The sequence below is a fragment of the Centropristis striata genome, chromosome 19 (genome assembly GCF_030273125.1).
Source record: "Centropristis striata isolate RG_2023a ecotype Rhode Island chromosome 19, C.striata_1.0, whole genome shotgun sequence".
Classification (NCBI taxonomy): domain Eukaryota; kingdom Metazoa; phylum Chordata; class Actinopteri; order Perciformes; family Serranidae; genus Centropristis; species Centropristis striata.
This window is the reverse complement of record NC_081535.1, coordinates 8,402,348-8,505,557: the sequence shown is the minus strand read 5'-3', so window position 1 is coordinate 8,505,557 and position 103,210 is coordinate 8,402,348. Positions and strand designations below refer to the sequence as shown.

General features: G+C 37.8%; 2 protein-coding genes across 3 annotated transcripts; one reads left to right on the top strand and one right to left on the bottom strand.

Moving 5' to 3' along the window:
* Window positions 1–10,879: 10,879 nt before the first annotated feature.
* Window positions 10,880–64,786, top strand: dpysl2b (dihydropyrimidinase like 2b). Of its 2 annotated transcripts, none has more exons than XM_059357964.1 (14): window positions 10,880–11,708; window positions 30,842–30,930; window positions 32,377–32,561; window positions 38,060–38,224; window positions 39,134–39,195; window positions 42,754–42,834; window positions 43,871–43,939; window positions 46,944–47,064; window positions 48,173–48,329; window positions 48,451–48,592; window positions 50,436–50,606; window positions 56,067–56,246; window positions 56,469–56,634; window positions 60,180–64,786. In XM_059357964.1, exons 1-14 carry the CDS (start codon window positions 11,442–11,444, stop codon window positions 60,269–60,271), a joined length of 1,947 nt encoding a protein of 648 aa, XP_059213947.1. In that variant the 5' UTR covers window positions 10,880–11,441; the 3' UTR covers window positions 60,272–64,786. The 2 variants fall into 2 exon arrangements, with proteins under 2 accessions (XP_059213947.1, XP_059213948.1); XM_059357965.1 differs by lacking the exon at window positions 10,880–11,708 and adding an exon at window positions 15,924–16,193.
* Window positions 64,787–82,597: 17,811 nt separating this feature from the next.
* Window positions 82,598–102,445, bottom strand: adra1ab (adrenoceptor alpha 1Ab). Its single transcript, XM_059357966.1, has 3 exons — window positions 102,342–102,445; window positions 92,859–94,137; window positions 82,598–84,132 (listed from the first exon to the last, which is right to left on the bottom strand). Exons 2-3 carry the CDS (start codon window positions 93,769–93,771, stop codon window positions 83,657–83,659), a joined length of 1,389 nt encoding a protein of 462 aa, XP_059213949.1. The 5' UTR covers window positions 93,772–94,137; window positions 102,342–102,445; the 3' UTR covers window positions 82,598–83,656.
* Window positions 102,446–103,210: the final 765 nt, after the last annotated feature.

The window sequence follows — 103,210 nt, the reverse complement described above, 5'->3', positions numbered from 1 at the left end:
GAGAAAAAGCAACAATTTTATTTATTTATTACAATGGACAGTTAAAACAATTACATTTAGGTTAATTGTTGGGAAATTGTGCAATTTAATGGCTCTTACAAAGGGACAAGTTGTCCAGAGAGCAGCACCTGTTTTTGAGATTTGATGGAAAAAGCATTCAGATCCCTTACTTAAATAAAAGTACTAATACCACACAGTGAAATTACTCCACTACAAGTAAAAGTCCTGCATTCAAAACTTACTGAAGTAAAAGTACAAAAGTATCAGCATCAAAATGTACTTAAAGCATCAAAAGTAAAAGTACTCGTTATGCAGAATGGACCCAATCAGATCGTTTAATATATACCAAATATATTATTAGATTATTTGTTTTGATGCATTTATGTAAGCAGAGTTTATTTCTCAAGTTAGGGCTCATTAGCTACTTAATATACTGTTATGAGGTTTATTTAAAAAAAAAAAGTGCAATCACTTTAAATTTCTCATGCTTTTCATGTTAAACCTGTAAAGTAACTAAAGCTGTCAGCTGAATGTAGTGGAGTAAAAACTATGGTAACGCTTTATAATAAGGTCCTTAATAACCATTAATTAACGAGTAATAAGGCATTGTTCTCGCTTTAGATCCGGTAGTTGCAAAAAGCATAGTTAACTTATAGTTAACTTATAATAGATGAGCAATAAAGTATATTTTAATATCAATAAGCAAACAAAATAAGATTAATAAAGGCATGGCAAAGACATAATGGGTGGGTCATGGGTGTTTGTAATGCCGTTATTAACACTTATATAAGCTTATAAACACAAAATAATGTTAATAAGCATCTTGTAAGGACTCACAAGGGCCTTATTACTTCTTAATTAATGGTTATTACAAGGACCTTAATATAAAGCGTTACCAAAAGTACAATATTTGCCACAAAATGTAGTGGAGTAGAAGTATAAGTAACATAAAAAAGAAATACTCAAAGTACATGTACCTCAAAATTGTACTTAAGTTTTGTACTTGAGTAAATGTACTTGGTTACATTCCACCACTGGTTATACGTCCTCAGCCGCCCTGCTGTTTGTTTAACGCCCTCCTGTCAAATATAACTTCTACAAGTGTCAAGTTGTTTTTCGCAGAACCCTCATCCATTAACCCTTTAACCCTGACCTGGATGTTTTAGCTGCTTGAAACCAGAGCAGGAAGATGTGCAGCAAGACCCCATGTCAGCACTGACTGAAGCTGCTGTATGAGGCCACACACGACTAACGTACAGAGCTGACTAGGGAAGCACTGCACCCCAGTGGTAGAAACTCAGTAGTAGGGCTGGGGGATATATCAATATAAAAAATATATCGATATTTTTTAAAATGTGTTATGGAATTAAACCATATCGCATATATCGATATAGTTTTCAAAAAAATATTTTTTATTTAATGTATTTTTTTTATTATTTAAATGTGCACTTTATGGAGCTTTGATTTTTTTTTAAAATGGTACTCCTGTTGTTATACAGTATTTATGTTCACTTAAATAAACGGTTTCAATAAAACCACTTGTGACATGTCATATTTTTCTTTGACTCACCTTGCGATAAAAATATCAGGATATATATTGTATATCGATATCCAGCCGAAATATATCGGGATATGACTTTTGGACCATATCGCATATATCAACATAGTTCAAATTTTCGCAAAATTTGCATAAAAATCACTTACAGGATTAAAATTCTGAAAATAAATGAATATAATATTTGATTTTTATGATTAGGTCTGGTGTTGATTAAAAACAAACAAACTATGAAACGAGAAAATTATATTAATGTAGAATATTTTTAAAGCTTGATTTTGGAAAGCATTTGGTTTTATGTGCAATTTATTTTTCTTTAGGGCATTTTTTAAAAATGTGCACTTTCTGAAGATTTGATTAAAAAAAAAAAGGTACTCCTGTTGTTATACAATATTTATGTTCACATAAACAAACGGTTTCAATAAAACTACTTGTGACATGTCATATTTTGCTTTGACTGAACATTTGCTCTCACTTTGCAATAAAAATATCGGGATATATATATGGTATATCGATATTCAGCATAAATATATCGGGATATGACTTTTGGTCCATATCGCCCAGCCCTACTCAGTAGTACTGACTAAAATATTTCTCCACAATTACCTTAAATAGTTGCTATAATATAACCTCAATGTATCCAAATTCACCAAATAAGATTATTAGTCCATCTGCTTTAACATGTAGTTTCTTCGCACTGAATATAAAGGAAAGATCTCTGTCTGTCTGTCTGTCTGTCTGTCTGTCTGTCTGTCTGTCTGTCTGTCTGTCTGTCTGTCTAACAAAATTGCATTTTAGATGTAGCAGCAGGTCATTAGGTCAAATATAGCAGACAGTCTTAATGAATATGAAGAAATGTGACTGTCTGCATGTGCCAAATAGCCGAATTAATGCTTTATATATAAATGTCAGAAGTTCACATAATAACATATTTTTTTCACAGAAAGATAACAGAAAAGAAGAAACTGAATGATGTCCCTGTGTGCAGTTGTGATCAGTTGAATAGTAACTGATCTGAAAGTAAACCCCACTGATCCCTGCTTCCTCCTCAACAATGCCTCCTCCAGTCCTCCTCCAGCTCCCCTATATGGAACCTCAGAACACCTGTTCCTGGCCAATCCAGTCACAGTGAGACACGTAGCTCCACCCACTGCAGCTGATGGCGTTACCATGGGTTACAGGGTGGTGGCCGACTCCATCTCCATCCCTCTGGTGAGGAGGCTTTCCTCCTCATCTCCTCAGGATTCACTGCAGCAGCTTTCACTGCCAGATAACGACATGCTGAAATCACAATCCTGACCGTCCATCAATAATTACTAATTATTCAGTGTGCTCATGTGCCAGATTAGCTTCTTTGGATGCTGTCTGCAAATGAAGACAGCTGTTGTAAATATGTAACATCAGTTGTGTTCATGCTTTATTTATAAAGTCAACTATCAAACAGCTAACACTAATTGCAAACACATGAAGCCATAAAAAGTAAAGAAAGCAATTAAATTCCAGTAATTCATATTTATTTATAAACCAAAACAGTGCGTGACAGACATGTTTTTTCTTGTTGGCAGGCGGGTTTGTGCTGTTTCCTCTCCTCACTCACTTTTACGTGTCTTTTAGAAGGAAGTAATTCAAAATCACTTACAGTTTTTCGCAGTCGCTTTGGTGCGTTTCTCACATCACTATTTACATTTGCACAACAGTTAATGCATTTCTCAAAACAATTAGTACAAACTGCAAAACCTAGTTGATAACCTGCAAAAGTGTGTCACTTGCTCAACATTTTTGTATGTAATGACTCAAGCAATGAAATGAGGACTATTAGTTTTATATGGAATGACTATTCAGCATTCACAAGTATAGTTAATTTTGACTGGCATGACATAAGCAAATGATAATGTTATAAAACAGCAGAGTTGTATGAAAGCAATGGGTGTGTGTCCAAAAGCATTTGCAATTTGTTGGAAGGAATGACAAACTGCTACTATGATGCTCACAAATGACTAAATGTTGTGGAGGTTGAACTAACTGTTGTGCAAATGTTAATAGTGATGTGAGAAATGCACCAAAGCGACTGAGGAAAACTGCAATTCACCCCAAGTGTAACCTCCAGGTCTGACAAGTCAATGTGGAAGTGCCATAAACCTGCATTCTTTCTTATAACCAGCAGGGGGCGACTACATTGGTTAGCCAAAATCCTAGCCAAAATTAGCATCCCAATTCATTATTAATTATGTCTACACTTTGCTAACTAAGCTAGTTAGCACTAGCATTAGCCAGTAACTTGGTGTCCTCCACAGCTCCACTCCCTTATGGTCACTTATGGTCACACTGGCTCCAAAAAACCCAGATGGTGACATATGGTCTTGGGACCATAAATGACCCTAAAAAAACTTTTATGGCAATCAATAAACATTTCTTAACGTAATGAATAAACAAACCTAGTGCCCATCAGGACAATAATATAGACAATGTTCATTGATAATTTACATTGTAATTTGTGTGTAATTTGTAGGATTCTGTTATGCACTGGAACGTACGTTTTTTGATTCATTGCACTTAACTTCTGTGCACGGGGTGTTTCAAGTATGAATGTGCCACCAGTATGAATGTGTGTGTGAATGGGTGAATGAGCGCAGTCTGTAGTGTAAAGCACTTTGAGTGGTCACAAAGCGACTAGAAAAGCGCTATATAAGTGCAGGTCCATTTACCATTACCAAACCTCATGACCATAGGTGAAGATTAGAACATAGACGGAGTGGTAAATTGAGAACTTTGCCTTCTGACTCAGCTCCCTCTTCACCACAACAATCCAGTACAACTCCTGTGAACAAGATCCTGAGATACTTGAACTCACTCCCTCAGATAGTGAGCAATCCAGTGTTTTGGAAACCACGGACTCAGACTTGGAGGTGCTGAACTTTTTTAATTCAACTTTTATTAAACCAATTTTATAGTTCCATTGAGATCTGAAACCTATTTTACAAGAGAAACCTGACTAATATAATAACAGCATTTAAAGTTGCAGACAACTTATTTTAGGTTCCAGGGCCCCACAGGGGGTTGATCTATTTGTGTTCAGGGAGGTAAAGGGAGGAGAAAAGTGAAGGAGGGAAGTAAATGGTGCTTCTACATTAATGATGGAGCATGCTGATTAATTTGAATTTGTACATGTTTGGATCTGTTTTCCTGCAAAATCCAACAAATATTAACTTGGCTTCATTCAGATTGGCAAACCGCTGTGCAAACTGAACTGAACACAACCAATAATCTAATAAGCAGTTGCACTATGTTTTCAGGAGCAGACCATTAGAGCGTCCAGTCATTCTGCTGATCTCACTGCTTGTCCTACATCTGTTGCTGGATGCCAGGACCGTGCCCTTCCTGCCCAGAGACCAGACCATCTCTCCGCCTCTTCCAACTGTTTATTGGGCACGCCGCCAACTTTCCCTTCTAATTATTCAACTCTCCCCCGGTGTCTGCTCTCAGCGGGGGACGTTTGTTTTGTTTTGTGGAATGAGAGTCAGTGTGCCGTCTCAGCGTTTGGGCGTGGCTGCACCTTTCACTTTTCAGAATCCACCTCTGACATTCAGCCATCAGACTGTCGGACACTCCTGCAGATATGACCACACACACACACACACACACACACACACACACACACGTACACACACAGGGGCCCTCACAGCCCTCTGGGAGAGGAAATAGTTGCAGCCAAGCCATTTGCTGCCCACCACGTTGTTATGGAAACTGAGTCGACATGGACTGGAGTGCAGAAATGTTTCCTGTGGCCACTTTTGTCTGTTTCAATGTGAGTCAGAAATTAACAATGTGTGTTAGAGTAAGCTGTTGCTGCCTCTTATTGATCATCATGCAGCACTGATTTATTTATACCCCACAGCCGTATATCTCCTCTCTGTGAGGCTCAAATAACAATGGAGACATGTCCATTACAAACCATAATTAATGCATATATATATATATATATATATATATATATATGTATATATATATATATATATATATATATATGTATATATATATATATGTATATGTATATATATATGTATATATATATATATATATATATATATATATATATATATGTATATATATATATATATATATATTACAGGTGCATCTCAATAAATTAGAATATGATGAAAAGTCAATTTCCAGTAGTTGAAGTCAAATAGCCCCAACCAAGTATTGACTCATATAGATGGACATACTTTTCAGAGGCCAACATTTCCATATTAAACATTCATTTTAAAATTGGTATTTTGTAATATTATTTATTTTGAGCCAATAAATGTTAGGTCTTCATTAAATGTAAGCCATAATTACTATAATTAGAAGAAATTAAATAAATTAGACATGAAATGTTTTATTCTGTGTGTAATGGATCTATATCATGTGTTATTTCCACTTTTTGAATTGAATTACTGACATAAAGTCACTTTTCTATGATATTATAATTTATTGAGATGCACTTGTAGTATAATTCTAGCTGCAATAGAATGTGTTTTTTAAAATTATATATATGAAGTTTCTACTCTGCACATTCTACTCAGGTTTACAGCCTGTGTCTTTCACCACAAATAGATATTTGCATTATAAGGAAAGTGCATATGTTAGGAAAGCAGATTCTAACAGACTCTTCGTCTCAAACTTAAACTTCAGGCATATTCTTGTCATACTTCTTTCTAGTGCATATGAGATTAATCCGGAGCGCTCTGTCCTGAAACAGTAATAATCATTGAATGACCACTTTCCATGTCCTCTCCTCTGCCATCAAACCACAACAAAACTACATTATGTCACTACTTTTATAGGACAAATAATAGATTGCATACATAATCAGGAAATCATGTTTACACCTCCTTTTTTCAAGAACATGTGACACTATGAAGTTCATGTTCTGACGCCTCCCAAATTTGACTTAATTGTTCCAAATTTATTCAAACTTCTTTAAAGAATATCTGGAGTTGGTTAACCTTAATTTATCAATAAAACTAGTTTATAAGTGATTGTAAATAACTTGTCAATTGTTATTTGTTGTTGAACAGCAGCATACAAATGTAGAAGGGAACTGGTTGGCTAGGGTTCAAAAGTTTCCATCCTTTGATATTTTTAATGATATTTTGTCATTTGAGATTTTGCAACTACACCGTATTATCTGGATAAATAATGTAACCATTAGAAAATAATAATTACAATATCCTACTCGGTTTTATTCTGCTCACATATTTCTGCATGGATAACCTGGTGAAATTGGATCACAATGGATTATGTAATATGAATTAATTTCCCAAAAAATGTTATTATTATTAAATATTATGAATTAATATTATTAAATTACAATATATACAAATGTTTTTTGTTTTTTTTTACTTTTTATGAGATTTCCACAATTTTACATTGTTGCCATATGGCAGCAATTGACAAAGTACGACCCTTTAAAAATATTTTATTATTTTTAAATTCCATTATTTTAACAATTTAATAATTTTTGAAGTAAAGCGATAAGATTTTCCACAACTTATGACACTCCGAATTCCTAATACGATAATAAAATGCATATCCATATGGTTAATACAGAATTTCATCACACCTGACTCATCTTGTGTGCTGTATATAATCATATTCACAGGCTTTTTGTTTATATAGCAACATTATTATTTTTTTAATAATATCTTTGTTAAGTGAAAGATATTTAAAAAATAAACATGATTGCTTACTGGATATTTCACTTTAATGTTATTCCAAATGTGTTGGTGAGAATATTTAAAAGCAAAAAAATGCAATTATAATACTTCACTATTATAATACGAGTTTATACAGTATAATAATATTCTCTGACTCAGTTATGATGCATTGATAATGTGCTTACAATGTCTGCTTTCAGATTTGAAGGGCGTTCAAAACCATGATTAGAGAAGCGTCACAGTGGCAGTAAGAATGACAAGCCTTGAGAATGGATTTGTGGTTGAAAAAAACAGAGTTGTGTGCAGAAAGTATAAAAATGTAAGCCAAAACGCCATATTTTGCCGCCATGCCACGCCCACGTAGTGTGACGGTCAGCAAAACTTTTAATAACTTTTGATGTCAAAGGCCTTGGTGATGGTACTGAACAAGTCTGAAGTCGATCGGATAAAATCTGTAGGAGGAGTCGGTTAAAGTATGCGGCGTGGAAATGGCAAAAAACGTCTAAAATGCCATTTTCAATCCAAGATGGCTGACTTCCTGTTTGTTTTTGGGTATGGCTTCTTGAGACTTTTTGGTGCGTCTTCCCATGATACATGTCTGTACCAAATTTTGTGTCTTTACGACAAACCTGTTTTAGGGGCTCAATTTTAGGGGGCGCTAGTAGGTCATTTTGCCACACCCATTTCTGAAACAAATGAAATACTTACATTTTTGACAGGATTGAATTTTGTCCCAAGTTTGGTGAGTTTTGGAATATGATAAAGCCCTCAAAAACGCCATTTATTTGCTGTTATAATAATAAACGGACCAATTTCAATAGGGTTAGTGCTCGGGCCCTAATAAATGTTCTGTTCTTTTTCATTGTTGCTACACTGTGTGGTTGCAGATGTATGTAGTAGTGTAGTGAGTGACACAGGTGGTGCATTAATCTGCTATATGACAGCAGAGAGCTAAATGCATCAAATTAATTATAACCTTGTGAGTGAAGACAATCTGAGTCTAAAAAGTGTCAAGTTCGCAAAGTCTGAAAACAGTTGGCAGTGCAGAGTTTTTCAGGGGTACCAATCAATATTAGGATAACAGCGGGTGTATTGAGGTTAAGAGTTTTACTGCATAGTGAGAGATGTGTTTCTAGTTGTGTTTGTTGTTTTAGTCGTGGTGTTTTCAGTAGTAAAACTCTGTAAGAAGGGTGGAAATTAAACTCAGTATATAAAGTTCAAGTGAACAGATTAGTATTGTATCTCCTATTAGAGGAAGCATTTTTGAACAGAGTTTTCCAGGCTGATAGCAACTTCCTTACCCAGCAGTGTAATGCTGTTGCCGCTGATGCTGTTGGCATTAGCACCGTTAGCTGCTAGCTGCCAACTAAGCCACTGCCATGTTGAGAGCCCTGTGCAGGCAATCGATATGCTTTGAATTCCATGCATAGCCACTTTAAATAGCCTTTATTTAAATCACTAGGTCCTAAAAGTTGTAAAGTTCACTCATTCTTCCTCTGTTCATGTGAATTAGTCCAAGAACAAGTGGTTGGGGGGTAGGGCTAAAGGAAATATCTCCCCACAAATAAGATCTGGGTAATTATATACTTAGCTTTCATGCACCACTGAGCAAATTTCAGAGTAAAGAACAGGGCTCCTCCTCCTGTGTCTAGTTCTAGTTAAACATCTATGTGTTGAGGCTTAGCAAAACCAGAAGTGACCAAATTCTAGGAAAGGGCGGAGCTGAGTAGGAAGATGCCACGTTGACAGCTAACACTAGTGCTAGCTTGGTTAGCAAGGTGCATCTGTAATTCAAAATGAACAGCCAACTCCTCAGAGTGTCTTTTAGTTCAACTGAATGATGAACAAGACATTTTTAGGTTGCCAAAATGGTAAAAAAAAAAAAAAAAAAAAAAAAAAAAACCACACTAGGAAAGGGAAGAAGTCTTACAATGAAAATGCACAGCTTACTGTAGTTATACCATGTCAGTCACAAGATTGCCACTCCCTAAAGCATACCCTGCTTTATAATCTATTTTACATTAATTAGTTCATAATTTACAAAATGAACATCATGCTGTATTGAAGAAGACTTAAAACCAGGTGGCAACTTCCGGGTCTGAGCAGGGAGGCAAACCAGGAAGTGCCTTAAGCTGCATTCTACCAAAAATTCCAGCAGGGGGCGCTAAGTGTTGCTGCAGAAGCATTTCTATCCATTCATTTCAATGCAAAATGAGAAAACTTCTCACTTGATTTATTACCTCATACATTTTTTTCAGGACAACACTATGGTCACAGTCGCCAGAAGAAAAGTTCTACATGATAATTTGATGTTAATAGTTCAAATAATTTAGAAGAAAATAGAAGATAAAGAATCATATGATTTGGTGCGTGGCTACCTTTGATTGACAGGTCACTAACAAGGCCGTCATCAGGAGAGAAGCAGAACAATGCGTATCCACGGCAACAAGTCAATAAAGTTATATATAATGTTACATACATATAAAAAAGGACATTTAGCAGTTTGATCTCATAACTTTGACCCTTTCACTGTATTTTCACTTAGTGACGTTTATTTGAACATTTTGTTCATTAAAAATGTCTTGTTCAGCGTTTGGTTGGACTAACAGACACTCCAAGGAGTTGCTGTTCAGTTTTCTGAGGTAAGTAACGAACATTGTGTTTTTGTTTTTTTGCTAGCCAAAACTAACATCCCAGTTAATGCTCCAGTTAATGCTAACATGAATTAGCAGTGACTTCTCTCAGTCAGGTTGAGGTGTAGAGAGGCTGTAGTCAGTTTCGTCAGATCCCTCTCGCAAGATGGCGACACAAGATGGCAACGAGTGCAACGCTGAACTCGATGCTTCCAACAGGCCACAAACCAACGGGTGACGTCACTGTGACTACATCCATTACTTATATTAAGTGTATGCTTGAAACTAGCGATTGAGACCATAAATTCACTAAAAAAAATGTTTACTGAGGGAATAAACCAAGTCAGAGTTAGGGTCACTTTCTCATACACTTATATACAATTAGACTTATTTTTGCAACCAGTGGAGTCGCCCCCTGGTGGCCACTAAAAAGAATGTAGGTTTTAGGCACTTCTGAAGTGGCTTCACTTTCAAGCTAAAATGTATGCAACCTACAGTTTTGTGTAATTTGCCAGTCCCTGCCTGATATATTTGTCTTTTAAACTATATGTCTCCAGTTTTGAATGCAGACTTTTTCAGATAACCCTGATGACGTCACCAGGGTTGAGAAACGTCCCTTGCACAACAAGTTCTTGTGACTTTTGGTTTAATGTTGACTTTAGGACTTTGAAAGACTGATCACTTGTCATGTTGTCATGTCTCCTACATACAATCTGTTTATGATTCAGCATTTTCTATACCATATGTGTGCCATGTGGCTGCTGGGACATGTGTCCCTGTGTGGTGCTGAAGGGACAGCGCCCTTCACTGTTGGACTGGGTGTGACTTTGGGGAACTCTCCATGGTGCTGATCACGTCTTGACCTCAAACTTTGTGCCAGAAACGCCCTTTTGAGACACACGGACACCACTGCATGACATACTTCACTTATTAAATTACACTGCTTTTAGACCCAGTGACAGGCAGGCCGGTCACTGTAGCCTGATGAATTAGAGCCCCTGTAGATCAAGTCTTTACTTTGGACAAGAAAGGGACGATCATTTCCGGACAGGCAGATCACCGCCACACTCTGGACGGGTTCACACAGGCTACAGGTAATCCCTCATCGGGAAACATCCTCCTCCTCAGCCTATTGGAGCTTTATTTTAAGAAAGCTAGACTGGGTATCTCGTCCTCATATGCTGACTTGTGATTCGTGAAATCGCACTGAGGATATTGGCTGGAGGCTAGATGCTAATTTAGACTCATGAGTAAGCAAATCAAACCTGTTTGCTGATCTGCGGGGAAGATTTTCTCACATCTTTTCCCCTTACATCTTGTATTATTACGTAGATTTCTGGTGCGTTTCTGACTCCACAGTGGGAGTGTTTTCACGCAGCATTAGCCGAACAGATCTTTTGTCACAGAGCGACCACCTGCGCTTGGAAAAACCGGCAAAAGGCGGTGGCTGTCCAGGCGTGCGGAGCTGAAGAAAAAAACATACAAGAAGCTGAGCATCTGTGCAGCTACTGCTCCCCCTAGAAACCTCATAGCTCCCCCCGCCTGCAAGGCATGTCTACCGCCGGGGAAGTACCAGCTTTCTTCAAGAGCATGGGCTCTGACAGCCCCGCCAGGCCCAGGCAGAAATTCTGTGGCATGTTCTGCCCGGTGGAAGGCTCCTCGGACAGCAAGACGCTGGACTTTGATGCTCTGTCGGCGTGCAGGGGTAAGAGTGACGGCCGAGTCATTGACCGGCAGACCGACATCTCCCAGCCGAGGAAGGTGGAGATCAGGGAGAGCACTGGGAAAGAAGCTCTACAGAATCTGGATGATAAAAGGGTAATTTTCTCCTAATTTTGCATGCTTATTGTGTGTGTTTTTGTCTCAATCAGCGTCTTTCTTTCTCTCCAGCTCTGATTTCAATCATGCAACAGACACATCTTTGCACAAATCTGCTCCATTTTCATCCAAAAGTGCTCTAATTGCCACTCATTTGAGTTTGCTATGCCAGTGTACCAGACAACTTGCACTGACTACATTTCCCAGAGAGCAGTGTGATGTAACAGAGTAGATGGAGGGCCCATCATGCAGAGCTGCCAGAGGGAGTGGCTCCTGTTAGTTTGTGTCGATTTTGCACAGTAGTACAGCTGATAACACAACACTGTGGGAAAAGGAACTGCCCATGAATTGCCGTAGTGTCCTTGAGCAAAACAGATGTTCATAAATACAAGCCGGTCTGGATGAGAAAAATCAGCAAAAATGTGAACCTGGTTCTGAATGGTACATATATATAATGTGATGCATGGCTGCAGCATTGTTGTGCTCGTGCATTTAGATTCTTTACAGCAGATTTCAGGGTGTGGAGCTCTGACTTGCATGACTTGCAAGAAAATCTGTCAACTTTTTCTGCTGCTGGTTCAAACGGTTCAAACTCACCCTCTGGGTTGGGTGGTAAACTGTGGCTTTAACAGCATCAGCGCTTCCTTTACTTAATATTTAAGCACTCAGGATGCTGTTAAAAGCTTTGTGTAGTGGTGGTCAGCCTCATGTTACATATTGATTGGAACCATTAGCCACGCAATCTGCTCTTTACCTCCTCATACCAAGTCTTTCATGTGTAGCAGTTTGCCTTCTCTGATAAAGGAAATATATTTGACATGAATTGATTTATTATTGCATATTAATAATAACAAATTAAATGATGGAATGTTTAAATAGCTAGCCCATATCTCTGGATCATGCTTGATCATCACATTAACAGGCTGCAGTGGTGGAAAGTAACTGAGTACTTATACTCGGGTACTCCTTAAATTAAATTGGAATTTACTTGAGTATTTCTATTTTCTGACACTGCTGCTACACTATTTTTCAGATGCAAATATTACTGATACATTGTTTTTACTCCACAAAATTATTTGATATATTACTTTGCAGATCTAGATGAATAATATGGAATATAATCAACAAATAAATTATAATTAGAAGGCTTTATTAATGCCTAGCAGCCTATTAAGTAATTTAAATTATCTTCATATTCATACATTACCAATAATAAAATATGAAAAAGTAAAATACTGATTTTAGAATTTCCACACTATGGTCTTGCTATTGTTTTTTTTGTGTGTTTTTTTGTTTTTTTTTACCAAAGTAAAAGATCTTCTTCCACCACATGCAGACTCTAAAACTCTATTTTTAAATAAAGGTTTAACTTTGTATCTTGCCTCATATAGCAGCAGTTTAAAAGTAGACTCTCAAAGTGACAGTGAATTTTAAGATTAAATTAAAGCTACTTTTTAAAAAGAATTGACACATTCTTCCTCTCATAGATTAAAAAAAAAATGCACACTTTCTGTTTGATAGACTCCAGCCTTTACTAATCTGGTGTGACCAAGTAACAGAAGAACTGTGGAAGAAGAATGTAAGAAAAACCTTAACAAAAACATTACAGTTGTCCAAAATCTGTGATTGGAGAAGAGATGGAATCCATTAAATATTTAGTTATTTATTTATAATTGAATCTTGAATATGTTCTATCTTGTGAGAGAAATTGGGGCATCCTTCCTGTTATTCAACACAAAATAAGTATGGAAAATCATTTTCAGTAGTGCAAGTTGTGTTTTTATTTGAATGGCACTGCAGTGTTGACTCACCAGAAGAACAAAAAGGAAACATGATTGTGTTACAGCAAGTTTATTGTTAAAACAAGATGTTTTTGAAATGATTGTTACAAGATATCTCAAGTTATAAAATATACTTTCACGTCATTACAAACTAATCATGTTACAGCAAGAAAATTTTCTTGGGAACGTCACCCATAGGTTGACAGTGACTTACTCCTCCTTCTAAATCCAGAAAAGGGGCAAAAAAGCGGCCACGCCCTTATTTATGCATAACTTTAAGCCTTAATATATATTAAACACTGAGTTATATAAGAATTCATCTGTAAACATGTTTATTTCTGCTGTAAAGTTGGGGATTTTAACATAGGGGTCTATGGGGATTGACTCCTTTTTGGAGCCAGCCTCAAGTGGCCAGTTGAGGAACTGCAGTTTTTGGGACTTCCATGTTGGCTCAATAATTCAGCTCTGGTTGCTGCTTGGTTACAACATAAAAAGTTTTATGTTACATAAGATACATAGTAGTTATTTCTTGTTTCTTAAAATATAATAAGTCTGTATGCCATAACTATGTGGAGAAAACGTTGTTATAACAAAAACTTTGTATTTTGCTTTTTCTGGTGTGGCAGTGATACACTTCCATACATTTGTCTTAAAACTGTAGACGATAAATAAACAATACAGATGCATCTCAATAAATTAGAATATCATAGAAAGTTTATTTATGTCAGTAATTCAATTCAAAAAGTGGAAAAAACACATTATATAGATCCATTACACACAGAACTAAACATTTCACGTCTTAACTAATTTAATTTCTACTAATTATAATGATTATGGCTTATATTTAATGAAGAGTTAACATTCAGTGTTTTAGTAATATTTTTATTGCATTTTCCACCATAGACAAAAACAACAAACAACAACACACTGTGGCCACAAAAAACAAATATCCAACTACTCATTATGTAATACAGACAATACAGTGAAAATGCTCTGTCCCATTACAATTGACAGTGATGTAGCAAATGTATATCTGGAAAGAAAGAAGAGAAGAAGAAGAAATTTATTTTTTTTACAATAATCTCAATTTCCATTTTGAGAGAAAATGCTATGTTTTTTAAAAGGAAAATTAAAAAGAATATTAATTATAAGTAAATTAATGTACTGCCTTATAACCCAAAAACATCAGTTAGCCAGTTTCCTGCATTGCCACCTATCATCCCTTTTAATAAAATAGTTGTGAGTCTTTTACCAGCATATTTAAAAGACCAATTTTAAAAAGTATGTTTAATATGGAAATGTTGGCCTCTGAAAAGTATGTCCATCTATATGACTCAATACTTGGTTGGGGCTATTTCACTTTACTGGAAATGGACTTTTCATCATAATCTAATATATTGAGCTGCATCTGCAGAGGTGAAGAGATACTGCTGTATCAGACTCAAGTAAAAGTTATATTATTAAGCTAAGTCTTGCTCAATTGGAAGTTAAAGTACTGCTGAGAAATTACAGTAAGAATGTGGAAATTTAAAATGTTCTTTGGCTAAAGTGACTTTTGAAAAATAAAAATAAAAAACAAACAAGATTTCATTACATTTATATAAACATTTATTTAAAAAAAAACATCTCAAAACTGTTACAATAATTCTTGTGGCATTGAGGTGGTATTTATTAGAGCTGTGAGTGGAAAATACACATTCAACCAAATTCTTCCAGATTAAAATCACAGAACATTTAAACATGATATTTGGTAAATCTGAAAGTAGGTTACAAATTTCCTTCACTGTAACTCAAAAATGCCTCTTCTGCAGCAAAATGTCCCAATAAAGTTTTTTATGCACAGCGATAGGGAGCAACCTAACAGCTAATAGTCTCTGAGACCAAGTCTTGACAAATCCTGAAGTCCTCAGACAGTTTCTAGGTTAAAAAAGATGTTCTACTAATCAGAGAAGTCCGAGTGGAGCTTTACATTTAATTAATTTAGCAGTTTGATTGTATTTCCTGTACATATAATAGTTCCTACATGCTTTTCTCTTTTCTCTTGCCAACTTCCAGTTTCTAATCACATCCATAAACTATCTTGGGACTTTTTCAATCACCAATTAATGCTAATTTTAAAAAAAGTGCTGAGACAAGTTAATCAGAGCTGGGATCAGTTGAAACAATCTTTCATTAATGCTAATAAAAAGCAGATTATGAGACACAACAGATGAAGTAGAGTTAAGATGGCTGCTGGCTGAGTCTTCACTTTGTGCACTCTCTGCCTTCACTAATCCAAGGAGAGCAATTGATGGCATTAGTGGCTCTTTCCTGTCAATGGAGCAGGGCGAGGCTCTGCGCATGCTCCGTGCGGTTCTTTTTTTATGGGAAGAGGCTCGCAGGCTGGTCCCTCCCTCCCTCCCTCCCCTCTTGTCTGACTCCGTCTGGGAAAGGAACGGTTTGGTGCATCGGCGGAGACCGGGAGGCTGCCAGGACGCGATCCGGAGTTGAGAGATAGTTTGATTCTCTTTATTTTCAACATTTGTGGCCTCCGGAAGGGATCAGCTGCGACTTTCTTCTTCGTCATCCTCGTTTCCGACCCGGCGAGCAGCGGTAATCCCGAACATCCCGTCGCATTGATTGCGGTCCACGGCGCAGCGCGAGAAACAACCCACCGGTGAACATGTCTGGCTACCAGGGCAAGAAGAACATCCCCCGCATCACAGTGAGTGTTGGGATGTTTTTGAGTGAAACTAGCTGGGGAGAGAACCAGCTGGGTGTCCGGTGTCTGGTCATGTGGGCCTGCGGGTGTGGGTGCAGGATGTCACCGGGGCGGCATGGTGCCTGCGCCGCTGCGCTCCTCCACAAGCCGGAGGAGAAGACTGCACGAGTTTTCCTTTTATTAGATGCATTTTTTGCACATGCATATGCGATTTATTGTGAAATCTCCTTCCCAGAGGCAACCGCACGTTAGGATCGATAAATCAATGTGGCCGCCTGTAGTGTGGTGAGGCTGAAAAATGGGATTTTTGCAGCATCTTTGCGACAAGTGCTCACCTCCGGATAAAACCAACCACTTAACCTTTATTAGATTTATTCCTGCTGCACATTCACACTCAGCCTGCTATTGTTTGTGCACGCTATGCATGGCAGTTGAGATTTCACGCCGGTGGTCTTTGTTACACAGTGTGTCTGGTAGCCGGGTATCACTGCACACCAACTGGTGGGGCAAATGCTCCCCTGCATCCGCTCTAACACCCAGTAACCGGCTGGATTTCTCCTCAATCCCTCGTTTTTACTTGGTATATGAAGGTATTTTTAATTAAAGCACCCAAAGCCTCTTAAATCATATGCATGGTGTCAGTGTGTGGCACATTATTTCCCTGAATTCATAGCAGAGCTGCAGGGATGGTAGTGGTGGTGGTGGTGCTTCAATGGAAAGTAGAGAATAGGGAGGGGAAGGGAGGGGAGCCAGGGGAAGGGAGGGGACGGTGGGTCCTATTTCCTTCCATGTTTCTCTCTCAGCTGTGTAATGAGGGGAAGATGCATATAGGCAGAGCTGATCAGGAAGGAGGTCACTGTCTCTGTGCTGATGTTAGTGAGTGAAGTGAAAGAATTGGGTTAAATAGTCAAAGATGGCTCTGAACATGCAGAACAAAAAGCCATAAGGAGAGAGCTGGCTGTGGTATTTTAGGCTCCTAAGAGAGATGCGAGGCAATGCTTTGTGCAGATGGATAGATGCATTAATATTTTAATCATTTGGTGCACATTCACAGCGGCTAAAGTGCTCAGGTTGGTCATAAGTCCTCTTGAGATTCTTGCTCACTTACTATAATAATCAGGCAATGACATGATGTGGGAGGGGTGCAGGCTGTAGGATGAGGGGCCTTTTAGTTATCTGTGCCCAGGGGTCAGGGGTCTTGTTTGTATTGATTAGAAAAGGCCTAAACCTCCATCCATCCTGCACCTGGTGGCTGCAGACAGCAGCCACAGTGACCAACAGCACAGATTTTTGGACCACAATGTTCATGTAGACGTCCTAGTTCTGCAATATGTGCTGTCTCTATGTGTTATGGGTAACTGTAGGCCTCAGAGACTCTCAGAGGAGCTGATGTGCACACCTCCCAAATCACAACAATGTGTCCTGCATTAGTGCACATCCAACCGCCTGATTGGTTGATCCTGTTTTTTTGCTAGAGGGTGAAATAGACATGAAAAAAATACACAAACGTGTCCAAACAACACCTGTGCATGTTTGCTTATCTGCTGGTCCTAAGGATGCACGTTCCAGTCTATTGATAGAAAACTGATTGACTTCTATTTTAATAATTGTTTGGTCATGCAAAGAATACAAACATTCAGTTTTCTGCTTTTCAGATGTTAAGACTTGCTATTATCTTTGTTTTATACCACTGTAAACTGAATATATTTGCTTTGTTTGTCTGAGTCCCACACTCAATGTGAAGATGTCACCTTGGGCTCTGGGACTTTAGTTGCAGCCTTATTATGCATCCTGCTATGACAAAAGATGATGAAACACAAAGTGAGATTTGTCGAAGTGAATGAAAAATACCAAAAATGGCTTATTGCTAGTGTAGAAAAGTAATCAGGAAGAAAAAAGTCTTACTTTTATGTTCCACTACCTAGTTAAATGAGGGCTCTTAGTCAATTAGCAGACTTTATATTATTATGTGGTAGTTTTGGTCTCACTCTACAAAGATGTTTGTAAACTTTAGTCATTTTTTAATGCTTTTTTCTTTCATACAGAATGACTTATTTCCAAGAAACTTGGACACACAAGACTTAAATTGTTGATTTTTGCATGATTCTTGGTGGTGAAACTCACTTTTACAGATCTGTCGACTAAATCAACTAATCGATTTGTTGACCAAATTGTATGAGTGTCTGTAAGAATTTTTGTAGTCAACAAAATCTTTAAATTTAAGGTTGAATTTACAGCTTATCATTTCTAAAGACAAAGGGTGTTAAAACAAAGTCATGATGATATAACGGCTGTTCATAATTGGGAACATATTTTGGGCTATGTTTATCTCTGTGTCCTTGGTGAAAACCTGTCAGGTGAATCTCTTCCTGTGACTCTCTGGAGAGTGTTTGAGGCGCAGCAGCCGGTTGGTGGAGAGATCAGAGGATTAGTAGAGGTTGTAGTCCCAACAGTGATTAAGACCTAAATGGATCGACTGCCTATTCTTGATCGGTGATGAAAGAAAAAGGGGGTCAGGGACTGAATTTCAAATGTATTTTTTCTTAAGACTTGAGCATGAGTTGCATTAGACTGTAGCTGCTAAGTCTCACAGTGACTCTTCAGATTTAATTCTTCCAGCTGGTCAGAACTACTTCTCTAATAGACGTCTGTGTGAAGAGTAGATGAGCTAATTAAACCAAACAGAAGCTGCAGAGGAAATGAATGTGGTTAAATTCAATAAAAAACTAAACAGGAAAGGCTGCAGCAGTGACAAAGGAGCTCTGTGTGTCCCATGTCTTTCTGTGTATGCCAATCAAATTTAGAGTTAAATTAAAATACTGATTTTGAACTTTTCATCCATCCGTCCCCAATTAAGGGTGGAGTCCATATAACAGAAGAGCTGACTGGTTGGTGTTGGACAGATGGAGTCAGGTCAGCTGCACAGGCAGGGATGTACTTAAGGCAGATCTCATCAAATATGAATGAACCTCCAGAAGTTCACCACCTGGGTTTAGAGCTTCTGTGACTCATGGCTGTTCTCTAAATCTCAGATGAGATGAGTCGAGGTAAAAGGTATGTGATTGAAGTTAAGATTGAGTCAACAAGGGCTTCAGCTCATGATATGTTTTAAAGACTAGACTCCATGGTGACATCTTTGAATGGCTTTTTTTTTGTCTAACGTTCAGTTCAAATATTCAGTTTGCAGTTTTTAGTTCAACAGGTTTATTTATGAAGTTATTTAAAGGGATCGTATTATGCTCATTTTCAGGTTCGTACTTGTTTTTTTGGGTTTCTACTGGAACATGTTTTAATGTTCTAAAAACACATTTTTCCTCATGCTGTCCATCTGAATATACCTGTATTCACCCTCTGTCAGAAACGCTCCGTTTTAGTGCCTGTCTCTTTAAGACCCTCTTATGAAAAAGCTCAGTCTGCTCTGATTGGTCAGTGTTTCTGGTCAGTGTATCTGCACTTCCTGTGTCTCTGCACCATCATTGCAGCTGGGGAATGACTAATAGCACTGTAGCTGCATTTTCTATGTATAGTGTAGCTGTGACATCACAACTTTACTGAACTTCCAATATCGTGTTTAAAGGCACAGTTTCTGAGTAAGAGCTGAGTGCATTTCTCCATGGATTGGGCGTTTCGATGTTTTCACACTCAGGTGGACACAGGGGAGGGGCAGGCCACCTTGGTGCCCCCATGTTTGCAAAAATCACAAATCGCAAAAGTGCCCTATTTGACGCCCTTAAATAGAAATAATGTGCCCTTTTAGAGAGGCCCTAACATTTAGAAGATGCCATGAAGTAACATATACAGTAGGTGGGTGTATATGTTAGGGCTGGGCGATATGGATCAAAAGTCATATCCCGATATATTTAGGCTGAATATTGATATACGATTTATATCCCGATATTTTGATCGCAAAGTGAGAGCAAATGTTCAGTCAAAGTCAAAGCCAAATATGACATGTCACAAGTTTTATTGAAACCGTTTATTGATGTGAACATAAATACTGTATAACAACAGGAGTATCTTTTAAAAAAAAAATCAAAGCTCCATAAAGTGCACATTTAAATAAAAAAAAAACTAAAACAAAAATAGCCTATGAAATAAAATTGGCCAATCTTCTAATTCTAATAAGTCTCACTTTTACAATGTGGGACCATGAAGCCCAGACTACTTTTAGTTTCAGAATCACTGTTTGTCTTAGTATTACATCACTTTAAATTGAATGTATTTTGGATTTGTACTGTTGGTTGGACAAAACAAGTGATTTGAAGATGTTCTATCCGGTAGTTGTAGCTGGAAATAATCAACAGAGAAAAATTGCAAATCTTCTCATTTGCGAAGCTGAAACCGGAGAATGTTGACAAATAACCTAAACAATTGATAGATTATGTCGTCGAAAGGTTGATCATTTCAGTACCAGAGTCAAGCCAAGGTTATTTTTGCCCCAAACAAGAGCAGTGTATCTTGAAAGTGAAGAATATAAATTCAGAAGAGAGCAAAGTTAAAAACCAAATCTAATGTTTTATTAAAGTAAATGCTTGTTAGAAGCAGGTTTAAAAATAGTCTGAGGCTATATTAAGACTGTCCTGGATTAAAGTCTGTGCGACTACAATCCTCAGTGGATCAGAGATCATTAGGCAGTCTGCTGGTTTACCTGTAGTACAGCAGTTGTCCCCAGTGGCAGCTCAGTGTGTGTAGTGTTGTTGAGGTTGCCTCAGTGTATTCATGCTGTTATCTCACAGTGCACAGCGGCCCGGGGCCTGTCTGCTCACACGTCACACAGCATGCTGCTCTCCAAATCACCCACCCACCGGCTCAGCTCACACTTAATATGATCCTGAATTCCCCCATTCATAAAGCCAGAAGTCAGAGAGAATACGCAATGTGTGTGTGTGTGTGTGTGTGTGAGTGTGTTTGTGAACTTTTTTTTATCAGTCTGCAGCTAAACAAAAAAGAATACTGTTGAGCAAAATCTGTAACATAATCGTGATGCCCTATATCCTAAATAAACTGCAAAAACAGGTCAATGAGTGTTTTTTTTATAGTAAAAGAGAGAATTTGTATTTTTTTTCAAACAAAGCGAGAACTGAAGTAAAATTTAATCATCAAAGACAATTTAAGTTAATATTTCATTGTCAAAGAAAATGTTTATTAGGTAAAGTTCATACCATAGACTGTATATAAATAATGGACGTAGTCACCGTGACGTTACCCGTTGGTTTGTGGCCCGTTGGAAGCATCAAGTTCAGCGTTACACTCATCGCCATCTTGTTTCTGATACGGGGAGCAGACCATATCAGGACTGTGGAGGAGCGAGAGGGATCTGATTACTGACTACAGCCTCTCTACACCTCAACCTGACTGATTCATGTTGGCATTAACTGGGATGTTCATTTTGGCAAAAAACAAAAACAAAGTGTATGTTACTGACCTCAGAAAACTGACCAGCGACTCCTTGGAGTGTCTGTTAGTCCAACCAAACACTGAACAAGACATTTTAATGAACAAAACGTGAAATAAACTGTCATTAAGTGAAAATACAGTGAAAGGGTCAAAGTTATGAGACCAAACCGCTAAACATCCTTTTTTTAACATCTATATAACTTTATTGACACGTTGCCATGGATACCCATTGTTCTGCTTCTCTCCTGATGATGGCTTGCCTTGTTAGTCAATCAAAGGTAGCCAGGCCCCAAGTCATATGATTCTTTATCTTCTATTATCTTCTAAATGGGGCCATTATTTACACTATTAACATCAATTTTTTTTTACTAGCAATTGAGACCATAGTGTTGTGAAGTTTTCTCATTTTGCATGGAAATTAATGGACAGAAATGTTTTTGCAGCCAAACTTAGCAACCCCTGCTGGAATTTTCGGTAGAATGCAGCTTAAGACACTTCCTGGTTTGCCTCCCTGCTCAGACCCGGAGGTTGCCGCCTGGTTCATACTCAAAAGGACATTTTTAGTGAAGCCTCTCATGGTGTGTTTACACCGAATGAAAAATTAACTTTTTTTAAACAGGAATCCATAAAAAGTCAATGCAAAGTTGCAGTAACACACTGGGTGACGTGAATACGCAAAATTTACTTAATTTGCACCATTTGTGTATTTGAGTTGAATTTTTTTAAATTAAAGCAAGAAACTCACTGTCGCAAAAGCCTGTCAGCGTTGAGATTCCCCTGTGAAGCATAGCCCTGATTGATCCAGACTCCATTAAGAAAACAAGCATTTTAAAAGTAGTTTGCTTATCATCCTGCAGACAGACCCAATAAAGCATGAATTCAAACTTTTTACAAATTGGCATCATGTTGGAGTTGTTTCGGCATTCTTTTAATGTATTTATTGCAATTTAATCACATACAAATCTGTTTATTTCTTATTTGCTGGAGAAGGCAGTAAAATAACAGAGCTGTGTGCACCATTGGATAATATTATGATATTACCAGGGATGTTGATTAACTGACAATAAGGAATTTTGCTTCAATTATACAATCAGTTAGAACAACAAGTAATTAAAAAGTCATTTAAATGATTTGTTGCACACAAATCACAGTCACAGGTATATTTTTAGTTTGTGTGTTTTTTTTTTTTACAAACTAAGATGATGAGTTACATATTTATCCTTGTGGGAATTAGTTTGATCCTGTTAAGCTGGTTATTTTGAAAGAAGTCTTCTGTTTCAAATAAAAAAAATATTGCGAACATGTGTTTTTAAAGTAGTTGTCTCAACATGTATAGAGATGATTTTGTTAGCAGACTGGTTTTTGAATAATCCGGGACACACATAAATCATCGTGCTGAATGTCTAACCTGGCAGCCTTCTCCACCTGACTTCACAAATGTTCCCAGGATATTTTCCATTTGGACAACAACACACCACGTTGCCGGGTTACGTCTGACACTGGCAGACGTTTTCATAGCGCCCAAATGGATTTTGTCCTGATTTTATTAAACTTTTTTTCCTCTCTTGAGCGTTTCAGTTTCACCTGTGTGGCTTTGTTTATACAAAACATGTATTTAATCATCATAGCTAACAGGAGTCATAGGATACAACAGATTGATCTCACTGGCTGTAACAGAGAAATAATCAATATTTCCAGAGTCCATCACTAGTCTATTTAATACTCAGCAGACTTTAGCATTAGAGGGACTTCTATACATGTCTGTTTAAAGCTGCCATAATCAATGTCTTTATATTAAGAATCGGTCACATGAATATGTAAAGTGAAAGGGGACACTCTGAATAATGAACCAGCAGAGAATTATCACCTGAATCTGAAGTTCTCTACGGTGGCCCTGAGAGCTCACAGCAACTGCAATTTAACCCATTTAGGCCTAAAACACCAGTAAAAAATGCCTGTAAAACCTCTGGGCGATTTTAAAATAACCCCCTAAAACCTGAAGTTTTTCTGGAAATTCAACAGAAGTGTCAACGCCTACTAAATAACAGATTTTTCAGCCTGTGTAGCAGATAGAAATGAAATTCAAAAAGTATTTGAGAGCTTATAGCTGTTATATCTGAGCTCCCTCGCCGCTATAGTCGTCTTCCGCCATGATTTCAGTTCTGGAAAAGTCCCATGTTGCATTGCGACACTCCAACATGTATTCTGATGCATTTCATTGGCCAAGAGACCGAAAATAGGTGGAAAAAACTACAAATACTACAAAACGACATATCCGCTTTCCCGGCTTTAATGGTAGAATAACGCAAGAGTGCCCTGGTTTTAATGGTAGAAATGCGGTAATGATTTCCTGGCTTAAATGGGTTAAGAAAACACATGCAAATACACAAAACACAAGCAAATTCAGAAACATATTCATCAATTTGACAACACAAGCGCAGCATTTAGAAATGCAACTAGACCAGAACACAACAGAAGTGTTTCCAGAGGACATGTCTGGACACGCTTGATATTATCACGTTATTTCATGATAATAATACCTAAATTAAGCTGACAGACTTTGCTGTTGGTGAACCTGAGGAAAATACTTTTTTATTACTTTCTATAAACCTTTTAATTCATCTGTTTTCATACATTATTTGGTGTTTTTCTGTCTGAAGAAATCATGCTAGCTTGAATCTTACTAGCCTTGCTAGCATGGGAACACAATTGTTTTGTGTTGTTCTCATATAAAACAAACTCATTCAACTTTTCACCTCACATTTTTCTTCGCGGTCATGCAGGCTCCCACCAGAATGCTTTTACACCCCCCAAGTGGGGCCTGCCCCCATTTATATTAGAACCAGGATGTTTTATTTAAGGAAAAGAAGATGCAGGGGGTCAACAATGGCTTCAAAACAGCGTTTTTTTGGCTAAATTGCTATATTTCATTTTGCTAGTATGACATTTACATTAGCGGGGTTATGTATTGTAGTTTGGAATGAAAACACGGCAACAGTGAGCCCATTGAGCGTTGTCCACATCCTGTTTGTGAGGCACCGAGAGGTTCCCATGAAGGAAAGGTCACTGTCATGTTTGGCTCTGAGCCAGTACAATCAGACACTCTCTCCAACCCCTGAGAGCTCCAAACAATCAGAGGATTATACAGTCTGGATTCAGGGCGAATAATCGTTCTGCTAATTTCACGTCTTTTTAGCTACAAAAACTGAACCCTTGAAGACAAAAAGCACCTTTTATCCTTTTATACCAGCTGCCTCTCCCACACTAAGAAACCCAAAACTGAGTCCTTCTTTATCATTCGAATATGAGTAATTGTTTTTGAAAAGATAATTTTGCCTCTCAGTCTCTTGGCGATCTCCGCTAAGTAACGTGATGATGACAGTCATGATGAGGCACATGATGTAACGGCATATTTCAAAGCAGTTGTTGGGATGAAAGCGGGCCAGCATGGGGCTGGAGCGGGGCCAGTCGCTCCACCAGAGAGCAGTCTGCTCGGCATAGATCGAAGATTACCACATGATCTATTTGTATTAGTTCCATCAGCGCTGTCACAGCGAAGCCACACCTTTCACATGACAACTGCAAAGCATTTTCCAGACCTGCTGCAGTCAGCTGAAGTCCTCAAGTGTGTGTGTGCGAGTGTAAGATTGTGTTTGCGTGTGTTTCTTCCTCCCCTCATTGAAAAGCAATGTGTGCATGACTGCCAGCATCTCTCCACAGCAAAGAGGATATGACTTTATGTATGAAACCCATTTGTCTGCTTACTGTACAGCTGTGAGAACAGAAACGATTATATAAAATACACTATATTGTGGCCCAGTGGTGGAAAGTAACTAAGTGCATTTACTCAGGTACTGTACTTAAGTACAGTTTTGAGGTATTTGTACTTTACTTGCGTATTTCCATTTTATATACCCTTATGCTTCTACTCCACTACATTTTGAGGCAGATATTGTACTTTTTACTCCACTACATTCAGCTGACAGCTTTTAGTTACTTTTCAGGTTGTGATTTAACATAAAAAACGTGATTGTGCCATTTAAAAAAAAAAAATTAAACCTCATAACAGTATGCTAAGAATATAATGCTTTTATGCTTACACAATGTATCAATAATAATCATATAATAATATATATAACAGTCTGAGTGGGTTCATTCTGCAAAACAAGTACTTTTACTTTTGATACTTTAAGTACATTTTGATGCTGCTACTTTTGTACTTTTACTTCAGTAAGGATTTGAATGCAGTACTTTTACTTGAAGTGGAGTAATTTCACAGTGTGGTATTAGTACTTTTACTTAAGTAAGGGATCTGAATACTTCTTCCACCACTATATTCAGGTTTTTGAAATAACTCTTAAAAGGGAAGGGAAAATAAATATCTGCTTTTGTTTGTAGTCTAACTTAATCTAGCTTGGAAGAGTTTGAAAATAAGTTCCTAGAATGTATCTGGAGGTATTTTTTTCTTCAAAAATGGATATTAAGAGCTTTGGTTGGATGTGAGCTTTAAATATCTATTCCAATGCCAAATCAATCGTTTCAAAGCATGAAAGAGAAGTGCACCAATATTACACATCCAAGTCTGTTTACAGGTCTTTGGGAGTACAACTGCAGATGTGAAATTTGCCTTTTTGGCTCCAGTGGGAGCTGTGTTGAGTCTGATATGTTACCTCAAGTGATGTCACTTAAGTCTGCATCGGTTAGAGCCAATAAACTAGGCTGCAAGTTTTAAACAGCAAAAAATCAGGTGATGTGGATACAGAAAGAAGTCAGCTCATCAGACCTCTATAGCCTGCTCCTCATCTCTGATTGAACTATTTGCAGCGGCATTGCATTGTGGGTAATGTAGGCCCTAAGCTTTGACAAGGAAGAAGAATGTGTGGAGTAAAAAATATGATTGCTGCAATCCAAGCTGCATACTTTTAATAATATAATATCATATAATATAATATAATAGCCTTTATTGTCGTTGATATAATACAACAAAATTAGAGTGCAACTCCTATTGGTGCATAAAACAATTAAGAACAAGAATACAAAAACAACTTAAAGACAATAAAGGTATAAAAAGAGGAGAACGAGGAGGAGTGGTAGTATACAGAGGTAATGTTATTAGATCATATGAATATAGATATAGATATTATTGCACTATTAATATTATTGCACTTAGACGGTAATTGCACATGGTGGACAGTAAGTGAACAATATTGCATTTTTCTTTAACTTTTAGTGAATGCTGCCCAGTGTTGCATTCAGTATGCTACAGTTGGGAATTATTACTCCGTCTGGTTCAGGTGCATCCATCATGAGTTGATATACAGTGCTTAACAAATTTATTAGACCACCTGTCATAAAAACGAGTAAACAGAAATAGTTATATCTTTCAAAAGCTTGTTTAAAGCTAAAATGTTGTTATATATTTATTTGGCAAATAATAGACTGAATTCACCTTTTATACCCAAAATTTGAGCCGTCTCACTGGGCTTCTCTGAGAAGTCAGAAATGAATCAAGCACAACATTCAACCACTAAAAATCATTTTTTCTGTTCAGGAATGCAAGTAAATAACTACAATTTGCCATTTTAATCAAGAAATGATAATGTGCTTTACTATTTTTACAGGGTTTTTTTGTAAAACAGTAAATTTGAAAATTCATGGAAACAATAGTAATCATATTTTAGCATTAAAAATATCATTTTGGGTTAAAGGGCTTCTACTCACTGCTGTATTAAACATTACAGAAACATAAAAAATGATTTTGAAATTGAAATTGATTACTTATGCTATTAATTTAGGATAGCTGTTGCATTAACAGGTGGTCTAATAAATTTGTTAAGCACTGAATGTGCAATGCTTAATTAGTGGTATACTCTTTACTCTATACTGTTTAGTCTATAAAATGTCAGAAAATATTAAAAACTGCTTTCTTTTCTTCTTACAAACAGTACAAAACTCATAGATATCTATTTCTCAGGGATATGAAACAGGGAAAAGCTGCAAAGCTTCATGTTGTGTTAGAGCTTTTATATCAATATAAAAGATATATCGATATATTTTTAAATGTGATATGGAATTAGACCATATCGCATATATCGATATAGTTACATTTTTCTTTCTTTATATATAAATGCTGCCCTTACTAAGGTTTGTCATATTTAGTTATTTTGTAATGTTGGTTATTCTTTTCTCATATAAATATATTTATTTCAGAAACAGATTGGGCTATTTTATTTCACAGGCTATTTTTATTTAAGATTTAAATGTGAACTTTATGGCGCTTTGATTTTAAAAAAGGTTCTCCTGTTGTTATACAGTATTTATATTCACTTAAATAAACAGTTTTAATATAATGCTAGTGACATGTCATATCTGGCTTTGACTTTGACTGAACATTTGCTCTCACTTTGCGATAAAAATATCGGGAAATCCATCGTATATCGATATTCAGCCTAAATATATCTGGATATGACTTTTGGTCCATATCGCCCAGCCCTATACAGTGTTCAATGTTTCTGGTATTGCATGCAAACATTTATTTCCTTCTACATCTGTGGTTGAGCGATTTAATTAGGTGTCTTGACAGATAAAGGAACTAAACATGAAGTAATATGTCGTAAAGTTGAGTTCTGCAGTGCTCAGCTGTGTGTGTGCTGGTGCAGGCGCAGGGCGGGGCTCTGTGCAGAGCAGCAGCAGTTGTGTTCGGGGCCAGAGCTGCTGGCCGGGCTGCAGCTCGCGGCAGCGGCTCGAACAGAGCAGTCTTTGTTAGCCGGGGATGCTGGAGTCCTTGTGACCAGAGCTGCCACTCCCTTTTTGGACAGAGGACCCGAGCCGACGGGGTGACTCGAGGGAGGGCCGGGGGGGGTGAGGGGCTCGGGGTGGGAGGCAGTGGAGGTGGCAGACCCCCCCCGGCCCCCCCCCCTACTCCTCCTCTCCTGCACAGACAAGTGGCACAGCAGCAGGCATGGATGATTGATTACACAGTCTGCGCTCCGATTGGTTCTCTGGTGTCGGTTCCTGTGACAGCACCACCACATGAAGAGGACGGAGGGGTGTGTCTGGAGGCGGGCTCCTGTCTTCATTGTTGTGGCAGTGCATACTTTAGCCCTCATTTTGTTGTTCGAGCAGAGCAGGAATTAGGAAAGAGGAGCAGTGATTAACTGTTGCTGTTATTGAGGAAGAGCACTACTAAACTGAGGCATTTTCTCCAAACCTCCCCTCTAAGTCTAAGACTAGCACCAGGAACTAGCACATTTTAGAAAAGCATCCAGGTTGCATGAATAAAGGTTAAAAATGTAAATCGTTTCCGTCACACAAAGATGCTGCTTATAAACTGCTTACCAGAGACCACAACCATAAATTACATAAAGTTTACACCACAAAAAAACAAAACAAAAATGAAACGGAGCCATCAGGATGGCATGGAAAAAGTTATTTCTCTTACCATTATATTTATTTTTTCTTAACAGAATTAAATGGTAAGCTAAGTTCTTGATACTGAGATTTTCTTTGTGTTCTTGAAGTGCCACTGACTCAGTTCCCAAGCCGTTACTTCATTGTCACGTTACTGTCAGTTTGCTGAGCAGAAGCTCATCTGTTATACCTGTAAATTAAAGAAAATCTGACTCCCAGACTGAAGTGCTTTGAACCTGCATTCTTTCTAATGGCCAGCAGGGGGCGACTTCACTGGTTCCAATAAGAAGTCCCATTGTATATAAGTCTATGAGAAAATGAGCCTACTTTTCACTTGATTTATTACATCAGCCAACATTTTCCTAATGACTTTATGGTCTCAATCACAAGTTTCAAGACTTCTTCAATACAGCATAAAACTGTAAAAATGTTTATTTTTAAGAGTAAAATAGAGGTTAAAGCAGGGTATGTTTTAGGCCGTGGGTGCTATGTGATTGACAGGACATGGAACTGAAATAAAGTAAATTCTAACATTTAGGTATATATCCAGTTTTGTCACACATCCATGCCAAAAATACCACAGGTTTAAAAAATTGTAGTCCATAAACCAATAGGTGACCTTACAGTGACTACATCCATTTCATAGGTACAGTCTATGATACCAGTTAGGGCTGGGCGATACATCAACATAAAAAATATATCGATATATTTTTAAATGTGATATGGAATTAAACCATATCGCATATATCAATATAGTTGTCACTTTTTTCCCCTTTCTTTATATATAAATGCTGCCCTTACTAGGGTTTGTCATATTTAGTGATTTTGTAATGTTCATTATTCTTTTCTCATACAAATATGCTTATTTCAGAAAAAGATTGGCCTATTTTATTTCATAGGCTATTTTAATTTAAGACATTTATTATTTAAATGTGCACTTTATGGAGCTTTGATTTAAAAAAAAAAAAAGAAAAAAAAAGAAGGTACTCCTGTTGTTATACAGTATTTATGTTCACTTAAATAAACGGTTTCAATAAAACTACTTGTGACATGTCATATTTGACTTTGACTGAACATTAGCTCTCACTTTGCGATAACAATATCAGGATATAAATTGTATATTGATATTCAGCCTAAATATATTGGGTTATGACTTTTGGTCCATATCGCCTAGCCCTAATCCCAGTGCAGGTTTTATTCATCTCCTTCCCTCACTTTCCCTCTCCTCCATCTTCTCCTTCTGCATCATTTTCTTTATCTATCTCTCGTTCTCTAATCCTTCTCTCACTTTATAATCAGTGTCATTGTTAAAACCTGGAGCTGATCCAAACATCACAACTCTCTGTTCTCTGTGTCGTCGCCTGTTTCCCCCTGAATCCATGCATTAGATTATTCAAAACTGTTCTTTTAAGCATATATTTGGGGTGTTTTTGGGTATGTGTGTGTGTGTGTGGAGATAAATAAAGCCAGTATCAGTTGAAAGACACTGCACAGCCATGTGTTCCTTATCAGAATGCATCCTAAAAAGGCCAAGCAGAGGCTGATGTGTAAATCCGGCAGGTTCGTCGTATTTATTTTCTCTTGCGAGTGCCAGTCCAATCTTTTATGTGACATTTCCCAAAATGTCTTTCATCAAATGCACTTAATCCAGAATCCAATTGCGCCAAATCGGATACTCGCCCTCATAAGCGTATTTTTATAGGCATCTATAAAAGTCCAGACCAGCCTTTATGTGTTCAGATCTCAAGTGTTTCGTTCCCGCAGTTTTATATGAGCTTTTCCTGATGAAAAGTTTAATGTAGTGTTTAAATGTGCAGCGACTAATCATATTTATTGTTTTCCAGAGTGACCGTCTCCTGATCAAAGGGGGGAAGATCGTTAATGATGACCAGTCCTTCTGTGCTGACATCTACATGGAGGATGGAGTCATCAAGTGAGTTTACTGCTTACTTTTTCTTCATGTTGCTGACACTTTAATAGAAATCCAGATTTCATCATGTTTTATCATTACTCGTGTCTGACTTTTCATTCTTTTTATTTAAAAAACAAAAACAGACTGTATAAAAGTGGACGTAGCTTCCAGTTTGGAAAAGTGAAGCTTGAAAGGCTTGAAACTTGCATTCTTTCTAACAGCCAGCAGGGGGCGACACTACTGGTTGCAAAAAAGAAGTCCAATTGTGTAGAAGTCTATGAGAAGATAGCATGATGTTTATTTTGTAAATTATGGTTCCATTTACAGTAAAATACACAGCCCAGTTGGCATAAATGAATGCATTTTCAAAATTGTTCATTTAATGCTTTTAACAGCAATTTTTTAAAAAGTGCAGCCTGCTTCACTTTGTGTACCTTATTTCAACTATTCCATAATTTCACTAACTAAAATTAACTTAAGTACAAAAATGTAAAGCAAAAACAAAAGAACAAAATCATATTGGTTTCATTTAATTTTTTAACAGGTTTTGGGCTCTTTATTTTTGACTGTGTTAAAATTGATAATTGATATAATTTACAGAATTAACATTTGTATCGTTCTGAATAGAGGAAGACTTGAAACTTGTAATCGAGACCATAAAAATATTGGGAAAATGTTTTGTGATGTAGTAAATCAAGAAAGAAGTAGGGTCATTTTCTCATAGACTTCTATGCAATGGGACTTCTTATTGCAACTATCGCCCCCTGCTGGCCATTAGAAAGAATGTAATCTTTAAGGCACTTTATTTTTGACTTTGTACATTATTTATACTGTTGTAAAATCAATTTTAAAATAAAAAATGCAGAAATTCCTGAAATCGAGAGCCTCTTTTAAATTATGCTCAAAGCCCATAAATTGAAATGTATAGCTCAGGGTTGTGTAATATAAAAGCTCAAAATTTTGTCTGCTGTTGATCATTTTCTATATACAGGTGCATCTCAATAAATTAGAATATGATGGAAAAGTCCATTTCCAGTAGTTCAAACAGCCCCAACCAAGTATTGAGTCATATAGATGGACATACTTTTCAGAGGCCAACATTTCCATATTAAACACACTTTTTAAAATTGGTCCTTTGTATTATTCAAATTTTTGGAGACACTGAATTTTAGGTCTTCATTAAATGTAAGCCATAATCATTATAATTAGAAGAAATTAAATAAATGAAGAAATGTTTCATTCCGTGTGTAATGGATCTATATAATGTGTTATTTCCACTTTTTGAATTGAATTACTGACATAAATAAACTTTTCTATGATGCACTTGATATATATATATATGCTATTGCTGCAGTATTGGGATGTCTGCGTGACACTGGGTATTAATAACAGGTGTAATGTTGTAATTTGTGTCACTTTTAGATCTTTTGCTTAGTTTTTATTTTCTCTGTACGTTCTTTTGTTCAGACAAATCGGGGAAAATCTCATCGTGCCCGGCGGGGTGAAAACCATCGACGCCCACGGCCGCATGTTGATGCCGGGCGGCATCGATGTGCACACGCGCTTCCAGATGCCCGATCGAGGCATGACGGCCGCCGATGACTTCTACCAGGGCACCAGGGCCGCTCTGAGCGGAGGCTCCACCATGATCAGTACGTGATGTGGCAGAAAGACTTCACTGTTTGGAAATTCTGCCCTACAAAGCCTAACTGCAGTAACTACATATTTGGTTGAAATTGAGTTACAGCTAAAAATGAACTCCATGATGTCTGTTTTATCTTGTGCCTTCTTGTGAAGTTTAAGATTCCAATATTGCTTTATTTCAGATAAATGATTATATAAAAATTGCAGTAACTACAAAATCCAACTCAAACTTTGACTGTGATACAGTGTGGCCTTGAATTTCTTCATTGTGCTGAATAGTGAAGACAAGAATAATAGAAATTATAAGTTTATTTGATAGGGAAATTATTATCTAGATAGTGATTAATTAAAAAGGTGCGATAAAATTATATTAAGACTAAGATATAAGATTACTTTATAATATTACAACTCTTTAAAAAGGAGTTGTTAAACACTTTTAAATACACTTCTAACAAAATCAATTGACTGCATTCAAGAGAATGTTTATTCACTAAAAAATAAAATATAAAAGCTGAAAGAAGACAACAACATTGTATTTACTGCACTCTGTTTTAGCATTAGTATTAAACGCTTTTACAGTAAAACCAGAGTGCAGTAACTACATTTTTGGGATCAAAGGTCAAATAAACCTTGATTTTCAGCATAAATATAACATCATCTATACATGTAGAAATAAGTGTCATATCACTTACCTGCTTGCAGTGCTTATTTCCCTGCAGTGGCTCTTTATTCTGATTGGCTTTAATTGAAAATATCTTGATGAGAGCAGGACGGGTGCCAGGCCAGTTCAGGACCGAGCCAAAATGTAAAAGTGTCCATCTGCTCTGAGGACTCAGAGCGGCAAGAAGCTGCCAAGAAGTCAGTTAATTTCCCTTTGGACACACTGAACTCTAAAGACTTGCCATTGTTAATTTTCACATCCTATATGGAGGCTTTTCTTTTTATATTCAGGTCTGTTATTTGCATTTGTTTCATATAAATCTCATGTATAGTCAAGCCTATAGGGGACTTCATTAGAAATATTATATAAAGTGAAAATCTAATTTCCCAGATATAAGATTTATTAGTCCCACAACGGGGAAATTTCCAGAGTTACAGCAGCCAAGTCGATAACAAAATAACTATGAATAGTAAACAGCAGTATAAACTAGAAATATAAGAAAGGTGTTAGCAAATAAACAAGTAAAAAACATTTTTTAAAGAATTAACAATTTACAATTTAAACAAGTAGAAATATAAAAAGTATTAACATTTTACACAAAAATAAAATAAAAGTGTAGGAAAATTACATTGCAAAGGCAAAAATACTGATGGCACGTCGGCACTAAATATCAATACTTGGCAGCCATGAATCAATATAATATTGCCATGCAAAATATCTTGATAGTTTTCTGTATAGATTTATTCCCCTCACCTCTACTGGTCAGGTTAGCTAGAAACTTTTATTCTCCAAATATGTTATCAGTTTTAGCATACAAAATAGCATCTACTGGGTCAGTGCTACTAGCTGGTGACCTGTTTTAGGGTTTTTTTTTTTATCAGTATTAATGTCTTTGTACTATTGCATGCTACAGGTGCTGGGTTTCAGCTCTTATATAGTCAAGTTTTATCTCTCAGCTTCAGTGTCTTCAGTCATTAATATTAAGTGTTAAATAATTGAGTTAATTATGACTTTTGTTACAAAAAAAATGTTGAAACCTAAAAAGATTTGGTAAAACTGAAAGACATTTTGGTTGAATAAGCAGATTTTTACTAGATGTTATGTCTGTCTGTCTGTCTGTCTGTCTGTCTGTCTGTCTGTCTGTCTGTCTCTATCTATCTATCTATCTATCTATCTATCTATCTATCTATCTATCTATCTATCTATACATCTATCTATACATCTATCTATCTATACAAATATCTATCTATACATCTATCTATCTATACAAATATCTATCTATACATCTATCTATCTATACAAATATCTATCTATACACCTATCTATCTATATAAATATCTATACATCTATCTATACATCTATTTATCTATACATCTATCTATACATCTATTTATCTATACATCTATCTATACATCTATTTATCTATACATCTATCTTTCTATATAAATATCTATACACCTATTTGTCTATACATTTATCTATCTATATAAATATCTATCTATATAAATATCTATATATCTCTACTATCAGTCCCTATCCAGAGACAGACTGTAAATATTAACCAGCTAATGAAAAGTAAAACATAACAAATGAAGCTGTGACTCCCCGTCTGCTGACTCAGCAGCTGAACTCTCCCTCACAGTAAAACAAACACTCCCAGCCGACTGGTGTGTCGTTGTCACCTCGGTGCAGCGCTGCCTGCTGCAGGGTCAGACGGGTCTGGAGCTGCTGGGAGTCGTGGAGGTAATGCGTGGCAGCCTGCTGACTGACTGGAATGTCAGTGGAGTGCACGTCACAAGTGCAAATGTGACTGCACCGAAAATGGAAAGTGACAAGAGAAGAGACTGTTTGAAATGCTATTTGACATGCCAGATGGACAAATGTTTAGAATTATGGTCTGACTCAGATTTCAAACCACAGATGAACATGTTTAAAATGTTCTATGCAAAACATGGAGATCAAAGCTCATGTGGTCTAGACTTTAATATAATGGGAGCTGCAGTCTGAAGACAAAGACTCAAGTTTCACATAGAGGCACTTAGAAACACTTAGGACTTATCACGGAAATCATTAAACTGGTTAATTTATTGATAGAAAATTAAAGAAAATAAAGTTTGAGAGGTGACTTACCATTTAAGTCGAACAAAGATGCCAAAAATTGACTGATTTCCAGTTGTGGAAGAAGTATTAAATCCATTTCTTAAGTAAAAGTACTAATACCACACTGTGAATTACTCCACTACAAGTAAAAGTCCTGCATTGAAAACAAAAACTGAAGTAGAAGTACAAAAGTATCAGCATCAAAATGTACTTAAAGTATCAAAGTATAAGTACTCGTTATGCAGAATGAATCCACTCAGATTGTTTTATATATTCTAAATATATTATTGGTTTATTTGTATTGAAGCTTTTATGCAAGCAGTGTTTTCATTTTGTAAAGATAGAGCTCATTTAACTACTTAATATCCTGTTATAAGATTCAATTAAAAACAAAAGTCTAATCACTTTAAATTGATCATGTTTTTTATGATAAATATCGACCTGAAAAGTAACTAAAGCTGTCAACTAAATGTAGTGGAGTTAAAAGTACAATATTTGCCTCTAAATGTAGTGGAGTAGAAGTATAAAGTTACATAAAATGGAAATACTCAAAGTACAAGTACCTCAAAATGATACTAAAGTACAGTACTGGAGTAAATGTACTTAGTTACTTTCCTAAACTGGTGATTTCAGCCACTCACACATGAGGATTTGCTGGTAAATTGAATATGTGGTTTTGGACGGCCTACTGACGACATCACCGTGGGCTCTGGGACACTGTTAGTCATTTAGAACTTTTTTCTGTACAGACTCCAGTAAATCATTTATTTAAAAGACTTGTCGACAGATAAATTGGATGAAAATAATAGTTATTTTCAGCCCTAACGCACATTTTTTCCTGACGGTCGGTAATGAAGGACCACACATCAGCACATGTGAGACATTATATTCACTCTGAAAAATAATCTCTTCAAAAATAACATCTTGAGCCCATATAGTGTTTGTCTTTGTGTGGTGGAAACCATGAGCAGATGGAGCAGATGATGGTTTGGACTTTGAGCTCTGGCTCTGGTTCGTACGGAGACAGGAGTCATGTTTCTGCTAATTCTCACAGATCAATATGAAGTGCTCACTGGAGAACAATTTGGAACAAATTTGGCCGCAAGGTGTGAACGACAAAGCCCTACAAAGTCTAACTGCAGCAACTACGCAAAGGGTCAAACTGAGGAAAACTGCTATATGACACTTATTATTTATGTATTGATGATGTCATTTTTATGCTAAAAAATCATGACGATTTATTTGAACTTTGTCCCCAAAACGTTGCTACTGCAGTAAAAGGTTCTAATAGTAAAGAAAAACAGAGTGGAGTAACTACAATGTTGTTGTCTTCTTTCAGCTTTTATATTTAGTTTTTCAGTGAATAAACATTCTCAAATTGATTTTGTTATAAATGTATTTAAAAGTGTTTAACAACTCTTTTTTTTAAAGATTTGTGTATTTTAGAGTTAATATTATAGAGTAATGTTATATTTTAGTCTTAACATAATTTTATCTCACTTTTTTACTTCATCACAATCTAGATAATAATTTCCCTATCAAATAAACTTATAATTTCTATTATTCTTGTCTTCACTATTCGACACAATGAAGAGATACAAGGCTACACTGTATCACAGTCAAAGTGAAGTTACTGCAGTTTGCTTTGGTTTTATGTTTAAATTCACACACACACACACACACACACACACACACATATATATATATCAGTGTTTCATACAAAAAGTGAGTAAAAAAACCCCTAAATATGTTAAGAACTGCAAGATCACTGTCTTCTGTCACAATTTCAACCCTCCTCCTTAATCCGGCCTCGGGACCGGATAAAGTGACCATAAAGAGACACTGACTGTAAACCAGCCAGCGGCGACTTCGCGCATGCGCGATTTGCAGACTGGACGCTAAGGGGTTAACATCCCCTCTGGCTCTGTGACTGCAGCTGGGAGAGACTGCTGCGGGAGGACTGGGCTGCTTTGACTCGTTCTTACTCTTGTTAACGTTAAGAAGAGTAAGAACGAGTCTTCGAAAGTCTCCAGTAACACCAGAAAAAGTCGCTAGATTTGTCGCTAGTCGCTTTTTTGAAAGATAGTCCCTAGGGGGGGCTGAAAAGTCGATAAGCTGGCAACACTGCCACTCACTACCCTAAGGAGCTACGCTGTTACGTTGATGTTACGTTACATTACCTGCGCTACTCGCTATATAGACCGTGTATAAGCTTGAACGTTATCTTTTACGTTGATGTCCTAAGAGGGTTCGACAGGATCTGATGCACTCGTTGATGACTCAAAACAAGTCGAAAATAACATTGTGTGGCGCAGAAATCATTAGTGGCGCTTTGATATTAATGATCATGTGAAATTTCAGCAGTGGCACACATAATTCAGCAGCGGTGGTGCACTGCTGCTGAATGAATGTAGGGGAAACACTGTATATATCAGATCAGACTGTGGTGTGTGCTTTGGTTTTGAGTTGGATTTTGTAGTTACTGCAATTTTTATATAATCATTTTTCTGAAATAAAGCTAAATTGAAACCTAAAACTTTGTCACAAGATAAAACAGACATCGAGAGTTCATTTTTAGTTATAACTCAATTTCAACCAAAAATGTATGTTAGTGCAGTTAGACTTTGTAGGACAGAACAGGCTGTCTCAATTTGGTCTCGATACAACATCAAAATCCTGACTAACACATGGTATCATAACAGTTTCTCAGTCAATGTGTCTGATGATTTCTCTGTGTGTTTCCAGTCGACCATGTGATCCCGGAGCCCGGCGTCAGCCTCATGTCGGCCTTCGAGCAGTGGCGTGAATGGGCCGACAGCAAGTCCTGCTGCGACTACTCGCTGCACGTCGACATCACAGAGTGGCACAAAGGCATCCAGGAGGACATGGAGGCGCTGGTGAAGGATCACGGTACGACCACAGCCAACACGTCTCATAAGATCCATATGCAGCTATTCCACATTCACACAAACTCATGACGGGATTGACAATTGACCCCTTTCAAAGTTTCAAAGTCTAAAAAACAACAACATATAAACACTTTAAAACTTGCATTTGAACTCGAGTCAGACCAAGGTTATAATAGTTTTGGATTTTTCATTAGCTTTAATTTTATGTTTTGTTTTCAAATTCTGTTAGTTTGAATGAGATTTTAGAGTGAGTTTAGTAGTTTTTATTAGTTTTATTTTTTTGAAAATGCTTAGTTTTAGTGTTAGTTTTAGGGTCTTTTTGTAATGGGATATTTGTTGCGTGCAAGATTCAAAAAGGTCACAATACATTTTGCCTTTATTTCCTTTGCCTTATCCATCTCAGTCCCAATAAGGTTATTAACTCTTGCAGCTCCAGGTGTTTTGAATTTTGCTTGTTACTTGTGCTAACAAGTGTGGTATTAGTACTTTTACTTAGGTAAAGGATCTGAATATTTTTTCCACCACTGGTAAACACATATAAATGGAAAAAAAATAGAGAAAAAACATGCTATGCCTGATGGCCACTGTAACCAACAAGACTGAGTGCTATTTACAGCAGAAAGGCTTCCTAAGTGCTGCGACTCAAACTCAAGGCAAAGAGGAAGAAAAAACACAGAAAATATATTTCCTCTCTCTAGAAATAGAAGTCTTCCATTTTTTATGCCCCTGTACTCCCTAAAAATGATCTTTACCATTTGGCTAACCTTAAATACATCAATTCATCTCACAATATTGTCTTGGTCTAACCCTACTCCTACTCTTGGTGGGCAGGAGGGTTTTAAGAGACTCTGTTTTCTGTTCTCTGTTGCTTTCCCCTAGTGGTTTTCACACTGTCATCTTGTGTTTTCAGGTGTCAACTCTTTCCTGGTCTACCTGGCTTATAAGGATGTTTTCCAGCTTACTGACGCTCAGGTGGGACTTCATTTCTTAACCTTGTCACTTCATTCTTTGTCATGCAATGCATCGCTGAGAAGCTGAAGACTGTGATGCATTTTCTCACTTGGTTGCAGCATTTCTAGAGAGGATAAATACAAAATCAAAATAATATTTCAGATTTCAGTGTTTCCTCTAGGATTCTTTTCAGCAGCAGTAAAGGGTGCGTGTAAATATCAATCAGCAATTTATAAAGTATAAAAAATGACACTCGACTGCAAAACAAGCTGTAGAACCAGTGTTTTTTTTCCACAGGATTTTCTGAGACTTTGATGGGGGAACCCAAACAAAGTAGGGGGGTCCAGGGGCATGATCCCCCTGGAGAACTTTTTTGCCCTAAAAGCCTAAATTTGGTGGCCTCTTGCAGATTCTAATGCCACTATTCCATCTTGATCATTGCATATTTTAATTAATTATTGTAAAGGAGAATAAGGGTTCTTCATATTTTGACAGTCTTCTTGTAAATTATGTGGTGGACTCTGCTAACACATCCATGTGCTCTTATTTTGAAAGCTACATTTGTTTGCTTTTATTTTGAAGGCGGGTCTAACACGTAACGCTTAGTAAATACATGCACCGGGAAAACAAGAGGAGGCTGACTGACTGGCCGCAGTGTGCTTCGTTCTCTTCCAGTATCGTTAGCTAGCATTAGCTCTACCAGGCAGTCTAACCTCACTCAGAAACTGAAGTAATGCTAATGGAGTGCTCATGCTCTTACAGTTGTTATAACATATATATATATATATATATATATATAACAATGATGATAACACATTTTTTAGGATAATATATTTTCCCAGAAACTATGACGATAAACGATAGTATTGTTGATGTTGTTTTTATTTTTCATGCCGCTGATATAATGATATTAGAACATAATAATTCAAGTACTTCCTTTTTAAGACCAATTAACTTTTAATTCTCAAGAATATTGAACATTGGCATTGAAATGCTGGAATGGCTGTTTGAGAAATATACGTTATTTTAGGCACTTCGTCCTGCCTGTCAAAAATCTGCAGCATTTCTCTAAACGCTGGTTTCTCCACAGTGTTGAATGGCTGCATTTCTTTCACTATAAAAAGAGTAACGCTATCTGTAAGCACACGCGATTTTGTGCTGTCGCGTTTATATTGTGTCCCGCAGCTCCGCCATGTTTTCTGTCCCCAGCTGGAGAAATTGGATGGATGGTTGTCTTTTAAATGGACTTTAACCACTTTTTGTTGCGACTATCTTCATACAGATTTGACATACCGGCTGGTTGATGTTAGCGGGCTCTCTGTGTTCATCTGGTTTGAATCCAAAATATTCCCACACTGCCGTGGTGGCATCAGGCTGGAACTGATTCATTTATAACACTCAACTTTCTGTAATTGTACAACTACGGCCGTTGTAAAACTTAGCTTCAAGTACGCTAATTCTTTCTTTGACTGAATGTTCTTGATGACTTATGCAAACAAACACGCATGTAAACGACAATTTATCGAGTCCGGAAAAAACTATCGCGTCCATTTTTGTTTATTGAACAATAAGTCGATATATTGATTATCGTGAGAGGCCAAACAATCTATTCTGAAGTAGCGGCGGTCATTGCTACTACATGAATCTAGCTGAAGCCCTGGATTTGGATAAAAGCTGGGGGGAGTCTGGCATGTTGCTCTACTGTTTTCTCCAGTTGACAGTGACACAGATTGGCCTTATTGAGATGCAGCCTCTGCCACACTAAATCTAATTAAACCATTTAACATGAAACTTGCTGCTGCACATGAAACCAAATTCAATCTGTATGAATTGCAGTCAGGCTAATGGTCATCAGTGTTTCATGAAATATGAGACGCGACAGCATGCAGTCCACAAACATGATGTTTACTGTGGGAGCAATAGTTGGAACAAATAAATCACAACTTGTTTACTTTCATCCAGACTGACAGCTCAGCCAGAACAGCAATTATGGTAAAAAAGAAAAGAAAAAAGGATTTCAGATATTTTTCTTACACACTGAGGAAGTGAGTGGTAGCCAACAATAACTCTGATTTTATAATATCATAGAAGTCATATCACAATCTTGATTTTGGCCCTACAGTGAGAGTTACAGTGCGAGTCAGTTTGTCTTGGCGACTCGTCATATTTATCCTCTGTGTGTTTCCTTTGGGAGACTGACTGGACAATGAATGCTACATCTCTGTCCAAGTCTCTTTCTGACTCATGGTTTCTAATGAAGTAATCCCAGATTGAAATCAGCTTTGAAACACGTCTGTGTTTTCTTCTTCGCACCTGTGTGAGGAATGACTTGAGTATTTTCTCTCTCATGTCAAACTTTGACGGCTCTTTATTGTTTTATGTTTGCCATCGGGAGGTGATGACTCACTCGACACGTCATTTCTCCTTCAGTCTGTGAAGTTATGCTGCGGCTTAATAAACAATAAGAGTGAGAAACCACATATGGTGTGAAAATCCAGGTGTCAGCTGACCACAAACTGTGCTGAGTCACTGAGTTTATGCTTATTGTCTGGTTGATTTTACATCATTTTTGGTGGTGATATTGTAAGAGTTGCTAATGTTTGAAAATCACAAAGTCAGAACTAATCTCAAGTACAGATGTATGTCAGTTTTGGGTGTAAAATTATGGAATTATGGACTAAATGATGAAATAAAGATAAAGTGTAATTCTATGTTAGTTTTCAAGAAGACTTTAAAGTCTAAAATTATCAAGGGTTACAATGAAATTTGATAGAATTTGATTTTTCAGTTTAAGCTATCATGTGTTTTGTAACAATGTGAATTGTTCAGTTAATGTAAGATGATCCAGGATATGCAAAAATAAGCCTTGGGGCTTCAGCCTATTCCTTTTTTGGTTGCTGTCTGATGGATTCTTTTGTAAAAACATGATTTTATTTTTTTCATTTAAAAAAAATTGAAATAAAGCATTCATTCATTCATTCATTAATTCTTTCAAATATACTATTAGGACTGTAGTGTCCCCCATCCAAATTACCAAGACAAGTCAGGACTAATATATCTAATGTAATTATAATATACCAATATTAAGCACAAACTAATAGGTTACAAGACACTAAGATGGCTCGAGTCCAAGTCATTAAAGTTTAGTCTGACTCGAAGTTATTATATTTAACCCTCCTGTTATGTTCATTTGGCAGGATCTGCAATAATGTTCATGGGTCGATTTGACCCCGGGGGATGTTTAATAATCCAAAAGTGTCAGAAACTAAAAACACCCAATAAACAATGTTTATATTTCATCATTAACTCCATTACTAACCATTTCAATATTTAGTGCTGTTACCTCTCACAGATCATGATTCAATGAGGATAATTCACTCGTTTTGCATTTTAAAAAATAGCATTTTATTTTATTTTTTATGTACATTAGAAAGACCTACATGGAAAATACAATAGTATTAAATTACATTGATTTAAAAAAACATTTTTAATATATTTTTAATGCTTTTCTTCTTATGAACATTCTCATGACATTCTATTTGTACATCAGAGATCATACCTGTCTTCTTCTTGCTGCAGGTGTACGAGGTGTTCAGTGTGATCCGCGACCTGGGAGCCATCGCCCAGGTGCACGCTGAGAACGGAGACATCGTAGCTGAGGTACGATGTTTTACTCCAGTAGAAGAACCAAAGCTGTGACATTAAGTGGCTCATGAATTTTCAGCTGGATGCTGCTTTAAATCTGGCATCAAATAGAAAACGAAGCCCGAAGCTTTGAGTGTTTCCATCGACAGGTTCACTGCCGAGGCACTTTACATTTTTATTTTATTTTACTAATTTACTTTTACAGTTTTTTTTACAGTGCAAATGTCATAAAAATACATTAAATTATCAATATTATTATAATTATAATATACCATTATTACAGTAAATTATCAATGTTATTATAATTATAATATACCATTATTACAGTAAATTATCAATATTATTATAATTATAATATACCAATATTACAGTAAATTATTAATATTATAAATATCATATACCAATATTAAAGTAAATTATTAATATTGTAAATATAGTATACTAGTATTACAGTAAATTATCAATGTTATTATATTATAATATACCAATATTATATATAATATAATATAACATACCAGTATTACAGTAACTTATCCATATTATAAATATTCTATACCAATATTACAGTAGATTATTAATATTATAAATACAATATACCAATATTACAGTAAATTATTAATATTATAAGTATAATATACCAATGTTATAGTAAATTATTAATATCATAAATATAACATACCAATATTACAGTAAATTATCAATTTTATTATAATTATAATATATCAATATTAAGCACAAAATAATAGTTGTAATCTGTAAATTAAAATAATGGGATATTATTGATTTTTTTTTTTCTACAGGTTGATCCAATTGCTTAATTGAAGTCTATGTAAAATAATATGTTTTTTGGCAACATTGGCAACTTTTTTTATAGGAAAATGTTTAAATTGAATGTAAAAACTGTAAAAGATCTGACAGCAACGGTACAGATGTTTACTGCACGTTATCTATATTTTACAGTCTGGTCATGTGGAACATGCATGCACTGGAAATGACTCAACAACAACAACATCCCTCATTTCCATTGTTGGTTTGTGTGTTTTGTGTTCAGGAGCAGCAGAGGATCCTGGAGCAGGGCATCAGTGGGCCTGAGGGACACGTGTTGAGCCGTCCTGAGGAGGTAAAACCCTGCACACACACACTGACTGACTAAACTGTCTGGGTTTTGGTGTGAAAAGCTGGTTTAACTTTGAGAAGTGAGTTCATGTCTGAGTTGAATTTGCAGAAGTCGTTTTCCAGCTACAAGAGGGTTTGACCTTTCCAACCTTCACAGCTGTTCACGTTACGTTGTTTGACAGTTTTACGTTGCAGCCGTGGCGAATCCTTAAACATCCTCTTCAGTCTCACCATCATATGTTTCATATGAGAACCTACAGATAAGAGCACATCCTTTCCATAAATCACCATGGTTACTCATGAGCATCCAGATGTGGGAACAAAGCAGAGAGTGAAAGATGAAGCATGACTTACGGCAGCTGTGTTTATTGCTTAAACTTCTGTTTTTCTCTTCTAAAATGACCTTTTTCTTCTACTTATCTATTGCCTAAGGCAAGGACAAAATCTTCAGAAGACACACAAGAAAACTTATTTTGAAAATTTGCTTTCTTTTATCTTTTGGAGGCATTTGATAACAAATATCGAGGGAATAAAAAACGTTCTCCTATCTCCTATGGCGATTACACGCTTCTGCTAAGTTCAAGCAGATACAAGGAACTTTTATGTTGTTTTGTGTTTGGCGTCGTCTGTTTTTGAGGTTTTGTTTTCTGAGGTAATAAATCAAGTGAGAAGTTTTCTCATTTTGCACTGAAATGAATGGAACAAAATGTTTTTGCAGTCACACTTAGCGCCCCCTGCTGGAATTTTTGGTAGAATGCAGCTTAAGGCACTTCCTGGTTTGCCTCCCTGCTCAGACCCGGAGGTTGCCGCCTGGGTGTTATTAGAGGCTTTTGGAGACTCGTTCCTACTCTTCTTAGTGAGTAGCGGGCGCCGTCCCAAAGCACTCACAAGCGGCCCAGTCCTCCCGCTGCAGTCTCTCCCAGCTGCAGTCAGCAGAGCAGGAGCTGTTAACCCTTCAGCGTCCAGTTTGCACCAGTCTGCAAATGAATCACACATGCACAAAATCGCCGACTCAACCGTATCCAATCAGCGTCGAATAGTCAGTAGCTGCTACCGCTACCTGAACCGCTAACCGGTGAAGTTGGGTGGATCTTGGGTGCCACACCCATAGTGGCTCACTAGAGGGAAAAGTACCTAATGAAAACGCGCCAAATTTTACTGCAGCAGGGCCTGACGGTCTGGACCCACCCAGTCCTGGTTCTGGTTCTTCTATGCCTACCTGGTCGCTGCTGGAGGCCATGCTGGAGGAGATTTTAGAGAACCTGCTTACTTTTTATCTGAATCTGACCCTGTGACACTGAGGCAGGCTTATGAATGACTATATAGAAATAGCCGATATTCTTTCTGATGGTCTCATTTGCTCATGTATGTCATATAAAGGCATACATATTTAAATGAGCATGTAATTATCAGTTAAAAGCTCCTTGTAGTTTCTTTTAGGCAAAATATTGAATGATTTCTCACTGTTCCTGCTCAGGATATGATTTATAAAACGGTTATTAAAAACCTCACACACATTTCAGAGAAAAGGGACAAAATGCCCCAAAAAAGCAGGAAAAAAATCAAAATGATCCAAAAGAAATTAATGTCAGAATGAAGAATGCTCAGTGTTCTCTGTCCCTGGAACGTTTTGTTAATGTTAGTCACAAAAATGTCGTCTCACTTGTCAAAATATAGTGCCAATGTTCTCTTAAGTGATTTACCTTATTTTTGTTGCTGTGGATGGAAAACAGATTTTTAAGGACGAAAAATGAAAGCAGCAGCAAACTTATTGACATTTTGTAAAAATGAGTCCTTGCCTTCCAGCTGAGAGATAGATGAGAAGATTGATATCACTTTCATGTCGTGTGTGCTGGAACAATGGTCAGCAGCCAGCAGCTGGTTAGCTTAGCTTAGCTTAGCACAAAGACTAGAATCAGTTGGAAACAGCTAGCCTAGCCTAGCTCTGTTCAAAGGTGACAACATCCACCTTAGCTTTTATACAGCTCTGATTCATATCTTGTTTTTTAATCTTTTATGTTGATTTGTGCAACTCTCTCTGATTTTCCTTACCCTTTATTTAATCTGTGTATGATTTATCCTCTCTATAATAAGTCTGAGAAGCCATTAACTTTTATGTCATCACTCACAAACCCTCTCCAAAGTTTGCCACGGCTCCTGTGGATTGTTAAACTGTCTTAAAAAGTCATATTTTAAACTAAAATATGGTTCAGTCTTTGGTTGTTTCTTTTTTTGTAATGTTTTGATTGATTGGTTAGGGTGAATAACTGCCACATGCACATTTAAGGAGGTTATTCTTCCAATTATATTCCATTGTATTTTTAGACCTTGAATTGTCACCTACAGCCTGAATTTTGTGTTTTTTAAAAAGGCACAAACTGGTGCATAAAAATTACCATAATGCAAGGAATAAAGTATTTGATACTTAATGTGTGTGTCCCCCAATATTGACATTAAATCTACACTCCAAAGTCAGTTGGCAAAGGTGGTCAGAGAAAACACAAGCATGCTATTGTTCTGATTTTTGCTAGAAACTGCAAAATAATGTTTTTAGTGCAGACCTGCAACCACCAATATGAAGCAAAGGATTGGAAAAACATTGCATGGTAGGAAAAAAACTGCTAAAAGAATCTAATTGTAGTCTTGTAAATAGTTACACTGCCAGATTCACAGTCTGTCTAAAATCTCAGTGTGAGACTAAAAACTCTAAACACTTGTCTTTAGATGTGAGCAGGTGTGAGATGGAAGTCTTTTCCAAAATATTTTCAAAGTCTTCTTATTTCTTTTATAGGTAGCATTAGTGTGGATAATTAACTACAGTCAACTCTTCTTATTATATGAAATTTGAAAATGTTTACTTTTTTGGTTATATTGGTATGATGGACAGTCAGTTGTGAAAAAAGTTTGAAGTATGCCTTCTCAGTGAGTGTGGAAGAAGAAAGAGGTTCACATGTCACTTTCTATTGTCCCACCTCCATCACTCACATGTTACCTTGTCTCTTCTCCAGGTGGAGGCGGAGGCTGTGAACCGCTCTGTGACCGTGGCCAATCAGACCAACTGCCCTCTCTACATCACCAAGGTGATGAGCAAGAGTGCTGCTGATGTCATCGCCCAGGCCAGGAAGAAGGGTGAGGCTCTAAAAACACAGTTACATCTCATATTGGGCTAATTAAATCAAGATTTCCTGCACAGGCTGACACTATTTTAATCACATGCACAGATTCCATTTCAATATTCGGCAGGGGACACACACATTAAGCATCAAGTACTTTATTCCTTGCATTATGGTAATTGTTTATGCACCAATTTGCGCTTTTTCTGCAGAAATTTATGTTGGACATGAAAACACAAAAAAAACAAAAAATTCAGGCTGCAAGTGACGATTCAAGGTCTAAGAATACAATGGAACATAATTGGAAGAATAAGCTCTTTAAATTTATTTATTTATTTCTATATTTCTATAGCACCTTTCAAAACCAGGGTTACAAGGTGCTTTACAAAATACATTATCATGGAGGCAATACAATATTAAAATATGTGTAAAAACATTAGAAATCATTGCACAAATGTCATTCTTATAATCTTGAATAGGTTATATTCTGCAAGAATTCTACTCAAAACATTCTGCACATTCAAAACATGCCCCTCACATCTGTGTCCTCTTAGATTTCCAGAATGAAGTCATACTATTTTGAGGAAATAGTTGCAACAATACGAGAAAAAAGTTGTAAATCATGAAAATAAACTCATAATATCAAGAAATAATCTTCCAGCCCTCCAGTCTGCTGTGCATATGTTCTTCAGTTATTTGGGACTCTCTGCATGAGACACTGACAGACAAACTAGGTTATATCTTAATGTTTTGATCATAATTATGGCTAGGGACAATTCAGTAGTCGCTGGATATTGGAACATGTCCCCACCGTGCCTTTTAAATTCAAAGCCACTCGGTTTGAATGTCTCTTCTCCAACAGTAGAAACCACAGCGATGAGACTTGAAACAAAACCTCAGTCTACCCCACTAACACTGACTTCATTTGTGGGTTGCCACAATTCTCTTTAGGTTTTGGACTGAAACACCCCTACTTACTTAAAATGACTTCAAGTGTTCACTTCCAATCATTCATGCAACAGATTTAACAGTAAACAGAGACGGTAACACAGACAAACATTACACATGACATGCATGAAACAGGAGTGTGGTATCTGGTGTTATAATGGGGCTGGATTTTTTAGGCACTGTGGTCTACGGAGAGCCAATCACTGCGAGCCTGGGAACAGACGGCTCTCACTATTGGAGCAAGAACTGGGCCAAGGCAGCCGCCTACGTCACCTCCCCTCCTCTGAGCCCCGACCCCACCACGCCAGACTATCTCAACTCCCTGCTCTCCTGGTGAGATCCAAGCTTTCAAACTGAAGATACAGTGAAAAATACCTTAAATGGCAAAGTGGACTTGGTGTAAGTTTTTCTCATAAATAAACACAATAACCTCTGCTTCTTTTTAAACCTGTAGTGGTGACCTGCAGGTGACAGGAAGTGCACACTGTCCCTTCAACACCGCCCAGCGCGCTGTGGGCAAAGACGACTTCACCTTGATTCCTGAAGGAGTCAATGGTACCGAAGAGAGGATGTCCATCATCTGGGACAAGTGTGTGGTAGGTATAGTTAGACTCCTCACTGTCCATTTTTAAAAAAACTAATCTTAAAACCTATTTTTATTCCTTGGCTTTCAACCACGCATGAGACTCTGCTCTTGTTTTAGTGTTTTTAGGGTTTGTTTTATTTATTGTTTTTTAAATTGTTTTTTTAAAAAGCAATGAAACTATTTATTTAAGTGTTTATTTCCTGTTTTATTTATTTTATTGTTCTTGTTTGCTTGTTTGTGTACAGCACTTTGTTGCGGCTGTGGTTGTTTTTAAAGTGCTTTACAAATAAAGTTGAGTTGAGTTGAGTTACCACACCGATAGGGGCAGGAAATCTGGATACAATCCTCTGTCACAGGGATTCCCAAAGTGTGGTGCGCGGACCCCCAGGGGTGCACGGACTGCCGCTAGGGGGTGGGCCAGATGAAAAATGTAATGGCGGTCTGATAATAACACAATTACATTTTTTCCCCCCACACACAATAAAGACGTTTAGATAATCATTTCCTTTGTAAAATGTAAAATCAAGAACTGTAATATTAATAAATAAATAAATGCAGGCTATTCAAAATGAACTTCATCTTAAAATGAAGCGTAGAAGTTATCTTCTTCCATTTTTCGAACCTGTGTTATGATGACGAGGTTGTGTGTTACCTCCAAATAACTTTTTCCCCAACTTATCTGCTCTCTGCCTCTGAGCCTGTCATCATCCTCTTTGCTCTTAAAAGTGGAAGCTTGTTCATAACTTTGTTGCATTATATTGAAACTGTGTTTCAGATGAATTCAAATGCGAGAGTGCAGTGTTGTGATGGTGATTATTTTATTATGTGTGTTCTGGTCATTTGAGCATGATGAAACATGCCACCTTTAATATGGCGATAAAAAAGCTTATTGGATTTTTTTTTTAAGGTGTAGGGGATTGGGGCTGCAATCTATCTCATATTCTGAGGATGTCTGGTGTGAACGGCTCTCTTGAGGTCATTCCACAGCGTCTCTGTTGGATTGAGGTCTGGCTCTGACTTAATTCCCTAAATGACGTTTAGGGTCATTGTCCTGCTGCATCACCCAACCTCTACTGAGCTTCAGGTGACATCCACCCTGACATTATCCTGTAGGATACCTTGATAAACTTGGGAATTCTTTGCAGATCAGATCACATTTTCATGACAAATTTATGCAAAAAAAAAAGAAGGTAATTTCAAAGGGTTGTCATACCCATCACGATATAGAATAGAATTGAATTGAATGTTTATGCATAAAATAACTGAATAGATTTGTCTGTTTTAGTCTGACATGTTGGCATTCTCCCCGCTTTGACTTAATGCTAATGGATACACAATACATTACCAAATGTCATGTTTCCACATTCAAAGCTCCTCTTGAGGTTCTTGAATGATGCTTTAAATGTCTGTCGTAAAAATAATAAGAAAATTATAGGCGTGCTTGAGGCTTATAGCAACATCATGCAATGACAGAAATGGCAATAAAATAATAGAGTAGTGCTGAAAAAGATTTTTTTTCATTATTGTGGTGTTATGAATGTAATTTATGGTGCTGTTAGATTGCTAGTTAGAACAGGTGCGTGCCTCCGTTTGTGGGCTTTTTCGATCTCAGTAGTTCTTGAAAGGAGATTCACCAACAAATGAGGATTGACGCAGAGTATTTTCTTAGATAAAAACATTAAGTGGATTTTAGAATTGACACACATAAGCATATTAATGTAATAGATAAACACACAATAGTCCTGAACAGGAATGATCGAATAAACAAGTACGGCACAGAGAAGCTCAAGACAAGTGAGCCTAAATGAAAGTAGGAAATTCACTCACTCTCTGCTCTCTGTGATTCATTTCAGGTGACGGGTAAGATGGATGAAAACCAATTTGTAGCAGTGACCAGCACCAACGCCGCCAAGATCTTCAACCTGTACCCCCGTAAGGGTCGTATCGCCGTGGGTTCAGACGCCGACCTGGTGCTGTGGGACCCGGACGTCACGAAGATTATCTCCGCTAAGAGCCACAACTCGGTACCAACAATATTACTGACTAACTGGCAATATACCTAGATAGCCATACACACACTCTGAATGCTTTAGGTCTCCAGTTTGTGGTTATAAAGTTTCATGAGGCTCAGATTATCCTAGAAGTCCCAAGAGGTCATTTTATACAGTGAGAACAAGGTTAAAAAAATGATCTCATTACAATGAAATGGCTCCTTCAGGTACTAGCATCATCACACGTAAATACAATTGTGGTCATTGACTCAACAAGCCACGATTAAATTAACCTGATCCTAGGCGATATTTCCATTTTAAAATGCAGCTCTCTTGCATATCTAATCAAGCACTTTCTACACCAGTAGTCCACCAACCACCAGGGGGCGAACGCATAATTAAGGTTTCATGTAGCTGCCTAAATAAATAACGAGTGAGCGCTAAGCAGGATAAGACATAGTACTTAACGCCACAACAACACGCTCCATTTGTAATAGTGTTGCCAACTTAGCAACTTTGTTGCTATATTTAGCAACTTTTCAGACCCCCTTAGCGACAATTTTTCAAAAAAAGCGACTGGAAACAATTCCACGTACTTTTTCTGTTGTTATTGGAGACTTATGGAGTAAGAAGGAGTCGAAGCAGCACAGTCCTCCTGCAGCAGTCTCTCCCAGCTGCAGAGCCGGAGGGGATGTTAAGAACCCTTCCTGTCAAGGTATCATGACATGTTGGTGCCAATGACTTCTTCCTAGTTTCATATGATACCTTCGATATCTTTACTTTAAGACTGAACCCACTACAAATGCTCAAGGGTTAAACAAAAACCAACCATCAAAGGACTCAATGACGGACAAAAATGGCTTGATGGAGCTGCCTTTGTGCATACGGTCCATTGTTTATGCGATAACAGGAAAGGGTCCTCCTCAGACTGCTGCCAGAGTGGGGAAGTTGGAAAAACACTGTTGTCTAAAACATCATTGTATGACGAAGCATTAAGATTTCCCTTCATTGAAACAGAAAGACAAAACCCATCAATACCAGCCCCAGAGCAAACAGTAAATCCATAGTGTTTAACATGGAAGCCCAAACTTAAAGACAGATTAAAAAGAGTGTTTTTACTTTGTTAAAATTTTTTAGATGATTTTTAATACTTTTATTTAACCCGTTGAGATTAAGAACCTCTTTTCAAGGGAGACCTGGCCAAGATTGGCAGCAGCACGATTTTTTCATTTATCCTTTATTTATTTATCAAGAAATCATTTAGGGCAACCCCTCATTTACAATGATGTTGAGAGTACAGATAAAACACAATGAAGAACAAACAGCAAAGACAAAACACTTGAAAAAACATTAAAAACAGTTGCAGTGAAAGGCAGAGTTATTCGTTATCAGAGTTTAAACTGGCACATAGTCATAATTGTGTACAAAACAGTTACAAAATGACACACAAAATGACAAACAAAAAAAGCAAAAATGATTATATTTACAAACAGATTATGAAATAAGCATACATGTTACAGAGTCGTCCTCAAGGTTCCCTCAGTTTAGATTTAAAAGCCCTCAATGATTAATGAACTCTGTTAGTTTCCAGTCATTCTGTAACTTATTCCCTGCATGTTATTGATTCTACATCACAATGCATCTCAGATTCATAGAAAACAACATCTAAGAAATTCTACAATGTGACAATGATTAATAATGAACGATGACAGCCAGTACAACTGGTTTATTATTCCATTTTTTGCTGTTTGACTGTGTAACTGTTAAACAGGGTGTGGGCCTCACACAGCGTCAAGGGAGTGATGTCATCCTTAAAATCTGCCAGAAAACTGGAACACATCGTTTCTGATTGTTAGCAGGCGGATCACTGTGTATGTATCTGTGTGTGTGTGAGTGTGTGAAAGAGGGACACAGAAACTACTGCTGTGTATGTTCTTGGAAATCTGTTTACTTAAGCCCGTCATGTTCTCTGGTTTCTTTTTATTCCGCTTGGTCAGAAAAATGACGGACTAATGTTCATGGGAGAAACTGCTCATTTGGAGTGTGTATGCATGAGTGTGTGTGTGTATGCATGAGTGTGTGTGTGTGTGTCACAGGATAGCCCAGCCTACCGGTGATCTCATTTCAGGCTCTCAGAGTCCACCAGATTACCATGACCTCAGCCTCAGCTCCAGTAGCTGAGGAGAGAGCACTCATACGGTTTCCAAATTCGTCACACAGCACCCTCCCTGTCCACACACACACACACACCCAAACACCCTAACCACTCAGACGACCCCGCTACTTCTCCTTCCTTTTCCTCCTCTGGCCGGAGAACTGAGGCCCCTCCGCTCTTTGCCACATCAGTTGTTTTTCTCCTCAACGATTAGCTTTGCTCTCTTTATTAGCATTAGAAGCCAGAGGGGAACGCTTTCAACTCTGAGTGAGTTAAATCAGTTAAGCTCCTTTCACAAGTGCACTTTAATCCATAAACATTCTGCCAATTTGACACGGCGGCATCACATGTGAACACAAACTGGACAAACCATCAACATCGCAACATCTGGCAAGTTTCCAGAGAAACACTGAGGGAGATTTTTGATAAATCTGAATTAAAGCAGCAGCATTCTGCACGAGGTTACATCATCGTGTAATGATGGAAAATCGGCAGCAGAAGATGAGTCATTGTGTCTCTGCTCTGACGGTATTTCTGTGATGATTTAATATATATCTGGTTGGTTGTTTGAGGTACAAGCAGCTGCAGTAAAATATCACAGGAGCACAGCTGTCGGCTGTCGGGCAGAAACTTCAGCCTGCTTTGAATCCAACAACACAATCTAAATATTACTCACTGTGCTTGCATGCACATTAAAATTCCACTATTATTCAGAAGGTGACAATATTCTGAATTTGATACGGGTCATGGAAACCGCATATTCCAATTATTGGGAACATTCTTTGGAGATGAGTTTTTAGAATAAACTCTCAGTTGGGGTTTTTAGAGCAGTCTGCAGTTTTAACACCTGTTTACGCTCAGCTCTGTGCATTTTATGCCAACCAGCCAACAGTTTGCATTTCTGATCAGAAGGAAAAACACCAGTAGATGGCGCTCTTTGTTTTAAAAAAAAAAAAAAAAAAGAGTCCCAAGCTCGAACTGTATATAAATAATGGATGTAGTCCTGACTGAGCAAAGCCGCTGCTAATCCATGTTAGCATTAACTGGAGCATTAACTAGATGTTAGTTTTGGCTAGCAAAAACAAAACCTAAATGTACGTTACTGACCTCAGAAAAATGAACAGCGACTCCTTGGAGTGTCTGTTAGTCCAACCAAACGCTGAACAAGACATTTAATTAACAAAATGTTCAAATAAACTGTCATTAAGTGAAAATACAGTGAAAGAGTCAAAGTTATGAGACCAAACCGCTAAACGTCCTTTTTTATATCTATATAACGTTAAATATAACTTTATTGACACATTGCCGTGGATACACATTGTTCTGCTTCTCTTCTGATGATGGCTCTCCTTGTTAGCCACCTGTCAATCAAAGGTAGCCACGCCCCAAATCATATGATTCTTTATCTTCTTTTTTCTTCTAAATGGGGCCATTAACAGAACTAGAAACATCAAATTGTCTTGAAGAAGATTTTTTACTAGCGATTGAGACCATAGTGTTGTCCTAAAAAAAAAATTCAGAGGTAATAAATCAAGTGAGAAGTTTTCTCATTTTGCATTGAAATGAATAGACAGAAATGTTTTTGCAGCCACACTTGGCGCCCTCTGCTGGCATTTTCGGTAGAATGCAGCTTAAGGCACTTCCTGGTTTGCCTCCCTGCTCAGACCAGGAGGTTGCCGCCTGGTCCCAAGTAATGGTATTTAATAGTGAAGTGAAAACGAAGCTCCATGATGCTTTGTTTTTTGACCCCACTAGATGGTTAAAAGGCTTAAAAATTAAGGCTCTTGCAATGGCAATTGAGGGTGATTTCAGCCTTTTGTTGAACAAAGAGTGCCATCTAGTGGGCTCAGAAAATAAAGAAAATGGTTCACGAAGCTTTGTTGTCACTTCACTAGTATTGAGTGTTTTTTCAGCTTTTTGTTGAACAGATAGCACCACCTAGTGGCCATAGAAACTAACTAAAATCCATGTCCATGAGGCTTCATTGGCACATCACCAGTAACAGCACATAATGATGTTAGAGTAAAACTTGACAGCTTGTTTTGCTTGTAAGAACCAGAGCTAATCATATGTTGCCTGATGAAGAGATACACCAATCAGTCCTTGAGTGAGGCTTAATTAAACATTAATATTCTACCCTATCAGTCCCAGTGGCCCAGTGGTGGGACTGATAGTGTAGAATGAGAACATTTTTGGCGTGTTCACAAAAAAATCCAGCCAAGAGACGAAATTTCCTTTCAACTACAAAATCCATTTTTAAAACCATGTTTTAGGCTTTCTGTGTGGGAATCCAGAACATCCTCCTTTTGTAACTCAGTGCTGATATCCAGCTGTGCTGCCACCCACAGTGTTTAAACACGTCTGTCAGAAAAGGTACATGTATTGTGATGTGTCAACAGATTCGACATGGAATTTTCTCTTTGGGAGACCTTTGTTTGAACACAAAACTCTCACTCTCACTCTGGAGCACAGCTAATAAAAGGTTGAAGAGAAGGGAGTTTGACTGCTGTCAGAAAGAGAAATGTATTCTTGAGATGAATTATAAATCCAAGTAAACTAAATTTTCTCAGCTTTTCTTCATGAAATGTTGTCAGACAGTGAACAGACGAGTCCCCACATATTCTACAACTGGGGGATTAATTAACCATACAACCAACAACGTTGTTTTTTTTTAAATCACAAAAATGTCACCATTTATCATAGAAACTGTGAAAACAGAAAATATTGGGAAATTTCCAAATGTATGACTGTCCTTGAATAAATCATCTGTGACAACAATTTCCATCAGGAAAAATTGCCAATTCTGAGCTTAAAATACTTGTCTCAAAAATTAACTGTTTGCATTAACCAGATCCTGTTAAAAAAAACCCAAACCATTAAATTCTGTGCTCTCCACGTGACAACAATTCTCTTTCAATGGTCTTTTTTTCACGGCAAAGTATGTATAAGACAATCACTGTACAGGAAGAAAATGTTTTTTTTTTTGTACAACATCCACCCATGACAGAGTAAATGGGTGGATAGTAAAGAACAGTGAAGCTTAAAGTTGAGGAAAGTTTGAGAAAATGCTGCAGTTGTTGTCAACTGAATATTTTGTTGGTCAGTCTGTGGGTTAATTTTGTTGACACAAAATGGAGTTTAACAGTTAAATCACAATACTCACCATATCGCTAAATACTTAAAATCACAATAATATCGTATCGTGACTCAAGTATCGGGATAAAATCAGATTGTGGGACCTCTGATGAGTCACACCTATAGAAAATAGATCTTGCTATATGTTCATACTATTAATTAATATACATACTATTAATTAATATCATTGCTCACCTCTACAGACTGTGGAGTACAACATCTTTGAGGGCACGGAGGTGCGCGGCGGGCCTCTGGTGGTGATCAGCCAGGGCAAGATCGTCCTGGAGGAAGGGACCCTCCACACCACCGAGGGCTCGGGACGCTACGTGGCCCGCAAACCTTTCCCTGACTACGTCTACAAGAGGATAAAGGCTCGCAGCAGGGTAATATACTGATACTACTTGCATTAAACCATCACTTGTACAAACTTTGTCCAGTGAGATTGTAGTTGTTGTTGTTGGAGGAACACACCCAACATTTTTTTTAAATGATGATTAATGATACAGCTCGTAAGATATTGGCTCATAACCTGCATCCTGTTAGTGGATGGAATATTTCTGTTCATTTTCACTGCCATGACTGTTGTGTTTCCTTTTGAAATGCAGCTGGCTGAGCTGAGGGGCGTTCCCAGAGGACTGTACGACGGGCCGGTCTGCGAGGTGTCCGTCACCCCTAAAGCCATGACTCCTGCTTCCTCTGCCAAGACTTCACCTGCCAAGCAGCCCAACCAGCCGGTCCGCAACCTGCACCAGTCTGGCTTCAGCCTATCAGGTCAGTCAGGACATTAGTCCGTTTTCTTTATTACTAATCATTTATTATGGAGGATGGAAACTGCCTAAAATAAAAAGAATAATGAAAAATAATAGATAAACTAATATGCAATAAAAAAGTAACAAAAATAATACTAAGAATAAATGTGGGCCTGGAGACTGTTTTTAAAAGGAAAATGTTTCTAAATTACATAAGTCATGTACTTATGTGATCTGGATGGACTTGAAAATGCAAAGCGGGACAAATACCTTTAGAGAGTGTTGTTAGTGGGGTGTAAAAAGCACTCTTATACACTATTATTAGTATTATTATTATCTAAAATATCCCTTTTTTTGGAATACAGAACCAGATAAAATATGTGCAATACCCTTTACAGTGCTATTTGTGTGACAGATGAGACCAATCTCAAGATGTTTTGATTTGTTTTCCTTTGTGATGTTAATTGCCTGTTAATGTGCATAAAGGCAATAAAGAAAAAAAAAAGAAACTGGGGAAAAAAAGAAAGCAAGGAAAGACAAAACAACAATAAATGAGTGGATTGATGTAAACTACAATATATATGTTATGGAAAGAATTACATTTAAACTAAGGAACTGGTCAAAATGGCTCAGCTTTGTGTTAACTGTAAGACCTGATTTCATATAGATCGCAAAGATATGATCAAACTCTTTATTAGGATTTTATTTTTAATTTTTCCCTCTTTTCGAACAGCATCTTTATTTTTTTATGTATGATGTGCTTATGTTGACTCTGCTGTTTTTACTTAATGCACAATCCTTCCCTCGTCATGTGATGTTTATGTTAAGTTCTGTGTCCTTGTGCCCAACTGGTACATACTGTATGTGTATGTTACTAAGAAAAAATGAGTAAAAAGTACATTAAAAATAAATAAACAAATAAATAAATAACTGTGGGCATTCATAATTTGATAAAATGTTACATAAATTGATATTTCCTTCTTTATTTATTTATTTATTTATTTATTTATGTAATATTATATTTCATATAATTTAATATTTAATTATTTTAATTCTGAAGACCTCTATGCAATCAAACAAACTCATTGAATTCTCTGCTGCAGTGTGAATGGCTGAACAGTGAGGGTTTTTTTATCATTGTTTATTTACATAATGTATGGATTCAAATAAGATTATTTTTACACATTTATACATTTCTGATAAACTAGTTTGAAGTTTTTTTAATTTTGCACAATAATAAGACAACAAACAATAAAAGGAAGGTGCAAGGTAGCGGCAAGAAACCCCAAAAGAGCTTAAACAGGACAAGTTTAATTAAAAAACAAGAAACTATTAAATAGGAAAAAAATAATTACCATAAAAATAAAGCAAAATTATCATAATATTAGGAAGTAAAATAAAACAAAAGTGTAGAAATGTGTGTGTGTGCATGTGTCTGTGTATGTGTGTGTGTACTTTACTTGAAAACTAAAGGTTGCTATCAATGTTTTTGTGAAATGAAAACAACAAACCACCATTTTTACACATGCCTACTTAGGAAACAGGCTAACAAGTGCAAAGATTGACATTTTCAGCTTTGTAGAAGGTGCATTTCTCTTTTCCAGCACGTCTTCAAACTGCATGCAGATACATAAAGGAGAGCATTCATGAGTTTTCTTAAAGGGATCGACCACACCAGCATTTATGAGAGAAATTTTACACCAAATGGAATCCATTTGAACAGAATCACTGAAGAAAATAGATTCTCTCACTGCATGGTTACGTAAAATCTATACAGAGTTTAACTTAGGTAACACTGACATGTGCAGTCACATGTCTCCAAGATATCACCTATTCATGTCTATTTTTCTAGTCCTGCCTGTCTGGTCACATGCTTCACATTGACATTACCTCACACACAAAAAATGCTTTTGAAGGCTCTGGGAAAGTTATAATTAAACATGTATGTTGCAGTACCACAATTGACCACTAGGACTAACTGACTCCTCATACAGTATCACTTCATTAGCAGGGTTAGCCCAGCTAGCATTAATCTTTCGAGCATGAAAAGTGAAGCCAATGCATAAATGCCTTATACCTGCATTCTTTCTAATGACCAGCAGGGGGCGACTTTACTGGTTGCAAGAAGAAATCAGATTTTATTGAAGTCTATGAGAAAATGATCCTACTTCTCACTTGATTTATAATTTAACTGAACATTATTCCTATGCATTTATGGTCTGAATTGCTAGTTTAAAGTCTTTTTAAATACAGCATGATGTTTATTTAGTGTCTGAACCCACAGAAGTTCTTTTTTGTACAAATATGATCTTGCTTCAAAACTTTTGGCCTGTAGTATATATCGTCACCCTGTTAAACTAATCGCCTAACTCATTTTTTTCCAAGTAGTAAACACAAAAAACTTCACCAAAAGTGTAACATATGACATTTATTGATCAATTCACTTTAAAAGGATGTAACACTGTGTGTAAATTATGTAACTTAAGAGAAATAAATGACTAATAAAATATATAAATAAATGACAATTTTTTGAACATACCTTTGTGACTTAAGCAAGATATGGTAACACTTTATTTTGAAGGTGTCTACATAAGAGTCACACAAGCCTGTCAGAAACATGACATGACAAGTATCATGAGCATTAATGTTACTTCAAAGTGTCATTAATGTTCATGACACATCCCATGTCATGTTTATGACACGCTCATGTCACTCTTATGTAGACACCTTCAAAATAAAGTGTTACCAATATTAGTGTCAATATTAAAACACTGATAAACTAAACTGATAACTAAACATTCTCCCTCTCGCTCTTCTTTGCTGAGTTCTTATCTGATGAATGTGGCAAATTGTCAAAGAAGTGATTATCTTAAAGGGGTAAAATCACATGATCTGATCAACTGAGGATGTAGGTGATTTTACCATAGGTGGCCGGCGTCATGAGGAGATGATTTAGGCAAAAAAAACCAATTTTGACAAAAAATGACTTTTATGACGATTATTTTAAACCTCTGGAGTCCATGAAAACACCTGCACATTACTTCTTCATGACGTGAAGACATAAAAATGAAGCAACATTGAGTCTTGCCATCAGCTTCCCTCTAAAGTTCTGGCTTGAAACTCCATGCCAGATTTTCTTTTGATGATATTCAGCCAAGTAAAACTGGAGATATTCTCAAATATATTTAGTATAAAAACTAGAACTAGATATTATCCTCTTTGTACCTGTTATATGTTATATATGCAACCTGTATTCATATTTGCAATATTTAAAATTCTGTGTTTTGAAACATAATTTTCAAGATCAGTTTTTATGTTTTGTTAGTTTCTTTTGGGTTTTATTAAATTTTGATCAAGTAAGTCAAAGTTAAAAAGGAATTATCAGGACATATAGGTGAGGTTGCGCTAAAAAAACTGATACCAACATGGCATGGTATAGATTTCTTAACAGATTTTTTAACGGACATAATAGCTGAAGATTTCAGAGGGTTAACAGTGTGACGATGTAAAATAAATAAATATAAAAACCCCGTTTAACAACAGCCAACTTTCCATTTGATCTCTCAGGTGCTCAGGTTGATGACAACATTCCTCGCCGAAACACTCAGCGCATCGTGGCGCCACCAGGCGGCAGGGCCAACATCACCAGCCTGGGTTAAAGCTCCGCCCTCGGCCGCTGAGGAGGAAACAAAGATCGAAGGACGGACGGCCGACCAACAAAGAGCTGAGGGGTTGAGGAGCCACGTCACGACACCGGGAGCCGAACCCTTCGCCGCACCGGGCCCTCCGCCAGCCTCGATCTTTCACCTCCTCCTTCGCCGCTTCTCACGTACCCACTCTCCTCCTCCCCAAAACCTGATCCTAGAGGACACAGTTAGAAACAAAAACAACAAAAAAAGGTCTGCCTCATATGATGAAAAAAGAGAAAAAAATGAAAACACTCCTTATTTGAGCACTTTTGACTGCATTATTTTTGTTTTTTTATACCGTACTTTCTCCCTGCCATGTATCCTTTTGATGTCTGTTGTTTTAATAGAGGGGTCAAGTGAGACTAAACTGAATTAACACAGTTAAGAGAAGAGGAACATTTTCATGCAGGATGTCCATTGTATTTCCATTCTTCCTTTTCATTTTGGGAGTAGTTTTAAATGGGTACAAAACCAGTATGTTCTTTACTTAAATACGTGTAGGTTGCTTTAAATTGAACAGTCTTACAGTGTATTCAGCCGAAAAGAATCAAACGTTTCTTCCAAGCTGTCGACTATCTGTGATTTGTATTATGTTGCATTTCAATTGCTTCACTTCCCAGTGCATCGCCATCTGTCACACACTGCTGAAATCAATATCCAATTGATTATTCGCCATGAGGACGGCCTTAAGGTTTGAGAAATTGCACCACACGGCAATCTTTTATGATAGACTCTGGCTGCACTGGCTCTCATCTCATGTGTGTGTTTCCCACCTGTGGCTTTGCTAAGGTACATAAGTAAAAAAACATATTCCATATTTGGCAGCTGCCTTAGAGCCTGTGAGTCTTGTTTAGCAGAAGGAGCTTTGGCAGGTAGTAAATAGAGCTTTATGCCTCATTTCTGAGAGATAAGTGGGAAAATTGAGGGAAAGATTTAGGGAAATAGAAAGATGTACTCGCTGTCACTTCAAACTTTCCTGGCCTTATTGTCTCTTAACACCGTCCTTTTTAAAAGAACTGTTAGAGGTGCAAGGAAGGTGCCACATTCACTACGCAGCTACTTGTTTGCATTCCTGTACATCATAAAAGGTCCATTCACATTTTGATTGACAGCTGTCGAAGCATCTGATATCCGTCCATCACCAACCAGTGCATTTACATACAGAATGTTTCTCCTCCTCCAAATGTGACTGTTTTATACTCATCCAAATCCCTCTTTCTTTTCTACTCTTTATGTGCCTGAACCCACAGAAGTTGTACTGATAGTTTGATTTTTCTTGTTTTGTTATTCTTATTGAGGTAAGTGAAGGATGTAAGATAAAAAAAAGAGGTTGTAAAATAGCCAGGATAAACCGATTCAAAGGTGCCAGATTTTGCGCTTTCATAGGGCCTATTCTGCCGGTAGAGCCCCTGTAAAGACGAAAAATGCTCGATATCTTGAAATGTTCTAATGTTTTAGAGTTTTTAACTTGTTGTCAAACTGCTTTTTAGTGTCATTCTGTAACTAGGTGCCTAAGGGCTGAGCACTATTGATTTACGCTTGAAAGTAGACATGAGCTAATGTACTTCTGATTAGTGTGCAGTGTTGATGTGTGAGGAATGGGACACGCACAGCAGCCTCCTGTACAGCACTCCTTACTGTGTTGTGGATGTGATATTGTTCTGGGCTGTGCTGAGCACTCATAGGTCCTTTTTTTCTAGCATGATCTGGTTTTCATTAAGCCAAGCAACTGATTTCCTGTGTTAGTTCTTATGTCAACGAGGTCTTGGCCACCAGTCACCATCTCTCTGCAGCCTTTTTTTTCTTCCCCATGACTCAACACGGAGCAACAAGCTCACCCTGACATGAACATGGGGGCCAGTTACATAAAGATTAGTCTGTGCTTTGGACTGCTCTTTAATTATTTAGACTAGTCTGATGGAGACTATCTCCTGCGTAAATATTAACACACATTTTTAGGCAAAAGCTATAGCTTTAGTCAGCTTTAAAGCAACTATGAGGAACTTTTTTATTCTGTTGATTCTGGCGACCCCTGTGGACAAAAACGGTAGTGTTTCTATGAACACCACCACCTCTTGTTGTAAAGATCTTGATCAGGCTGCACATGCATTTGTTTTGGAAGCCAGACGCAACTTTTTAAAATCTTTAACACTATTTTTCTTTTTTAAACAGCTGTTTGCATGATGCATTTCAATGCGGTAATGTATCTCTTTGTGGCTATGTAAGATTAATAACTAATATGACGATGAAGAAACAAAGTTTGTTTTAGGCTGGTATCATGAATGGTTTGTAGTTATTCCTATGGGAAGAAATGCACTGGAAATTTGTTACGCTGCAAAACTTTTCGTAAGAAATCACACGAACCAGTTCATGTTGATGCATCATTTACACACCTGTCTAAGAGGAAAAAGGGCTACTTCAGAATCAGTTTTGAATCCCACAATTCTCTCAATCTGTTGACTATCACTGTCCCTTTTAGCTTATAATGCCAAAAATAAAATCCTCTAAAGAAATACCTCCTCCTGCTTCCTTTCATGCAAAAAATTGCTTGGAAAATATGTAAATAGACTATTTCTTAAATTGGTTTATCTAATCTGACAGACATTAGGGAAATAGCCACAGTAATCTTCTCACTGATGGTCTAATTTGTATGTGCAGATCATTTATATGCATCAGCATAACATTGAGACTGTTTCTGTTGCCTTGTAGTTGCTTTAAGCTTATGCAACTGGCCCCTGACTCACTCACACATATGCAGACATATAGATATGTGAACGACACCACCTCTGTTTGTGCTTTCAACCCCAGTTTTTCCTCTCTCCTATAGAAGGCAAAGCCTGTCAGAGTTATGAATGGTTTATGTATTTGAAGAATCCAAAGCAGAGGGGATGAAACATGTCTCTGAAGCAAAGATGAGACGAGATAGGAATGGGAAAAACTTGATCTCCACGGCAACTTGAGCATCACAACAACACAGTTTTTGTAAGTGAGGAGTGGGGAATGTGACCCTGTGTGTCTGACTAATGATCACTCACAGTGGTCTACTGTTGCCTCTTTTCCTTTTTTTAAATCATCTTAATAAGGGGTCCAAGCCCGAGGGGGCTGGGAACACCATTGTAATGGCTCTGATTTTTTTTATCCTTCTGTTGAAAAAAGTGGTACTGCAGTATACACTGTTTACATCACAACAGTGACATTTACAGGGCAGGTATAGAGCTCTGTACACAGGGCAGGTACCAAAAATGACATGTCCACCAGCAGGTGTCGCTATAATCAAGGCAAGCTCGCTTTGGCCTGTAACTCTGGCATAGTATGTTGCACGTTAAAAAATCTTACATGCACATGTTCCCTGAGTTCAGCTGAATTTTATAATATAGCCCAAAAATTCAGAAAACAGCTATGCTACTTTTTCGAAACCCTTAAAGGTGCAGTGTCCAATTTGCGTCTTGCATATTTGTCAGTTTTGATAAACTACAACTTACTACTACTTTCTCAAACTCCTCCTAGGCCCGTAGTCTTATGTATCATAATTATTTGTACGAAATTTGATGCCAAATGGCCACTAGGTGGCACTGTACCAAAAAATGCAAAAGGTATAAAGAAAACGAACAAAAAAAAAAGTTGTGATTTCATATCTCTACTAAACTTTAACAAAAAGTTGAAACATTTACCAAACTTTTTTCCAACTTATCTTAGTGTGTCAGTCCAATTCACTATTGCACATAATTAAAAAGGCTTGGACCCCTAGTCAACATTATACTGATAAAAAAAAAATCTGTTTTTAGCTTCCCTCTCTTTATTTCTCTCTCCTACAGCACTGTTACTTTAGGCGGGAGAGTATTTGGGTGAAGAGATGGAAGTTGAAGTCCTAACCAGGAATACATTTTGGCAGCAAGCAAAGCTCTCCTAAGAGTAATAGCATGCTCCTTGTATTTTTGTATTTTCCGCGTCACTCCTTCCTTTCAGTTTGTCTTTCATTCCCCCCTTTCTTTCTTTCTTTCACTCTCCCCCTCCCTCCTTCCCTCCTTCCCTTCCTCCCTCTTTGGCTCTTTCGTTGTTTCTGGCTGTTGCCGAGGCAACAGACCCCTCCACTCTCACAGGGTTCTGCTTTTTGTTTGTCATAGCAACGCGGTCTGTGCAAACACACACACACACACACACACACACACACACGTTTTTATAATTATTCTGTGACAGTTCTGCACCATTTCTACATAATCCTGTGCTGAGTTGTGTTGAATCCAGAATCCCCTGCTGCTTAAAAAGAGTTGAAAGCACACAACAGACTATAAAAGAAACACACACACTCACACTCTGAAACACACACACACACACACACACACTCACACCAAACAGCCGTTGCTGTGATGCAGCACCCATGCCTGAAGAATTGACTTGGACATTAAAACCCAGCTGTCAGCACTGGCATCCTCACCGTGTCCCATGCCTCCTCGATGTACACGCACTAAAACACACACTTATACTCCTTTAATGCTCTGTCAGCTTGGATGCTTTTTCTATGCCATATTATGCTAATGATATATGAGTGATATGTATGTACGCAACGTGCTGCAGGCTGAGAGGAGCTTCCTTCCGCTCTGAGGTTGTTGATGCTGTTGAACACCTTCTTGCCCCCTGAACCCTTTCGTCCCCCCTCTGTAAGCCTTTCCCCCATTGTGAAAGTGAAACTGTGTGATGGTATTTGTCTTGGTGGCTGTGGGGTTTCTGGGATGCTTGCTCACTATGGAAAAAGTGTCAAATCCCATGGATGGTGATGTAAAAAAACCAACAAGGACTTCAAAGAATTAAAAAAAGAGAAAAAAAGGAATCTGTTTCTTTCGTCTCTTGCTTCTTTTATGTTCAAAGTTATCTGTAGGACATGAAATACAGACAGAGAAGGAAACGAGCACTCAGACAAAAGCAGAGAAACATGACAACTACACTTCCAAGACGATTTGTCTGGACTAAAGCAACATCTCACTTGTTTAAGATGACTTTTTGTGTGGTTTCCTGCAGATCGTATCAAAGCGGAGGCAGACAAGATGACTGGTAAGATATATATTTTTCCAGTTACACGAAAATCAGTTTGGACTGCCTACTTGTCCAAAATGTCCAAATCTTTTAACGCCGAGCCCACAGTCTTAACTGAGTTTCCTGGCTCATTGTTCCTTTTACTGACTGAATCTAACTGTAGAGGAGTAGCACACTGAATAAAAGAAGTGGTTGTAGCCTCCAGGTGAAAAGTGAAGCCAAGGTGGAACTGCCTTAAAGCTGCACTCTTTCTAATGGCCAGCAGGGGGCGACACGACTGATTCCAAAATAAGTCCAAATGTATAGAAGTCTACGAGGAAATGACCCTACTTCTTATTCCATTTGTTACCTCAGTAAACATTCTCATAGTAAGTGTATGTTTAAAGTCTTCAATACAACATGATGTTTTGTAAATTATGATCACATTTAAAGTAGGACTGGGACTTTAACTCGTTAATTAAGATGAATTAATTACACAAAAATTAACGCGTTAAAAAAATTGACGCGTTTTAATCACACTTATTTTTGCACCGGTGGATGGGAAATTTTGTTACGAAAAACTAATGGATGGAAGCGTCGATAAGAGCATGGTTGTGTTGCTATGCAACAAGGAATTCACAGCACATCGAGCCTCAAGTATCACCTCAATGCAAAACATATAGCAGCTAGCTAGTCTACCTACCTATAGGCTACCGGAATTTCTGAAATTTACTATATTTCTAAATATGCTAGTGCTACACTTAATGGCAAAAATTTCACTGGTCTGTTGGACTTGAACAAAAATCAACAGTATTTTTGTTGCTTAAGCTTATGTATTCAGTCATTATTCAATGGTATACTAAAAATCCATGTGAAAAAAATTACTTCTCACTGTTCTCCGGTCAAATATTTATATGCGATTAAAATGCGATTAATTTCGATGAATTAATTACAAAGCCTATAATTAATTAGATTATTTTTTTTAATGATAAAACAGATGATAAAGCAGGGAATGCTTCAGGGGCAGGTTACCTTGTGACTGACAGGTAATAGCTAATAGTGTCGTCTGTAATGCAGTAATTTAACCCATTACTGTTCCTAAATTCAGTTATTAAACAACAATTACTTATCAATCAAGTAAAGTCATTACAGAAGCTCTTATATTCAACACAGTGTGGCCCACTGTTAACATTCAAATAGCCATGAACTTTTACCTCAAATTATTGAAGCTAATTTGTTAGCAGGGCATAGCTAGGAGCCAGGTGCAATCTGGTTGCCAGTATGGTTGAACATGCATAGTGTCCTCAGGTTCTCAGTCACTTACAAACAGGGATGGAGTACTCGAGTCGGACTCGAAGCCCGATTTTAGTAACTCGTACCTCGACTAGGACTCACTCATGCATTCTGCTGCATGATGGCTCGGACTTGCAAATTGATGACTCTGACTCAACCATATTAAAAAATTGAATTTCTCAACAATGCATATAAAGAAATGGAATAACAACATCATAAATGTTGAATTTAGTCTTTTCAGTTTGTGTGGATTTTGGAACCACTTTTTTATTTTGGAAGAGCTAAATTAACTTCCTGTAATGGTGACAGTGTGTCATTATGTTTTTTATTTGCCTATCAGCTCTTTGAAGGTGCCACAATGCAGAACTTGAGGCAATCTTGGAACTTGACCTTAATGACTAGAGACTCATGACTCTTGACTCAAACTCAAGTAATGATGACTCGGACTTGAACACTGGGGACTCCAGACTTGGACTCAAACTCGGGTATGGATGACTCAACTCAGACTTGACTCAGGTAGACTCTGGCTCCTTCCCGACACCCTCTCGTCCAAATATGGTCACTTCTGTTCTGGCTGCAAAAATCTAAGATGGTGACAGCCAAAGTATTCAAAACAGTAGTCAACAAACAATGTGGGTGGGTGATGTCACGGTGGCTGCCTCCACTTCTTCTACACAGTCTAGACAAGAAGTGGAGCTCCACTTTCCATTGACTTAAAGCTCCACCATCAGCTCAGCTAAGCTGTGGTGCAACATTTTAGTTCACATGAAAACAGCAGAAAAAATCATGATAGGATTCCTCTGAAGCACATAGGTGGTTGCAGAACTAGACTTAAGGCTTTAGTGTGCTTCAAATAAACGAGGCTGACTTGTTGTCCGACCACGCGTGAAAGCAAAAGTGTTAACACTTGTTTTGAATGGCTGCACTCAGAGGCAGGGCAAAAGGCCTGCTTTCAGACAGCAAGCAGTTGCTGCTGCCGCCTCCAGCCGCGGCTCGTCCTGTGACCATGGCAACCACAGAAAGCAGAGAGGGGAAACAAAACAGGAGCTGATTTTGCTAGAATGTGAGTTCCCTGGTGGATACACCTCTTCATCAGGGGAGAGCAAACACATTAATGAGGACTAAGTGTCGGTGAGTAAGATCAGCATCAAAGTCTGTTTATCTGCTCCGAGACAATAAACACTGCTGATGATACTAGTTAGCAAACCTTTCAAATCCCGCCCCCTTTTATAGAGAGCTGGGGGAGAAGGACAGGGGGTCTTTAGGGGGAGATAGCAGGTCAGTTGATACACATAGAAGTGGTTTACACCATCTGAAAGCTGCTATAAGTTAATTAAAAATGAGTAAGGGCGAACATTCGAACATTACGATATGAGTATATGAAGACCATTACCATGCTCAAATATGTCTCATAACTTGTTGCGGCAATTATTGGGTTAATACGACAGATTTGTTGCTGAGCTTTACCATTTTTGATCACTTGGGAATCAATAAAAATGTTAAATATGTCTCCAAAACACCACATTAAGACATCAAAACCTTGAAAAACGCCACAGAAAACCATGATGTGATTTGGTAATACCACATTAACATCAACATTAGGGCCTACTTTAGAAAATCTGTCTTTGAAGGGATTCCCGAAGTTGCACTTGGTTAAACAAAAATAATTCATGTGAAGAATGAAAAAGAGAACTTGAGAGAACTTCAAACCATGCTTTGTTTCACACCTCTGCACATCTGGCCAGTTGCTGAGTAAAGCATTTAGAGAGGAGTTTTCAAACACTATTACATCAAACCTGAAGCACACAGAGGGCTTTCATGTTGCACTGAACTGGAAACAGACAGATTATTACAATACTGGTGACAGCGTCTCTCTGTCAGTGCTGTAACATCATATTGAATGTGAACATATAGATTAAAAAAACAAACAAGCTGGAATCTGCAATAGTTGCCATGACATATTGTGTTTATTGTTTATTGTTTAATTTGGATCCCCATTAGCTGCAGCACAACTGCAGCTATTCTTCCTGGGGTCCAACATATAATATACAGTACATACAACTTAAATGAAAACAAACTTAAAGAATTAACAATGGGAAATAGTGAAGAAAAAAGAAACAAACGAAGAGAAAAAAGAAAAGAACACCAAAAATAAAACCAAGAATATAAAAGATAGCAAATCTTCAAAGTCAGGATCTTTTATCCATTCTTAACAATTTATAAATTGAATGCACTATAGCTATATTCATTGCGTAGTAGTTAATATACCTAACTAACATGATTCTATATTTTAGATAGATAGATAGATAGATAGATAGATATACTTTATTTATCCCAAGCTGGGAAATTACAGTATTACAGTAATACAGTAATAGTGTATTAATGTTAATAAGGTTGATTTATTAATAGCAATTTCATAATTAGTATATGTATCCATTTAAGAGATGTTTTTCAATAATAATTTAAAATCTTTTGTGCTAATGGTTTGTTCAAAATTTTTTGGAAACAGGTTCCAAGCAGTCATGGCTCAGTACATTGCTGTTCTTTTACTGAAGTTTGACTTTATTATTGGTAGTGAGAACTTTCCACTGGCTGCATGGCTAGTCGTCTAGCTATGATAGTCTGAGCTAAAATGTAGCTTTTTGTATAGAACATATGGAGTTCTGGATATGGAAACATTTCTTACAAATATTAATTGTGAATAATGTAATCTATCACGTACCATTAACCGTGTTGATGCATTTACACAAATATAACCTCTCAAACACTTGACTTCAATTTTTTTTTTGCTTCTTTTCACCGAGGGTGAACTTTTTGATGACCAACCAACATAGTAGTCTAAGAGCTGCTGGTTGCAGCTTTCTGTATGCAGTTTGCATGTTCTTCTAAAGTTCATGTGTGTTTCCTTTGCCTGTCTAGAAAACATGAGGTTAGGTGACCTGGAAAGGCTAAATTGCATGTAGGTGTAAATGTGTTTGCCTTTCCGTGTGTTAGCCCAGTGACAGAACAGGGCCAAACCCATCTAATGATAGTCTCCAGATGGACAGGAAACAAAAAAAAAGAAATTAATCCTCTGAAGTCCAGGAGATTTTGGTTCAAATTTGTGAACTTCCTATGCATTCATTTCTGTCTCTGTTTAGCATCTTTCAGTCTGTCCTTACATCACATGCATGGCTCCTTATTCTCCACACAAACTTGGCTATCAGTCAGATTTTTCATTTAATTTTAATTAACAGAGTATAAAGCTGCCAGGAACCGAAAATACAAACAAAAGACACAGGTTTCTATGGAAATGTACCATTTAAATGTTTTTTTTAACCATTTATACACACAAAAACAGAAGAAAAATGATAAATAATAAAACTACAAAACAGTCTATTTGCATGTGAATTAAATATAGTAATAGTTTTCATTGTAGAAAGAAAATTCACATTTTAAAAATGGTCTAGAAACATAAATGGCACACTGTGAAAGCTCCTATTATTGCACTTTAACTGGCTTTCTCAGCTTGTCTACATATCATATATAAATAAAGTTATTACTGTGAATAAGACATGTATTTTCAATAAATAGATGGACTCCAGAGGGTTAACCAGTACGGTCTTAATATCACTTGAGCAGGGTGGTAACATGACTTTAGGTTTGTTGCTGCATACTGCATGCAGTAAATCACTACCACTAGGATGCATTATATGTTTGTCCACTAGGTGGCAGTGCTGTCCTCTTGTTCACTCACCACTCTCTGCTCCCTCTACCACTGCCTTGTGGGATTTCCTCTTTTTCTGCTCATGAATGAAAAATCAGTAGTTAGATGGTCTGTGGCACATGTCCTGCTGTTCTTGTTGTAAATCAGTCATGATAGTGCATTAACTAGCAATAAACCCACTAAATACGTATATGAATCTTTGCCAGAAATACTCAAGGTGGATTTATGCTAAATTAGCTGGAATTAAAATGTGCAATAGTAAGTGGTGACCAGCTATCCACCTGCCAGGACCTTCCCTAGGAGCTTTAAAGTGAAAATCCCATTTCCTGCACTGTGCTGAATTAAAACTGTTTCCAACATAAAAGCATGCTTTGACATCAGAGGCACTTTCATGTGCCTTCCTCAGAGGCACATGGAAAAAATGTGAGAAAAGATGACAAAATATACACTGCATGAATGAACTGTTTGAGATTCAAATGAAAAGCATCATTTGTGTTCTTTCTTTCGGCTAGGATTTTGTGTTTGTGTTTAATCCTGGCTTGCACTTTAAAAAAAACATGGTTGAAGGCCAATCTCCAGGTCACCTCCACTTCCATGAAGATAGATTAGCATAAGCCTGTTTCTCATCCATGGAATGATTAAATATACTGTATATTATGCTGTTTATTAGCTGTGCTCTCTGCAGGCCACAGGCAGATACAGTACATCACCATGGTGGTTCTTCTTGTGTACAGTAAAGACATAGAGCCCTCTAGTGGCCACTGTGTGCTGAGTCTGGGATCTCTATGACACAGTAGGGTGCAAATGTATTCTGAGTCATCACCTTTATCCTGTGATAAAACATTCTATCCTGATCAGAGTGTTTTTCGCCCACATCCATAGGGCACGAGGGGAATGGTTTGATGAGTATGAAAATGATATGAATCATATGCCAGGGCCTTTACAGTCACCAGATCTAAAACCAATGGAGCAGCAATGGGTGTTTAGTGTTGGACAGCGCTCTCCACCACCTCATTAAAACACCAAATGAGGGAATATATTTTGGAAGAATAGTTTTCATCCTCACAGTAGAGACTGGAAGAACCAATGCCAAAGTGTGTGTGTGTGTGTGTGTGTGTGTGTATGTATAACATGTCTGCATTTGTATTTATGTATACATAAGCTCATTATATACTATGTATATACTATATATATATCAGTCCCTAAACAGATAATACACACACACACACACACACACACACACACACACACACACACACACACATGCCCCAAAATATGGCTAACTGCAGTGCCTGTGTTTCCACTGGCATGGCTGTAGGACAGTCAGGATTACATTGACTAATGCTCTCCAATTAAATGCTCTTCTTTACTATACCAAAGCTTATTTTGTCTGGACAATAAATAAATAAATAAATAAATACATAAAAAAATAAAAAAATAAATAAACAGTAAAGTCAATTACTGCCCTTTGACTTTGTGGGGCACAGTGGATAAAAAAACAGCTGCTGTACAGTGTTTACTAAATCAATTAGCGATTGTCTGATTTTGAAATAATGAATAAATAAAAATCAAGGTTAAGCTTCAAAAGACCTGATAACAATTGTGCCTGAGGAAAGTTTCTATATTTCAATCAAAACCTCCCATGTTGTCTTTATGTTGCCTGGCGCCCTCAGCATCGCTTTGTTTACATAAAGTATCCCACTGTGTGAAAGGAAGTGTTAGTTTGCCAGTGTTTTCTTCTTTTTCCTAATTACTTCAGCACAGTGTCAAGGTTGATGTGAACTTTATACACAAACCTGCTGCCGTACCGTTAGCTCAGTGTTTTTTTAACCACAGCACTTTAACTGTCCTGATTGTGTGCGTGCTATCAGACGAGACGGGACCGCTGACCGGACAAGTGTACTGACCTTTTCAAGCTCAGTCTGGCTTTTAGAAATAAGTCCAAACATGGCTTGTGGTTGTTTGCTGCCTGAAGGCAAACTGTGGCTACAATACAGACCACAGTGTTATTTTTACCTCCATAAGCTTTTATGACAGGGCTATCGCTTTGCTGCTGAAGAAACTCAAAACCTATAAGTCCATCGCTTTGCTTAGTTACCGTGAAATAATGCCATTCATGAAGAGACAGCCGCAAAATTCAAGGCAGAATAAAGAGATTTTATGTCCAGGCACAATATGAATAGCTGAAATGTAAAAGGTGTTTTGATGGAGTCAAGAGCAACTTGACTGAACCAGGAGAGAGAACTCAATGTGCCAGATGGCAGCTGGCTGCTATTAAAACAAATGTTCAGTGACATGAGTATTAAACGCATCTTACATGGTATTAGCTCCTTCTCACATGCAGAGGCTTTAAGTCTGTCCTAATTAATTTTCATTCATGGTTGTCACCATTCAAATTAAGTTATTTCACATCCATATGCGCACACACACACACACACACACACACACACACACACACACACAAGCTTTAATAATTCCACTGAAAAGGTGCAAGAGGTAAATTATTTGAATCATTTATACAGTGAGTTTGTGGAGTCATTCATATATTAATTTTGTATTGTTATTTGATTGCTATTATGGTGTGCTTTAATTTGCTAATCAGTAATGCAGAAGAAGAGAAAGCAACGGCTTCATTTTTTTTAAGCTTTTCAAATCTAATCACTTCATTTCATTGCAAGGTTGAAATACACTGATCAAAACTTGCAGATGCACTGTGTGCTTCACTATCAATGGACCAGCTGCAGGATTTGTTGATCTGCAAGAACCTGCTCACCCACACAGGTGTTTTACTTACTGTGGCTGATCAGATCTATGCTCAGCTTGAAGTTTGGAAGAGATGTGCCAGGAATATATTGAGTTTGGAATAACCAAACCTTATTAAATGTTTGAAAAGAGCACTGGTTGCATGCAGGATTAGCTGCAGACAAACAGACAGACAGACACACAGGACCAAACATCATAGTTGATACATAAAGTATGTCAAAAAAAGAAGAAGAGCATATTTTAGTATGTCCAAAAATGAGAAAACAAAACAAAACAAAACAAAACCCCATCATAGTATAGTATGTTGAAAATGATTTATATTGTATTTTGCCCAAAAATGCCAATTTAAGTCATAGTATTGTATGTTGAGGCATTAAATAGTATAGTATAAATTATTATTATTGTATGTCCAAAAATGGGGGGAAAAAAACATACTATAGTTTGACCAAAAGTGCACAAAAACAAAACAAAACATTCTAGTATGTCTATTCCATTGTTGGCCAAAAAGAGGGAAAAAGTGTCAGAATGGAGCCACAAACTGTATTCTGGGCCTTACAATAAAGATAAAACAGCCTACCGAGTGTAAATAAGCATTAGCATTAGTCATAATGATCATTTCTTTTTGTGATTTTGGCAGGATGCAGCAAGGACCCAAGTGCAAATGAGAGTCTGGACACCGAAGAAATGTCTCAAGAGATTTGGAATCGAAAACTAGACTTGAAGATGGCAAAATTTAGAGGTGAATGCGGTAGACTTTCGTAAACTATGGTGCACATTTCAGTTTTTAAACCATTTTTTAATGCCATATATAAGCTACATAGAAAAATACAAATGGTTTTGGGCCTACACGGATGATAATAGTGAAAAATAAAATGTAAGGAAATAACTGTTTCATTTCAAATCTTTTGTCACAGACACAGGGAGCCACTGCAGACGGCCTGAAGAGCCACATGTGGCTCCAGGGCCACGGGTTACCTACCCCTGGTCTATAAGTGTATATTGTATGTCCAAACCCCCCCCCCCAAAAAAAATAAAAATAAAATAAAATAAAATAAAATAAAATAAAATAAAATAAAATAAAATAAAATAAAATAAAATAAAATAAAATAAAATAATAATAAGATAAAAAATAAAAAATTATAGCACATCCCAAAAAATTTAAAATAACATCCAGCATAATAAGTTGAAAAATGTGAAAAAAATTGTCATATTGTAGTTTGCCAAAATATGTCTTAGTTTGTAATGTTACTATGGTGTTCAGTGAAAGCAACAACAAATTGTATTGAGTTGTATTTGTGTCCAACTGATAATGTCCAATTTTCACTCACGCATCATCTAATCCTTCGAAGAGTGTTTGATGCTTTACCTGCTAAACGTTCCAATTAGCTAGCTAACTCTTGTTGTTTGTTTGCTGCTGTGCTGTAGTGCACAGTGGGTTCATCTGAAATTCTTGATAACTGAAAACAGCTGGCAGCTCATGCTGTAAAACTCCATCACTGTGAGCATCTCCTTTGACACTACATTGATTTGTTTGAGCCATTAAATAATATTGTGGGCTGCCATTAGTATCCATGCCTATAATTTTCCTACAGCTGTGTCAGTTGGAAGGACATCACATTGCTAATGACACAATAAATAAGAGTTATTCTAATTTCTTTTTGTTACATTACAATTTTCTTTGCAACTCCTGTCCAATCCATCCAACTGACTCAATATTAAAATGAAGAAAATCTTGGAAACCATTTGGCCAAAACTTTATAAGCACTTGGAACGTTTAAATAAGAACCATAACACAAAACAACTATGTTCAATTTAATTTCTGCTGGCAGGCAAGAATCCGTCACCTCTTGTGTTACGACATATCATCTCAACATTCAGTGACACAGAAAATTATTAAAGTAAACAACATAGTGGGGAATTTTGGCAACTTGTACAGCAACATTAATGCCAGGAGTTGATTTTGCAAGTATGACTCGCATTTTAGCACATTTACACAAACATCAGTGCAAGCACCTGCTTTATGATGTTACACCCGGGGACATTTTGCATATGAGGGAGGTTCATTAAGCAGTACTTAAGCAGTGGGTGGATTTGGTGAAGTTCCCATAGCTTTTTTCCCACATACTCTTACAAGCTATCTTACAAGAATTTCAATAACATTTCAAATTTATGCTCAGTCACTTGGAAGAACTCAAGAGGAGACGACTTTCAGGAAAAGTTTCAGGGAAGTCTTTCTGCTCGATGCATAACACAAAACACATTTTCCTCATCACGAATAATGAGGCCCCTTTGGCTTCCTGACGCAGTTACAATGCTTGTCATCTGCTTTACTTGCTGCTCAACATTATTATTAATCATCATTGCCATTCTGTAATGAAACATCACTTTTCAAAGTCAACTGATTAGGTTAAACGGCACACGCTCGTCTTTCCAGTAATAGGAGCCTGGATCCATTTATCACAACAGTGTTTGCCTTGATATGACAGCTGCTGCAGCACTGTTTGAATCCTCGGCTTCTTTTTCAAAATGAGAGCCGCATGTTTATTAGGAATCTGATGCATTTATTTCCATAAATAATATCTGAGCTGATGGAAGCAGACACAACACTGCCTGACTACAGTGCACATAAAAACCAAACCAACTGAACTCAAACAAATGGAGGTATAAAGCAGAGGTGGGAGCAAGTCATTGTACTGCTTCACAAAACAAGTCACAAGTCTTTGCACTCAAGTTCCAAGTCAAGACTGGCATGTCCCAAGTCTAGTCCCACATCAAGACAGTCAAGTCCCACATCAAGACAAGCAAGTGCTAAATCAAGTCCCGCATCAAGACTGGCAAGTCCCAAGTCAAGTCCCACATCAAGACTGGCAAGTCCAAGTCAAGTCCCACATCAAGACAGGCAAGTCCCACGTCAAGTCCCACATCAAGACTGGCAAGTCCCAAGTCAAGTCCCACATCAAGACTGGCAAGTCCCAAGTCAAGTCCCACATCAAGACAGGCAAGTGCTAAATCAAGTCCCACATCAAGACTGGCAAGTCCCAAGTCAGGTCCCACATCAAGACAGGCAAGTCCCAAGTCAGGTCCCACATCAAGACAGGCAGGTCCCAAGTCAAGTCCAACATCAAGACTGGCAAGTCCCAAGTCAAGTCTCACATCAAGACTGGCAAGTCCCAAGTCAAGTCCCACATCAAGACTGGCAGGTCCCAAGTCAAGTCCCACATCAAGACTGGCAGGTCCCAAGTCAAGTCCCAAAGTAAGACTGGCAGGTCCCGAATCAAGTCCAACATCAAGACTGGCAAGTCCCAAGTCAAGTCCCACATCAAGACTGGCAAGTCCCAAGTCAAGTCCCACATCAAGACTGGCAGGTCCCGAATCAAGTCCAACATCAAGACTGGCAAGTCCCAAGTCAAGTCCCACATCAAGACTGGCAAGTCCCAAGTCAAGTCTCACATCAAGACTGGCAAGTCCCAAGTCAAGTCCCACATCAAGACTGTCAGGTCTCGAATCAAGTCCAACATCAAGACTGGCAAGTCCCAAGTCAAGTCCCACATAAAGACTGGCAGGTCCCAAGTCAAGTCCCACAGTAAGACTGGCAGGTCTCGAATCAAGTCCAACATCAAGACTGGCAAGTCCCAAGTCAAGTCCCACATCAAGACTGGCAAGTCCCAAGTCAAGTCCCACATCAAGACTGGCAGGTCCCGAATCAAGTCCAACATCAAGACTGGCAAGTCCCAAGTCAAGTCCCACATCAAGACTGGCAAGTCCCAAGTCAAGTCTCACATCAAGACTGGCAAGTCCCAAGTCAAGTCCCACATCAAGACTGGCAGGTCTCGAATCAAGTCCAACATCAAGACTGGCAAGTCCCAAGTCAAGTCCCACATCAAGACTGGCAAGTCCCAAGTCAAGTCTCACATCAAGACTGGCAAGTCCCAAGTCAAGTCCCACATCAAGACAAGCAAGTCCCCAGTCAAGTCCCACAGTAAGACAGGCAAGTGCTAAATCAAGCCCAAAGCCAGGAAAAACAAGTCCCAAGTCCTGTCCTCAGTCAGGACGATGAGAAGTCCCCAAAAATGAATACTGGAGAGGAAGAATTTGTCTTTTTATTGAATCTTGCAAGATGAGAGCAAATTGTACAGCATGTCAGATACAGTCTGCAGAATCATTCTGAGGTTCTGCGTTCAGCACAAGTCATTCATGCATACAAAATGTGTGCCTTAGAAAAGAGAGAAGAGAAAGTCATTGTTTGATGAAGACCACCTGCAGACCTAGCTGCAGCATTGAAGTAACAACTTGCAAGACAGATAAGAACTAGAACAAGAACAGGCTTGCACTATTCATTGTTAAAAACAATTCATGAGAACAGTCTTGGTCTGTAACAAAGGCAAAAAAGGTTATATTGAAGACAATTTGTGTGCTATTATTTTTCTATTACAGTCCCAAGACATGTCCCAAGCTAAAACAGGCAAGTCCCAGATCAAGTCCCGAGTCCTTAAACTGGTTCTTTGTGGTTTTAACCTGCAACTTGATTGGATGTTGTTGGATTGGTTCAAACAAAGTGGATCTGGGCAATTAAGTGTTGACCTGCTGGGAATTAATAGCATTAATGTTAATGTAGAAAGAAGGAATTGCATTGATTCATGGCACACTTTTTAAGTAATGTAGCTTTTAATCTTTGGGGAAGGTATCAAGTACTGTCAAGTCTAAAGGCTCAAGTCCAATTGAAGTCACAAGTCAATGGTGTTAAACTCCAAGATGAGAAGTCTTTTTTTTTTTTTAATTTGTAGAGATCCAAGTCATCGGAGTGTGGTTTGATGATTCTTCCCCACCAGTGGTGGGATGAAACCAAGGTAAAGTACAGTTCTGAGGTACTTGTCCTTTACTTGAGTTTCTCTTTTGTTCTACTTTTACAGTTACATTTCACTCCATCTCAGCGATAAATACTATACTTTTTACTCCACTACATTTGTCTCACAGCCTTAGTTACTTTTCAGGTTACAGGTTTTCATACCCTTCCTGTCCAGTGTAAACCAGTGGTGGAAAAAGTATTCATATCCTTTACTTAAGTAAAACTCCTGCATTTAACTCACTGAAGTAAAAGTACAAAAGTATCAGCATCAAAATGTACTTAAATTATCAAAAGTAAAAGTACTTGTTGTGCAATATGGACCCACTCAGTTTGTTTTATAAATTCCAAATATATTATTAACTTATTATTATTGATGCATTTATGTAAGCAGTGTTTTACTATTGTCAAGGAAGCACATATTTTAACTACTTAAATAAACTTAATAGTTCTAATAATGGCCCCATTTAGAAGAAAATAGAAGATAAAGAATCATATGATTTGGGGCGTGGCTACGTTTGATTGACAGGTCACTAACAAGGCGAGCCCTCATCAGGAGGGAAGCAGAACAATGCGTAACCATGGCAACTTGTCAATAAAGTCATATATAACGTTAAATAGATATAAAAAAAAGGACGTTTAGCGGTTTGGTCTCATAACTTTGACCCTTTCACTGTATTTTCACTTAATGACAGTTTATTTGAACGTTTTTTTCAGTAAAAATGTCTTGTTCAGCGTTTGGTTGGACTAACAGACACTCCAAGGAGTCGCTGCTCAGTTTTCTGAGGAAAGTAACATACATTTTGTTTTTTTGCTATAGCCAAAATTAGGGAGTAGTTGTGGTTTTAGCTTGATTGACAGGGTCAGACTGACATGTGCAATCAATGAAGCCCAGCAAGCTGCAGCAACACACGGGGAAAAGGATACTGGAGGAGAACACTCACACCACAACTTTTATAAATACACCTTTTTAAAACTGAACAACTACACTCAAGAGCGGGCTGAGAGACACAGGAGCGAGTTTTGGAGCGCGGACAAGGAGTAGCTGGGTGAGTCTAGAACACAGCATGAAGCTCTCAGATGGAGGGAAGAGTCACACTCACACAGGCAAGCTTCACTCTCAAGTTAACCCTCTGGGCTCTGAGCCTATTTTGACTGTTTTTAAATACTTTTGATTTTGCCCTTCATGTACCACATAAAAAATGTTTACTATACCCATATTTGGTATCCATTTTTTCTTCACCTTTGTGATCTGATAATTATTTTCTAACTTTAACCTACTTTATCAACATATTGAGCCCAAAAATCATGAAATCCGAGTTGAAAAATTATACTATTTACTACAATAAAAACCACAAATATGCTCAATGAACTGTTTTACAGAAGTACAGTTTCGAATGTAGGCCTTTAAACCTCTGGAGTCCATGAAAACATCTGCATATTACTCCTTCATGACGTGAAGACATAAAAATGAAGCAACATTGAAATCTTGCCATCAGCTTCCCTCTAAAGTTCTGGCTTGAAACTACAGGCCAGATTTTTTTTTTATGATATTCGGCCAAGTAAAACTGGATATATTGTCACATATATTTAGTATAAAATATTGAACTAGATATTATCCTAATTTTACCTGTTAAATGTTATATTTGCAATATTTAAAATTCTGTGTTTTGAAACATCATTTTCAAGATCAGATTTTATGTTTCCTTAGTTTCTTTTGGGTTCAACATTTTGATCAAGTAAGTCAAAGTTAAAAATTAATTATCAGGACAAATAGGTGAAGTAACACTGAAAAAAACTGATACCAACATGCCATGGTAAATATCTTTAACTGATTTTTTAACAGGCATAATAGCCCAAGATTTCAGAGGTTTAACTTGTAGTGGAGTATTTTCACCGTGTAGTTTTACTACTTTTACTTTAGAAAATTAACTAAATACTTCTTCTCCCACTGCCTTCTTCTTGTAGCACTAATGTAGTGTTAAGTACCATTAGTTTTAAAGGTTTCTTTCCTCCCTTGGAAACTGAAAGAAGGCAGTCTGCTGTGTAAAGCTGAATTTTAGCAAAATAGGAAAAAGCAAGGATGAAGTGTGGATGATTGATTATAATATTTATTACTTTCAGTCATCCCTCTCTAATAAAAAGTCAACCCATCTCTTTTTGCTACTTGTTGCCTAATGGAGTGTAACATTGGGTCCATGGCTGCATAATCTCCGAAAATGAGAGCTGCATGTTTATTAGTTGTCCGAGACAGTTACAACAATGTTAAAATGTGGGAGTTTACAAGAGTTTAAACACACATTATCCTCCCGAACGCTTCCATAATGCCACTGTTTGAGTACAGCGGTGCAAAATGAAGGTAAGTCTTCTTGTTTCCTTACCTTAGGTGACTGTGAAATGACAAATCATTTGTCTTCGAGTAATTCTTTCAACACCCTGCGTTTCCCAGATAAGCATTCTCAGGTATTCATCACTGCTATGATGTCTGCAGGGTAGAAAAAAGTGCCTTTAATCCGAGCACGGCAGAGAAAAACAACTCTATTCGTAACACGAGGAAGCAAAGGATTAATAACTAAGAGGAAACGTGTGACAACTTCTTAAAAAGATCAGACAAGCGAAACGTGTTTTTTTTAAAGCTATTAATCAATGTTCATGACATGTTTCTTAATGAAACGCTCACTTTATCTTGACACTGGACCACACAATGTTTGTTTAGCACTGTGTGTGATATGGTCCACTTTGTTCCTCCAATTAATGAAATCACTTCATTTCAATAAAGGCAGAGAGTTGGCACACAACACACATCCATAAAGTATAATGCAATCCAATAAAATAGTTAGTAAAACTTCCCTTTGTGAAGTTTTTGTTGACTGCTCAGAGAGATTTGAATACATTGAGAGTCTGCTTCTGCGTTGGCATATGTCCGGATTATCTCGCATGCTTTTATTAAAGGTTACAGTAATATATTTCTGTTGCGTCTGTCGCTGAAGTGATTTAGTTTATTCGCAGATAATTACCTATAATGTGAATGGAATACCAACAAGCTCAGAGTGAATGCAAATGTTTTTTTTTCTAGCCTTGGATACCTAAAAGGGTGATTTTAAAGCTCCATTAATCAACATTTTTCACATTGACAATTATTTGAATGTGTTTAATGTAAAAGGGGTCGCATGTAATGACGAACCCACAAGCCCTGCAACGCTACAAGTTACTTTGTCAAACTGCTTTTAATTTACAGCACTGTGCACCACCTACCCAGCACCAAAGAATGAAGTGAATAGCAGGTTAAAAATCTATAGAGCCTTATAGTTCCCTCAGGGCCCAGCTATACTCAACAAGTGCTCCAAACCATATGACAACATATCGTCACACTGTTAAAATAATCGCATAAGTCATTTTTTGTCAAAATGTTGTTGTTTGCCTAAATCATCTCCTCATAGCCACCTATGGTTAAAATCGCCTACATCCTCAGTTGATCAGATAATGTGAATTTACCCCTTTAAGATAATGGCCTATGTCAAGTGTGTGACTTAAGCAGATTTATTATGCCTAAGTCAAAATAAAATGTGACTTAGGCAATTTTTTGAACATGCCTTTGTGACTTAAGCAAGACATGGTAACACTTTATTTTGAAGGTGTCTACATAAGAGTGACATGAGCGTGTCATAAACATGACATGGGATGTGTCATGAACATGAATGACACTTTGAAGTAACATTAGTGCTCATGATACTTGTCATGTCATGTTTATGACAGGCTTGTGTGACTCTTATGTAGACACCTTCAAAATAAAGTGTTACCATGTCTTGCTTTAGTCACAAAGGCATGTTCAAAAAAATGCCTAAGTAATTTATTTCTCCTAAGTTACATAATTTACACACAGTGTTATTACTATGCCAATAGCCATCCTTTGTTACATCTTTTTTGAGTGAAATCATCAATAAACGTCATAAGTTTTACTACTTCTCACTCCTTTTCGAAAATGTATTCTGCATGTCATGTTAAATGTTTTGTCTGACTCTCTTTTTTTTATTATTTTGTTTTCATATTCGAAATAAACTTCAATCAATCAGTAAAGGATCTCAATACTTTTTCACCACTGGTCTTTTAAAAAGCCTAAGCAGGAAGTCTTTGCCCTCAACCTGGAGAAGTTGCTTTGGTGCCTACATTCAACAGAACTACAGCCTTTCTCTACAACACACTTCGCTCCTCTCTGTACCAGTGAAACGCTCATATGGATAGTTTTGGGTGGTATCGACGGTTGACCTATTCTGTTGTTTAGGTTGGAGATCTTGTTGAATTAGAACAAGACACCTTGATGTCCCACATAGGTTTCTGAAGACCTATGGTCTAGATCTGTGTGGTTGGTGGAGCTCCAAATGAAGCTAAAAGCAGAGTAAACGTTGAACTTACACAAATCAGGTAGATGCAAACATAACTAGGATGGGATTATAGATGCTTAGTGTCTGCCAGATGCTCAAGTAGACAATCATTTAATTACACGTTAGCAAAAACCTCTGAAGATGATAATATGTGAGAGCTGTGTGTCTGTCAGCTTCATTTGAAGTCCTTTTGCTCCTAGACAACAAAAATTAAAGACGGCAGCTTTAAAGACGACATACAGAAATACACAGATACAAGATGCTTGGATTCCTCATGAATCAATTTCACATCAGGAAATTATGTAATTTTCCAATGTTTGCATGGGGGAGACATAACTCTGGAGAACTACACTGGCAGGAAACCAGTAGTCAAAAACAGAGAGAAAACCATCTGACACCTTTTCATTTATTTAACACCCCCACAAGCTATGATGCCAAACATTAAAAGTTGATTCAAGACATCTTTGATACAGCCTCGACAAAAACAAAAAACCGAACATCGAAACCTTCAGAGACGCAGAATGAAGAGCCTTTGTTTGTCTCTGCACAGTATTGTATTGTTTTCCAAACATCGACTGATATTTCTCTTCCCTCCAACAGTTTCTAACTTTTTTCTCTCTGTGACAGGGATTTCAAAATCAAAAGCCTGTAATTATTTAGTCCCTTTTGTTTTTCAACTTAAAGGTCACACATATAATACATGCACTCCTACAGCGGCGTCCACTTTCTCAGAGTTGTCAGTGAAAGCTAATTATGCCCGGATTTACGAGTATCTCGCCCTTAAGCGCCTTCTTTTCTGCAGAAACACAGCTAATGTTTGAAGAAGTAATGTCTCTGGAGTTCTTTTACAATGTCATTTCAATAAGATTTTATTATCTCTTTAATTCCTTTTCAGTGCACAGAATGATCCCTACTAACCATTGTGTCTTGCAAAAAGGGCTTCAAGTTTGCATTTCTTTGGCCAAAGAGGGTTTTTCCAAAAGTCTGGACTTGTATTCATACTTCAGTCTCCTTGTTTATCACTAAGTAGCTCCGATTGAGCGCTTTGACACCAGCGGTAGTGTTCTGTTCATGAGCAGCTCAGTACTGGCTGTGTAGACACAGTTTTATTCATTCACTTTCCCAAATCACATTTTATTTGACACTCCAGGCATTTATACTGGCATAAAGCCTTAAGGCAACAGAGTTATCTTCTGCCTGCTCCGGAGACAAGTCTCGCTATCAGCATGCTCTGCACTCTGATGCCTCTGAGGAATTTAAATATACATGCAACAGTTGTATATAAGTATTTCCACGAGGCAGAAATCGTAGTGCAGGATTGGATTTAAAAATATTCCACCGTTGCATCAACGTGCTAATCAAACAGCTTCTCCTGTAACGCCGAGAGAGACGTGTAAGACCTTGGTTGATTTGTGACCGGAGGGGTTCTGCGGTACCGGCGTTCGTCTCGCTGTGAGACACCACGCCTTCAGCAGACTGTTACTCTGGAGTTGTGCACTTTGAGCCTGATCTGATGCGCAGACAGATGACGAGGAGGTCGACAGCGCCCTGCAGCAGCACCACGGGGAGACAGTGACGTGGCTTTGGGCCGGGAGAGCAGAAGTATTGGATTGGGGGCCCGGGCTGGAGGAGTGGGCGCTGATGTGTCCTTGCGGTTTGGCTGCCAGTACCCCAGTTCTCAGGCAGCGACCACGGAGCACGTTGTGGAAGGCTTTCTTGAACTCCCGGCTAAAGCACGGGTAGATAATGGGGTTAATGCAGCTGTTGAGGTAACCCAGCCAGAAGGTTATCTTAAAGATGGTTTCTGAAGGCTTACAGGATGGGAAGATGGATCCTAGAGAACACACACACACAAACAGACACTTAATACACCACAAAACGTCAAGTTCCAGTTAGAACTAGAAAGTGCTCACAGTAGGGAGCTCCATCAAGGCTGAACAATCCTAATTTTACAGTATTTTAATAAATTAAATATCACAGTCTATCCCTCCTGTCATGTTATGCTTATTATGCAAACATGTACTTATTACATAATGTTTCTACATACTGGGGCCTCTAAACATTCATGTAAATGCATACATTGGGTATGACTGGAAAGCTGAGACTGTTGTGGAATCAATGAGACAATTTCAATGTGTGTGTAATACGCAGGTCCCCATAATAGCCATTTCACTGTGGTGAGACCATTTCTTGAAACTTGGTATATAGTGGTATATTCCTTGGTATATTGACAATGAGGGTGGTCCATTCTCTGGTGGTCAAAAAATGGTTAAATTTAGAATCAAATCTGTGGAACAATGGTATCAATCAAAAATCGCTTATCATGGGACCATAGGAGCTGCCTCCACATACATCAGTTATAATGTTCTATCTAGGTGTTTACAGCTGCACAGCATGTCATAAGTAACTGTTGTTGCTGAAGACTGATGCTCTGGATCCAAATATTAATCATTTGGCATCACCGGCTCCTTTGTCTCCGGAGTGGTGGACAACAAACACAGGACTTTGACCCAGAAGACCTCTGTTCATGACCCAATTTGAAAGCCAAGATGTTATTTTAAGTTAACTTGTAAATAAACTTCTGTATGTGAATATGTCATGACCTACGTCACCTTCAACATCATCTATATGACCTATGCAACCACATTCAGTAGCTTTTACGGAAGAAGTCATTTTAACCCAAACCCTGGTTAAAACCTAACCCACTAGTTCCTCGTCACGTTAACATGCTTCATATGGCGATTGTCGTGTGTCCAAAACAACTGTTTAACCATTTCACAAAATTAAATAGAACGGTCAGATTTTGTATCAAACAAACAATCCATTCCTGCTTCAACATGTCATCAACAACCCAATGCACTGAGCCAGGTGCATAAAGAAATTGTTTCCTAGTTTGTTGTGGAAGAACTTGATGAGCTCTGAACTTTTAACAGCATCAGAAAATAACATCAAGTTAAACTAATGTCAAACTGTAATAACTTAAATGTAGTTATTGTGTTGTCTTATTCCTTGTATTTAAAGACCTGTTAATCCATCTGAGATGAACAACGGCTCCCAGTTTTAGTAGGGCAACCTTTCTGTTTACATTTGGATAACACATTGGCCCTTTTAATGTGGTTAGTTATAAATTACACACTTGCCCTTTAATATGGTTAGTTATAAATGTACACACTTCTCCTCCATCCTGTATAATATATTGTTCCTAGCTTCAGTAAGATTACAGTTTGTGTAACAACAAAACACACATTTCAGAAATCATCCACCTTTGTGGCATCATTTTGTGTTTGGTCCATTCCTGCTTCAACATGTCAACAATACCCCAATGCACCGAGCCAGGTGCTTAAAGGAATTGTTTCCTAGTTTGTTGTGCAAGAATGTGAGACATAAGTCATGCTTAACCTAATGTGCAAAAACTATTTTTTACTAAAGCAATGCTTCACAGCAGCTTTTGTATGGTGCTGCTGGTGAGCAGCAGTGCTTTCATTTTATAGACTCTGTACTGTACGAGTAATAACAGCATGGCTTCAGCTGCAGTAAAAGGCGGGCAGCCACCAAGTGCTTCAACACAAAACAGACTTTCCATTTGAGGGGCTGTGGAAAAAATAAAAAATTCAGTGGCTTTTCAAACCTTCAGTCTGGGGATCTCAGACTATCATTGCCTCAGAGCTTGAATGAGCACTGCGCTTTGAGCCGTGAAGGTCCGTCTCAATTGAAATGCATAACTATTCTCTGATGACTAGCTGCCTTGGGAGGCTACAGGGTGACTGAGGATGCCTCCTAGCATTACAACCCATTAAGACTCGTGCTTGTTATCTATAATAGCTTTCATAGGAGGGAGCAATAGTTTGCTTCATTCCATTTCATCTCACAGTAGAAGCCCATTCTGCTCCAATGTGGTGTTTTATTTGGTCTATTTGGTTGCTTGTAATTGAATTTCTTGATGTCCCTCCTCCGAAACTCGAACAGTAGAGTCGAGGACAGCGGGGAAGGGGAAGGTCCTGCCTGATATTGTGTTCATAGAGCAAAAATATGTCAGGAAATATGATCAAAATGATTCAGGCTTCAACAGCTTTCACATCACAATAGCTACAAACCACAGGAGGGTTGCTGTTAGATAGATCTGCATAATAAAGTCTCAGTCTATATTTTTAGCCATGATCGGAGCACAGCTTGATAGCTGTTGGTCTAACATTTTTTTTGTCAGGCCAGCACTTTGCTCCTGACTGAAAAAGCTATTACAATGAAGAGTGATTGCCAGATATCCATGTTCTCTAGAGGATGAATCCTGATTTAAGTGATCCTCTACATGTTCTCTAGCCACCGTGAGGTTGACATTTTTGTTTTTTAGTGAAATGTCTTGTTATCTAGATGGATGGCCATTAAATCTGGTAGAACTGCTAAATCGCCTAAATTTGCCTCCTTTGGTTGTCATTTTGCATCTTTTTTGTCTTGTTGTTTTGGGTCTTTTGTAGTTTATTGTGAGTCTTTGTAGTTGTTTTGTGTTTCTTTGACATTTTTTGTCTCCTAATGGCTGTTTTGCCCCTTTTCATTGTAGTTGTGAGTGGTCTTTTTGTGTCTCTTTGCAGTTTTTTTGCATCTTCATAGTTGTTTTTTTTGGCTCTTTGTGGTCTTTTTGTAAAAATGTTCTGCCTCTTTGTGGTTGATATGTGTCTCTTTGAGATATATTTTGAAGGCTTGTCTGACGAACAGACCAAAACCCTCAACATATCTAATGTAACATGATATATAGAGGGGCTGCAATATGCAGTATTGTATACAGTAATGATTATTATAGTATTAACAGTTTGCATAATCAATGAAACACATTTTGTTTTTCAATACTACCTACTTTTGTAGCCTCCTGTAGAACAGTGTTAACCATAAAATCATCATGTATGAGAATCTTTCTGTCAATAATAATAAGAACATTAACCCATAAGAACCCAGACCCAGTTATCCTTAAAGGATGTGTTCTATAAGTAGACCACATAGAACACATTTCTGATGTTTAAAAAATACAACCCCTAAATGTCAAAGATCTGTGATGTGACATGTATACATTACAATGGGCGTATAGGTATTTATGTTTATGATATTTCTTATTTTAAAATAGAAAAAAAACAGACACATTTTCTGCTTACAGAGACACAAATTTGCCTTTTTCTTTTGCATCTCCATAACATATATCAAAATTTTGACTTTAATTTGTTCAAGAAATTTGGTCAGAACAAGTTAAATGCAATATAGGTCACCCTATTAACGGATTAGGATTGTTAAATAGGTTTAAACTTAGCCTAGTAACAAAAAATAAGCTTTTTGAAAACTTTTTCCAGTCACAGCCACATTTTGGAGAAGTCACTTCTTGTCACATGACCACCACACCAGGGTGCTGAGTATACATCGCTTAGGGATTTAATGAGTTAAGGTGAAGCATAAAGCTGAATATGGGGGATTTGTTACACGGGTGTCACCCTGGGTGACAAGAAATGCATGTGATACTAATACCATTAACAATGCCTCTTTTCTGTAGAACCTTGCCAACATCATGAAACAAAGTAAATAAAGTAGTTATTAAAAAAAAAACAAGCCAACAAACATGTTCAGGGATTTATTCTGCCTCCACCTAAAACACCCACAAGAAAACATCTAAATATATAGAATAATCAACGTGTTTTTCTACTGTGACATGTAAGTCTTTCTTTAATGAAAATTACCTTTTGCCTAAATGCTTCAGAACTATTTTAAGCAAACTTTTAACAGCATCCGAAAATGTCATTAAAAGTTCAACTAAAGTCAAATTACAATAACTTAAATGTAGTTATTGTGCTCTTAATCCTTGTATTTAAAAGCCTGTTACTCCATCTGAGACAAACAACAGCTCCCAGTTTTAGTAGGGCAACCTTTCTGTTTACATTTGGATTACACATTGGCTCTTTAATATGGTTTGTTATAAATGTACACAGTGGCAAAAAATAAGTAAATGATAACACATTATTTGTCCAGAGGATGTTTCCTCCACTCCTCCAACATCCTGTATAATAGATTGTTCTTGGCTTCTGTAAGACTGCAGTTTGTGTAACAACAAAATACACATTTCCGAAATAATCTCACCATCTGTGACCTGGAAGGTAACTGCTGACAGACTATTACCCTTAAATACACCTGGGTCCACTCTGACAATCACTTATCTCACTCGAGCTATAAGAGTTATTTCAGAAGCAATTAAGATTCGAGATTAGGCTTCACAATGGTTGGTTTCTGTCCTCTCTTTACATCTCTGATAACATCACTCTTATCACCTTCTTTGACAGAGTTTGACAAAATGTAGGTGTAATTTATTGAAGATAAAGTTGAGAATATCTGGCTAAGTGGTTAGTACTACTGTTAAATGAAGCTCGTATCTACAGTGATGTTTGACTACAACAGCGGACTAATCCTTAATTAGTTCATTTCTATTCAGGTTTCCTCTGCTAAATTTTTAATTAACATTTTTCTATATTTTTCCAAATAAAGTTGGCCTCTATAAGAAATCATTACAGCTCACATTATGACATCAATTCATTTCTGAATCATTTAAATCCCTCTTTAACTACAATGAACACATTATTTCTCTAAAAATGTATGGCAGATGAGTCATTCTTTAGGTTATTTTTGCCATTTTTTCATTAAGTTACCATTACATTCAAGTCACAGGTGCAGAGGTACATTAGAGACTCGATTAGAGACATGATTAGAGACATAATTGTCACTCGCAAAATGTTTTCCTATAATTACGGTATACTTATAGTTTAACCCAGGGCCCATAGTAAAGTAGTTTTTAATTTTCCTCTCCAGTAGTTTCAAGTCTGTTGCACTTGATGAACCGACATCCTTTTACATCACTGTGGAAGTTAACTGCTGGACAGGTGTCACATAACCCAATAATTTAACTTAAAATAAATGTGTTTATGTCAAACAAAATGAGTAACATAATTTGTCACTTACAATTACCATCTTTTATTGCGCTGAAGCTGCTAAAATTATAATAAAAAAATGTGTAATAATAATAGTAAAGGACCTGGGTCATTTGGGAGACAATTTCTCAACTGTATTAAACTAATATAACCCTAAGGAATAAAATGGGGACTGTGCAAAATTCACTATCCGGGACTAAACCAATTTCGTCCTGTATAGCAGATCCTATTTTCACATTACATATCTGTTCAGAAAGTTACACAAATTAGCACACTTTTAATCAGATAATGCCCTATTTGCATATTAAAACATACAATTCATGAATACTTCCAATACAAAAGATGTTTGTATCGATGTCAGGGATCAACACGTGAAGTTTCGTGGTGATATCTATAAGTTAACATTTTTGCCCCATTAACCTGTTGGACAAAAAGGGCGTGGCCATTTAAGGGGGTTTCGACCCGGATAGCGAATTTTCGCACAGTTCCCATGTTATTCCTTTGGGTCATATTAGTCTGTGTCATGTGACACATATCTTTGTAATCAGCGTAGTTTCTACACATGGACACCAAGTTTGTGTGGACCTTGAGTTTTAAGAGGTTAAATTTGCACTTATATGCTAAATTACTTTTGAAAAAAGCAGACATTCAAACTTGCATGAAGCCTTGCCATGTGTTGTGAGCTTGTAGATTTACTTTTTTCACATTTATAGGCATAGACGTATATATTTAACCCATTATATTTATTTCACCCCTTAAAATTAAGAGGGCTTCGCGACCCCCCCGTGGATCTTTGGTGTCCCCCTGGGGGGGTAGGGTCCCCCCGGTTGAGAATCCCTGTCCTAGACGACAATGACAATGTGATAGATGTGGCTTGTAGTGATGAATCTACAGAGAATCATCACCAGAATCTGCAGCTCCATAGACCGTATGAAGGACGGACAGATGGTCTACGATGCATGCTGTCAATCATGAATCACCATTTTTATAACTTCAAATAACTCATTAAAACCAGACTTGTCAGAAAAATGATCACTTCACTACAGAAGATGATAAGAACTACATTTTTCATGCGTCCTTTGAGATTTTAGTTCGGACCATGTCTCTTTCACTAACATGGAGTTGGCAAGATTTATAATCTATACGTCTTGACAGCGACCAGGGGGCAGCCAAGACATTCTGGCTTTACTTTTGTGGAGCTTTCAGGCCATCCGTCTTTAAGCTCCACCCCCTTCCGAGGGGGAAACAAACCGTCTCCCTCCATTGACTTTGTAGTGAAAGATGGTGCCTCCTCGACAATTTTGCCGCTAGCAGAAAACCGATCAAAAGGTCTGTGTGGTAGAATGTACTACCAAGTTAAAGAACATTGAACTAAGTTTTTCTAAACTTTGATGAACGTTTAAGAGGATAAAAGTGAATACAGAGGTGTACAGACTTCAGCAGTTACAATGAGGAAAACTGCCATCCTGAAAATCAGCATATTTAACATGAACTTTTAGACAACCATGGTCTGAGACGCTAACAAAATGTCTATTTTTAGCTTAAACTATTAGATTTAAACACTCACCATATGATTACTTTAGCACTCTATGTTTTCCAGAAAGGACAAGTTGGCTGTTGGCAAGCAAATGTTAGCTAATATCCACTTTTATTTTCTTAAAAGTTACGTTTTTTAAGTTGGTCAGATTTAAAAAGCAAAACAAAAAAACAACGTAGTTATGGGTTCTTTAACTTGTTGGCAGTACCACACAACAGATTTTTTGACCATTTTTCTGTATTTTTCGAGTGGACCAAATTTTTTTCAATACAAAGTCAATTGAGAGTGAACGCTTGTTTTCCCCAATGCCCACCCAGCCCAAGGTGGGCGTGGTCTCTGGAGTATGACGCATGGCACTCTATGTCTATGGCATGGGTCTCAAACTTGCGGCCTGCGGGCCAATTGTGCCCCTCGTGACGATATTTTGTGGCCCCCACCTTGATAAGAAAGTTCAATGTGAGTTTTAATGGCACTTTACCGTGTTGTGTGTGGAAGGTCCCTTTAATTACTTTTTTTTTGTAATTTTGTCTTTGTCTTTGTGTCTTTTTGGTCATTTTGTGTCCTTTTTTTAGTAATTTTGTGTTTTTTTTTGTAATTTTGTGTCTTTTTTTGGTCATTTTGATACTGCCTCCAGTGACCCCCAGGTAATTTGAGTTTGAGACCCCCGGTCCATGGTTTCAGCTTATTGTTTCAATGTCTGGCCAACAACTCTACTGTACTGGTTCACACTCTCACTCACCGCTCAAATGGCACCCTTTGTTTCCTGCTGTTTCCCTCCCCTTCTTTTGTCAGCACTTTGTATTTTGCAGCGGCACCATCGCTGCATACTGGGCTTAGCTCCGGCCAAGAAAATTGGCTTATAGAAATATAAACAAGGCAGTGCACTTTTCCCCCTGCAGCTGAATGACAATGTGTGTATTCAGGCCATTCTCCTGCACTGACACAGTGCTGTGGAGACAGGTCTGCCTAAGAACACTTTCAGACTAATGTCTTGTCACTTCAAAAAACATACTGAACTTTCAAGCAAACACAAGCTTTTCCATGCCCATCTACCCTCCCTCCCACCTTCACTGAAATATGATCGCCTTCATGTTACTGCCCTCGGTCGATGAATTGCTCACGACCTGTCAGACACTAGCGGCTCTTTTATTCCATTTTTAACCAAAGATAATATTAATCACAAACTGTCTGTCTGCAGTGGTGTCTGGTGTACAAGCTCAAACCAAAGTTAGGGGCCAGATGGTGATCAATGAAGTATTACACATCTAGAGAGTCAGATGACAAGAGAGTGGAGCCCAAAGCTGGCCAGCAGGCCAGAAACACAACTCCTAATGAATGATAATGTTGCTCGATAACTATTGAATAAGTAAATCAGTGAGTGTTTGCTTAAAAACAGAGCCTTAGCGTTGTGACTTGAATATAATAGTAATTAGGGTTGTCAAAAGTATCGATACTCAAAAAAGTATCGACACTAAAATGTTAATTTCAAAAGTATCGAGTATCTGAAGCTTGTTATCATAGTTGCAGTTTCTTTTTGCACAACTGTTTTTTATTATAAATATTTAACCTGTGGTTCTGTTCATTTTTACATGTTGCATTTCGGACATGTGCAATACAATTGATATGTGCAAAACACTCAATTTACCTCATGTATAAATTATAGCATTTTAAGTAGCCATTTATTTATTTTTATACTTATTTATTACATCACATGTCCTTGTTCTTGTTTTTGTCCTTGTTTAGCTCGGTATTTTTTAAATGTTTTTACTCATGTTGTTTTGTGTTATGATTGTCATAACTATGCACCTTATGCAGTGGCACTTTCAATTTCGTTGTATAGTGAACTATATAATGACAATAAAGACTATTTGATTTGATTAGATTTTTCTTGTTAATAAAAATATTTATATCTTTGTTTTTAATCCTTGTGGTATCGAAAATGGTATCGAGTATCGAAAATTTCCCTGAGTATCTGTATCGAGTTGAAAATTTTAGTATCGTGACAACCCTAATAGTAATGCATAAAAAGTTAGGTATTTCTCAAAGCAGAAGGAGTAAGGAGGTACCTACCGATGGGTAGAACGAGGAAAAAAGGGAGCCAGCACAGAATGAAGCACCCAACAACAATGCCAAGAGTCTTGGCAGCTTTCTCTTCCCTCGAGAACTTCAGAAACTTCGGCAGCGAAAAGGTGGTGCGTTTATGCGTCACGGTCCCCTCATCACCCTCCTGCTTGTCCATCTGAGCAGCGTTCCCTCTGTGTATCCTCAGCATCACTCCCTCCGTCTCAACCCCTTCTCCCTTACTGCTCTTCCTCAGGGTTTTTGTCTCTCTCTTCGCCACAGTGTACACACGGCAGTACATGGCCAGGATGATGGCCAGAGGTATGTAAAAAGATCCTAATGCTGAGAACAAAGCGTAGCCGGGCTCCTCCGTGATCCGGCACACCGTCTCGTCTTCCGGGTCGGGCTCCTTCCAGCCGAACAGAGGGCCCACGGATATCGCCGCGGAGAGTCCCCAGAGAGCAGCCACGGCCGTCAGGCCTCGCCGCCCCGTGGCTATGGCAGGGTAGCGCAGAGGGTAGCTGACAGCCAGGTACCGGTCGATGGAGATCACACACAGGCTGAGGATGGAGGCGGTGCAGCAGAGGACGTCCAGAGCGGCCCAGACGCTGCAGAAGGAGCGGCCAAACACCCATCTGCCGAGGGCCTCCGAGGTCGCGGAGAAAGGCAGGACGGCGGAGCTGAGCAGCAGGTCCGCCGCTGCCAGGTTGGCGATGAAGTAATGTGTCACAGAGCGCCAGTGGTGGTGGAACAACACTGACAGGATGACCAGGATGTTGCCAAGAACCCCGAACACTACAAACACCAACAGCACCATCCCCAGAACCACTGCCTTGGCTACATCCACATCTGGGTTGGCGGAGGAGGAGCTGCAGTTTGGACAGCCATCAGAGAAAACACTCATGTTCTCAGCAGGAACCATTGTTATCTGTTGGGTGCATTGAGTTTTTTAGTGTTTTCCAGATTGATGCCATTCATGCCACATCTGTTCCTCTATTACAGCTTCAACCCTCTGCCTTGTTCCTGCTGCTCAGAGAATAAAAGCTTTTCCTGCAGTTCATTTGTAGATGCCGCATCTCTTGCCAACGCTCCGTCGATCACGTGGCCTCTGCCAGGGTTCCTTGGCAGGATGTCATATTCAGAAAGAGACACACTGCCACAGTTTGTCATTTTTAGTCCAGAGAAGCTTAATAGAAATGACAAATATTCATTTTCTTTAAGTGGCAGCCACTGATGGATTCAGAATGTTCAGCGTTCAGCCATGCTGAAAGGCTTTACTGCAGGAAACCTTGTAAAACAAGAAAAGAGATAAAAGTATATTTGACAACACATTCATAATGCAAGGCTTTTATTAATACACACAACAACCTTATTTCCTCTAAAGTGATGTTCTTTCTTCAGTAGTGTGGGAACTAATCAAAACTTCACACATTAAATAGAACACATTAAAGGTAAATTGCAAAAACAGCAGCCCGTTATGATTAAAGGGTAAAAATATCACTCAGGAGTCCCTATTTAGAGGATGTTTGCAAATTCTTCTCCCCTCATTACAGACACATTAGAGAAAATGAGGGTTATGCATGAGTGAACTAAGTGGCATTCACAATTTCCTTTTCATCCAAAAAAACATTACGGAACACTTGTCTTTTTGGCTCTGCAAGCAAACAACAGGCAACCATAAAACATCCCATTAGTAATATCAGATTTTTCCCTAACCCTTATTAAAACGGGCAGATCTATTATTGGCCGACTCCATCTGTGTTCCTTTCTGGGTTTTTGAAATAGAAAACGCCCACTCAGCAAATGCAATGATGTAGTTACCGCGGGAAGCTGTGAACGATGTCACGAGCTGAGTCAAAGATAGCGGTGCTAAGTACGGAAATCATGGCACAGAATATACTGCATTAATCCAGATCCGAAAGTAGTATAGTATCACAAACTAACTGAATAACACGCATAGCGTTTGACCAGAACGTTTGTGTTTTGCTAGATAAAATTGATGGTTTTGTTAATGGATTATGGTGTCTTTGAAGAAAATATAGATTATAGCTTCAGTTTCCAGTTGTAAATGGCTGTCTGACGAGGCAAGAGGGTAAAAAAGGTTTTAAATATAGCATCCACAAAAAATACGAAAAATGAAATAAATTTGTCCATTTTGAGAGCTAAATGTGAGCAAACGCGTCACATAACATTTTTTAGTCTGGAGATATTATAGAATATTTATTGTTATCCTACTGTGACATTTTTAATTGCTGTCAGCATGTTTCCACAATGACATGGAGTAGCCAGTGTGGAGAAATAGCTGGCCAGGGGAGTAGAAATTTTTTTCTAATGCCACTATTCCACCATATACACTTATCTTAATGATTGCATATTTCATAGAGAATAAGGGTTATTTTATGTTTTATTCAAGGCATCTTATTTTGACAGTCTTCTTGTAAATTCTGTGGTGGATTCTGTTAACCCACCGTGCTCTTATTTTGAAAGCTGCATGTGTTTAGCGACAGGAAACAATCCGTCACAGTTTAGATTTTTGTGATTGAAACAACTTTGTTAGCTAATGTTAGCTAGCGACTACCGAACGGCGTATGCAGCAGTGTGTTTGGAACTGACCGCCCGTACAGTTTACTATTTAGTTCGGCACGTACACGGAGAGACCATTTGGGTGCAGGACTGATACAGACAGGTAGGCACGTCTGAAATAGTTTGGAGCGGAGTAGTGGGGTGGGCAGCTCGGTTAATTCAGTACGTGTGTAAGAGTCTGAATGTGTGCGCATGTTGGAGGAGGAGGAGAGGTGGGTCGGGGTTTTGACTGACTGGTGACAGACACTCTGCTGAGCAACGGCAACACAATGCTAAATAACTTTATATCAAAATATACTTTCAGTAGCTTGAAATGTGACGTTAGCGCAGCACATGAGACTCTGGTGGGACAGACTAGAGTCTGGCGGGCCGCCAGAGACTAGGTAATTAATGGGAAACCCTGACTTTATCTCATATTGATTTAAATACATTTTTCTTTGGCCTCTGTCCATAGTAGTACCTTTTCAAAGCCATCAGAATGCTTTGACAAAAACAGTCATTTTACTTCACAGAAGTAAAATGAGTTGTTGCTCCACAGATTTAAGATTGCTTGTGTCATTTTGTGACTTTCGATCTCAAATCTGAACTAATGTGTAACTCAGGGATGGGCAACTGGAGGCCCGGGACCACATACGACCCGCACCCTCACTTGAAGTGGCCCTCAGTACAACTACAAGCATTTGAGCATGAAATCTTAAAAGTGCAGTGTAAAAATGCACAAAATTACCTTTTTTATTTGCTTCAAACCTTTTATATGTCTATGTATACTGGTATACATGCATTTGAGCATGAAATATGTTAAGTTACTGCACTGTAAACATATTTGAAATTGCAGTTTCATCATATCTGGTTGAGTGTACGGTCCTATATGTGGCCCTGTTGTAGTGTCCATGAAAAATTGTGGCCCCCTCCAGCATTTAAGTTGCCCATTCCTGGTGTAACTATAAGCTAAGCAATGCACTAACATTGCAATCATAAGGAAAGATGCCCCAAGGGTCTAACTTTACATTTTTAGTTTCAGGGTGAAAAATCCTCTTGAATTGACTCTCCACACGTAGCGTATAGATACAGATGAAATATCACACTTCACCAGAGCAGAGCTATTCAACACGTGTGTTGAGATAGATTTGGTGTCATGTGTTCATCAGGAGAGGGATTAAAGGCATTTCACCCTGGAAGCAATCTTCCCCCTCTAAGGAACACTACTGGAAAGCAACAGAATAATATAAAAACCTGAAGAAAGCAGTAAATAATGGATCAACCCTTTCAAGGATAATATGTATTTACTGTGAGTAGGCGATGGAGCCTGTGACAGTGGGGCTGGCAAGTATTATAATAGAAAAGAGAGAAAAAAAGAAAGGAACGGGACATAATCAAAAACAACAGGGGTAATGACAAGGACACCACAGCTGCGATAATGATCCTCGGGGGCAAAATGAAAATCATCTGTGGCATTATGGGAAAACCATCCAACCATGCAGGGAATTCAAAGATAAATGAAAGCAGATTTGGTTTTTTTTTTAAGAGCAGACATTTAACCGGAGCCTGTGATGACTTCCTTGAAGGTCTTGTGTCTGCAAGCTGGGCTCTAACTCAGCCAGCCAGATGACAGCCCAGGAATTGAACCTTGAGGAGGGCACTATATAACAGAGGCAAGAGCTCCGGCCTGCTGATAGTCCCACTCTCAGAGTACGTGTTGCAGATCTGGGATGTCACTAAGTGAGATAAACGGCGGCGAGGAAAAAAAAGAATGAACAGGCGCGATAAAGCTTTTGGAGAGCGGCGTCATGCTTGTCACATGTTTGTGCAGGATCAAAGGCTTTTTTTCGCTCGCTGCACATCCCACCACGAGGCGGAACGAAATTCACCCAAATAAACACTTGATGCTGGGATTTCCAGCGTCAGTAGCCGGAGGGGGAATTGAAATGAAATAGGCGGCGAATGGATATCTGAGATTGTTTCAGCAGGACGGCTAAACGCGGTGATATTTGGAATGCCTTTTCGGCTTGTAATGAGATTTCTCGGTGTGGTGAAGTGCCTGTGCAAAAGAGATTAACTGCAGCTAAAAAGTTTATTTCCTCTGCCCACCTGTGTTTGAGGGCCGTGCAAAGTGTCAGCCGGGAAATAGATTAGCATTGACCCGAGGTAATACAGTAGACGCAATTCAACAAAAGTCAAAAATTATTCAGGGAAATAAGTCTTTTACTAGAGTTAAAAACCAAGTCTGGATGGACGCCCTGAAGCTGCTCAGCACACACATGATATTTTTTACGTGCATGTGCTGTGTTGGCACCTTCCCTGAGGCTGAGAATGTCTCCTAATCTAAAGTAAAAGGTCCTCTGCATGTATTTCCACTTCATGTTTCATTCATGCATGTATTAACATGAAGGGGAAGGGTGATAGCGCTGTGACAAAATGATGCTGGTGGTGTAAAAATGTGTTTAATGACCTTTTCACTCTATTCCATTATTGACTGCCTTCCCAGCCTTCCCAGCATCATCCTACAAGTGCTTTATTCATCATTTTCTTCCTCCAGGAAAGGAGGTCTCTCAGAAAAAATTTGAAGGCTGCGCATGTTTCGAAAGCTGCTTGTGTTTTAGACCCCAATATGTTCTTATATCTGAACAATGGAGGGATTGTGATGCCTGTGCATTTCTCCGGATGTAAAAGTGAAGCAGAAAGATGGAAAAAGAGTTACAATATATGTGTGAGGTGATTAAACCGACCTCCAAATTAATAAGAATATAATGCATGAATATAGAGGAATAAAGAAAAATGTCACAAACGCATCAGATTTGTGACCTTTACCTTAATAGGAAATGGAGTATCAAAATGTCAAGGTGTCTGATAAATCTGCCTTTCCAGACCATTCATAATCAGCATTGATTAATGTGTCAATTAATCTATTTTACATAATTGTGAATTTAATACCTTGGGGTTTAGGATTGGTGGTCAGAAAAATTAGCAAGTTAAAGACAATAACCAAACGATGAGGAAGTGCATTACACCTGCATTCATTCTAATTGCCAGTGTTGGGTGACTCTGGTTCTATGGAAGTCTATGAGAAAATGACCTTACTTCCCACTTGATTTATTGCCTCAGTAAAACATTTCCCAATCGTTTTATGGTCTTAGTCACAAGGTTCAAGTCTTATTTAATACAGAATAATGTTCATTTTGTATATGATCATCAAATTTAGAGTAAAATAGACGATAAAGCAGGTTATGTTTTAATACATGGTACCTTGTGATGTCACTACCACAGCAACCTATGTGCTTTCATCTTAGACTCTTTCAGTGTGTTTTTAGGTCATGAAAGTTGTAACATTTTAGTCACTTGAAACTGACTTGTTCAGCATTTCATGCACTAAAAGACACTCTTACTCCTCGTCAAGGCTGCAAACATTTTAGAGGCATTTTGCACTCGCACATCTCACACATTCTCATCATATCTGCAGTTGTCTGCACCAGCTCCATGCAAGCTCATGGCTCAGTGTTGTTTCACAGGCATAGACATGACCTGAAGCTTTTATTTAAGCATCATCTATTTTCGACAATACAAGCGTAAACGGGAAGTTGGTGCACAATAAAAAGGCCTATGAAGGAACTTAATAAATATTTAATCTACATTTTGCAACCTCTGGGTTGTAATCCCACAGACTCTCCTTTACTTTTGCCCCGCGGCTAAACACCGGAACTACTTTGGTCTTGAGGAGCTGCAGTGTTTATTCATAAGCAAACTGTAACCTACACTGTAACACACTGCACAGACAGTGATGTTTGCTGTTTGATGCTTTTTTAATGCCTGGAGAAGACCGAACACTTTCAGTGTTGTTTGAAAGTGAAGGCCAAAAACCAACCAGCTTAATAAATGTTTTTTTAAAGAAAAAGTTTTTTTTATTATTAACATATAATCACTTTGACTACCTACCACGACTTCTGTAGAAATTAATCAACTTGGATAAATTTCATTCATTCTTTATCCATAACCGTTTACCAGACTATCACAGGGCAGACCAATAGAGACAGACAATCACACTCTCATTCACTCCTATGGGCAATTTAGCGTCACCAATTAAACCTAGTGAATGTTTTTGGACTGTGGGAGGAAGCCGGAGAACCCGATGAGAACCCATGCTGACACAGGGAGAACATCCAAACTCCACACAGAAGAGCCACTGGCGGGAGTCGAACCGGCGACCCTCTTGCAAAAGTGCTAACCACTACTCCACCGTGTAGCCTAGGGCTGGGCGATATATAAAAGATAAATCGATATATTTTTAAATGTGATATGGAATTCAGACCACATCGCATATATCGATATAGTTAGTTATATATTTTTTTCTTTCTTTATATATAAATGCTGCCCTTACTAGGGTTTGTCATATTTAGTTCTTTTGTAATGTTCATTATTCTTTTTTCCTATGAATATATTTATCGAGAAAAAGATTGGCCTATTTTATTTCTCGGCTATTTTTATTTAAGATATTTTTTTATTTAAATGTGCACCTCATGGACCTTTTTTTTTTTTTTAAAGTTACTTTAAAGTTACTGTTATACAGTATTTTTGTTCACTTAAATAAACAGTTTCAATAAAACTACTTGTGACATGTCATATTTGGCTTTGACTGAACATTTGCTCTCACATTGTGATAAAAAATATCAGGATATATATCGTATATCGATATTCAGCCTAAATATATCGGGATATAGATAGATATACTTTATTTATCCCAAGCTGGGAAATTACAGCTTATATGACTTTTGGTCCATATCGCCCAGCCCTAGTGTAGCTCCACTCAGATAACAATTATCATCAAATATTTTTATAATATTTACTGTATATCGCTCCCACGACGTCCCACCCCATGAAATTAGTACATTTGATTTAGGAAATTTCAATAATGGCATACAGATAAATGAATACATAAAAAAAGATACATAACTAAGTTGACAAAAATTAAAAAAAAAACAATGAAAAGAATAAGTTGGCTCAGGAAACCACTTTTCACATTTCCCTCCAGCTGAGCAGCAGCTCATCCCAGCAGTGAAACCGCACACATCTCTCTTTCCCTGCAGATAATATTTGATTAAAAGCTATCAGTGGACATCATTACACCTCAATTCACATTGAACTGCGAAGGTGCACTCCTCATTTTATTGCATTAGTGGATCTCATGGAGGATGGTGCTTTGCCCTTGAAGAAACTTTCCCGTTAGCCTCCTCGGTCCGAGTGGCCATTACACAATTGAAGCGAGTCATCCAATTAAATCTCATATTGGAATCATAATTAGGATTTTGTTTTAGGAGACAGAATATTAGTGAGTATATTAAATGGCTTAATGTAGCCTGACCGCTGGCATATTCAATCAAAACAGCAGCTCACCGCACAGGACAGCATTACTATCACAAGAGTGATGTGCACATTATTAACATAAAGCTTCCTGCAACAGATCAGCAGGTCCTGCTCTTTTTACACCGTGCCAGTGCTGCATGTGGGAACTTCTCTGCATTGTGTTACACAAATCCCTATACATTTATTATGTTTTATCCTATAGAGGTTGTAGAAGAAAATATTGATGCTTTAGTCCTTTCTCTGACCTGCTCTCCTGTAACACGTTCAATTTATTACAGCCTCTAGGGCTAGAACCACAGATTTTCTTTATTGATTTATATATCGATTACTTGTAAGATTGATCAATTTATCTTTTGGTTCACGGGCTGACAAATAGTGAGCCTAGAATCAATAGACTTCTTCAAATCATGAGGGTTTAAAACAAGTTTAAACCCATGCTTAAAGATGAATTTACACTATAATATAGATTTTAAAATCTATATTCTTTCTTTCTTTCTTTCTTTCTTTCTTTCTTTCTTTCAAAAAGCACCAAATTGCAACATTTGAGAAGCAGAGAAAGTTGTTTTAAGGACTAAAATCACAATTCACATTAAAAATATTTCTCCACAACACAGATTCTAAATGTTAACTCGAAAACTTTCCTTCAGGTCACATCAAATAAAGCCAACATCCTCTTCAAGTACACACATAAATCTCCCCAACATGCTAATCTATTCTGCTGCCATACACCTTACAGTTCATATATCATTTATTGTTGTTTTTACCCACACTGTAATACAACAGTTTGTGTAAGGTCTCTGGAGCAGTGCACTACCATGATGAATTACTGTACATTTCAAGTCCATTTCTAAGAAGCTGTACTCTCTGGAGGGAAGCATGGTTCATAATTCAAAACCTGTATGACATTAATCATTATGTTTTATCAACCTTGAACACGCTGCCCTTCACAAAGGACAGGTATTATGTTTTGTCTTGTGCTTTCATGCATGAAAGGAGGTTGTTGTTAGTATTTATTCGCAAAAGGGCCGATCCATCCCACCGGAGGATCATGTCTAATTTTCCAAAGCTTTGAACCATGAACCTTTTGCAGCTGTCATCATTATTCTTTTTCATTATATTCATAAAATGTCAGTTTTTGGATGAAGGCGGCCTACCTGTTGAGGGGGAAAATGTTCTGAAAATAAATTGAAGCTGAAAAAGGGAACAATCTTTTGTTTCTGCTTGCTGTAACTATAATATATGTAAGTCATTTTAATATTGATTTTTTTAAATTTAATTTCTGCTATTTTTGAACACTTTATGTGAGGAGAAAAACAACTGCTGAACATTAGGCTGCATACATTAGCATCACCAACTGATGGTGGAAATAAAACAATTTTCACAATGTGCTCATCAGAGGATAGGGTCATTAAAAAAGCAATCACCACATAGCTACATCCTCCACCTGATTATAAATAATCAGAAATAATCATAACGAACAATTAATGGAAATTAGAAGTCACTCAGCCAGTGAAGTAATCTATGAAGGGAGGAGGGGAGAAAAAAAAGTCTTACCTTGTTCACAGCGCAGTTTTTAAAAAGAGAAACAGTAGAAAAAGCGGCCATGCGGCATCGTGTCCGCCACGGAGAGCAAAGAGCTCCGTCCCTCCTGCTGCCTCCCTCCCTCCTCTGTCTGTCTGCTGGGAGAGAAAAGTCACAGTGGACCCCCCCCCCCACCTGGTCCTCCCAGGCCCCGCCCCCTGCCCGCGAGGCTCCTACCTTCTAATTAGAGGTTGTCCACGCGCCCTGCTCCTTATTTACAGTGTCTGACCCGGTATGTCTGCAAGCTCCTACTGCACATTCATTATCATCAATGGTTTAAGCACGGTGGGCAATTAATTTTCGACAGGGGCCACATGACCAGAAGGTTGCAGCCAGGGGCCGGACCAGAACTAAATTAATTTAATGGCTTTATAAAATAAGTAAGAAAATAAAGTAAATTATCTGGTTTGGAGCTGCTACTGATAAGAATACACATTATGGTAAGATTGTTAATGTGGAGTAAATCAAATATAGCAGTAAAAAGTAGTAAATACTCCAATCACTATATCACGTTTCCATTTATATTAAACACAACTGTAAATGACCTTTAACAAGGTTCCTGTTGGTGTTTTTGTGTTATATAGCTTGTTTTTCATGTTTGTAAAATTTCTAGGAGTTTCACAATGTTGCGATGCTTTTATTTTGAAAAGGTGCCGTCCAGTGTGAAACGGGTGCGTTAATTTTGAAAGGTAGTGACAGGAAATAACAGGTGGAACGGTAAAACAGTAGCCTAAATAATGAGTGCGTCGTAATTCATATTGTCACCCTGTGAAAATAATCGCCTAACTCATATTTTCAAGTTTTGCAGGAAACACAAAAAACTTCACCAAAAGTGTAACATA

Coding starts and splice junctions, on each gene's coding strand:
- dpysl2b (XM_059357964.1), top strand. CDS start 11,442: ATGTCTACCGCCGGGGAAGTACCAGCTTTCTTCAAGAGCATGGGCTCT. Junction 47,065..48,172: donor CGCCCAGGCCAGGAAGAAGG/GTGAGGCTCTAA, acceptor TGGATTTTTTAG/GCACTGTGGTCTACGGAGAG. Junction 56,247..56,468: donor GGATAAAGGCTCGCAGCAGG/GTAATATACTGA, acceptor TTTGAAATGCAG/CTGGCTGAGCTGAGGGGCGT.
- adra1ab (XM_059357966.1), bottom strand. CDS start 93,771: ATGGTTCCTGCTGAGAACATGAGTGTTTTCTCTGATGGCTGTCCAAAC. Junction 84,133..92,858: donor TTTCCTCGTTCTACCCATCG/GTAGGTACCTCC, acceptor TGTGTTCTCTAG/GATCCATCTTCCCATCCTGT.